General features: G+C 48.9%; 5 protein-coding genes and 1 long non-coding RNA gene across 10 annotated transcripts; 4 read left to right on the forward strand and 2 right to left on the reverse strand.

Annotated features, from left to right (window-relative positions):
- The first annotated feature begins 5,712 nt into the window (after positions 1-5,712).
- LOC122366124 (prisilkin-39-like) lies at positions 5,713-6,568 on the forward strand. 2 transcript variants are annotated; one of them, XM_043337978.1, is made up of 3 exons: positions 5,830-5,862; positions 6,147-6,406; positions 6,455-6,568. In XM_043337978.1, the coding sequence occupies exons 1-3, from the start codon at positions 5,845-5,847 to the stop codon at positions 6,486-6,488; spliced, it is 312 nt and encodes a 103-aa protein (XP_043193913.1). In that variant the 5' UTR covers positions 5,830-5,844; the 3' UTR covers positions 6,489-6,568. The 2 variants fall into 2 exon arrangements, with proteins under 2 accessions (XP_043193912.1, XP_043193913.1); XM_043337977.1 differs by having other exon boundaries at positions 5,713-5,862; positions 6,147-6,568.
- An 11,696-nt stretch (positions 6,569-18,264) lies between these two features.
- Positions 18,265-19,129, reverse strand: LOC122366121. Its single transcript, XR_006253847.1, has 2 exons — positions 18,748-19,129; positions 18,265-18,552 (listed from the first exon to the last, which is right to left on the reverse strand). It is a non-coding gene; the product is annotated as an uncharacterized LOC122366121 (long non-coding RNA).
- A 2,894-nt stretch (positions 19,130-22,023) lies between these two features.
- On the forward strand, positions 22,024-23,700 carry LOC122366120 (forkhead box protein O6-like). The gene is made up of 3 exons (XM_043337973.1): positions 22,024-22,099; positions 22,296-22,510; positions 22,793-23,700. The coding sequence occupies exons 1-3, from the start codon at positions 22,085-22,087 to the stop codon at positions 23,265-23,267; spliced, it is 705 nt and encodes a 234-aa protein (XP_043193908.1). The 5' UTR covers positions 22,024-22,084; the 3' UTR covers positions 23,268-23,700.
- Positions 23,701-24,263: 563 nt separating this feature from the next.
- On the forward strand, positions 24,264-44,017 carry LOC122366119 (dual specificity mitogen-activated protein kinase kinase dSOR1-like). Of its 4 annotated transcripts, none has more exons than XM_043337970.1 (9): positions 24,264-24,484; positions 27,070-27,170; positions 27,480-27,723; positions 28,180-28,292; positions 33,033-33,144; positions 34,412-34,588; positions 35,036-35,234; positions 42,319-42,488; positions 42,823-44,017. In XM_043337970.1, exons 2-9 carry the CDS (start codon positions 27,076-27,078, stop codon positions 42,928-42,930), a joined length of 1,218 nt encoding a protein of 405 aa, XP_043193905.1. In that variant the 5' UTR covers positions 24,264-24,484; positions 27,070-27,075; the 3' UTR covers positions 42,931-44,017. The 4 variants fall into 4 exon arrangements, with proteins under 4 accessions (XP_043193905.1, XP_043193906.1, XP_043193907.1 ...); XM_043337971.1 differs by lacking the exon at positions 24,264-24,484 and adding an exon at positions 24,487-24,637; XM_043337972.1 differs by lacking the exon at positions 24,264-24,484 and adding an exon at positions 24,525-24,637 and having other exon boundaries at positions 27,074-27,170.
- Positions 44,018-45,032: 1,015 nt separating this feature from the next.
- Positions 45,033-56,632, forward strand: LOC122366118 (NADH dehydrogenase [ubiquinone] flavoprotein 1, mitochondrial-like). Its single transcript, XM_043337968.1, has 8 exons — positions 45,033-45,325; positions 46,832-47,032; positions 47,363-47,655; positions 48,053-48,283; positions 48,779-48,912; positions 49,251-49,349; positions 49,568-49,771; positions 55,865-56,632. Exons 1-8 carry the CDS (start codon positions 45,277-45,279, stop codon positions 56,082-56,084), a joined length of 1,431 nt encoding a protein of 476 aa, XP_043193903.1. The 5' UTR covers positions 45,033-45,276; the 3' UTR covers positions 56,085-56,632.
- Positions 56,633-81,939: 25,307 nt separating this feature from the next.
- Positions 81,940-102,424, reverse strand: LOC122366123 (glutamate receptor ionotropic, delta-1-like; the record flags this gene model as incomplete). Its single annotated transcript, XM_043337976.1, has 11 exons — positions 81,940-82,869; positions 84,828-85,034; positions 85,373-85,548; positions 87,993-88,118; positions 89,229-89,438; positions 89,708-89,954; positions 91,210-91,386; positions 92,649-92,755; positions 93,764-93,919; positions 95,379-95,534; positions 102,231-102,424. Coding segments are annotated over 11 exons (1,919 nt in total), but the record flags the coding sequence as incomplete, so codon positions are not given.
- Positions 102,425-143,628: the final 41,204 nt, after the last annotated feature.

A 143,628-nucleotide genomic window follows, 5' to 3' on the forward strand; every position in this document is an offset into this window, starting at 1 on the left:
ATGGTTTAAGGTGGCGACTGATTCATGCAATCGATCTATGAATATGGCTATGAGTTATGATTTTCGACAGATACGAATGCTTGAGCTTACGGCGGAATTTCTCTGTTACTTAGGTGCAGAGTTGAGAGTAGTGGTTTGAGGTCGACGGTTTTACACTTTGCAACTTTAGATGGTCCTTGTACTTTGCGTCATTGAAGTGGCGAAATGTCGAGTAAGAGGTAGATGTAGAATTGTTTGTGGTTAGGACTAATATGCGACTAATATAGGTACCGATCGTTGTGCTTTTGTAGAATAAATACTAGAAAAGACTATCTTTGTTGGGAAAGATTAAATGGGACAGGAATTTAATTCTTAACCACTTACGTTGAACGGAGCTGATGAAATGTCGAACAGGAAAATATTGCAGCGATATTTTACCAGATTCACACTCACTGACATATCCGGTGAATCTACCCGGCCAGAAGAGACAACACGTACGAGCACTGCACCGCGAGTGATGGCGCGCCCATCGCGGTGTGGCCTTGACTGACTGTCGACGCGACGCCAGCCGGCGGCCGTGGTATTCGTCGTTCCCGACGCGGGCGTTGAGCCGCCAGAGGGCGCGAGGAGCAGCCACAACAGGGGCAGTGGGTTAGCCGTAATTGGGGCGCGTGCGGTAGATGAAGGTCACGTATGGGAGCATGGTTAGTTGTGGAAAGTTGCAACGGGATAAGAACGTAAACAGTTAATGCATAATTTTAAATATGACATGCTATTTGATATTTAGGACTGCACTTCGTTTGATGTGCATTGTTTACTGCTAATAGGATGATTTAAATTATATTTTCTATCAAAGGCTAGGGACCCCTATGACAATATTCTGGCACTCTATAAAGATAATTTGTATAGGTAACTAGTAGCCCATCAGAAGCTATCGAACGAGTTTCAAGGAGTCATTTCCGTTGAGCATTCAGTAATTCACTATGATACGGTGGATCACAACCAGACGACAGATCGGTGCGTACTAATTGGTTCTAGATCATCTGATTAAATCAAGAGCGGTTCAAGGTCTGCTAGGAGTGTATACGAGAACTAGTGATTAGGTTCATGCGTGCAGCAGCAATTATGGACTTGAGATTACGATTAGGTTGGATCAATAATGCGTTTCTGTTATTCGCGTTCTTACGAGTTAGCGCCAATAATTACTCCACCAATATTGGCACAGGGCATTGTGAGGCGCAGACGGCTTGTTTGCCCGTCTCCTATGGCGTAATGTTTACCAGCATGACTGTATGAGACACAGATGCACTTCTCTAAACCCACGTCCAGACCGGAATAATAAGAGGGACACACCGTCACGTACGCAGGGCATATGCACGTTTTCCGCCAGTGGTACCGGCCACTGTTAATTTTCCCGCTTAGGTAACACTGGGTGAGAAGGCAGTGAGAGGTTTCTACGGCAGGGGGAAGGGGAAGATTGGCACAGTGTGCAGTGGAGAGTAAGTTATGCCAAAGGCAAGAAGCCGAGGGTCAGGGGTGAGTCACCCAAAAGTGCGGATAAGGCGAGCCGTAGTGTCCCGAATAAGTCCTCATACTTATTTTGTAAAGGTACCTTAATCGGTACTGGACAGCCTCAGGGGAGGGAAGAATGTACTCCAGGACACGTAAGGCCTTGAAGAGTAAATCCCATGGTTTAAGGAGAGTTCCTGAGGAGAGTTCCAGGATATGAACGGTGGTCCCTGGGTCGTGAACGGAGGTGTTACACGCGGACCGGAAGAGGGCATAGGTAATCTCTCCCGGATAGAGAGATAAGTCGGATGTAAACCGCGTATATGTGTACCATAAGTCTATCGGACGTGTAGTGGATCCCATAAATTAGCAGGGTGGATATTTGTGCAATTATTCTGGACGGCCCTGCGATAAGTATCTTAGTCGCCGGTTAGCGGAGCATGCATATGGATTTCGGAATGAGACATTTATCTCGCCGGGGAGACCCTGGTTTGTAAGACGCCTAACACTATCGGAGGGAATTTCGGGGGCTATCAATTAAATTTGGGTGAATACATGAAATGCAAACGTAATGCGAGCAAGGGTGTGAGAATGACGACGCATGAATCTTAGAATAAGGCCGATAGGAATTTGATAGAATTCGGTTACGGCAGTCGAACAAATGATTCTCGAGGGCAGTTAAAACTAGCAACGCTAATACGAATTAAGTGGGCAATTTTCTTAATGGGAAGGCCAGTATAGGAATGGGTGACTGGACAAATGATCACATTCAATTTATCAATGTAATTACCACCCATATGTTTGGCAGTGGTCATCGGGACTTCGAATGCCCTGTCCTTCACCTGCCCAACTGTGCCGCAAACCCAGCTGATCGGATCCCTCTATCCCAAATCCGAGCAGTGAAGAAGCATCTCGTGCATCATGGTCTATACAATGAACAGAATCATCAAGCCTCTAAATTAAAAAGCATCTTCCATCAGATGTATTTGTACGCAAGGTGGATCTATATCTACATCTCTCCCAGGTGGACGTCATCCCAAGATCTTTCTCAGGATCTCATCTTCATCTCTATCTGTATCCAGATCCCTATAAGGATACCTACATCTATCTCAGGATCTCATCACTATCTGGATCTCTCTATAGATCTATCTCGGGATCTCTTCAACGACTCTCAGGTTCCCCTGTATCACCAGCTCCACTACCGACAGCATTACAGCAGCGAATTATTCTCTCTGCTACAACCAGCTGAATGACAGAGGACCGCAGTATTTGATGAACCGCAAAGAAGATGCAGCTTTTTTATTCCTTCTTTTTTTTCTTTCTTTTCTAAATCCCCTCGCTACAATAACTCGCGTAAAAAGTGGCCGATCGCAACAAACCTTACAGTACCCTCGCATTGATCAAGTTTACACCTACCCTGAAAATTTCATGACCCTGACCCAAATGACCTTTGACCTGTGACCTCTTTTCCGAGACCATGTTTGGCCGGAATCGCGATTCGGCGTATGTCGGCTCGCATTAGTCGCGCGTTTGCAAGCTTTTCGTGGTTTCAAACGTTCAAACATGTGATTTGATGGCTCCCATGCATTAGGGTGGGTGTCAAGGTCACCTGATGGTCAGGTCAGGTCATTGACCTTTGGTGACCTCGGTTCACTTTTCCGAGTTTACCAGTTGCTAGGATGGTTTTTGGAGCTGAATTCGAATTTAGCAACCATTTGAACATTTACGAAGTAGTTTTGGTGCCTTCGTAACATGTTACGAAGCTGTCAGAGGCGGATGACAGGTACTGCGAATACCCGTCACGACCCCTACCAGTTGACCAGACCTGACCTGACCGGACCTGGTCTAAACGCTTAACGACATCATCTGTGATCAAAACCATTTATAACACGATATTTGATCAGCACCCCGCAAAACGCCTAATCAGCCACACTTTACGACTTTCTAACAGGTCCCGATATTCCCGAATTGACCAGACCTGGAAGGTCAACCGATAACCTAGGTCCTTAAACTTGGGTATCATTGGCTTCCTCTCATGACGGGCAACACGTTCGTTTTTTCCGCGAAGCTCTAGCTCCATCAGGGGCCAAACGCGAGGGGGGTTGTACCTCCCCCCCTTGTGCCGTCGAAGGACTCAAAATGGCCAGTGCCGGCGAGGGCTAAAAATGATGCTGTTGTCAAAATATTTAGTTTGAATCATAGGTCGGGTATACCAAGTTTCAGCTCTCTATCGCCGGCATGTTCCGTGCTGTCGTGAAAAATCCTATGGGAGTGCGGCTCCTCGGGTGGCGAAGGTTAATGGACGTATTGTAGAAGCCATACCCGAATGGGCCGAAAATGACGTTACTCTGACGTCATTTCCGGCCAATCTAAAGTAGCTACAAAGTTTTGCTAACGCAAGGTGTCATATTGACACTGCCGAAGTTTCTGAAAACTTTGTGTCGATGCGCCCAGTGGTTTTGAAGATATTGCAGAAAAACGTTTGTAGAGCCTCAAGAAAAAGTTTGTAGAGCCTCACTTTCCACCCCCTCCCCCTCAAGGCATCCGCGGGGTAAAGTCAACGGTTTAGCCTCCAGAGGGCAAGAGCTGCCACAATTGACGTTTTCTCGGAAAATGTTTGTCTGCAACAAGTGTTGATTCTAAGCTTGCACCACAATTATTTTACCGGCATTATGTTCATCCTGTCGAGGCGCAGCGAACGAACAACAATTTGACCTTAAATCGTATTAAATTTTTGACCTAAAATTCAGGTCATCACTTGAACGGAAAATGGCGTGTCGCATATTAGCCAATCCGTACCGTTGAGCTGACCACATCCAAGCTTTCATTGCTCTAACATGTCCACATCAAATGTTGTTAAAATTCGTTAAAGACCTATTTAGGCCTGATATGATCTCAGGTACAGCCCTCTGCAAACTGCGTGGTAGGCATTCTTTTTTCGACAAAACCGAGAATAACGCGAATCCTATGCTATGGGTCACTCGGAAATCGTAACAGCAAGACGCGCGAGACTCCGCACCTTAGATTGGCATAATCATCGTATTTATTTTCCATCCAGTTTGGCAGCAAAACCCAAAAGTTTACCTTTGCCCACAAAAAAACTTTTGCATTTTGTTGCCTGACAAGACGTATACTTTGCTCAGTGATAGACCCAATCGAAGGAGTGGAGCATGGCGCATCTAACTATTTGCAGTCAGTTCCAACCGACTGATAACATAGCTTTTGAGTTATTATCAGTCTTGTCGAATAAAGAATACCAGCCCCCGTTCACGAGCTCCAGAATCCCTTCACCGTGACGTCACCACGGTGATAGAATCTCCCTTCACCCATTGGCATGCATGCAACTTTCATCACCTTTCGAGCGAGCTGGAGAAAAAAAAAACAAGGACTATGTATGTGTCATCAAAAGTTGTACCAATGTAACAATGATTTCACCTCATTACGATAAATGGGTCTGAAACTAAAAAAATAGGACTATATCGAGCCAAAATCAGCAATTCAAATGACCCCTTCATTTGAACGTGAAGGAATTCCTCTGATGACGTCACCACGGCGCTTTTTTTCCTCGTGAACCAACCTGAGTAGTAAAGGAATCTTGAAAGAATACCTACCACGCAGTCTGCTGAGGGCTGTACATACAAAGGGGTCACATTTACAATTTTCCGATCCATTAAATCATGTTTTATGTTACCAGCTGTTTCAGAGTGTTTAGCATGATCCCCTCCTCCCCCAAAAGCGCAGTTAATTTGTATCCCATTGACTTATAATGGAAAAGCCTCAAAATTGACCTGACCTTTGGTCATTACTATCCGAATTCCGAGGAAGCATTTTATGCCTAGCGTTGCTCTTATCAATCGCTCAAAGTTTCAAGCAGTCGTTCAGTCGGTGTCGATATAGACAAATTTAACTTTTTCTAATGTAAGTGGATTCCTGTAATGCAAGAGAGCACCCGTTGGTGAAGACAAGTGACCATCGCTCGCGGTATTCATTCGGGGAAGAACCGCTGCACATTTACGTGCCAGCCGCCATTGTCAGACGTCCCGCAGCGACATGCACCATGCCCTCCGCTCCCACACCTCACCATGAGTCCCCTGGACGTCCAGGTACCGACTCGCTGAAGGACAGGGTCCCAGCCGTCAATTGCTCGGCGGTGCAGCGGCCGAGTCATGGTTGTACGCCTCGGGGCGATCCGCAAACCACACCCAGGGCGTCAGTAGCGCAGAACGGACCGCCACGCCGCCAACTTCAAGGGCACCTCCACGGAACGGACGCCCTATAAAAGCACCGGAGACAGTGTGAGAATCACACACTCACTGGTCAACCCTCCCAGCGTCCGGAGAACTCCAAACTGCAGAGATGAACGCCAAGCTTGCGGTAAGTGACGCCGACGCTGCATCCAGCTTGAGAGACTTGGACTTTCTGGCTTTGTCAAGCTCTTTTCTTTTTCAGCCATCACTCTGACTCCATAGCGAGTAAATGGTTTTATGTTGCTCGCAGTTCGACTGAATCTGATGAGAAGAGAGGGAGGTTGATTATAAAACCAATATTCAAACAAATAAATGTTTTTTCATGATTCTAAAAAGTTTTTAACAGATGCACATATGCCTGAAGCATTGACGCGTGCTGTTTACATGAATGGATGGTCCCCTCTCCCGCAGCTGCTGTGTCTGGCTGCCCTGGTGGCTGTTGTCTCTGCTAGCGGACACGGATACGGATACGGATACTCCGGATACCGCTCCGCCCCTGCCCACTACGGCGGATACCGTCGTGCCGGATACGGCTACGGTAGCTATCGTGGCTACGGCAGCTACGCCCCTCGTAGCTACGGCTACCACGGCCGCCACCGCCGCTCTCTGGGCTACAACTCCTACGGATACGGATACGCTCCCCGTAGCTACGGATACGCCTCCCGCTCGTATGGATACGCTCCCCGCGCCTACGGATATGGATACGCTCCCCGTTCCTACGGATACGGATACCGCTCCGCCTACTACCACTAAGTATGTCTTTTCTTCCGTGCTCTTGACCTGTCTGACTTTGAACAAGTGAAAATACACTGATGATCATTTGATGCAATAAATGTTCTTTTTAGAGAGGTTAGCCGAATCTCGCATGGTTCATTACAATAACTGCTACGCGACTAAGAGATACTCTTCCTTGAATCGTGCTTCAGTCGCTGAAGCCTCAATCAGGCATCGCCTACAATCAGGTAACCCGCGCCCCACTGGGGTCCGCGTTTAACACGCCCTACTGGGGGGGGGGGGGGCTATTCATAGCCCCCTCCTAACTCCGAAACTACTAAGCCGATCGTCAAAATTCAAACGGCGTCTGATAGCCCCGGAAAAACTGTCGAACGAAACCTAATCTCATTGACCTCGAGGTCACCGATGACGTCACAGGTCAGGTCAAAGTAAAAGTTATTAGCATTTTGGCTTGTTCACGTTTTGGGCTCTGGCCGCCGTCTTACAAGTCAGATCAGGCTCATTTTTGGTTCACACACTCGTGAACAGATGCTCTAGATACCCTAAGGGTACCAAACTTGTACTTTGATTTTAAGGTCAAGGTCAGGTCATCACAGGTCACGAAAATATTATATCACGCGTCGGTCACGTGACACATGTTTTATGGTCCATTTAGGCCAAAAATTTGATGTCGTCTGTGTCATTCAGGTCATTTTGAGTCAAATTTAGCTTAGGTCAGGTCACTTTCAGGTCAAAAAAGGTCAAATTTTGAAGTTAAAATTTTTCAACAAAAAAATGTGTCTATTGGATGCAGTTTGAGCTCAGGAACACGATGGTGCTATTTATATTGGCGTACGATGTCAAATACGTGCTGAAAAATTGATTTGAAAAATTAATAATTGTGAATTTTTTGCAATAATGCGTATAACTTGGCCGTTTTTTAAGATATTTAGCTTAAACTTTCTAGAGATAGTCATAATAATGCGTTCTATCACATATATTCCGGTTTTTTTCGAAAATACAAAAGCTTTTTGGAAAAAATGTAAAAATATAAATTTTGAATTTTATTATATTAAATTTTCGAAATTTTCAAAATTTCGAAAATTTGAGATAGCAGTTTGATAGCGCAGTCTATTCTGAGGCCTCTAATGCAAAGAAATTGGATCTAGCTTAAAAACTGAGCTCTTGGGAGCGATTGCCGTGGTTCAATGTTTTGCGTTCAAATCGGCCGAACATGATGTCACTCTGACGTCATTTCCGGCCGACCTATGGTAGGTACGAAGCTCAAATTTTGACACAAGGTGTCGAATTGATGCAGCCGAAGGTACGGAAAGTTTGGCGTCGATACGTCAAGCGGTTTGGAAGTTATTGCAGAAAAACGGGAGGGGGGGCTATAAATAGCTTTCCCCCAGTGCAGTGGGGCGCGGGGTAACCCGCGACCTGGTTGGAGGGGGCTATTTTTTGCCCCCCCCCCTCCAGACTTTTCGATATATCTCCAGAACCGCTGCGCCGATCGTGACCAAACCTTCAGTACCCTCCCGGACATCAATTTTACACATGGTGACCAAACATTTTTCCAAAGGCTATGATAGGCTGGCCGGAAATGACGTCAGAGTGACGTCATGTTCTGCCGTTTTCGACCCAAAAAAGGGTTTCGCGGGAAGAGCTGTCAGGCCTATAGCTTTGCAAATACAGAAAAATGATAAAGACATAAAAGCTGTAGAATTGACAGGGCTACAAAACTGCTATCTCGGATTTTTGAAATTTTTGGATTTTGACCCCCAAAAATCAAAAAATAATTTTTTTGCATATACCCAGCCAGCAATTCGCTTGGGCTGAACTGTGGCAAACGTCGGGCAGCTTGGGCTTAGCTTGGGTTTGCCCACTTTGATCAAAACCAATGTATTTTTACTAGGGCTGAGCTGGGGCATGCCGCAGCTATGCCCACGTGCGGATAGCAGTAGCTCAGCCCGACATCTGCCCGCGCATCCAAAACAGGCTTAACTTGGGCGGAGCGCGGGCTGATCAAGCTGGCTGTGTCCTTCGGCTAACTGGAGTAAAGCCGGAGCTTAGCCATACTTGTTCGGCTGTTCGCGCATGCGCAGTTCTGCGCCAATCATGTGCAGCGTTTGTGACAGTCTGCGCGCTGTGCGACGAAACCACACACCGGTGTTGGGGCATTTGGTGGTTGATGTTTGGGCGCGTGTGACAGCGCGAAGGGATAGTGCTCACTGCTCTTATCAAGTGGGCTGGCATGGAGTTTTACGGTAGGTAAGTGTATTAAATGGTGCGCTTAATCGTATGTAAACGTCATGATTTTGAGTTTCACGCCATCAAACATGAAGCTGAAAAGCTCTTCAGCCTGGCGACTTATACCCTCGCTCAGAAAAGCTGCATTGCGTGCCTTTATATCTTTGTGAAATACCAGCACTTCTGAACCAGGAAAATGAAATACAAAGCACAAATATTTATCTACTTATCACCGAGCACGCTCATTCTCTGTCCGCGTTGAAAATCGAATGAACATTTTATACGGATCAATGAGAAGTGCTTTTACCCTATTAATGCAACAATAAATTATTTTTCAAGCAAACATGCAATGTTAATTAAATCAATTAATCTCTTTTTCAGGTATGTACCTTTAGAGCAAATGGTTTCAAAAAAATGGAATAGTTATGCAAACCAGGACCGGGTGGACGCCGCAGTCGCCCTCGCCAAGTGGTTTAGCGGAAACTGCCTGCTTATAATTAAGTAGGCATACCTACATATACGGAAACTGCGCCGAAAGCTGGCCGACCACCTACTGCAGATGTTTGTGTGTGGAGGAGCCAGACGCCTCCAAAGCTCCCATTCACCAGAGTGAAGTTCCTTGAACGATTGTTTGCTAATTGCTTTATACCTTATGAGCGATTTCTTGCTGTCCTTACTTTATGCTTTCGGTTGAGTGCTCAACCAAGTAGGTATTATGAACGGGGAGGGAGGCTAGCGGGCCTTGTGATTGTTTTATAGTTTTGATGGCGCTTTTTTATGACTCATGCCATATTTTTGCTGCAGTTTGCAGTCCACTGTTTCATGTATTTGTGTTTCATTTGACGTGTCTGTAGTCGTTTGAAATATACATTCAATCAAAGTCAACCACTACTTTCCTTTCGCAATGCTCGATGACCGGTTAACAGAGCATATGAGTGACCGTAACAATTTTAAATATGCATTGAAACCGCACAACCTGCTGAAAGTGCATTGGCTGCTCCTTGCTACTTGATCCAGTGTGAAGCAAAAGCAAGATGAAGTCAAGTCGAGACTTGAGAAAACAGGAGCCGTCACTCGAGCCGAACCCGAGCAAAGCCACAGCAGTTTGCAATGTATAAACCCCATTCACTTCTATGGCTTAAGTCGGGATAGACAGGGCACACAGAGTGGATTGGCCGGAGTTCAGCCCGCTCGGGCCCAGAGTAATCTCCATTATATAAATGGATTCACTGCTCGGGCTTAAATCGGGCTAACGCCAATCGTCGCCCAACTAGGGCTAAACTACGGCTGTCCGGATCTCGCAGAGCGGGCATACCTACGGCAGAGCATGGGCTTTAGTCGGCGTTTTTGTGTCATACGCCGACTTTAGCCCAAGCCCTAGCCGACTTTAGCCCGACTAAAAATCTCGGGCAATCCGCACCTGAGCCTGCTTGGGCCCGGAGCAAAATTGCTGGCTGGGTAATGGTCGAAAAATCCAAAAAGTTTTTTGAATTTCGCAAAAACCGGAATATATGTGATAGTCCTCACCGCCTTCCATCCACATACCAAATTTGAGATTGATACCTCTTTTTTGGCGAGGTTATAGCGAAAAAACTGTTCAAAATTGATGACGTCAAATTTTCAAACTTAATTTTTAGCAATGCTAGACCCCGTAGCGCAAAACAAAGACCACCATTAGACTCCCCGTGACGAGCTGCATCGAATCAATACCCATTTTATGTAAAACTATCAACTTTAAAATTTGACCTTTTTTGGCCTGACCTTGACCTGACCTTGACCTGAACTTCACCAGAAAGTGACCTAAGCCGTACCTGATAGTCTTTTAACCAGCACCATTGAGTTGGAAATGAAAAATTGGCCATAAAACATGCATCACACAACCTTAGTAAAGTTGGGCTCATGTGACCTGACCTGTGACCCTTGGTGACCTGACCTGTGACCTGACCTGGTGTTGTCAGTGACCTCTAATAGCAACATATCTACTAGGCAACTGACGCCCTATCGCTGATTCTCGACAAAATGCGTTTTCCTCGGTGTTATAGCGCATTCCCTAGAAGACCCGTGAACGGTGAAACATTTCATCTTTGACCTGACCTGTGACGTCATCGGTGACCCCGAGGTCAATGAAATTTGGTTTCCTTTGACAAATTTGACAGGCCTTTCGAACGCCGTTTGAATTTTGCGGATCCGTCCAGTAGTTTCGGAGATACGAGGGGGGGGGGGGCAAAAAATAGCCCCCCCCACACCAGGTCGCGTTATAAACAGACCCCACCAGGGCGCGGGGTAAGGTCGATGCATACAAAGCTCCTGACATGCTGGTGATCTTGTTGAAATCTTGTTTGTCTACAGATAAGATGGTTTGCTGTTGCCAGTGCATCTATTTTATGTTTTAATTTCAGCTTAACTTTTTTTATAATAAGAAACGAAATATGTCTAGTAACGTGAAAGCAAAACGTGACTAGGATTTAGATACATAGAGCTACTTTGAAACGTTAATTAAATTCAAGTCTTACCGGCCCTTTGCGGCCAGTAGAAAATAGCCGCTAACAACAGTACAACTTCACTTAGCAGATTTTATTCATTCCAGCTACATTTGCCAATAACTTTGATTACGAAACAAATGCTGACTCTCCGTACACCATAGCCCAAATAACCGTTATATCATGTTTGAAACAATATCGACATTCGACATCAAAGTGACTGCGGAAAGACAGCAAAAGGTCGAAGAAATGTGCGTTTTGTAAGTGTCCATGAATTTGTTCAGCACTGCAAGTATATTAAATAAAATCTAATGTAGGCATGTTAATAAGGAACAATGGACATACTAACTTTCTAAGATCGCTCTAGAAAGGGGAGGATTGGTAAAAGGACAAGAAGGGTTGCAGCTTATCGATCCACTATGACAAACAGCAGTCTTCGCGTGCAATTTTGCAATGTTGCGTGCTTTGTCGGCTGAGCTATGCATGGATGGGGCGTGGTTGAGTGCGAAAGGACGTCGCAATGTCACAGCTCAGGCTGGCTTAGTTGCTCTAGTCTTATCTATTGCGGGCTCTTATGGACCATAACCATAGATAAGCACGCTATACGGGAACAAGCCATCGGGAATATAGGCCATGTCCGCTCAGCGCTATAGCCAGTAAAACGCCTTCTGGGGCGAGCAACAGGGCGAGCGAGAGGGTGGGCCTTGCGCGTGCGAAATTGCGAGAGGGTACCTCCAACTAACTTGTGCACTGCACCATGCTATCCGGTCCCTGGTGATGTGCCAAATTTTGAGCGCAACCAGCCTAGCCGTTTTTGATAAATGATGAAATACCGACGTGCCAAATGATGAATGATGAATGATGAATTAATGATGATAGGTACCGATGTGCCAATTGATGAATGCAATCAGCCTAGCCGTTTTTTTTTTAACGGCACCCTGCACGTGCGAATGTGCAAAATGGGTCCCAACTTACTTCTGCAAGGCACCCTATACCAACCGGTGCCTAACAATGTACCAAAGTTCAGTGCAATAGGTTCAGCCGTCCTCGAAATCTAGAATAGACCCCTGCACGTGCGCACGTGCAGCAGCAACCCGACTGTCGCACATGGAAATGTATTGCCTAGGCTGTGTGACTACCTACATGCCAACTTTCAGCGCAATCGGCCCAGTAGTTACCGAGATATTGCAATTGTTACAAAACTGACACCTCTTCGTTTTGCATGTGGCACGTGCATAAGGGGTGACCTGCATGCATCGGGAATAGCCCAGTACTTGGTAGAATGAATGAGTAAAACGGTCAAGTGGTTGTGGAGGTATAAGCTTCGGAAAAGCGTGACAACGGCCGGATACTCAGAAATTTCCATTAATCTACGAAAGACTTCGCTCGCTCCGTAACCACTTATTATTTGATCACCATGACAACACAATTACGTTTCACTATTCCGTGAGCACCTCGATGGTGTGGGTAACCGACGTCTAGCGTAAATTTATGCGCACCCTCTACACCCTGATTTATATTTGATTCATGATAATTTATGGTAATCTGCAATTGGTATTTGCTGTCAATTGAATGTGTTCATTGAACAGCTAAAGTTAAGTCTTTCGAGTGTGAGCCAATAGCATTTTCAGTTTCCATTGTGCCGGGAAGTGGGTAGACCATCCATTATATACCCCGCAATTGACCACTATTAATTTCTTGAATGATGAATCTAGGTGATCGTCGTGACATGTGCTTCGTGTGAATTCAAGGGTGTCAAAGTTTTTCAGTTCTACTCGCAATGCATGTGGGGTTACCACCACTGCAGGTGCTACGTGCAAAATGTTCCCATTTTATTCAACAATGACTCATAACATAACATATGTACCTACTTGGCCGATTGCGCTGGAACTTGGCACCAGAGCTGCGGAGTTGAGAGTCGGAGTTGGAGTCGAATTTTGGAAGCCAGAGTCGGAGTCACGAAAATCTATCGATTCCGCTGTCCTTCTTAGCATATTGGGAGGCACCCACCGGGTAACGCATTCCTCTGTGTCACAGCTAAGGTGCGCACGGTAAAATGCTTTTTCCATATCTCTGTAGATAGGTTGGGTGGTGCTAAAAATTGGCACACGGTTAGCGACCAGTTACCATACCTAGTCTGTTTCCATGTCCAGCTTGCAGCCGAAATGCTCTGCTGAAAGCAGTGCTTGATTTCTGTACACATAGTTAGCTCTTACATTCAGATACGCTAGTTTTTAACGGAGCAGCGAGCTGCCTAAGGAACTCCGGCCGCAAACTTGACATGGAACAGACTACAGTACAAAGAGTGGCCCACACAAGTTCGTGAGAGGTACCATTTCGTAATTCACGAGTGCATTGCTTACTCTCGCGCTCGCATCGACGATGGAACAACACATATACATGTAGGTACAATCTTCAAACCATTTCATTGTACAAAAGCAAACATTCATACCAAACAGCGATTAAAAATTACAGCCGTGAATAAATTGCCACAACTAACTATCCTCCAAAGCAACTAGCTATCATCACCTCCATTTATCTTTGTAACTTCTCACAATACACCTTGCTCACCAAAAGCATCCAAAGCTAAAACAAACGTTTTTTTTTTTACTTCCGACAAGCGGTCCCTAATACATTTTGCGCTTCAAGTCGAGTAAACAATGTCATAAAATTAGGGATTGTTACCGATTGAAACGCTAGCCTCCTCACCACTCAATCCAACATCAGGGCTATGTTGTCTAAATCTGTCTCGTAGGGCTATGCCGTCCAAATCAGCGCTAAATCTGTCTCGCTTGTTTGTAGCTACCTTGTTATTAACAACATGCAAGCGCAACTTCTGCCACAGAATCACCACAAAGCGCCGTACCAGCTGCGCTTCAAAGACGAACACCACCAATGCCAGGCCGTACCCAAACAGCAGCAGCAGAAAGGGCCCTCGGACATGCTGCAGACCTATTTTCTTCACGTGGTCCTTGTCGCGACAGTGTGCCACGCTGGTGAGACACGCCTCGATGTTGGCTCTCACTGCCCGCAAGTGTATTCCGTGAAGGGCGTCCTCGAGCCACTTCTGGACGAGTCCGGCGGCCGAGAGCCGCAGGATGGCGTGGCTCAGGGCGTGTCGGTAGGGCGCGTTCCGCTGCACCGGGATGGCCAGCGAGGTGGGCATGAAGCGGTCCCGGCTCGGCACCAGGTCCTCCCTCCACAGCGAGCCGTTCGTCTTCAGCGCCATCCAGCTGAGGACGTACTCGAAGAAGGCGTCTTCGAACACGTGTGCGCGACTGAAGGTGGCCGGGGAGCTCAGAGAGGTGGCCAGGCGGGTCTCCATCACCACCTTGGAGCGCACACGGGAGAACACTGCGCTCTGCCGCGCGTTCAGCCACTCGAGGAAGACCTTGTTGTTGGGGTTCACAGCCAACTGGTAGTCGCTGTCTGCCAGCTCCTCCATGGTCTCCACCGGCCGTCCGGGCGCGCCGTTCACCAGGAACGACGTCAGGCTGCTGGTGTAGCTGCAGGCGATGATGAAGCCGATCAGCATCCACACGCCGATCAGCAGACGATCGGCGAGAGCCAGGTAGGTGTTGGACAGGCTTTGCCCCAGCAGAACCCGGAAAGTGTCCAGCAGCGCTGCGTCGAGGCGGGATCTTCTCAGCATCATCAGCGCTACAGAAACTGCCAGTAACGTTCCGATCACGGTGGCCCAGAGGGAGGGCGTGAAGGGCGCCAGCACGGTCAGGTAGGCGGGCAGCGGCGGCGGCCGGCGAGACACGAACATGGAGCGCACGATGGTGAACTCCTGCAGAAAGTGGACCGCGCCGGCACGCTCGGCCGTCACCGACATACCTCCGAGGGCCAGGTCGGCCTCGGCACGAACCACGCTCGCCAGGAGACCGTGCCACGTGCCGTTTTTGTAACTACCCCAGACACGTCTTGGGTGTTGACGCAGCTCCGTCGAGAAGTTGAAGTGGTCTGCAAGAGAGGATAGTATGTTCGTCTCTGGACGAGGCAGCGGCGCTGGACAGGTTCCATTGTCAGTGAAGTTCAGACAATACACATAAGGGTAGTAGTTCAAGAACTCCACGCTTAGTTTCACCCCGCCAAGATTTTTGGTTTGTGCCATTCCCTGGTTGATGAGCGTCAAGTTTCCAAAGGAAAACAGCGCAACTTTTCTTATATCCACATCCATTTTGGTGAAAGTGATGCGGCGCCATACTCTCCAAACGCCATTTTCAAGTTCAACACACAAAGGAAACGGACTCTTGTTGAAAAGGGACAGCGATAGCGCTTCACTGCAGGCCATCCCGTCGGGTGGAAGGAGGAGCACTGCTGCGCTGGCCCAGTGTCGAGGAACGCTCTCCTCAGGCGGCTGCAGACAGTCTTTGGAGCCGGCCCAGAGCAGCAGGGTGCCGCCGGACGGCCGGTACAGACCGGCGCCGAGCTGCTGGTGGCACGGCCGGCACAGCTCGGCCACGGTGCAGCCGCGCCGACACGGCAGCCGGCGCAGCAGGCCCGTCAGCGCCCGCTCCGAGATGGTGCCGCAGGGCAGCACGTGCAGCGGAGTGGCCGGCAGCTCCCCGGCGGCGGTCAGGTGGGAGATGAGCTCGGAGAGGGTGCCGGCCCGCTGCAGCTCGACAGAGGGCCTTGGTGAAGACGCCGCGGTCACTCGAACACAGAACACCAAAAGTAATACACTGAGCACAACCATCAATAGATTCTGCTCTGAGCAGTGCTGTCCAGTTTCGTGTGATCTTCTCTCGTGATGCATTTTCATTTCAGTTCTCAAATGACACACTGAACACCGCAAATAAAAAATAAGGGTAATAGCGCTGGTTTTGTAAAATATGTGCGTTTGTAAATCCCTGCCACATTTCACGCTACCTATATATTGTTATGTCCGGTAAGTCAACCATTAATATCTAATTCTATCGTTGAATTGGAAATTGTTCGTTACCTTCACCACCTGTTTTGGAGCCGTACTAGAAATAACCCTCGCATGTGTAGGGGGGTCAAATGGACCCCCCATGGTTTTTTTCGCGAATAACTCGCGCAAAATGCGGCGGATCGCGACGAAACTTTCAGTGCCCTCGAGTTGATCGATTTTACACCTACTCTCAAAAATTCATGACCCTGACCTAAGTAACCTTTGACCTGTGACCTATTTCTCGAGGCCATGTATGGCCGGAATCGCGATTCGGAGTATGTCGGCTCGCATTAGCCGCGCGTTTGCAAGCTTCTCGTGGTTTCAAAAGCTCAGACATGAGATTTGATGTTGCTCCCATGCATTTGGGTGGATGTCAAGGTCACCTGAATGTCAGGTCAGGTCATTGACCTTTGGTGACCTCGGTTCCCTTTTTCGAGCTGTACATGTTTCTAGGCTAGTTTTTGGAGCTGAATTCGAATTTAGCAGCCATTTGAACATTTACGAAGTAGTTTTGGTGTCTTCATAACATGCTACGAAGCTGTCAGAGGCGGTTGACACCTACTTCGAATATCCGTTACGACCCCTACTGGTTGACCTGACCTGACCCGACCCGACCTGGTCTAAATGCTTAAAGACATCATCTGTCATCAAAACTAGCACGATATTCATGATCAGCACCCTGAAAAACACCTTAGCAGCCACACTTTACGACTTTCTAACAGACCTTGCTTTCCCGACTTTGGGTCATTGACCTGACCTGGAAGGTCAACCAATGACCTAGGACCTTGAAATTGGGTATCATCGGCTTCCTCTCGTCACGGGCAACACGGTCGTTTTTTCCGCGAAGCTCTAGCTCGATCAGGAGCCAAACGGCAAGGGGGTCCAACCGACCCCCTCCCCTACACATTAGAAGCTGGCAAACGCCGCACACATGCGAGGATTAAGTTATCTGATATCGACTGGTCAGTTTTTATGATGTTAAAAATCACGCTTACTCTCAATGGAAACTCGGCCCCTCGATGCATTGATTTGATGAAGCCCATACCTACCATGCCTATTGCCTACCTATTTTGATTTACCCATTAATAAGCTAAGAAATAGTTTCCGTTGGAATGTAATAAAAAATGTACCTACAAGTTCAGCTCCTTTTACTGCTTTCTTAGCTTTTCAGGAATATAAAAACTAAGGAAATCAAAGCATGGAACAATTGTGAGGAAAATAATTAAAAACGCGTGATGTTCTGTTCGTTATTTGGTGACATCAGATTTGATGATGTTAAAGAAACATAGGTGTACCTACGAGTAAGAAATTCGGCCAGGAAAAAAAACGAAACGTAGGTACAGCATCAGTCCGACGCGTTTGGATTTTTCGTGATGTGTTCTCTGGCCCGTGGACCGTTGAATGCAATTTGAATGTTTTAAATGCTGAATGCATATGCCACTGCGTGCATCAAATATATGGGTCTGTATGTATGGACCGAACAGAATGGATGATACCTGCAAAGCTACAATGTCGCACGTCACATGCACAATAAAAAGTTTGTGTTCTCGCTTTGAAGTCTTCACCTACACACCGAAGGGGGTCCGGGCCAACTTCCCATCGACACAGAGGGTGCGGATGTTCGCCCCAAACCATGGGAATGAAGCAGCCTAGCGACAAACGGTAAACGGCTTTAGATACAGGTGGAATAGGACTGCCATTTCACAAAGGTCATTTTACACTGTAAACTCATTTCAACAAACGTTTGTTACTTTTACAAGGAAAATTATTTAGCGCAAATCCCCGCACCCTTTGCCATGTCATCGAACGAGCCTATTGTTTGTCATGGTAGTTTTTCTTACAACCCACTCACATGTAGTTCGTTAGACTAGCTACCAAAGTTTGCTTTGTCATTGTTGTGTGAACGACTGTTTTCCTAGTTATAATCATGCGGCTACCAGGTAAAGACCTGCGCATGTTTGCATTTAACAGGGCTGAGCCGTGTACTTGTTAAGTCAAATCAATGCAAATCTTAGTTAGCATAGTAATGTCTACGTGCAGCAGACCTGTACTTGTAAGCAATCTACTAGTCTCAGGTTTGTAACGTTTTACAAAGACCTCCCTTGTATTCGTCAGTTTTCTCCACAAATTCGCCGCTCTGCAGTCTCATTATTACAGCAAAACAGCATTACTGAAAGTAGGTCATGTATTTAAAATGGTACATACACATTACACACACAATGGTGATAACACTCATGACCCAAGGGGCAAGGGCAATAACGCATGCGAAAAAGCAATGAGCGTCAACACTTACCGAGTACACTGTACCCATTCAAATCTAAGGGGCATTCAAATTCATTAGCCCCTTGGAATTCAGGTGCTTTTTCATTTTTAGAATTATTGAGTTTCTGCAGTTTGCTGTCTTCAGTGTAGCGACCCTTGCTTGCAAGCTGGAGCTTTCGCTCCTGATGAAAGCCTGAAAGAAAGCATCGCTATATTATAGCATATGCAGAACAATATGGCCTGGAGCAGAACACATTGTGCTTGCTTCCATACATCACGCACTTATTTAGCAAATTTATCTGATTCAATCTGCATTACTATCAGTTGAAAGACATATACATTTCATTAAAAAAATGACAAAAACGACCGAACACTGTTAATCACCTACCATTTTCACGGAAGTGCGCAGGAGGCCACATCACTGCACGGCGGTTGGCGCGCAACTGAAACTTTCAAAATGAAACGGCCGGAAACGTTTTTGGCGCCACCTATATAACAAGTAACAGCTTTGTATATGTTACTACTAACACGTCTAACTAGCGTAACTAAGTCCGTGTTGCAAAGGTGTAGCTGATACCTTTGACAAGGACATAGATTACATAAGTATGTATCAGTATTGTTGCAATGGTGTAGCTGGTTCTTTCGACAAGGATATAAATTACAAATCATAAGCAAATCTATGTTCCATATTACGAATAAGACCCTGGTAGTTTTCACAATAGCCTCCATAATCCTCGTCAATTTTATGAATGGTCGACTGGGTGCTGGGGCTGATACTAATATTTGCCCTGTTGATTCAACCAACTGTGACAAGATATTTGTCGTTCGACATAACCTTTATTAGTATTTTTGACAAACGCTCGTCATTGTACGACAACCCCTTGTCAAAATGAGTTTACAGTGTAGGTCAGATCAGAGATCACGTCGCAGGAGTCATGTGTACATGATGCATTAGAGAAAATTAAAGCTTTTACGAATAACTTTAAAACAAATCAAGCTTAACCAAAAAATAGAACATCAATCGGGAAAACATTTTTGATTTCCCTCGAAAAGTCAAGGCTAAACCTTCGGTCAAGTGACGTCAAAGGTAAATGATGGCCAAAATAAGTGAAAATACGAAGCGTCTTGACAAGTTAAACACAATATGACAAGTGACAACGCCCAGAGCTGAACCACATTTATGTGGGAAGTAGGTAGGTTAGTAGCAAATTAACTAGAAGATGTATACCTACAGCTAAAATATGAATGATACGAGCTGAGCGCTGCAACTTTGCGACCTTAGGGCTCACCAGTATATCGTATGTTCAAACGTTCTAGCAAGCTAGGGATTTAGCAAACGCACTATTTTCCCTCAACACATTGCCCTTTTTATAGTAATCCTTCGGAGAACTAGGCGAGCAAGCACCTGAACCCAATCAATTTGGCAAATTCGCGATAGTTTACCGCCAACAGACTGCCGACTGCACCGAGTGATTCACACACCACGCCGCTGCTACGACCTCCACCGTTCACTCAGATAGGACTCGCGCTCGCCGCGATGCTGTGACCTCTCGGTTCCACGGTTCGTGCGCGCGCCCTGCGACCGATGGGAGTGGCCACCCAGACACCCAGTCTGTGGCCGACTGGCGTGCTGCTTATGGCGGCGGCGTAGCGTCTTATTAGCGCCCCTCGCGTGTGTCGTGGGAGGCCGGGCAGAGGGGCATCCAAGCACCGACAGACACGAGTCGTAAGACTAAATAAAAGGTCGATAGCACCCCTGGGTAAATTGGCTGGGTGCAATGGTCTGGAATCGAAGTTATAGCATTCATAGATTAAAGTCTGTCTTAAAACCCTTGCCCCGTAGGAGGGGCCGAAACGCCCCCCCCCCTGTCCTTTTCGGTCGATATCTCCTAAACGGCTAAAGATATCGCCACCAAACTTTCAGGATTCCTCCGGGCATCAATTTTACACATTGTGACCAAAAATTTGTCCAGACCCTATGATAGGTTGGCCACAAATGACGTCAGAATGACGTCATGTTCTGCCATTTTCGACCGAAAAAAGACCTTCGCGAGAAGAGCTGTCAGGCCCACAGCTTTGAAGATACAGAAAAATGATGAAGACATAAAAGGTGTAAAATTGACAGGGCTACAAAACTGCGATCTCGAATTTTTGAATTTTTTGAGTTTTGACCCCCAAAAATCAAAAATGCATTTTTTTATATGTTAGCCAAAAAAAAATTCCAAAAAGTTTTTTGAGTTTCGAAAAAACGGAATGTATGTGATAGTACCTACCGTCTTCTATTTCTATCTACATACCAAATTTCAGATCGATATCTCCTTTTTTGGTAAAGTTATAGCGAAAAAAACTCTTCAAAAATGATAACGTCAAATTTACAAACTCAATTTTAGGCAATTCTAGACCACGTAGGGCAAAACAAAGACCACCATTGGACTCCCCGTGACAAGCTGCATCGAATGGATACCCATTTTATGCAAAAATATCAACTTTGAAATTTGACCTAATTTTACCTGACCTTGACCTGACCTTGACCTGACCTTCACTGGAACATAATCTCAACTGACCCCAAAGGCTGCCTGACCCAAATAATCGCATTTGTCATGTAAAATGGACCATAAACATGTATCACACGACACTTTCATATTGTGACCCCCAGTGACCTGACCTCTGTGACCTGACCTGGTATCAGTGACCTCAGATAGCGAAGTATGTGTTTGACGAACAATGTACCATCGATGGTTTTCAATAACTTACTAATTTACTCGATTTCACAACACATTTCTTGAAATGCCTGTGAACGGTGAAAATCTGACATTTGACCTGACCTGTGACGTCATCAGTTTGACCTAGGTCAATGAAATTTGGTCACAAGGTAGTTCTTTGGTGGGGCTATCAAACACCGTTTGGATTTTGAAAATCGGCCGGTAAATTTCCGAGGGGGCCGAAACGCCCCCCCCCCCCCCCTACGGGTGGTAGGGTCCGCCGGTAGCCCTACGGGGCGCGGGTTAAAAGTACCGCGCAAAGTCACGATGGAATGTGGACCCATCAAGCCTGACCGAAGAAGGGCCTGCTATAATTTGAAAGTCACCGAATCCATTGACCTGGGGAATGGACGAGGATGTCAATTGCTTCGGTGACTCAAATTTAGCAGGCCCTTCCTCGGTCAGGCTTGATGGTTCCACCGTTAGGTACTTTGCGCAGTACTTAAAAGACAGACTGTACACAACGACAACAACACTAGGTGGGCATAAAAGCTGGCTATTGTTCTTTTTCGTGTTGCTTCAATATTTTAACTTTTTATTTGATCCATTTCCATCTCAGCATTTTATCAGGTTTTTTTTTTCGCCATGGAGGAGTTTCCAATTTCCATTATCAAAGCAGCTGTTGAATGATGAATCATACTGTATGCGGGCACATGTACGAGCGTATGCCTATCGTAGTGTTTGCAATCAGCGACTTAACATCAGCGATATGGAAATAGAAAGCACCCAAAGTCGCGGCAAGCATGACGGCGAAAGGCTATCGCCTTCAATCACTCTGCCTGATTCACGACCGCCAGCTTTCCATTCGCACAGGAGGGGTGGGGCCATCCGATCGACCCAGGCTGCCAGCGGAAGTGTGCCCGACTCCAATCGACACAGGAAGTCGAATAGGTGTGCCGAGTGTGACCGGGGCGGGTCAGGCGCGCACCTCCAGTCGGCCAGTCTTCCGTCGACGCAGCCACAATGTGGAAGCTTGTCGTGAGTTGGCAGCAGTGGGGAGCGAAATCAAAGGTTGTGGCTAACTTTGCTCTCTACTTATTTTTTATGCGTACTTTCATTCGGATAAGCTTTTGTCTCCATCTAAAGACAGCGGCGCTTCAAAGTTAGATTGACATGATCGTGTAATAGTTGTTGAGGCTGGAGGGGCCGTGTATGACGCTGCTTTCTGCTGCAGGTGCTCCTTGTAGCCGTCGGCTCTGTCCGGTGGCAGAGTGGACAGGCAGCCTCCTATCCGCCGCCGGGTGCACCCAAAGGCAGCGACCCCGGCGGCCCAGCCCCTTACAACAAACCTCTTGGAGAAATCTCCGACAGCCAGTCTCGTGACGGAGGGCAATATGACGGCAGTTCCTACAGCAGCAGCAGCAGCAGCAGCAGCAGCAGCAGTGCTGGGTGAGTGCACGTGCCTCATAATCCGATAATCCTACAGGTGCACGCATATTGTGTCATTATGTGCCATATGCGAGGATGAGTGAGTTGGTTTTACAATTCAGGTGCTGTAATATTTACCCATACACCAGCACCACTGAGACGACAGAGCGAAAATTCATGAAAATATGGATATTATTTTGTTTCCGGAGCATTGTTTTTGAAGAAGGTAATAAATTTACGACTAAACGTCTTATTTGCACTTCGCTTATCAACAAAACTGACAACAGAGTGATTTCTTTACAGATCGCAGCTTTCTTTTCTCTCGCCCGATAAAGTGTTCGCCATCCGGCGCCTGAGTGAGTCCATCCGACTTCACACCGATGCGGCGGCGGCTCCGTTCTATCCGGATTTCCAGCCTGGCGTTCCGGCGCCGCCCCACCCCGGCCCCGGCTGGATCTGGCCAGCCGGGCCGCAGTATTGGGGGGCTAGCGGCACGCGCTACAATGGAAACGCGGGCACCAGCTACCCTGGAAACGGTGGTACTTACTACAGTGGAAACGGAGACACCCGCTACTCAGGAGCCAGCGGCACGCGCCACACTGCAAACGGCGGCACCACCTATTCTGGCAACGTCGCCCCATACTACCCTGGACCGTACCAGCCTGCAGGTGCGGTGAGCGGCCCCAGAAACAGCCGGGCTCCGGGAGCGGCTGGTGCTGACTCCGCCGGAGACGAGGGTGCTGAAGAGCCGCGCGTTGGGACGGTGACCGCGGCCTGAGCGGTGATGAGAGCTGTCCGGTGGCCCGAGGCTGAGAGAAAACGATGACCGTCGACCGGGCTTTGAGAGGGGGACTGTCACTGTAGCCTGCCTGTGGCTAGGTGGACAAAGTTACTGAGATACGGAGATGGCGGGGGAATCGGGAGATGGCCTCTTGCACCAAGTTACCTAGCTAGGTGAAACCGAAAATTGGAAAAACTATTTCATAATTAGCCAGCCTACGGTGGAAAATTATTTTACGCCAGCTCATAACGTAAACCTATAGGGCTAGGCGCTTGGCAGAATTTATCGATAAATTGTCGCGGTAGAGTCTTTGAGTCCAAAGATCGGTGGAGGACTTTGGTGCAGGAGGCTGGTACGGTTGTTTAGCGATTATTGTTTACCCATCTATAACCTCAAAGAATAAAGTGTATTGCATGGCAAAGAAAGGTAACAGAATGGGCCTGTTCCAGCGCCTCCAGAAACCTCCAGAAAGCTCCAGAAAGCTCTAGAATCCTCCAGAGAGCGTTCCAGCGCCTCCAGAAAGCTCCAGAAAGCTCTCGCCAAAGCTCCAGAAACCTCCAGTAGCCTCCAGAGAGTTGAGAGGTCCAAATTTCTCTGGAGGCTCTGGTCTACAATTATGGTGCACATGTGACAATCACGAATGTAAACAAAGGACATTTGACTGATTATTTTACAACTTGAATGTAAAGAAAATTACATTGCTATAATTTTATTTATCTTTTTAACTAAAATTGAAAACCAATTTCGCCTTTCAAGAGAGAACAATCGTCATTCTTTTGGTATCTATGACGCCAATCTCCAGAAATCTCCAGATTGCGTTCCAGCGCCTCCAGTAAAACCTCTGGTAGAGCCTCCAGTCAAGAATTTCTTCTGGAGGCGCTGGAACAGGCCCAATGTGGCAGCTATTCTGGAAGCTGTTTCCTGAGACGTTTAACAACGCAGTGTACAAGTGGCGCAATTGATTCATAAACCACCCACCTCCTTATGAGAAAAAGCTCTCGTGTTTTTTGTGACGTAGCTGTCTGTTCTTACTTCCTAAATTACGATTGATTCGTGTTGCATATGTATATGTTTAGTATTAGATGAAATATTATTGCCTATACCCTTTCCATATTTATTCCTGTTGTTATGGGCTATTGAATAAAGCAACTAGAGCAAATTTTATATGTGCCCTCCCTTCAAGATTGTGACGTCATTGAAACTCTAAACAAATTGTAGGTACCAGTGAAGTGCATCCTTGGTGTATTTCAATGTTGTCCTCTCGACGCGCGCGCGTGTCGGCGCAAGTTGTCTATTGAAAGCGCTAATAGATATAATTTAAGTAAGATAATCCGTAGTTAGGAAGGAATTTTTGTTGAGAAATTAAGGTAAGTTGTGAAACTCTTCTCGTTTCGTTACCACAATTGCAAAAATATGTTAAGCTATGGACTCAAATTAAACTGTTAGGTGACACCTTGACCTACCTTGGCTTAAAATGAGGGTCACCCAATTGATCAAATAATACCATTGCGGTATCATCTGAGTCATCTGTGATCTGTACCCTTTGCCCACATCGTGCCATTGCTCACCGCCAACCTTGCCGTCGCCGGGCCGGGGCTGTCTGAACACCCCTCGACCAACTCAGCTCCCGTGCCACGTAGCAACGGAAGGTTGAGGTAGTGGCATTCAAAATGGCTTTGTAAATCATGATAGAAACGTTTCAGTCATTTCTTAGGTCAGGTTATAGGTCAAATCACCAGACTCCAGAGTCCAGAGGTTGGTACACTCCTAGCAGACGTTGCCCTTAGCACTGTTCGGCGGGCGGCTAGTACTCTTGCCGGCGCACATATACGTGCTGGTTGCCCCGGCAACGGGCTATTGACCAATGAGAAGCGCGCTCTGGGAGGGCTCTGGTATTAACTGGATTTTTTGCCAGCTGGCGCCGTATGGTGGCGCTAGCAGAGCTTCTTACATATCAATGCTAGATATAAAAGAATAAATATTTACCAATCAATTTTTCAATTAAAGCCATTTGAAATATTTATGTCCATCCTACTACCGCGCTTATATCTAAAATTAAATACCTTTCGTGCGTCGCCAGCTGGCCAGCCAGCTGACGCAATCCAGTTTTTACCAAAGCCCCTCTGGGAGGCACAGGTATATGAAAAACCGCAGTGACGTTGCACTTTCCTCGCCTCTTATTGATCAATAGCCTGTTGCCGGGGCAACCAGCACATGTGAGCACCAGCAAGAGTATTTGCTGGCCACCGAACAGGGCCCTTGCTGCCATATCTATAATCTACATTCTCATGTGTGCCGCATTATCTTTTCACAGCTAAATATATAACAAAACAACCTAACCTGACCTAACCCTACCTACAGCTGTTATATATATATATATATATATATATATATATATATATATATATAATATATATATATATATATATATATATATATATATATATATATATATATATATATATATATATATATATATATATATATATATATATATATGTATTAGGTCTGATTGCCAAAGTGATTATAAAAAAACATACCACACAATGTATTATGACCTGATTTCATATCTGATAGTTATTCATGGCACAACCAAGTTTTAAAGCATCTGTGCAATATTTACTTTCACCACTCGGCACTCACCACAGGCCACTACCGCACTCCACCAGCCGTTCGCGCCACATGGCGCCACCTTTTCACGCACACATGGCCACATGGAGTGAAAAGGTTCAATTTTTTTATGAAAGTGACATCATAATAATACTTGTGATGTTTTAGGGTGTTTTGAATCATGTTCATTCAATATTTGAATGATCCTTTATTTTTTCCCATTGACTTATAAAGGAGAGGACAAAAGTTTATGGTTTGCCTGACCTTAGGTCACCAATATCCAAAGTCTGAGATAATTTTTGTAGACACTGTGAAGATACTGTCACTCTTGTGAATCACTGAAAGTTTCAAGACGATCGTTAAGTCGGTGTAGCTGTGACAAGCATTCTTAATTTTCTGAGGTAAGGTCTCTTGAAGTGACCTGGTGACCTGACGTTTTGCGACCTGGGACTGAAGTTATCATGACGTGTGTGGAGAAGATGCAGGAACACGTGGCCATTTTTTGACGTATCTGCGAAAAAAACACGGAGAGTCTGAACAATCCTCAGGCCTGGCGTGGGTTAATCCTTGGATTTGAAGCTCATTATCAAATAAAGGTGACCGTTCAGCCAGGATCAAAAGACAATAAGTCTTGAGAAGGGTTTGCACCCCCTGAGGATCGAACAGAAAAAATGAGGGAAATGTCAGAAATAATGTCACTTTGTCCCAGAGAGGTGAAATTTTGAATCAAAGGTTTCCTTTGATGACATTTGAATTATGGTTGGCCACTAAGTGTGTGGGTCATGAGTATGACAGGATGGGTACCTGCCTAGGTCACTGGGATCCTTGTGTCGCTGGGCGGAGTGGAGCTGATTCGCGGACAATGATAGACTGGAGAAGATTTTGCAGAGGCGAAAAATGTTCACCAGAGTATACAAATGTTTGACAGACTACGATAATATGTGCTTACGAACAACTGTAAGGTGAATAAATGCGTGCAAAAATCACGATACAAAAATAAGAAGGATATTGAAGGAATAAAAAAAAAAATGTGAGAAAAAGATCAGCCTGGACAGATGGAGGGCCTAGTGGTGGTAGTTCGATCTGGTTCGATCTAGCCTCATCATGGCAATGTTACCATGATTCCACAAGGATGGCATCAGTAAGACCTTATGTGTGGTCATCTATGCTCATTTGTTTTGTTTTTCAGATAGGTATGTCCAAAAACAAGTTGAACCTCACCCTTCCATCAATAGCAGCAAATGTGAACGGACCCGATGCCACCAGCCCTCCCAACAAGACACCTTCCGAGTGAGTATCAGCATTTAAACCCTCGCCGTCGTACCTACCGGTTCTCTTCATATTGGTTTTTGTTCCAAGTTTACCATGCATAGCGGTGCATAGCGGTTATCATAACTATAAACCGCTTGTTTGTTACCACTGTGATACCCCACTTTTACCGCACCATAACCGTCAAAGCCCTTCACTGTTGCCACGGCTATCATGTGTCACCGTGCTTTTGCCTTCCTATTACCATCACACCTTATCTCCCTTGTACCGTACTGAGTTACCATTCCCACCATGCCCTCTCCGTGGTTCCCATGCCCCCGTCTCCGCCAGCCCCGCGGTACACGCCAGCGTCGTGAGCGGCGCCTACTCTGAGGATGTGATCGCCAAGATGCAGCAGATGCAGCTGGATGACACCACGCGTCGCCGGCTGGAGAGCTTCCTGGAGCAGAAGCAGCGCGTCGGGGGTCTGCTGCAAGCGGAGGACCTCGAGAAGCTGGGAGAGCTCGGCGCCGGGAACGGAGGTGTGGTCATCAAGGTGCGACACAAGCCCACCGGCATCATCATGGCCAGGAAGGTGAGTGGCGGTGGGGACGGGGGGGGGGAGCTGGGGAGTTGTACGGCCCGCGGGAAGGGGTTGATGCTGTATTTCAAAAATTTTAACACTGGGAGCCATAAGAAGGGGAGGTGTGCTGTCCGCTTAGGTTGTTGGATAAGGGAAAGGAACGGTAGCTGCCGCTGGTCAATCAGCGATGTCCTTTGTTCAGATGAAATATGACAACTTAGAATGCTGCGAAAAGAACAGAGCGTTTGGACTAGAAATTGCGGAGGCTATCCAGCATGCCTGCTGACGCTAGTCTGACACACAGCCGTGCTGAAATATGACACTTCTGTCCCGACCGACGCGTCGTTTTTGGGTTGCTACCGCTGCCGGTGCCGCTCCAACAATGTTGTGCGCTGACTCGCTATAATGACGTATGCCTCGTAATGACTCGCTGAGCTGTCCTGACACATCGCCGTCGATCGTTTACAGTTGATTCACCTGGAGGTAAAGCCGGCCATCAAGAACCAGATTATGCGCGAGTTGGAGGTACTCAATCAGTGCTTTTCACCGCAAATTGTCGGCTTCTTCGGCTCCTTCTACAGGTAGGTGGGAAACGAGCTCAGCGTGCAAATCTGAGCGCCCGCGTGGCAGCAAAATGCACTTACATCTATCAAGCACGCATTGGGCCGTTCTTGGTAGACTACGATCTAGCATTACACCTACAAAACCTGCCATTACACCGGTAATGATTTCCGTTGTAACAGTACACCGGTGATTTCGAGCCGCCGGTGATCGGCACCGGAGCATTAGCCGGTGCTGCTAAGTTTAGTTTCCTCCACGCATAGGAAAGTGCAGGCCAGTTTACCAACCCCTATCATTTCGTGCATCTCACTGTTACTTATATGCCGTCGGTGAATTTCGCCGCAGCCGTGTTAAGTGTAGGATATCATCTAGGGAAGGTTTCGGCATTAATGAAGGCATCGTAGGTAATGTGTGATCCCTCGTAAAATGGCGCCATAAGAACCTCTAATTAATTATTGACAGTGTATGTCAGTCCTGGCGAGGTTTGCTTTGCCGTGCAGTTCATAACTGCCCTATAGCTGGTAGACTATGCTGAATATATCCGCGATGTTTCGGGTCACATGCAGTGTATACACATGCGTTCACCAGAGGTGTTCTATGCTATTCATTTACTGATCGTGGCTGACGGAATGATGGTTGGAATGAAACCCGTGGGCAGCTCGGGAAGGGGATCTGGCCGATGAATGGGGGTGAGAGCGACGTGGGGAGGAGAGGGGAGACCGAGAGCGGAAGTTTTCGTTGGAAGCAGCAGAGGCTCGATCGCACGAGCCTCGATCAGGTTTGGAGTATTAATAGGTGTTCCGCCTCTTACCTCATGCTCTCCACGCCTTTGACTTGTCACATGCATGGGTCAATCGGGCACGACGACATAGACTGCTGTTTGTGTGAGGTGACCTTAGCCAACCTGACACTGAAACTGACGGGCCGAATGCTCCTCTCACAGCCCTTCATGGTTTAGAAAATTGTTTTGCATCACCCGCACCGAGGGAATATTATTATGACTATTTTACTGTAGAAACATCTCTTATTGCGCTCTCTAAAATGAGATCTTTATACATGCTGAACTGCATAGCGTCTCAGTAGGTTACACAGCGGTGCAAAACTTCATTGGCGGCACCGCAGCTGGTCATGTGACCTTGTCAGCGCCGAGTCATTGCTATGCCGTCTCCGGCACTGGCGGATCCAGGCTTGCGTTTTGGGGGGGGGGGGCCAACTCATGCAGGAGCCAAACCTAGGGTACCCCCAAATCCTGTTTTCTCATCGGATTTAGGCCACTTATTTTTCGTCACAGCCCTGACACTATGATTTTTTTTTTAACTAAAAAGAAAAATATATAAATGGTAGCCCACCCGACCCATGCCTTTATATTACTTTGTAAACACTTACCATTGTTTTTATCGACCAGTTAAAGGGACCCTCCCACCTTAACATTAGATTTGAGCTGAGATAGCCAAAATGGGGTCCCTGGCTCACAATTACCGGTTTCGGCACGCACTCACAACATCGAGAAATGCCTTAAATCGGAAATATTGAATTTCAAAATTGCAGCATTTTGATTCAGAGGGGCTAATGCTTTTGGATACTTCTCTGAATGTGTGACGTCAGCGGAGATCTAATATTTTTTTAATATTTTACTAAAACGTTTGGTAGCATGCGGTGGTATAGGCTGCTTTGCGCGCAACAAATGCCGCACTTTCAAATAAAGTCGCTAGGAACAGCAGCGGATATCCCAAAAATTAAACAAAAATAAAAGTCTAATCTCTTGAAAACCGGTGAATATTTTTCGATAAAATTTGGTAGATATTCGTTTTCGCCCTTTCTGAACCTAGCGACATCACTTTCATGCCAATTCATTAACTTTTTTGAAGGTGGGAGGGTCTCTTTAACCCGCTTCGAGTCAGTGCTTGGGTCCCTTTGCGGGCCGGGAGGTGGTAAAACAGCCCTGTCTAACTCGACTCCTGGGCCACGCCCTGATTGAACTATGTTTCATTATCGTTTGGGGGAGGGGGAAAACGGGCCACTTTAGGCCTCTGGGAAGGGGGCATGGCCCTAAATGCCCCCTCCCTGGATCCGCCAGTGTAAGAAGAGACCATTGGAGCTGCAGTGGGGTACCTCAGACATCAGGGTACGCCCTCAGATGTATGTATAGGACTCGCATGGAGACCTCTTATGCTATAGTGTACTGAAAGGACCCAAAGGAGTCTGTCTATATGGGCTCCCGGAGATAGACGTGGGCCCTCAGGAGCCCGCCAGAGCCCCAATGAGGGATAAGTGGGGGAATTACCAAGTGCCTGCAATTGCATATTGCATAAGCCATAACGCCTTTACAAATCAATATATTATGCATCAGTGGCAGATCCAAGGGGGGCCACATGGGTCATGACCCCTTGGTGCCCGGGGGCACCACAGGCCTGTCAGGGGCACCACCGGCCTAGTAGGGGCACCACCAGCCCGCCAGGGGCACCACAGGCCTAGCAAGGGCACCACGGGCCTGTGAGGGGCCCCACAGGCTTGTCAGGGGCACCCCAGGTCTGTCAGGGACACCAGAGACCTGCCAGGGGCGCCGCCGGCCTCGCAGGGGCACCATGGGCCTGTCAGGGACACCAGAGGCCTAGCAGGGGTACCACAGGCCTTACAGGGGCACCACCGGCCTTGCAGGGGCACCTTGGGCCTGTCAGGGGCACCACAGTCCTGTCAGGGCCCAGGGGCACCAGCGGCCTAGCAGGGGCACCACAGGCCTGCCAGGGGCACCACCGGTCTAGCAGGGGCACCATGGGCCTGTCAGGGGCCCCACCGGCCTCGCAGGGGGCACCACCGGCCTCGTAGGCATCACGGCATCACGCAGGGGCACCTTGGGCCTGTCGGGGGCATCACGGGCCTGTTGGGGGCACTTTAGGCTTGTCAGGGGCACCACAGTCCTGTCAGGTCCCAGGGGCATCAGCAGCCTAGCAGGGGCACCCTAGGCCCGCCAGAGGTACAGCCCACCGCTAAAGTAATGTAGGGTTTTACCAAACTCAACGGTTGGCTTTGACTGGCGATTGTTTAATGCGAAGTGATTGAAAAGAAGATGTCAATAGCTAAAGTTGCAGCTGCAAGGGTGACGATACATATAAGCTACATTCAAAGTTTCATTGTAGTCTGGCTAATCGTTCCTAAGCTTCAGAAGCAGAACATACCCATGACTGAAACCCCACATTACTTCTGCTGTGGACTGTACCACAGGCCTGCCAGGGTCCAGGGGCACCACAGGCCTAGCAAGGGCACCACGGGCCTGTCAGGGGCACCTCAGGCTCCCGTGCCCCCCCCCCCTCCCCCCCCAGATCCGCCAGTGATGCCACACCACGCGAAACACCGCCAACTACCAGCTGCCGCGCCATAAACACGTGCCAACAACAGTCTTTTTTTAAGGTCGACTCCGCTCGCGCAACTTTTGACTGACCCTCACTGCTACTATATTGCTTCCATATTATGCTGTGGAAAGCTTTACTTCACCAAGTGGCTAAAAACCTCCATCAAGGTATATTTTCTTAGCAATTTTTCTGGCGTTTTTTGGGGGGGGGCCAAACAGGCCACTTTAGGCCTTTGGGGGGGGGCCATGGCCCCCGTGGCCCCCCCCCCCTGGATCCGCCAGTGGTCTCCGGTGGTCAATTTATCTGCACCCCCCCCCCCCCTCCCCTCCCCATCCCCGCCCTCGCTCAAACTCAGACAAAACCCCAGCAGCACGTAACCGTGCTACTGGCATTGGTGGACCACCCTGATAGGCCGGCCCAATGCCAACCTGAGGCTACCTACTGCGACGTGTGACTCAATCAATATCTGCGACTGATTAGGTCCGAACTTTTGATAGGATGTTTTTTTTTTCTGGTTTACGTTGAGCTCGTATTCCGGCATGGATTGTAACGCGAGCTCTCTCTCTCTCTCTCTCTCTCTCTCTCTCTCTCTCTCTCTCTCTCTCTCTCTCTCTCTCTCTCTCTCTCTCTCTCTCTCTCTCTCTCTCTCTCTCTCTCTCTCTCTCTCTCTCTCTCTCTCTCTCTCTCTCTCTCTCTCTCTCTCTCTCTCTCTCTCTCTCTCTCTCTCTCTCTCTCTCTCTCTCTCTCTCTCTCTCTCTCTCTCTCTCTCTCTCTCTCTCTCTCTCTCTCTCTCTCTCTCTCTCTCTCTCTCTCTCTCTCTCTCTCTCTCTCTCTCTCTCTCTCTCTCTCTCTCTCTCTCTCTCTCTCTCTCTCTCTCTCTCCTCTCTCTCTCTCTCTCTCTCTCTCTCTCTCTCTCTCTCTCTCTCTCTCTCTCTCTCTCTCTCTCTCTCTCTCTCTCTCTCTCTCTCTCTCTCTCTCTCTCTCTCTCTCTCTCTCTCTCTCTCTCTATCTCTCTATCTCTCTATCTCTCTATCTCTCTATCTCTCTATCTCTCTATCTCTCTATCTCTCTATCTCTCTATCTCTCTATCTCTCTATCTCTCTATCTCTATCTCTCTATCTCTCTATCTCTCTATCTCTCTATCTCTCTATCTCTCTATCTCTCTATCTCTCTATCTCTCTATCTCTCTATCTCTCTATCTCTCTATCTCTCTATCTCTCTATCTCTCTATCTCTCTATCTCTCTATCTCTCTATCTCTCTATCTCTCTATCTCTCTATCTCTCTATCTCTCTATCTCTCTATCTCTCTATCTCTCTATCTCTCTATCTCTATCTCTCTATCTCTCTATCTCTATCTCTCTATCTCTCTATCTCTCTCTCTCTCCTCTTTGTCTCTCTCGACTGTTGCAGTGATGGTGAACTCAGTATAGCTATGGAATACATGGACGGTGGATCGTTGGACCTGGTGCTGAAACAGATCGACCGAATCCCGGAGAAAATTCTGGCCAAAATCACATCGGAGGTAAGTATGTTATCAGTTGCAGAAAGAATAAAAGCATGTTGCAATAGCCAGGTAGAGACTGCAGGTAAGACGCCTGTGATTCTCGTGGAGTGTTGTTGTATTGTCGTGATGTGGCAGTGTCAATGTTTTGTGCGTCGTTGATTTGATGTTATTCAATTTACGGGCAGATTCTGTAGTTTTTGTCGGTACCTACTTATATAATTATTGTCAGGGGAATAGCAGTAGATGGCGGCTTTATGCTAGGACGTAATGTGTTATTGCCAAACAAAGATTGTAAATATGCATTATGTATTACACACATCCTGTCTGTTGCTCTTATTATGTTGCATTATTATGCTTGCATTATGTGCACTGTAATTGACAACATCATATATGCATTTTACACTAGTTCGGAATGATGAAGCACTACAATAGTTTGTCCTTGTTTGCCGTCTGGAGCAGCCTGAGACACAAATAACGCGTATGGGCGTCAGCATTATGGCTGACAATTGGCACCGCCGCTGTAGCGAACGGTGCCTGAGAATTGTATCAATGGATCGGTTGGCACGCTAAATGATATTTTCTCACGCCATTGTGCCGGCGGTCCGCTCACATCCTAAGGTGGGTTTTTGTCGTCGCCTTGTGACCTTATTACGTTGTTTCGCTTCCGTGTGTGTTGTGTGACTGCTAAAACACAGTTAGTCGGCAATCGTTACTGATATTCGTATCGTACTTCCCGTCAAACGTCTGGAGCCGCAACTTTCACCTGGATTGGCGATATCTTGCCGTCTCGGAGCCTGTGTGTGGGGGTGGGGGGAGGGGTCCGTACCCCTTATCATGGTGCCCTTGTGGAACAGATGGGTTTAGGTTGAGGGGGGGGGGGCTGCCTTTTCCGGTGGCCAGCTTGCGGTGTGGGTGGTCGACTCGGAGCTGTTGGTGCTAGGAAAAGTTCTCCTGGGCCTCGTCGCACATTTATGCTGTGTAAGGTTGCCGTTCAAATACATTAGGAGGACTCAATAAGGCTATTTTCCCGTGTCTGACGTGTAATGGCAGCTGCTGTAATTGCTGTTAGGGCTTAATCCTGTTTTAAACAACAATGCTTAGGCTTACCGATCATAATGGCTATTTTTGGCTCCCTATTTCTTTTTTCGGGTTTCACTATACTATTACCCGTAGTATTGAATGCGTTAATCTGGCATAAGCTGAGTAATTGACTACCTTTACATGTTTAGTTAGTTAGCTTTTAGATCCCTTGAACGACCACCACCTGCTGCCGTTGCTGCCTCAGGTGCTGAAGGGCCTGTCGTACCTCCGCGAGCTGCACCAGATCATACACCGGGACGTCAAGCCGTCCAACATCCTCATCAACAGCCACGGCGAGATCAAGCTGTGCGACTTCGGCGTGTCTGGACAGCTGATTGACTCGATGGCCAACTCGTTCGTCGGCACGCGCAGCTACATGTCGGTGTGTACACACTTGTTTTATTAGTGTGACGTTATGGGCGCAAAATGACCTTAGTAGTCTGTGCGCCCTAAAGCCCCAATAAACAAGCAAACCAACAAGGGGGCAACCGTCCGTGGGCTCAACGTCTCACCTTCGGGAGACAACCTGAGAGGATTCAGACAGGAGGACACTACTCAAATTACAATCAGTCTTGCTAAACGCTGATGGTGGTGCTCTTCAGCTTTAAGTGCTTTTTACTCGTGTCTCGTACTATTTATTTAGTCTCACAGTTATGCAATAGCTTTTTTTTTTCGTTCGTTCATGCAAAGCTAGCGCTCTTCAGCTAAGGACAGCTCAACTTATCTCAAGCCACCTGTTTACAGTCTGCGTATTTAGCGAACGTTACTTGTTAACCGTCCTCCTCCTCACCCCCTCTGTCCGTCTATCTGTGCCGTTTTTTTTTTCCAGCCGGAGCGCCTGCAGGGCATCCATTACTCGGTGCAGAGCGACATCTGGTCGCTGGGCCTCTCGCTGGTGGAGATGGCGCTGGGCCTGTACCCCATCCCGCCGCCCGACTACGCCTCGCTGGCGCAGAAGTTTGGCGCTCAGTTCACCGAGATCGCACCCCACCGCGTCGCCTCGCCCATCACCAAGTCGCCCAAATCTGGTGAGAAGGGAGCTGAGGGAATAGAGAGGGAATGGCGAGAGAAATCATGTGAGGGATTGGAGGGAATGATGGAGAGGAAAGGAATAGGATGGACGGGAGGGAACAATGATGGAAAGGATGAGAGGGATGGGTCAAGGACAGTCTTTTGGGGAGGGCCGTACATCACGACAGAGCGACGCTTTGCGTGTTTGCTAATTTGTAGTCTACTTGTTTGGCTTCATGTCACAATTGCCTCCCAATCTCACCGAGCGTCACGGTGCACTCGGTGACCGCAACATGCCTGTAAGTTACAGGCGGGGGCAATGGTTACAGGTTATGATATAACTATTGCGGTTTGTTAGGCTAGTCACAACACATGTGTCAGACGTGTGTGAGCGTCAAACGACTCTCATCTCCCCTGACACGTCTCTGTTCTCTGTTCCCTACCGACCGTTAGCTCCCAATTCCGGTAAGTCGTTCGTATCGGCCGTGGTCCCAAGGCCGCCCGAGGACAGTGTGACTTAGCCTGAGGCTGTTCAGTTCAGCCCCGGTGATTAGGCGCTATTGCGCTGTAGGAGTTGGCTTCTATGAGCAGTCGAGCCACGATGTGGCGTTAGCCGTCTGTGTTTTGAGTTTTAGCTGAGCTTCGCTTATAATCACGTATGGACCAGTATAACGCCTTTTGGGGCGACTAACGGAGCGAGCGAGAGGGTGGGCCTTGCACGTGCGAAATTGCGAGGGGGTACCTCCAACTGACTTGTGCACGGCACCCTACTAACTGGTCTCTAGCGATGTGCCAAATTTGGGCACAATCGGCCCAGCCGTTCTCGAGATCTGGAAGCGGCACCCTGCACGTGCGCACGTGCAAAATGGGTCCCAACTGACTTGTGCACGGCACCCTACTAACCGGTCCCTAACCGTGTACCAAATTTGAGCGCAATCGGTCCAGCCGTTCCCGAGATCTGGAAACGACCCCTGCACGTGCGCACGTGCAGCAGCACCCCAACTCTGGCACATGTATATGCAGTGCCTAGTGGGTGCCTACCTACATGCCAACTTTCAGCGCAATCGGCCAAGTAGTTACCGAGATATTGCAACAATTACAAAACTGACACCTCTTCAATTTGCACGTGGCACGTGCATAAGGGGTCACCCACATGCATCGGGAATAGTCCAATACTTGGTAGAAGGAATGAAGCTACCCTACAAAAATTACCGCGTGTAAATCGGTCAAGTGGTTGCTGAGATATAAGTCTCGCAAAAGAGTGACCACGGCCGGCCGGCCGGCCGGCCGCTCATACTCAGAAATTTCCGTTAATCTAAGGAAAGACTACGCTCGCTTCGCTCGCTCCGTAATAAAAGTTAGAACATAGACCACTATATATCTGGACTGTGCACGGGTTTTGCCGACTGCTATTAGGGCCCTGCTGGGAAATTCGACGTAGCACGCGGAATTGTGTATTGACGCTCTAGTAAGCCCATTTAAATGAAAGTTACTTCTTAAATGTGATGTATATTTTAATAAATGTATAATTTATAGCATGATTTTTAACACGATAAATAAATAAAAGCACTTATAGACAGGTATATCACACTGTATTAAGTTCAAAGCATCAATAGACAGGAACAATCCGTGATCGGTCGTTTTTGACAAGAGACAGTCTGACGACATATTGGACACACTGCAGATTAATTTGCCTGTCTAAATCAGACACGCACCCGGCTCAATGCTTTGAAAGCCCACACGATCTGCGCCACGGAATTACGAAGATTCCTATGGGTAAATAACAAAGCTGCCGGTGTGCGTTTTTAGCGAGACCGTCCGAGGTGACCTGCTGGGCCACAACTGTTCCCTGCTTCCACTGAGGCCGATTTCATGCTCAGCATAGGGACAGACGGGTTCTGTCATCTGTCCCTCTCGAGAGAAGGGGACTTTTGAACTGAACACCGTGGTCAGTGACGGTGGCCGCATTTTGCAGCGGGTGATGGCGATCGAGATTCGAGATTTAGACGGAGTCACGAGATCTCGGTTCACTGGACACTGCAGCAGAGCTTCGCACTTAGGAATGCACTTTCTTATAGTTCTTGTGCTACATTTGCCTTTAGTTACTATTCGAATTGTAAATCCACATCTGAAATTCTCAGCCATGTAGGTATCTTACACACCGACGAATAGGATCGTAGTTATTGATTGCATAGACAAACTGATCCCAGGAATGTTGCATTGTGTTTACGTCCTGCGGCTCAACCTTTCTCATTTTCATGAAGCTTTCTTATTTCATGAAGCTCTGTTCGCGCATCGCTGGTGTTGAGTGACGGTATACTGTCCATATTGACTCCATGAATTGCAATGTTTGTTTTTCGCTCAACTATACACATCAATGTGTTGAAGGAATGCAGGTCGTAGCGTTGTAACTTGAGGTGCTTCTCGACAGTGTGACTCCCTCAGCGAGCAATGTGAAGAAAGTTATCGTTTTCCTTTACAATGGTAGTCGCGCTGTCTTGAAACACACGTTTGAAGCTATACGCGTGCCGAAGAGAGAGCGACTCGGCAGCTGTTACCAGAGCAGGACCCATTGCTTGCATGCAGGAGCGGAACACAGATTGCTGATGTGGGCACGCCAGCTCTCCGCAAGCCATAACATATGTGACCATCACTTGACCAAATTGCAAGACTTTAGCTAGTTTTGGGCTTCACTTGTGACTGATATTATAGGAGCCGCCAGTCTGGAAACGGATCCGCCACCTCTCCTTACAGTTGTCTTCTGCTCAATTTTTCGGTCTCGGCCAGCGTCACAGCATGTAATAAAACTCACAGGGAGCCCAGTGGTCAGAATTCCAAGACATTTTCAGCTTTAGGGCATATAGAAATTGACTTCATATTGATGCCTTAGCCAGGAACCGGAAAACTGACATTGTTGCATGCACTGTCTTGGCTCTTTGAATATGCTCACTCCCTGTTCTGTTCATAGGATATTCTGAAGTGATTATCACTAGCGGCACATTTTACTGTATTTCAGTGGCATGTATGCATTAAAAGGTTTCATTTTATTTAAAGACAAAAGAGAACTATCCCGCATGTCAATGATAAACAACAAACAACAATAATCTTGCAAAAATCTTCGCTACATGTCTGTGAAAATTTGCTAATTCTCGTGAAAATTAGCTGGGAACCATCATCCACACCATGTTAAATCATGGAAGAAATGGGCAGAAAATGCCCTTCTTTTTTCGATGATTGCGCTAATATTATATATTTTTTGCTCAATGTAAGATATAACTCAGATTACAAATTGACTAGTGGTGATGTTTCCCAAAGCACATCATCATATGGCGAATAAGTTGGCTGTGACAACCTTCGAAAGTTAGGGCCCTAATGGCAGGGCCCTAATTTCCGTGCACAGTCCAGATATATAGTGGTCTATGGTTAGAATCATTGCATCCATGCATTTTCCACGATTGAAAGTGAATAGGGTGTGCGGAGTCTGATGGCCGCTCCTTTTTGCTTGGTGATCTTATTTCCAGCTGTGCTGCACAGTGCACACTGCACATGTGTGCGTATGCTTTTGGCATGGCACACTTGTGGAGCTATTTCGGTATTTTTAAATATTTCCGAACAGCTTTGATTGAGTTTTGGCAGCTGTGTCTCTTACCCTTTAAAGTGTGTTCACCCTGGGTTAATTGTCTTCTGTTTATTACGAGCGAGCGAGCGCAGCGAGCGAGCGAGTTCATACTGAATTAAGGGAAAATCCTGAGTATGAGCGGCCGGCCGGACGCTCTTCAAAAGCTAATATCTTAGGAACGGGACATCCGATTGACAAGCGGTCTTCTTTACTGAATGTCACTTGGACGTAAAAGTTCTGTGGTGTAATGGCCACCATGCGTTCTTGCCAACCACCGCACGTGGCGCGTGGTAAAGTTGGACATTTTTTAAGAACCCCAAAATTGCAACCTCAATAACTGCACAACGGTTGGGCCGATTGAATTGAAACTCGGTACACACTTAGGTCTCCATCAGATAATTCATCTGCATGTGTTAAGGTTGGGGTGCTACTGCACGTGCGCACGTGCAGGGGGCGTTCTCAGATCTCCAGAACGGCTGGGCCGATTGCGCTCAAATTTGGTACAGGGTTGGGGACCGGTTAGTAGGGTGCCGTGCAAAAGTCAGTTTGGACCCCGTTTGCACGTGCGCACGTGCAGAATGCCGCTTCCAGATCTCAGGAACAGCTGGGCCGATTGCGTTCAAATTTGGCACACCGCTAGCGACCGGTTAGAAGGGTGCTTTGCACAAGCGCGTTGGAGGTACCCTCTCGCCCTTCCGCACGTCCAGGGCTCACCATCTCGCTCGCTCGTTCTTCGCCCAAAAGGCGTTTTACTGGTTGTGTAGTAAGGTTCCGTTGCTGCACGTTTTGCGTCTCACCCTAATTTGTTTACAATGCTGGTACACGTATATTTGGGTATGTTTTCGGATCGTCACTAACCGGGCGCAGGCAGGGGCAGTGGTGGATTCGCAACAGGCACGGCTTAGCGTGGCACTCAGGTCCACAGCCATCCTTTGCACGACTCGGATACAATACCCTAAAGATATGTGTACTTTACCGACCGTCTTACTGGTTTTATGTCTAATTTCAAGAATGTTTTTAACTCAAAATCGAAATCGCGAAATCAAGGTCACATGGATACCGGGTCATGCAGGCATCACGGGCAACGAGCGAGCGGACCGAGCCGCCAAGGAAAGTCTCCAGGACCCTCCAAACGACTCGCTCCCATGCCCGGCATCCGACCTCCTAAATTCACTATTCGCCGCCTTTAAACAATCAGTACAATTCGATTGGGACATCAATCCCCACTATCACCTCCACCCAATCAAACCCCTTCTTAAACCATGGCCCTCATCGAATCAGAACACCAGACTAAAAGAAGTGATTCTCGCGAGACTCCGGATCGGTCACACAGAACTCACACATACCTATATTATCGAGCAAACTCCGCCTCCTCTATGCCATCGATGTAATTACGGAGCGAGCGAAGCGAGCGTAGTCTTTCCTTAGATTAACGGAAATTTCTGAGTATGAGCGGCCGGCCGGCCGGCCGGCCGTGGTCACGCTTTTGCGAGGCTTATATCTCAGCAACCACTTGACCGATTTACACGCGGTAATTTTTGTAGGGTAGCTTCATTCCTTCTACCAAGTATTGGACTATTCCCGATGCATGTGGGTGACCCCTTATGCACGTGCCACGTGCAAAACGAAGAGGTGTCAGTTTTGTAATTGTTGCAATATCTCGGTAACTACTTGGCCGATTGCGCTGAAAGTTGGCATGTAGGTAGGCACCCACTAGGCACTGCATATACATGTGCCAGAGTTGGGGTGCTGCTGCACGTGCGCACGTGCAGGGGTCGTTTCCAGATCTCGGAAACGGCTGGACCGATTGCGCTCAAATTTGGTACACGGTTAGGGACCGGTTAGTAGGGTGCCGTGCACAAGTCAGTCGGGACCCATTTTGCACGTGCGCACGTGCAGAGTGCCGCTTCCAGATCTCGAGAACGGCTGGGCCGATTGTGCCCAAATTTGGCACATCGCTAGAGACCAGTTAGTAGGGTGCCGTGCACAAGTCAGTTGGAGGTACCCCCTCGCAATTTCGCACGTGCAAGGCCCACCCTCTCGCTCGCTCCGTTAGTCGCCCCAAAAGGCGTTATACTGGTATAAGATATACAATCCAACATTTTCTTCTACATTGCCCCCTATACGACGTTGAAAGACAACCGATGAAAAGATATACGACTACTAATCAACTTCCAATGACGCTCCCTACTCTTCTTGGTGATTCAAATCCAGACCTACTTGACCTTCTTTTCGTTTTTCTACACAATACTAAACTTGAACGATCCATATAGCACAGTCTCGCGCTCAGTTCCGTGGTCGGCAAGCCGTCGATAGCGGTTCTGGGCGCGGGACTCAATCTTCTTGATTTCCTGGATACTGGCCATGTCAATTAAGGAGCCCCGAGCTTACGGGCACCAGCCGCCGCCGCGGGGACCATTGGCACGCGGCGGCGGGCTCCTCTGCCCCCCATCTGCTTGGAGAAAGAGGTGTCGGCACTATGCCGTCCGCAACGACCCGTTTAATGGATTGTTACGTCACTGGAGTCCGCACTGAAACGTCAGTTCTCTAATCATACCAGTCAGCACTTGGTGGGAGTTTGCAGGAGCCCCGAGCTTACGGGCACCAGCCGCCGCCGCGGGGACCATTGGCACGCGGCGGTGGGCTCCTCTCCCCCAATTCATTGGAGACATGATTTTCTCTTGGTTTCTCTTGGTTTTCTCGTGTTTCATTGTGATTGTTTTGTTTCAATTGTTCTTGTTTTCCCTTACGTTTGCGAGCGCGCGTGTTTGCGTCCCTCCGGCGGCGGCGGCGGCGGCAATCGGGACCTGCCCATCCCTCTCGCGGTTCTCGACAGGGATCCCTCTTAAAGGTTGAGGCCCACTCGAGACACCGAAGCTATCTGGCCGGACACCCCGGGCGTGGCCTAGGTGGCTTGCATCCATGGCCCCCGGGAGTGGATGAAGGCGATAGCTCCACAAACACACTTACACATTAGCGATATAACGTAACGTAATATCAAAGCAAAGGGATTTTTCCTGTGCAATTTGGCAAAAGCGCACAGGTTTTGCCCTCTAAGATAGGCACCAGGTTTTTCTAGTTAGGACTTTCCTGGTGGAACTCACAACACAACAACAGCACACATTACAACACTACCACATTTCAGCATCAAGATTCAGCAGCAAGAAATGTAAGTACTCAAAATCCCTCTCGGCACTGCCACTCTGGCACCCTTTCTGGCTTTCCCTTGCACTTGCTCCCACCGGACGTCACATGAGCCGGTCTAACGTAAACTTTGCTCTTGATACTGCCTTGGGCCGGAATAACATAGCCGGCATTAAAGTAAAGTAAAACGGAAGATCTGGCTAATTGCCAGCTAGTAACTTCCCCCTACCCCGACCAGGGCCTCGGCCTGTCGGGAGCAAAATTCAAAAAAAAAAAAGCACGGTATCTGCATTAAACGTTGCCCCAAATTCACGTTCTGGTTGCCCTCCCTTCCCCAGCTGGCGTGGGTAACGGTCGTCAGCTGGCCATCTTTGACCTGCTGGAGCACATTGTCAACGAGCCGCCGCCGCGGCTCCCGCAGGGTCTGTTCAGCGACGAGTTCGTGGCCTTCGTGGACAGCTGCCTGAAAAAGAACCCCGACGAGCGGGCCGACCTCAAGTCGCTTATCGTAAGTGGGGTGGGGTACTCCGAGGGCTAGGTCTCAGGTAGTGCGGGGCAGGCCGGTGCAGCTTGCGAGGCTGTCTTATTTTATGTGGGATGGGGAATGGCGATTTTTTGTCTGATTTGCAGAATGTGTGTGTGTGGTTGACATACTGACATGCTCGGCAATGTGATGTTGATCAGGCTGATACTATTATCTACCTGGTTTGGAACGCGTCAAAAATTCTTCTGACAAACACAGTCATGTTGCTCCGTATAATCATGTATATTCGTGATTTGTTCATCATACTGAGGTCAGGCAGATGTAGCGATATCTGAACGTCCTGTGTTCGTTCTGGCAGGTTCATCCATGGATCGTTCAGGCGGAGCAGGATAACGTCGATATTGCCGGCTGGATCTGCAAGACCATGAACCTGACGCCCACCTCCGCCACGCTGAAACCCAAATAGCGACCGCCGCCACGCTAGGAACCTGGAACTGAAACTTACTATCCCGGATCATAGGTGGCGCTGGGACGCGACTTTCCGCGATCTGGACTTCCAGGATGACAAAGCCTCGCTCCCCGGCTGCCTACCGCGGTACTGATGGACCGGGTTTGCCTCTCGGAATCGGCAAAGCTCGGGATCAGTTGGTGCCCCGGGCAAAAACTCTTGACTTCGGCGGGATTCGAACCCGCGGATTCGAACTGAGCTAGTGGTCCGGTAACATGCGCGATGTTGCCTCGGGCGGTGGACGCTGCTTTCCCGTATTTGTGGTATGTGTAACCTGGATTATGTTGAGAGCAAATCGATCGCCTCTGGCAATAAGGCTTCGTCGTCGTGCAATCTTTGTCGGATTGTGACCTTTCTCGACGCGAGCGATGCGTGTCAGTTGGATGCGGCGTGGTGTCGGCTCCGGCTCTCCCAGATGTTCCCTTGCTGTCGCCTCGTCCTGTAGCTTCTCGTTTCAGTGGTTGTGTGTCGTGTGGATGCTCATTGAGTGATGTCATTCATTACGATATGACTGATCCTGGTGAAGGACCGTGGCTTCATTTTTCCGTTTGCTTGCAATGAATCCGGCGCACCATAGCGCTTAGTGACCATGCCGATGACCGATAGTGTTTTGTCATCAACGAAGAACATCTGTGGATCCTTTTGAGCTGCTCGAGTCAAGAATCAATATCTAGAATCATGCCTGAGTTTTGCGTTTTTCCGCATTGAGTGCCGCTTTAGGAGCGTTTTTGCGATATGGTCATAATAGCACCAGTGATCTTTTTGCGTCGCTTTCTGTGATGATATGTTGTCGGAAGTTGAGTGTGTATCTAGCGGTGGTAGTAAGCTTTGTCAGTGAACTGTATGCGGGGGCTTTAGAACTCTGAATCGAGTGAACCCAGAATGAGCAGGGTGAAATGCCAAGATCACTGGCACTCCAAACGGTGACTGTTGATGTTCTGATGTCGGTTTATGATCGCGGCGCCCGATCCGTGTGCCCGTTGTAATTGTGCTTCGCATTTACTCGTACTTACTGATTGTGGTAAAAATACGCACAAAAATGAAACACGAAGTGTTTTCTGCAGCGTCTGGGACGTGTACCGGTACTCGGGGACCGGGGCGGGGGATGGAAACGTGCGTCTTCTCCACCGCATTTCCATGGACCCTAAGAGGTCATTAGAAGACAGACAGACCTCCAGCTAGGCGCAAAGCACAACATATTTTATGTGCTCGTCGAGAGGGGCTGAAACGGCAAATTTGTACTACAAAAGGCTAACTGGTGATGTCATCAATGGTGTGCCAGTTACATAGGCGGCGGAACGGGGAGGGCACCGGGGCACCGTGCCCCCTTTGATTTTGGCATTTTAACATTAGCCCAATGGACGTTGCATGGAAAGAATGGGACCAAAAGTCGGCAGCGCCCCCTCCCCCTCCCCCCATTGATTGAAGGTGTTCCGCCGCTACTGGCCAGTTACGTAATTTCGTAGCCAATAGCTGTTATATAATGATTTAGGGGTTCAATAGAGAGACTATTATGTTCAATCCTAGCAAAGCTAGGTGAGCATTTCCGATTCTGTGGTGTTCATTTGTGCGACTTTGCGTATACTCGAAGTTGGTTGGTTGTTTTGTGAAGTTACGCTCACAAGTTAGTGTTTAGAACACATACTTTGAAAATCTTCTGCAAACCTGTTCTTTGTCGTCATATATGGCGCACTACTGACATTGGGTCTGTTCCCGTCGCTCCTCCCAAAAAATCTCGGATGAGGTTGGATGAGCTTGGAGGAGAGCCGTTTCAGAGGAGCCACGGGAACATTTTCGCGAGGAAATCAGCTGTTTGCGGGCCGTAACGGTCGGCGATTTATGGCGCGCAAACATAAATCAAGAGATAATAATCGTTTTCTAATAAAATAACCTTAGATTAATATCAAACATTACTATTTAAAGATATCTAATCGTCATCAATCACTAAAATCATTTCCACTTCCCTGAAATCTCATTTATAAACAATTCACATTTGTATTACATGCGCCAAATATGTCTACGCAAGAGCCTCCTCCAAAAAACCAACTTTCGTTTGGGATGAGGGAGGAGGCAAATAGTGGTGGTGAGATGTGAAATCAAGATGAGCTTGGAGGAGCTTGGAGGAGCGACGGGAACGATTTTTTTAAACGAGAGGAGGTTAGAGGAGCTTGGAGGAGGTTAGAGGAGCGACGGGAACAAACCCATTGAAAATTCCCAAATTTCAGTCAGTGGCAGTCCGTGATCTGTGTTTATGTTGTTGTGTCCTCTCAAATAAATATTTTTTATCAGTGTTCCTTTACAAAAATGAATTCACTTGCAAGGGTGGCGAATACATCCAGGGGGTGTGTGTCAGGTGAGTTTATCTTTCACTTGGGACGACTGAGTGAAATTGTCTATTTTGTGGACAAAATATGCTTGCATTTGCTTGATAATTCAATTAAAACGCATCGGTAATTTATGATGCTAATGGCTGATGACTGTCCCAGTCTGTCTAACTTGCTAGCTGTGGGAATCTGAAGAGGTGATCATATTCTATTCCTGGTTCAACAGGCGTGATTTTGTACTGGATACGTGGTTGTTGATGAATGATGTTCAGGGTAAAATGTAATTTAACATGCGATTTGGAGCTTCAATTTTTTACCATACCTATGTTAAAGTGAGCACTGAGCAGACTGCTAATTGACAGTCAGTAGGTTTATGTTGAAGCTATGTCGTAGTGCCTACTGTCAGCATTTTAAATTTGACAAGCATGTGGTTATATAATCTTGACCCATCAGAATCACTGCTTCGGTAGTCAGATCTGACTTGCCCTCTGTTTTATTCAATAACTCATGAACTGTTTAAGCTAGCAATGTGAAACATGATATGCCTTCTACATCCATTTGACATGTTGCATGCATTTCTTATGTAATTTCAATAAAATCATTGAGATATGCCCATTTTACTGACCCAGCTGGCAGCTACACAGGATTTTGTCAGAATTGGTAAATGCTTGAAAGGCTATGATGCATTCAGTTTACAAGCATTACACAAATTAAAATGTCAAAAGACACAAATGTGTCACATGAAACCAGTTATCTCAAAAATTTCCAACAATGTTTCTTCACTCATAAATTTAAAATAAAGAGCCTTGAAATGAAATTTGTATATTTTTCAAGACTTTGAATATTCATGTTGAAAAATTATAGGTGCATCATGTATCTCAAATTTTAGCCTTTTTCTCATGATTTTTACCCAAGATCACAATGATGAATAACCACCTCCATCAAATTAGTGCACAAATCCATCTCTCAAGTCACATTACAACTCTTTTTTGTTGTTGTCTCAAACCTGACCTTTTGTGACAGCTGACAGCTGACCTGACCTTGACCTTGTTTTCTGATTAGCACGACACTTTATGACACCATGATCCTACCATACCTACATAAACCTCATCATGCAGATACCCCAAAATTTGGCTTTTGATCTGATATATTGACTTGAAAGTTGACCTCAACCTTCTAATCTTAAGATTTTTTGCAAAGGTCTCATGATTTCCTGAAAATTGTGTATTTTCAAAACTAAAATGTACCTTAAAGGATAAAAACACCACTTGTAGGCTCATAGGCTGTTCTAGCATAACAAACCTTGAATGCTTAAATTATTCTTAACACACCCACACAAAAATAAGATAGACAAACCCATTAAGTCACACATTACAATTTACACACTCTGGCATCTTGCTTTCTTATGGTAATGCAGTAAACTAATGGCTTGGCCTGGTCGGCTGACTAAATGTGTGGCGGATGGGCTTTCCAGTCTAGCTGGCCCACTGTGTAACCCACTGAGTTGTGAGTAATCCTCTGCCCTGTCCCGGCAGCCCTGTCGCAGCAGCTGAGCGCACTGCAGGTTCGCCACCAGGGCACCGAGACGCCGCGCGCGCACGGCAACCTCAGCGACGATGACCGAATTTTCACCAACCTGTACGGCCGACACGACTGGCGGCTGAAGGGCGCCCTCAGCCGCGGCGACTGGTACAAGACCAAGGAGATCCTGCTCAAGGGAGCCGACTGGATCCTCGGTGAGCGGAGTGACGGCAGTGGACACAGTGGCGGGGCCTCGGGGAGGGGGAGGGGAAGGAGGGTGGCGGATGCTCGGTGTTAAACCTGCAGGGCCTTGAGGGCAGTACCAAGTTCGGATTGAGTTCTTGGTATCGGCCGAGCCTCCTGATATCTCGGCACACCGAGTGTGACGAGTGTACCTTACATCTGGTGTTACACATACCTCTTGTTGGTTGCTTTCAGTCACCTTTTTTTCATCATCATGTTTTCACTGTTTAGAATGCTTGTATACCTTCCCGAAAAAGTGTGCCTCAATCAACCATTTCCCCTCTCTCTCCCCGCGACGACAGGCGAGATCAAGGCGTCGGGTCTGCGTGGCCGCGGCGGCGCCGGATTTCCCACCGGCATGAAGTGGAGCTTCATGAGCAAGCCGCCAGATGGCAGGCCCAAGTACCTGGTGGTCAACGCCGACGAGGGCGAGCCGGGCACCTGCAAGGACCGCGAGATCATGCGCCACGACCCTCACAAGCTGGTGGAGGGGTGTCTGGTGGCCGGCCGGGCCATGGGCGCACGCGCCGCCTACATCTACATCCGCGGAGAGTTCTACAACGAGGCCAGCAACATGCAGCTGGCCATCAACGAGGTGGGTGGAAGGGATGGCATGGACGGTCGGAGGAATGGCTGTCCTCAATAACTGCCTACGTTCTTCAGCGATTTATGCTTTCTTGAAATGACCGTTTATGGAAGATGTGTGTATTTACCAGGCTACACTGTCCATTGCCTCGCATCTGTGGCTAGGGGATGCACATATGGATAGGGATGGTTGAATCAGGTTGAATCATTCTGTTGCATTTATATGAGGCGTTTTGTTTGTGCCAGAAGATGCGTATTATGCTTCGTAATATTGTATTCCTGCGGCAGTTTTGTAAGAGTGACGGCAGCGCTCGACTATTTCCCGCTTGGATGAGTAAGCACTAAAGATGAAACTAGCTTATGAAATATTCATTATATATCACCCCTCACCGTGTCTCCTCCGCCAGGCCTACAAGGAGGGCCTGCTGGGCAAGAACGCCTGCGGCTCGGGGTACGACTTTGACGTGTACATGCACCGCGGCGCGGGCGCCTATATCTGCGGAGAGGAGACGGCGCTTATCGAGTCGCTGGAGGGCAAGCAGGGCAAGCCGCGCCTCAAGCCGCCCTTCCCGGCCGACGTGGGAGTGTTCGGCTGCCCGACCACGGTGGCTAATGTGGAGACCGTGGCCGTGGCGCCGGTGAGTGAAGGGGCGGGATGTGTTCCCAGCGGCGGGGAGGAAGCTACCGGCTTGGTTGGTGACCGGATTATCACACGGCCATAACGCTAATTAACGCCAACCTGTCCCGAATGTTGACGTGCCCGTACACTCCTAGCATGGCTAACTGATGGCTTGGGTTATTGGATTGGTGACTGACTTGGTTTAGTTATGAAACGGCTGAGTCAGATCCTCAGTCTGTTTTTCAAGCGGCGGCAGTGACCGAGGTGTCACAGGACCAAAGTTGCGCCTTCTTCATACACCATAATTATAGGTATCTAAAAATGTTCTGATCTGCGTGATCTCTGTCGAATTCCTATTTGTCACATTGTTACAGCCATACGAATACCGCACGTAGACGATCTGATACATAGTTACATAACTGCCTTCAACTCTTTGTTACATAACCCTCTGATTTTATAACTTCCCCATCATCCCGTCACTCTCTTGACGTCACAAATATTTCCCGTTCGTCAGACCATCTGCCGCCGAGGAGGCACCTGGTTCGCGGGCTTCGGCCGGCCGCGTAACACGGGCACCAAGCTGTTCAACATCTCGGGTCACGTCAACAACCCGTGCACCGTCGAGGAGGAGATGTCCGTGCCGCTCAAGTAGGTGACGCGACCTGATGTTAGTGATTGTGTCATGTCATTGCCATTATGTGTCATTTTGATGGTGTCATGGAAGCCGCTGAAGTGTTTTGTGGTGTGGCTGCTGTTCCCTCATTTGAAGTATAACGGTCAGCGTTATCATCATGAAATAATGTGTTTTGTTTTTCGTCATGGTTGTCATATGTACAGTGGATGCTTGTGATATGATTGAAAGTTTTATAAAGTTCAGTCTAATGACGTCAATTACCGTCCTGCAGACAGCGGGTTTGATCGGTACGCGGGTGGTGTGATTGGCGGCAGCTTGGATTGTTCTAATGACGTCATGTACCGTCCTGCAGGCAGCTAATTGAGCAGCACGCAGGCGGCGTGATCGGCGGCTGGGACAACCTGCTGGCGGTCATTCCCGGTGGCTCGTCCACCCCCATCATCCCACTCGAGTGAGTATGCCGGTGGAGCCCTTTGTATACCGCGAGGCATGGGAATATGTTGCGCCTCACGCCGAAATTATAGTGTGTGGAATGTGTTAATCCTAATATTGACGTTAGACCGGCGGCTATTGTAGACAACCACCAGACCGTTCGGTCAATGTCTCCGTCCCTTCCGCCGGATCGTCGGTCAATGCCACCCCCCCCCCCCCTCCCCTATCCGTCGGCAGTGTCTGCTCGGACGTGCCGATGGACTTTGACGGCCTGCTGAGCGCCGGCACCGGCCTCGGCACCGCCGCCGTCATCGTCATGAACAAGCAGACCGATCTGATAAAGGCCATCGCGCGCCTCATCACCTTCTACAAGCACGAGTCGTGCGGCCAGTGCACGCCCTGCCGAGAGGGCACAGGCTGGATGGACAAGGTCATGTGGAGGTCAGTCCAGGGGGCGGCGAGGGTGGACGGGGTCATGGGGAGCTCAGTCCAGGGGCAGCGAAGGTAGACAGATGGGCTTTGGGCACGGCCATGTGGAGGTCATGCTGAATTATTGGTTAGGCAGAGACAATGACTGCCGGTTCCGGCGGGATCGGCAGCTATGTAGTGTTCGATAAATGAGTTACTAATAAAATTGGTCAGCACCTTGCCTCGAATGTGGCTTGATTTTGAAATATTTGCAAGTTCTTGCCAAGTTTGAGTAAGCACATTGAAATTTTGGCATTGCTTGCGAGACGCGCGGCGATGATAACCATTCCAATTTCCAGCATCAGTCGGACACCTATTGTGAAACAATCGAATTCAGTTTAGAGGTTGTTTCGAAAGTCTGTTATGTAACGAAAGTTACGAAGGTCTGCTGGTCTGCTGTCGGTGTTCAGGGAGGCTCTGTGGCCCTCTGCCAACCGCTGTCAGGCTGCTCCGACGGCAGTCTGGCGAGGTGCCCGTGCGCCTGACGTTGCTGATGCCCGGCATATTTGTCGCCGTTTTTCGCTGCCCGAACTAGCTATGTTTAGCAGCTATGCATTGATCCACTTTGATTTGTGTTTGGTGTAGCCGACTGAAAGCACTGTGTATCGTTTGTTTTTGAAATGGTACCGTAGCTGTAAATCCTGACGGTATGCATCGTGGGCTTGAACATACCGTATGAGATGTTGTTTTTCGTACTCCAGCGTAGATGGGTAGCCATACGGCTTCCACGGTTGACAGTGATGACATCAGTCATCTTTTGCAAGCTCGTTAAAGATTTGGGCTGTACGGGGACTCGAACCCCGGGCCTTTGGATTAGCGCTCCAATGCTCTACCTCTGAGCTATACAGACCAATTACTTTAACGAGCTTTCTGCCAAGTTTTATGCGGATCATTCTTGGGTGTTGTTTTTATCCGCTGGGACTGAGAGCGTGAGATGTTGTTTTTCGTACTCCAGCGTAGATGGGTAGCCATACGGCTTCCACGGTTGACAGTGATGACATCAGTCATCTTTTGCAAGCTCGTTAAAGATTTGGGCTGTACGGGGACTCGAACCCCGGGCCTTTGGATTAGCGCTCCAATGCTCTACCTCTGAGCTATACAGACCAATTACTTTAACGAGCTTTCTGCCAAGTTTTATGCGGATCATTCTTGGGTGTTGTTTTTATCCGCTGGGACTGAGAGCGTGAGATGTTGTTTTTCGTACTCCAGCGTAGATGGGTAGCCATACGGCTTCCACGGTTGACAGTGATGACATCAGTCATCTTTTGCAAGCTCGTTAAAGATTTGGGCTGTACGGGGACTCGAACCCCGGGCCTTTGGATTAGCGCTCCAATGCTCTACCTCTGAGCTATACAGACCAATTACTTTAACGAGCTTTCTGCCAAGTTTTATGCGGATCATTCTTGGGTGTTGTTTTTATCCGCTGGGACTGAGAGCGTGAGATGTTGTTTTTCGTACTCCAGCGTAGATGGGTAGCCATACGGCTTCCACGGTTGACAGTGATGACATCAGTCATCTTTTGCAAGCTCGTTAAAGATTTGGGCTGTACGGGGACTCGAACCCCGGGCCTTTGGATTAGCGCTCCAATGCTCTACCTCTGAGCTATACAGACCAATTACTTTAACGAGCTTTCTGCCAAGTTTTATGCGGATCATTCTTGGGTGTTGTTTTTATCCGCTGGGACTGAGAGCGTGAGATGTTGTTTTTCGTACTCCAGCGTAGATGGGTAGCCATACGGCTTCCACGGTTGACAGTGATGACATCAGTCATCTTTTGCAAGCTCGTTAAAGATTTGGGCTGTACGGGGACTCGAACCCCGGGCCTTTGGATTAGCGCTCCAATGCTCTACCTCTGAGCTATACAGACCAATTACTTTAACGAGCTTTCTGCCAAGTTTTATGCGGATCATTCTTGGGTGTTGTTTTTATCCGCTGGGACTGAGAGCGTGAGATGTTGTTTTTCGTACTCCAGCGTAGATGGGTAGCCATACGGCTTCCACGGTTGACAGTGATGACATCAGTCATCTTTTGCAAGCTCGTTAAAGATTTGGGCTGTACGGGGACTCGAACCCCGGGCCTTTGGATTAGCGCTCCAATGCTCTACCTCTGAGCTATACAGACCAATTACTTTAACGAGCTTTCTGCCAAGTTTTATGCGGATCATTCTTGGGTGTTGTTTTTATCCGCTGGGACTGAGAGCGTGAGATGTTGTTTTTCGTACTCCAGCGTAGATGGGTAGCCATACGGCTTCCACGGTTGACAGTGATGACATCAGTCATCTTTTGCAAGCTCGTTAAAGATTTGGGCTGTACGGGGACTCGAACCCCGGGCCTTTGGATTAGCGCTCCAATGCTCTACCTCTGAGCTATACAGACCAATTACTTTAACGAGCTTTCTGCCAAGTTTTATGCGGATCATTCTTGGGTGTTGTTTTTATCCGCTGGGACTGAGAGCGTGAGATGTTGTTTTTCGTACTCCAGCGTAGATGGGTAGCCATACGGCTTCCACGGTTGACAGTGATGACATCAGTCATCTTTTGCAAGCTCGTTAAAGATTTGGGCTGTACGGGGACTCGAACCCCGGGCCTTTGGATTAGCGCTCCAATGCTCTACCTCTGAGCTATACAGACCAATTACTTTAACGAGCTTTCTGCCAAGTTTTATGCGGATCATTCTTGGGTGTTGTTTTTATCCGCTGGGACTGAGAGCGTGAGATGTTGTTTTTCGTACTCCAGCGTAGATGGGTAGCCATACGGCTTCCACGGTTGACAGTGATGACATCAGTCATCTTTTGCAAGCTCGTTAAAGATTTGGGCTGTACGGGGACTCGAACCCCGGGCCTTTGGATTAGCGCTCCAATGCTCTACCTCTGAGCTATACAGACCAATTACTTTAACGAGCTTTCTGCCAAGTTTTATGCGGATCATTCTTGGGTGTTGTTTTTATCCGCTGGGACTGAGAGCGTGAGATGTTGTTTTTCGTACTCCAGCGTAGATGGGTAGCCATACGGCTTCCACGGTTGACAGTGATGACATCAGTCATCTTTTGCAAGCTCGTTAAAGATTTGGGCTGTACGGGGACTCGAACCCCGGGCCTTTGGATTAGCGCTCCAATGCTCTACCTCTGAGCTATACAGACCAATTACTTTAATAGCTTTAATACTTTAATAATCTGAGCTATACAATTACTTGTATAGCTCAGAGGTAGAGCATTGGAGCGCTAATCCAAAGACCCGGGGTTCGAGTCCCCGTACAGCCCAAATCTTTAACGAGCTTGCAAAAGATGACTGATGTCATCACTGTCAACCGTGGAAGCCGTATGGCTACCCATCTACGCTGGAGTACGGAAAACAACATCTCACGCTCTCAGTCCCAGCGGATAAAAACAACACCCAAGAATGATCCGCATAAAACTTGGCAGAAAGCTCGTTAAAGTAATTGGTCTGTATAGCTCAGAGGTAGAGCATTGGAGCGCTAATCCAAAGGCCCGGGGTTCGAGTCCCCGTACAGCCCAAATCTTTAACGAGCTTGCAAAAGATGACTGATGTCATCACTGTCAACCGTGGAAGCCGTATGGCTACCCATCTACGCTGGAGTACGAAAAACAACATCTCACGCTCTCAGTCCCAGCGGATAAAAACAACACCCAAGAATGATCCGCATAAAACTTGGCAGAAAGCTCGTTAAAGTAATTGGTCTGTATAGCTCAGAGGTAGAGCATTGGAGCGCTAATCCAAAGGCCCGGGGTTCGAGTCCCCGTACAGCCCAAATCTTTAACGAGCTTGCAAAAGATGACTGATGTCATCACTGTCAACCGTGGAAGCCGTATGGCTACCCATCTACGCTGGAGTACGAAAAACAACATCTCACGCTCTCAGTCCCAGCGGATAAAAACAACACCCAAGAATGATCCGCATAAAACTTGGCAGAAAGCTCGTTAAAGTAATTGGTCTGTATAGCTCAGAGGTAGAGCATTGGAGCGCTAATCCAAAGGCCCGGGGTTCGAGTCCCCGTACAGCCCAAATCTTTAACGAGCTTGCAAAAGATGACTGATGTCATCACTGTCAACCGTGGAAGCCGTATGGCTACCCATCTACGCTGGAGTACGAAAAACAACATCTCACGCTCTCAGTCCCAGCGGATAAAAACAACACCCAAGAATGATCCGCATAAAACTTGGCAGAAAGCTCGTTAAAGTAATTGGTCTGTATAGCTCAGAGGTAGAGCATTGGAGCGCTAATCCAAAGGCCCGGGGTTCGAGTCCCCGTACAGCCCAAATCTTTAACGAGCTTGCAAAAGATGACTGATGTCATCACTGTCAACCGTGGAAGCCGTATGGCTACCCATCTACGCTGGAGTACGAAAAACAACATCTCACGCTCTCAGTCCCAGCGGATAAAAACAACACCCAAGAATGATCCGCATAAAACTTGGCAGAAAGCTCGTTAAAGTAATTGGTCTGTATAGCTCAGAGGTAGAGCATTGGAGCGCTAATCCAAAGGCCCGGGGTTCGAGTCCCCGTACAGCCCAAATCTTTAACGAGCTTGCAAAAGATGACTGATGTCATCACTGTCAACCGTGGAAGCCGTATGTCTACCCATCTACGCTGGAGTACGAAAAACAACATCTCACGCTCTCAGTCCCAGCGGATAAAAACAACACCCAAGAATGATCCGCATAAAACTTGGCAGAAAGCTCGTTAAAGTAATTGGTCTGTATAGCTCAGAGGTAGAGCATTGGAGCGCTAATCCAAAGGCCCGGGGTTCGAGTCCCCGTACAGCCCAAATCTTTAACGAGCTCGCAAAAGATGACTGATGTCATCACTGTCAACCGTGGAAGCCGTATGGCTACCCATCTACGCTGGAGTACGAAAAACAACATCTCACGCTCTCAGTCCCAGCGGATAAAAACAACACCCAAGAATGATCCGCATAAAACTTGGCAGAAAGCTCGTTAAAGTAATTGGTCTGTATAGCTCAGAGGTAGAGCATTGGAGCGCTAATCCAAAGGCCCGGGGTTCGAGTCCCCGTACAGCCCAAATCTTTAACGAGCTTGCAAAAGATGACTGATGTCATCACTGTCAACCGTGGAAGCCGTATGGCTACCCATCTACGCTGGAGTACGAAAAACAACATCTCACGCTCTCAGTCCCAGCGGATAAAAACAACACCCAAGAATGATCCGCATAAAACTTGGCAGAAAGCTCGTTAAAGTAATTGGTCTGTATAGCTCAGAGGTAGAGCATTGGAGCGCTAATCCAAAGGCCCGGGGTTCGAGTCCCCGTACAGCCCAAATCTTTAACGAGCTTGCAAAAGATGACTGATGTCATCACTGTCAACCGTGGAAGCCGTATGGCTACCCATCTACGCTGGAGTACGAAAAACAACATCTCACGCTCTCAGTCCCAGCGGATAAAAACAACACCCAAGAATGATCCGCATAAAACTTGGCAGAAAGCTCGTTAAAGTAATTGGTCTGTATAGCTCAGAGGTAGAGCATTGGAGCGCTAATCCAAAGGCCCGGGGTTCGAGTCCCCGTACAGCCCAAATCTTTAACGAGCTTGCAAAAGATGACTGATGTCATCACTGTCAACCGTGGAAGCCGTATGGCTACCCATCTACGCTGGAGTACGAAAAACAACATCTCACGCTCTCAGTCCCAGCGGATAAAAACAACACCCAAGAATGAACATACCGTATACTTGTTTATATCGTGTTTTCAATCGTTCAAATTGTTTTTTGCGTTAATTTATCGAATAAGGTAAGGAATTGCACGCTCAGTCAACTTTGAACCGTTCACAGTTTGGGACCTGATACTATGCTGTATTTACATTAAACTGTTGTTTTTTCCTCGCAACAGCGTTTTGTTTTGTTTTTGTTTTTTAAAGCCCGCCAGGTAGGGCTCACACCTCCCGCACCGCCGCATCGCTCCATCCCTATCCCCTTGTCCCCTGATCCATCGAGAGCGACTCCTGCCTCGACCCTCGTTCTTGCTGCTCACCTGCCCCGACGCTGGTCGGACGGCCAGTCGTCCCGCGTCTCTCACCCCCCCCCCCCTTCCTGTCCCCAGGTTCGTCGAGGGTAACGGCCGTCCGGAGGAGATCGACATGCTCTGGGAGCTCACCAAGCAGATCGAGGGGCACACCATCTGCGCGCTGGGAGACGGCGCCGCCTGGCCCGTCCAGGGCCTGATCCGACACTTCCGACCGATGATTGAGGAGCGTATGCAGCAGCACGCGGCGGCGCAGGCCGAGCGGCTGGCGGCCTCCCAGGCGGCCGCGTCTCAGTAGAGCCGTCCCTCGGGTGGGCAGGCAGGAGCGGCGAGGGCAGGGGTAACATCTGGTGAGAGCTCGCTGATGGGAGACCGGCTGGCGGACCGTCTGCAGTGCTGCGGCTCTTGTAGATTTTATCTTAGTCATAAAGGTAGCCCGACAAACGCCTGAAAGAATATGTTCGGTGTTGTGCAGATTCATGTGACTTGAATCTTGCAGCTGGCGTTAGATGGCAAGGTGTGACCGTTTTCGGTCGATCCTTGAGGCCAGCTTGGCCCCCCTCTATTCACCGCGTAGCTGCTCGTCTGCTCTTGCCGACCTTGCCGCTCTATCCGGAACCTAGCCTCTGCGCGGGTGTTGGCCGCAGGTGTGCGGACTGTGTGTATATATTAGCCTCGGTGGTACCCTGCGCACCTGCCCAGGACGCGGCCCACCCAGTCTGCCGGGTCAGGTCGGCGGGGTGGGGCTGAGCCGGCCCAGAGAGGTCAGCAAGGCGTGGGTCCTGTGGTACGTGTGACGGGTATCGCCCGAGGCTATTTAGAATATATCAAACCGGAAAAGAGAAATGTGTGTTTAAAGGTGTGCTGAAAGATAGCTTTGAAGCTGCCGGGCTAGAGGCACGCAGCTAGACGCGCGTAGCCTTTTTCTGTCACTTTCCGTCGCTCTGGATGCTGATCACTGGAGACTGTTTCTGCCTGTGAAGCTCTTGGAGAGCGGCAAACCCTCTGAGAAGCAGGGAGAGGATGGACGTACCCAGGAACAGTCCGATGTGACCGCCGACGTTGGCCACCAGGTCGCGGATGCTGTAGGACAGGGTGGTGATCCGGGTCTCGGCCTCGTACTCGAACTTGATGGTGACGTAGGTGTATCCCTTCCTATTCACTATCGGCGACCTGCCGACGATGACATCAATGCGATCCTCGAGACAGGCCGGGAGACAGCCGCAGTCCTCGGGGTAGCCGCTGGTCGGGGGGATGGCAAAGTCCCTGGAGTAGAAGGTGCAGCCCTTGCCGTCCAGGTCCATCCAGGGCATGGTGCATCCGATCTTCTCCTTCTGTTTCTGGTAGAAACACTGGCTGAGGCAGCCGCTCAAGCTGTAGCCGGGAGTTTTGTTACACGGCTTCCTTCGCAGGCTGGGACTCTTGTATTTGTTCAGTCTGACTGTGATTAAGAGGTTTTCGGCTTCGCGGATCACCACCCGCGGTATGTCTTTGTGGAAGAATTCAATAGCCTTGAAAGGCACCTCCGAGCCGTGGAATCTCATCATGTACGAGCTTTTGGTTGACCTTTGGGTAAACTCTGGATGCTCCAGAAGACGAATTGTTGGTCCGAGGAAAGGTGAGGCCTTGTTGTCTTGCTGCCCGTGCGGCTGATACATGTAACATACGCCTGACTTGAGAAACGTTCTCAGCCAGAAACCCTTCGGAGTGCGGTAGACAACGTCCCCCGTGCTATCGCGACTTGTGTTCTCATTCTCAATCCTTCTCCCCAGCATGTCGCCAATCGACAAGCCGTAATCAATGTACATTTTTCTGAAAGATGTGTTGTGATAGGCCGTTTCGTTGACGATGAACCACATGTGATGTAACGCCGTGGACCTGGGCTTATTCGTCATGCTGCCATTACTCTGATAGCCGGGGCAGACGGTGAACCTCGGCAGCTCGGCCGGCTCCAGCTCGACCATGGTCAGTGTTGGCTCGCTGCGGTACTGCACCCATTCGAAGGTCGCCAGGCCGAGGAACGTTACCCAGAGGAGGATCTCGCAGACGCGCGAGGGACGTAGGGCCCACAGCCAGCATGACGCTGAAGGCATGGGGCCCAGACGCTGGCGTCACGTTGTCGCGAAGGTCTCGTAGATGACACGCTGGGGACAAGTCATTAGCGAGGTTAGGTACATTGGGGACTGTTGATTTGTGTGTCGTCGTCGTGACATTAGAAGACCTATGTTGGAAACACGGAAGGGAAGGGCTTCTTCCCGGCCAACGGATTCCAGGGTTAGCGCAACTCTGTAACGTTTTGTCGTGATTGCTCGGAACGTGTTGGAGATAGAAATTGGCATCCTGGCGTACTCGGCCATTGATTCAAGCGTTTTGTTTTGGTAACGACTGTTCTCAGGTCAGGTCACGAACCTATATATCACTTCACTTCTTCAGAAAACCACTAAACGTTCCGAAAACGCCTCAACTTCACGACACTCCCAGTGTCACCGAATATTTTGCGATGAAATATTTACTTACAAAAGGAAACATCAAACAGGCTCCTGACTCCTTGAATGAACCTTATTCGTGGCAATGGCAGGGGGCTGGGGCTTTTCGGCCCCCTCAAGTTTTTTGGCCATTGCTTAGATATTCAGCTGAAATTTGATATTTTTTCCTAAATATTCATTGCATAGGTACCTACCTACATTCTGGCAAAAAAAAACACCGGGTGCCAGGTCAGGTTAGGTCACGAGAGCGGGACCAGCTACGGCCAGGACCAAACAATTGCTGGCTGGGAATAGGCCGGGTTAAGACCCCCAGAGTCCGACATGTAGCCCTCCGAAGCCGGTAAGGGGCCCTCAGAGGCCGCCAAGGGGCCCTCAGAGACTGGCTTGGGGCCCTATGGAGATCTTAGTGTTGGTACTTGTGGGCCCATGAGGGGTTTTTACGAGCTCCGTGGATCCCTTCTTTCATTGTCCAGATATGGCAAACATTTACCCTAGTAGCGGCCAATTGGCGCCTCAGGGTCCCTCAGGCCCGAATAACCCGAGGGGACCCTAGGTCCGAACCTAATGGAGGGGGGGCACGTGCCTCACGGCCCACCTGGCTACGCCACTGAGGAAAATCTTAACCCTATTCCGGGCGGGGAGCCCCCCCCCCCACCCCCCCCCCCCCCCCTTCAGGTTTTTCTTGTGCCATTGCCAAACGCCGCAAGACTGAAAGCTCATACTCGGTGACTTTTTCTTAACATTCATTGCGCACATTTTGACAAAAAAAAAAGTTGCCGGGTCAGGTCAGGCCAGGTCACCAGAGGCAGTTTGGTGACCCACTTCAAAAGTTTGCAATCACGCTAGAGCTAGAGTTTTTGACGAATCAATTTCTTCTCTTCAGGTTTTAGTTATGGTACAAGTATGTGCAATTTGTAGGTATATCTCAGAATTTTTATATCTGTGACCTGAGATCAGGCCAGACTCGTGACCTTTACATTGCAAGCCTATGGTAAAATATTGAAACGCCTCCTGCTTCGTGTAAACGAGTCAAAACCACCCAATTCTTTCAGTATTATGGAAGATTATCTCATCGGTGATGATCCTGGTGCCGCTAATTGACAGGGGCACCGGGAAAGGTCATCTGAGGTCATGTGACGTCATAAATCGTTTTTCTGTCAATAAATCACGACATGATGGTGCTAAAGACTTGTAAGTGGTACCAAACTGCTCGCCTGGTCAAGGCGCGTCGTTTGGTGTGCAGCATGACCATACCCCACAACCTCATTGATGAATGATCTGACCTTGAACTTGGGTCAAATTTCAAATTGATCTGTGAAGGTCATCGCATACTTATTTCGCATCGCCTCGACGAGAGCAACAAAAAATGCAGGGTTACTTTTACAGGAAAAGTTGAGAGGGGGAATAAAGTTCGGGGCAAAGGCAGATCCAGGGGCATCTGAAAGGGGGGTGGGCGGCAATACCATTAGGTTTTTCGTTAGGATGGAGCCCGCAGAACCTTACCTACCCCCAAATCCTATTATTTCCTCGGATTTCAGCCACTTTATTTTGTAAGGTTGCCAAAAAATATTTTTGCTAAAAAATATACGCACCTACCTTGGCTGTAAGGGGCGGGGGAGGTCCCAACTTGACTGCGCCCTTGCAAATGCCAATCAGTAGTATCAACCTATCAGTGGTATCAATAACTAGTATACCCCGGCCAAACATTAAGTAACGCCTTTCTAAAGAGAGAGGTTAATCCGCGCCCTGATTGGAGGTCATTTTGGCCCCCATGTGGGTTTTCTTGAAAAGCGAAAAACGGCGCCGCCAAATTTTTAGTACCTTACCGGGCATCAATTTGAAACCTTCACACAAAATTTCAAGTCTTAGGTCACCTTAGGTCAGGAGTAATTGATGTCAAACTGTTCGAGCAAAAATGAGCAAAAAACATGAAATTCTTAAACGCTCACAAAAGCTACAGTTAACGAGCAATTCCAAAGTTCTTTGAGTGGTCGTGTTAGTGTATGTAGAGAAACGACGGCGCTACAAAACTGCAACCTCTACAACTACAAGGTGGGCAGTGATATCCGAACAAAAACTAATGAAGCACAAAACTTTAATTATTACTATTAGTATTAGTGAGCAGTGAAAGTTCCATTGGGAAAGCCGGCCGTGATGAGGTACATTTTTTTGCGCCCTGCTCTGCATGCAAAGCAGATGAACGTGAATGCTGCATAAAGAGAAAAGTCATTTATTACTCAAAGCTTTGATGCCTATGGGACAAAAATAACGTTGTTTTTCCTTCAATGATTCCGGTTTGGAGGATGGTTAAACATGGCCATTGTCATATTGGGACAAAATTTTTAGATGTCTGGCCTTGGCGTCGATGAAAAAGTGAAAATAATCGTGACTTAAATGGGTCGTTTCTGAGAAAGAACACAGAATATAAAAGGGGGTCCAAAAGGGGTCACCTTCTTTTTGCGTCAAAGGAGGGGCCATGGCCCATTGCCCCCCTCCCCCTGTATCCACCCTTGGTTCGGAGAGGTAATCCCGTCCCCCGCCGGTTTCTACGCCGACGCCTGTACCGATAGTCAGTGATTGCGAAAAGACGGAAGAGACAAGACAAGAGACGGTCCCACCGACCATCCGATCGGTATCGGGTTAAATCTGGAGTTCCTGCTGCACTGAACGTAAAATGGTTGGATGGAACCGAAAATTGAAAATTAATAATTATCTAAACGCCAGCAACGTTGATTGATGACGAGAATCTGACTATATATGACTATATATGACTATACAGGGTGTCTCACAAAAAGTGTACATATTTGTTTTGTGAATAGCTCCGTAAGTTAAAAACATACGTAAAAACACAAATATCGCTGGAAAGCACAAAGCTTGCAAATTTATTCGCATATCATTTGCACGTCTTTATATTCACATACCGAATCAGTTTCCCATACTCTAGCTATACTCTCATTTTTTTAGATGCTCAAAATGACAGCCTTTGCGCTCAGCGCACGTGGTGGCGCGCCTCATGGTCTCCTGAGCTACACGGGCGCATGTCTCCATGGTTATCCCGCGTATGGCTCCTCTGATGGCCTTTTTTAGCTCGTCTAGCGTGTGCGGCGCCTTCACGTACACGACATCCTTCAGATACCCTCATAGATAGAAATCCATGGGGGTGAGGTCGGGTGAGTGGGGTGGCCAGCTGTGGGGGGCCCGCCTGGAGATCAGCCGGCTTCCCAGGCGCTCGGTCAGCCAGGCCAGCGTGGCTCTTGACGTGTGCGCTGGAGCGCCGTCCTGCTGGAACCTGTGGTATCGCGAATTGTCCCCCTCCGCCCGGGAGCTGGCGACGCCACTGGCGGCGCCGGCACGCAGACGCGGCGGCTCGAGAGAGTCGGTCTGGCGCGCGTGTCGGGTGCGGTCGTGCGCCGTGTGTGCCGTGTGCGGTGGTCGTCGCGTCGCGGTCAGCACAGACTAGTGTTCGTGTATGAGCCCAGATTGCCTCAGCAATAAACTTGTCTCCACGAGCCAGCCTGTGTGAGGCAGTGCGGAGTGGAGACGTAATACCTGGCGACAAGGAATTCGAACTCGTTGCGGAGGCCGTGGTTGGGCCGTGGGCGACTCCGAACGCTGTGCTGTGCAGTTGTGGACCGCGTGTAGACTGCGACGGAGCCGCGGCGACTGGTAAGCGGCAGTAAACTGCGTGTCCTGCGACTGACGGGGGCGTGGGCTTGTGTTGAGTCCCCCCTGTGTTCAGCGCTGTCCGAGTTTTTGGGTCTCGGCGGCCATTTTCGGACGGGTGCGCTGGTCGAGTGCGCAGGCGCGTGGTCACGTGTCTCGGTGACGTCGCGGTCACGTGACTCCCCCGGAGTGGAAAGCGCGGGAAACGCAGCGGCGGTGCCAGGGACGGGCGGCAGGGAGCCCGAGTCAGCTGTGTGCTGACTGCTGAGTGACCTTGGCCGGCGCCAGCTGACGTTTCAGGCGCGCGGCGGCGGCCGCGGCGTGAGGAGGCTTGAGGGGACCACGAGTGGACGTCAACGGCGGACGGGATGGCGGCGGCTGGACTGAGTCTGCCGGCGGTGGGGCCGTACCAGCCGGGGACGGATTTTCCTCGATGGCTCAACAGCGTGGAGCTGTACATGGCTGCCCTGGACGTCACTGGGGACGAGAGGAAGACGGCGATTCTTTTGCACCTGCTCGGACCCGAAGTGCAGGAGGTGTACGGCACGCTCCCGGAGCCAGTGTTCTAAAATTGGATTTTGGTTGGGTGTGACGATGATGACCAAAAAATCTAGGATGAAAAAAACAAGTGAAAACCTATATCACTTTCGCAATAAAGGCGTAACGCTACGCTGGCTGATAATAAACGGGAGTGAACGGAACGCATTAGCGGCTCGCCGAATCGCGATTCCGGCCAAACATGGCCTCAAGAAATAGGTCACAGGTCAAAGGTCATTTGGGTCAGGAATATGAGGTTTTCAGAGTAGGTGTCAAATTAATTGACTCGAGGGTCCTGAAACTCTCGTCGCGATCGGCCGCTTTTTACGCGAGTTATTCTCGAAAAAACGAGGGGGTGGTTCGTTCGACCCCCCCCCCCCTATACGGGCGAGGGATAATTTATTAAAAAGCTAGGGCCTTCTTAATCCCATCTACCAGCTTCAGAACATGTATTGGGCAGATCTGGGAATACCGTATCTTAAATTTATCCCTAGAGGTATGCCAAGGTATCCTTTCATTCATCTTGGCTTTCCCTCGGCCGAACGCTTCGTGTTTAAAATCTTGGCTTTCCCTCGGCCGAACGCTTCGTGTTTAAGAACCTTTAGAAACTAATTGAAATGAATAATTGGCGGTAAGATTATTGCAAAGGCATGAGAAATTAACGTAAAATACATCATTACCGGTCTTATAACCTCATTTCGCGTATGAAACCTGCCAGAGTCCACAGAGTTTCATATTCATCCCTAGGGTGTGCCAGGGTGGCGTGTCAGTCATCTTGAACCCCTGCCCGACCCGACGCCTCGAGTTTTAAAGACATCTAAAAACTAATAACGTAAATAATTTGTGGTGAAATTGATATAATATGATCAGAAAAGAACGCAGAATAAATTAGTATCGGTCTCAAAACATTATTTTGCCTATGAAACCAGCCAGAGCCCGCGGAGTTTTAAATTCATCCCTAGGGTGTGCCCAGGGTGGCTTTTCTCATCTTGGACCTCTACCAGGCGCGACGCCTCGAGCTTTAAAGTCCTCTAGAAGCCATTGACGGACATAATATGTGGCGAAATTAATGCGATAGGATCAGAAATAAACGCAGAATATATTGGCATCGGTCTCAAAACATTATTTTACCTACGAAACCAGCCAGAGCCCGCGGAGTTTTAAATTCATCCCTAGGGTGTGCGCAGGGTGGCTTTTCTCATCTTGGACCTCTGCCAGGCCCGACGCATCGAGCTTTAAAGTCCTCTAGAAGCCATTGACGGACATAATTTGTGGTGAAATTGATACAATAGGATCAGAAATGAATGTAGAATAAGTTGGTACCTGTCTCATACCCCTATTTTGTATATGAAAGAAGTTAGAGCAAATCAAGTTTTAAATTCATCCCTAGGGTGTGCCAGGGTGTGCCCAGCTGACTGCGGGTCCAAAGATGAAAATTTTGTAGGCGTATCCTGCGCAACTTAGTCAAAAGCGAAATGCAGAGGTAGTGTTTAATTTGCGCAAGCAGCGGCTCATCCGTTTTGCGTTGGCAGCAAACCACTAATCATAGTTGTTATGAATATCCAAAAGCATTTATTCAGAACACAAGCCTGGTTTTTACAAGCAGTTGAGGTGATCAAGGTCATTCAACGCATATTTGTTATTAACAGCTGGAAGTGTGCAAGGTTATTTTCTTTCGTTGTCAGTCAGGGTGAGTTGTTGGGTTTGTGCCTTGATTTCGATTTTTTTTTCATGGAAATTATGTATTATGTAGCAAACCTATAAGTTCTATTCTAACTGTCTATATGGCGCTGCTAGGTATATCTGGTAATCTGGCTGTTAATTGTTGAGCATGAGTTGAGCATTTTTCAAAGATGAAAGAATTCCAATTTACCTGGTTTTGGGGATGAAAATATTTTACCCATTAGGTGTGATTTTCCACCCAAAATTCCCAAAAATGGAACACTGCCCGGAGCCGACAACTGGAGTGACCGGCTGCTATGCGACGTGTGTAGCTAAACTCCGAAGCTACCTGGCGCCGCAGCGCAACGTCATCGCTGATCGACTCGCGTTTCAGCGGTTGCGCATGGTGGAAGGCGAGCTGTTTGACGCGTTCCTGTCCCGTCTGCGCCTCGCGGCAGCTCGGTGCCAGTTTCCGCCCGAGCAGGCCAGCGCGGCCCTGCGGGACCAGGCCATCGCGGGCTGCACGCCTCGCCTGCAAGAGCGAGTGCTGCAGCGGGCCGTGGAGGCGCAGGAGCCGCTCAGCCTCCAAGACGTCGTCAACATAGTTCACAATGTGGAGCGGACCGACCGCCTGCTCCGTGAGGTGCGGCAGGACGGCCAGCTGGCCGTACCTCAGGAGGAGCAGCAGGTGCAGGCGCTCGGACAACCCAGCCGAGGGGAGCAGCGCTGTTTCCAGTGTGGCGAGCTGGGCCACTGGAGGGACCACTGTCCCAGCGCGCGGTCGCAGCAGGCCGGCGCGCGGCCCCGGCAGGCCGGTGCGCGGCCCCGGCAGGCCGGTGCGCGGCCACGGCGGGCCGGCGCGCCGCGCTGCTACCGGTGTGGAGAGCGCGGACACCTGCAACGGGACTGCAGCAAACGACGGGCTGTCAAGTTGATCCAGGACAGCGACCAGGCCGACTGGCAGGTCTGCGCCGTGCATCTGGCGGCAGGAGCGGCGCAGAAGAGCGGATTCTTCCGACAGCCCGGCTCAGCAAACGGCGGTCGGCTGGACGGCCGACGCGGCGGACCGCGCCGGAGGGGCGGAACGCGCCGGTGCTTCAGGTGCGGCGACTCAGGGCACTTGAAGCGTGACTGCCCCGGATGCGGTCAGGTGACGTCTGTGGACGCCGTGACGTCCGTGGCGCAGCGGAGGACACAGCGTCAGGACCGGCTGCCACTGGTCACGGTGACAGTCAACGGCCGGCCAACAGAGATGATGGCAGACACCGGGTCGCCAGTCTCGATCGTGGCGGACGGCAGCATCCCGGGGCTGAAGCTGCGACCATCAACGGTGCAGCTGCGCTCGTTTACGGGCCAGACGGTGCCGGTCCGCGGCGAGGCGACCGTAGAGGCGGAGTTCGGCGGCCAGCGGAGGCGGCTGAATGTCGTAGTCAGCGACCGACTCGGACACCAACCGCTGATAGGACGGGACTGGTTGCGCGACATGCGCCTCGACTGGCGGTCGCTGCTTCAGGGCAGCGAGGACCGTGAAGTGAGCGGCGCCGACGGAGTCAGAGGGCGCCGTGACACTAAAGGAGCCGGTGGGCGCCGGGATGCTGATGCTGCAGGAGCCGGCGGGCGCCGGGACGCCGATGGAGCCGGCGGGCGCCGGGACGCCGATGGAGCCGGCGGGCGCCGGGATGCCGATGGAGCCGGCGGGCGCCGGGGCGCCGGCGGAGGGAGCGGACACCGGTACGCCGGCGGGACCAGCGGGCGCCGGGACGTCGGCGGAGGCGGCGGTGCCGGGCGGCCCGTCGGAGACGCTCGTGCCAGAAGCTCCGGTGGCGGAGACGGGATCGGCAGTGTCAGTGCGGCGACCGTCGGCGACGTCCGACGAGCAGGGTTCAGCGACGAGTACACCGGCGGCGGCGCCAAACGGCCCGGCGACGATGATCGCGCCGATGGCCACGGTGACGGCGGCCGCGCCGGCAGTGCCAGCGACCTCATCGGAGGGTGTATCAGTGGCGTTGACCTCAGTGGAGGTCGTGTCGGTGCCGGTGACAGCGGAGGTGACCTCAGTGGTGCACTGGGTGACGGCGGCAACGGCGGCGTCAGCCACGCCGATAACCTCGGCGACGGTCGTGCCGGTTACCCCAGCGGGGGCGACGGTCAGGTGGGTGACCTCAGTGATGCCGTGGGTGACCGCGGTGGCGGCGGCGCTAGCGACGCCGGTGACCCCGGCGGCGGTGGCGGCGGCTGCGCCGGTGAGGTCAGTGTGGTCAGTGTGGTGGGACCTCTTGAGCGTGAGCGCGGCGCGCACACTGAGGGCGACCCGCAGCGCCGTTTCGCCCGGCGGCGGAGGCGCCCGAGGCGGCTTATCGGCGTCTGATCGCCGATATTTGAAATGTGATTGGATCTGTGATTGTGATTGTGATTGTGATTGAAAGGTGATTGTTTCACGTAAAGGGGTGAGGTAACCCTGAAGGCGCGCGCCTAAACAAATGATGCTTTGTGCTCATGCCATTGTTTCGTGCGCCTGGGAATATGTTCGTTTAAAGGGCGGCAGGGTGTGGTATCGCGAATTGTCCCCCTCCGCCCGGGAGCTGGCGACGCCACTGGCGGCGCCGGCACGCAGACGCGGCGGCTCGAGAGAGTCGGTCTGGCGCGCGTGTCGGGTGCGGTCGTGCGCCGTGTGTGCCGTGTGCGGTGGTCGTCGCGTCGCGGTCAGCACAGACTAGTGTTCGTGTATGAGCCCAGATTGCCTCAGCAATAAACTTGTCTCCACGAGCCAGCCTGTGTGAGGCAGTGCGGAGTGGAGACGTAATAGAACCATTGCAGGCAAATGGTGTCCGCGCACTTGCTGTTGAGAGACCGCCAAAAGCGCTTCAACACTGCCAGATAACGGTCTGAAGTCACCGTCACTGGTTCTCCGTCACCGTCTTCAAAGAAGATCGGTCCGATTATGCCCTGGGCGCTAAGCGCGCACCAGACCGTCACTTTTGGAGAATGTAATGGGACTTCCAAAGTCTTCTCTGGCGGGTGTTTGCCCCAGTGTCTGTGGTTTTGACGATTAGGTAAGCCGTGAAGGTAAAAGTGTGCCTCGTCGGACCACCAAATGTTGCCGATGAAACTGGGGCAAGACGAGCACTTCCCTAAAAACCAACGGCAAAACTCCAACCGTTGTAGGCAATCAGACTTGGAAAGCTCTTGAGATGTTGATAACCTGTATGCCTTAAGCTTCAGGTCCTTCCTAAGAATCCGATGCGTGGAACAGCGGCTGAGTCCAACTTGTTGCGCAAGGTGCCGCACGGACACTCCAGGCTTTTCCTCAACTCGCCGAATGACTTGTCCGATTTTCAAAGGTGTTCGGGCAGTTATCTTGCGGCCGCTGTTTCCAGTGTTTTGATTTCCGACTGTTCCGTGAACCAAGAAATGTTCAGTAAGCCGTTTTATTGTGTTGGCCGGCGGTTTCTCTCTTATTGTAGGGAAATGAGCCCTAAATTTCCTCTGAGTCAATACCAGGGAACCGGTTTGAAGGTAAAATTTCACGATTATTTTCCTTTCCTCTTCACTTAACTGTCTCATGACTCCCACTAACAAATTGTATGTCAAATGAATTTGCACGAGCTAAGCTTCAATTTAAGCCTGAATTTGACGTGAGCGCGTGCTTATATGCTGAAATATCTTCATTTTAAATGTGTACACTTTTTGTGAGACACCCTGTATATATAAATCTGACTATGACTATAGAATCTGAATAGCGAATTGATTGAAAATGGGCTCCAAAATAAATTTGAAAGGGGGAAATTCCCCCTTCCCTCCCTAGCCGTTCAGACACGATTTGAAAGGGGGAGCGGAATTTTCGAAGGGGGGAAATTCCCCTCTTCCCCCCCTTTAAAAGTAACCCTGAAAAAATGTATTAATTTTATGTCTCTACTCTATGTTTCTTAGTTTAAAAGTTATATAGGTAACTAATTCCAAAACATTTTATCGTTGATGACCTCTGGTGACCTCAATATTGACCTGACCTGAAAATATTTTTGTAAAAGCTGTAGATCTTTAACCCGCGCCCGGCTGGGGGTCCTGGATTTCCACGCCCTGCTGGGGGGGGGGGGTGTTTGAACACCCCCCCCCCTTCTAACTCGGCTCCTGGGCCACGTAGCGATACGCGGAAGGCGGCGTTCGAAAGAGCGTCAAAAATAATGAGGAAATCACTTCGGTCAATTTTTTGGTCAGGTCAAAGGTCAGGTCACCAGAGGTCATTTAAGGCAAAATTTCGCCGATTTCCAGGTCGAATGTCGACAATTTCCAAGACGCCAACGCATAACTCGGGAACCAATAGAGCTACAGCGCCGCGGAAAAGCGCATTCGATAGCCCTATTAACGCCCTTTCTGAGTAATTTTCTCAGATTTGACCTAACGTCAACGGTTTTGCCTTGCAGGGGGCAAAAACTGCAGAAATAGCCGATTTTTTCGGAAACAGTTTTTCTGCAATAACTTTTGACCCAAGCCTTTTACGAGCTTACTTTTACCGGCATCGTGTTCCTCTCGTCAAGACGCATCGAATGAACTATAACTTGACCTTGAAAGGTCAACTTGAAAATTTGACCTCAGGTCAAGGTCATGACCTGACCGGAAAGGGTCATGTTGCATATCAGTCGATCCGTATCGTCGAGCTGAACACAGCTAAGGCGTTTTCATCGCTCTAGCATGCTTCTATCAAAAGTTATTTGCGAAAAACTGTTTTTTTTTTTTTTTTTTTTTTAAGTGCATTTATTGTCAAATAAACAGCATTACTGCCACAGTCCAGTCATCCATCACACTTCCACTCTTCCGCGATCCGCCCACAAAAGATGCAGTAAAGAGCACATGAAACTGCATAAATAGCATATCAACTAGATCATTATCACCATTCTGAACCACAAGCCCTTCCGGCATGCCAGCGGTCGTCACCCACCACCAACCGAATACAGAGGCCGCGGAGACATTTACGTACATATGGCCCGTCGTCGGCAGCGCCCAAAGCGCGGCCCGCCCGCCGGCGGCCTCCACAGCCCGGCTCTCACGGGGCGCGGGCACGGAGCACGGAGTTGACGCACGACGCATTGCAACATCGCATTAAGAGCGGAGTTCAGCTCATCTCGTCGACAGCCCCCTCCCCCACGGTGGGGGCCCCACCCACCCACCGCGAGACGGACGCGCGGCGCGTCAGCTGACAGGTATGACACCACTCGGGTATCGGTGCCGGCGTCCGTCCCGGTTACAAATGTCAGAACGCACATCAGCGCACAGCAGTCGGATCAGCTCCACCAGGGAACGGCCACCAACACGGCCACCGCGGCGACGCAGGAAGCCGAAACGCGGCCGACGGCAGCGCAGGCCGAGCAGCCAGGCAGCGGCAGCCATTCTCCGGAGGCGGCGAGGGCGGGCAGCCCAGGTCCCCCCGACAGCAGCGACCGGGATGGCGACGACGGCGGCGGTGACGGCGGCGGCCATCACATTTCAATCGGTGCCTATGTTTTGTAGAATATTTATAACATTCCCCCATTTGTTTTCGAATTTTTCAAATTGCCTAGAGTTTTTAGCCGCCTTTTTTTCTTTCATGGCTTCTGCCCGGAGCAGGGACGTAAACAAAGGGATACTAGGGGGACGGTTCTTATTTTTGGAGCGCATTATTGTGTGTTTTGCTACCAATTTGATGAGTATTTCAATGTTTGTTTCCTTGTCACGACAAGGAAATATCCAGCTTTCAGGTGTTGTTATTAAGTTGATATTATAATGACTTTGAACATGTGATTTTAAATTATGTATAAAGTTTTGAATTATGTTGCATGTATACAGAGCGTGAAACAATGTATCGTCGTTACCACAAAGGTCGCACGCAGCAGTTTCTGTTTTTCCGATTCGGCAGAGAAAAGTTTTAGTCGCAACAATGCGGTTAATAATTCGATAATGAAGTGCTTGAAGATATGTGTTGTTTGTAGACGATCGCACATCGCAAAAAGTTCCATTATGCATAGAACCAACATCTCGAATCCACTTACAACTTATTTTAGATATGTGTGAATCGCGATTTACTTTAATTCCTGTTACTAAGGTTTTATATACCACTTTGGAAAGATGCAGGTTTTGTGAGAGAAGCTTGATTTTAAAAGGTTGAATAGGATACCATATGTGTTTAGCTATGCATGCTACATTGGGGGAAGTATCAAATGCCAGGCTTCTTATTATGGAGGTATAGCACAAAAATGTCATTTTGATTTTATATGTGGCTGCAAGCTGCTCTCTGCTCAGTAGCGAGCCATCAAAAGGATTGAACAGGTCTGATATAAATCGAAGGCCTTTTTCGTTCCATTCTTTAACGATAGACTTTTTGTATTTTGTGCTGTCGGAAAACCATATGAAGTCCGCGAGTATTTCATCGTTGTCAGGTTTATATGCAGTGCAGAAACTCGACCATCCGCGAATTACTTCTTCCCAAAACCTGTTCTTTACCTTTTTGGCCTCCATTCTTAATTTCACTGACCCGAAGCAGACCAGGTTTTCTAGTGGTGGAATTGTATCCTGTGCAATAATTGCCCACCCAACGTCTTTAGGTGCCCAGTATAATCTTTTAAGCCAGGATACTTTTAAACTTGTCATGAAGGAGCGAATATCTATCATTTTAAGGCCACCCCCGCTAAATTCTTTTGTTATTAGCGCACGTTTTACTTTATCCGGGCCATTGTTCCACAGAAAGCGGTATAGTATGTTCTCTACCTCTTTAATGGTCTCTTCCTCAAGGTTTGGTAGTGATGTCAATAAATGAACTAGTTTTGAGACTAAAAGAGATTTAATAACGGTTATTTTTCCAATTAACGTTAGGTGCCTTCTACGCCATTGCGCTATCTCTTGTTTTATCCTCGGTATGATCGTTCTGATATTGTTAGACGTTATATTGTCATTATTTTTGTTATACACTATCCCAAGAATCTTCATCTCACTAACGACGCTCAGACCTAGTTCCACAAGGGTGTCAGTCTGCACCTGGCCTATAGGGAGACATTTTGTTTTTTGCAAATTGACTTTTAATCCACTTATCTTTGAGTAATTATTAAGCTCATGTAGTATGCCTTTAATGGAACAGATGTTATCGCTTGAGAATACAATGAGGTCGTCGGCATACTGTGATAATCGGACTTCCGTTCTATCGGATATATCGATGCCTCTTATACAAGGAGAGGTATTCAATTGATACGCGAGAGGTTCCATGATAAGATTAAACAGATAGCCGGATATAGGGTCACCTTGTCTAATGCCTCTTTGCATGAATATTTTTGCACCAAGATTGCCATCTAGAAGGATACGTGAGTTTAGATCTCGGTTAAGAAAAAGCACATTGACGAGCTTTCGAAAATAATGACCAAAATTATAAATCTCAAGCGTGTTTGACAGGAATTCCCAGGAAACTGTATCAAAGGCTGCCTCAAAGTCCACCCCCATCACAATCCCCGACCCATCCTGACTGTTCAAGCGCTCAATAACATCGTACAGCAGCCTACTGTTTTCCCCAATGAAACGTCCCGGAATGTATGCTGTTTGAGAGGGTGAAACGAGTTTGTGTATCACAGCTTTTAATCTTTTAGCTATTGCCGCCGATATAATTTTGAAATCTACATTTAGTAGCGAGATAGGTCTCCAGCCTTTAGGCGAATCCTTTGGTACGCCTGGTTTAGGAATCAGCTTAACAATACTTTCGTTATGTGAATTCAGATTTTTGTGATCTTCGAATCTCTCAATCCATGCTCGATATAGAAAGATACCTAATGATTCCCAAAAATGTTTAAAAAACTCGGATGTAAAACCGTTCGAGCCCGGCGTTTTGCCCTTTTTCATGTTCATCAATGCCTGTTTCAGTTCTTTCAAAGAAATAGGTTCGTCTAAGACTCTTTTTTCATGTTCATTCAACTTCTTCCTTATATTATTACTCAGATAACCGCTTGGTATCACGGAACGAGTTTTGAGATACTTTTTCCGAAGTCCTTCAGAAAAATATTCAAGTATTTCTTTTTTATCAGTGATAACTCGGTCATCCAAACTGAGGATTTGTATTGAACCCTTCACTGCGTTCCTTTTTTCAAGAGAGAGGAAATACTTCGTGCATCTTTCACCCTCCTCGTGCCAGCTTACCCTGGACCTCGTTATAAGACCTTGAATTTTTACCTTTCTTTTATCTTCTAATTTTTGTTGAGCGTGATCTAAGCGCTGAAGTGTATCAGGGCTGGGATAATTGTTTAACTGATCACTAATCCGCGATATTTCTTTGCAAATTTTATCCTCCTCTTCCCTGAATTTTCGTGCTTTCCTCTTTGCGAATCTAACAGTCTCACCACGAATCATCATTAACAATGTCTCGTAGAAGATATGGCTGCTTATGGTGAAGTCGATTTTGCAGAAATTGTTTTGGTCTCTTACAAATTCTGTTGTGTAAACTGGAACAGCATATTGTTCTACCGTATTAGTTATAAGCTCTTTGATGGCCTGATCATATGACTCGTCTACAAGGAGTGAGTTATTAAATTTCCAAATTCCTGGCCCCCGTTTCTTGCTGGGTGTCCTCATCTGCACTGTAACAATGCTATGATCCGAGCGATATCCAGGGATAATAGCGCTTGAAGAAACGCTATCTACCAAATGGTCGCTTACAAAAATCATGTCCAATCGCCCATACTTATATGGATTTAATTTTGTCCACGTGAAAGCTCGTTTTCCGGGATTCATCTTTTGCCAAATATCCGTCAAAGCTTCTTCTTCTAATATTTGGACAAATGCGTTCCGAGCTGCGGGATTATTCTGCCTATTGTAATTCGAATCGCGCCGGTAGTCGATAACAAAATTAAAGTCGCCACCAATGATAAGGTTCTCACATGTAATTTGGCTCAATGTACCACTGACCTGATGGAAAAATTCTGGCCTGTCTTCATTTGGTCCGTAAATATTTAGTATTGTATATGTGGCGCCTTTCAACTCTAGCACACACAGGGTGTAGTTCCCTTCTGGACACCTTTTGAGTAGAAGAAGGTCGTGCTGAATTCGGGGACTTATGAGGATAGAAGTGCCTCGACTATTGAAAGTCCCAAATGAGTGGTAGCAACTACCTCCCCATACACTGTTGAAGAACGGCTCTTTGTTTTCTATCAGGTGTGTGTCTTGTAATAGATATATGTCATAACACAAAGTTTTAAGATAATTAAGTACGTCTCGTCTCTTTTCACTTCCTCCCAGCCCCCTACAGTTTAATGATAACAATTTAAGCTCGTCTATTTCTTTTCTTTTTACGGATTTGTCGCTTACGGTGATTGAATTTGAAAGGATAGAGGTGCATATGACCCATGCACTGTCCAGGGATGGCCGTCGCCGACCCCGCCACCGACCCCAGCCACGCAGCCACCGCCGCCGAGACGGACCCGGCCGCCGACAGCACCGAGACTGACTCCGCCACCGGAGAAGCCGCACCACCAGACGCCACAGCCAACGCCGCCACCAGCCGCGCCGCAGCAGTCCCGGCCACCAGCAGCGCCGGACGGCCACCGTCCCCCAGCGAACACCGGCCGGCCACCGACTGCACCGCCACGCGGCTCCTGCGAGGCAACGCGAGAACAACCGAGAGAGAACAGACAACAAAACTGAACAAAAACAGTACCAAACGTAAAAACAAGCACATGATGTATTCTCGCACGAGTTGACGACGCCACGTCAGGGTATGCCGAGGCAATACACAAAAGAGATGTACTGTATAAGTTAACTTCATATGTTCGCTTGAGATGACCTTCATAGAAAGAAAAAAAAAACAAAAAACAAAAAACAAAACAAAAAAAAAACACTTTGATTTGCCTCATGGTTGGACACACACGACAGTGCACTAGAAGTATTCTCTGATGTCTCGGGAGCCGAAGCTCCTGGACCTTCTCTTCCTACCCCCCTCCGACCAGTTTGAGTCCCTGTCAACGTATGCCCCCTCCTGAGGAGCAGCTGCACCCGCCACACTGGTCAGTCCCATGTCCCCTCCCGCCTGCGACGGCGACCCGTCACTCGCCCGGTCGCGCTGCGTCACTGCGCTAACAGTGCCACCTTCCGGCGACCGCAGCCCCTCTACACTCGCAGGTCGCTCCCTAGGTGGCAGCACTGCAGTCGGGCTACTCACCTCGCTCGCCGCCCGTCCACCGGATCTCAGCACGGGCACAGCAGCCAGCTGCCCGGAGCCGGACGCTGACGTCACCGCCATAGGCGGGCCCAGGCCGCCCCCCGACTCGGGCGGGGACGTCTCCGCCCGCCGTCTGAGGGGACCCGCCGAATCAGCCGACGCGTTGTCCAGCGTCGGGGAGCCGCCCCCAGCGCCGCCAACCGACGGCCCGGCAGCACCACCCGCAGCCACCACTCCCAAAAGGGGCGGGGACAGGTGGACCAGCCGAACCGGCGACTCCCGGGCGCAGTCCAGTAGTGAAGAGACGCACCTCTGATGATCGCTCCGGTCAGCCAGCTCCGACGTGTCCACAGCACGCTGCCGCTGCTGCTCCCGAGGCTCGGGAGGTGGATCGCGGCGCACAGCGTCAGCGGTATCCGTCGGACAGGCCGCCTCCGTCTCTTTGTTCTCGCCGCGGTCGGCACGAGGGACCCCTCCCACCGCGCCGCGCTCCGGCGCGTCCCGAGCAGACCGCGAGCCGAGCAGCGCCCCTCGACCGGCCTCCTGGGCGCGCCCCTGTGCGGGCCGGCGCGGCGCGCCAGACACGGCCAGCCGCCGCACCGCCTCGGGGTCCGCAACCCGGACAGGCGCCGAGTCACGTGACTTGCACGCCAGAATGTCTCCTGACCGGGTGAATACCGAAAAAATTCGGCCCTCCTTTTTCAGACTTAGCAAGTCCATGAACATTGCTTGCCTACGGGGTGTCAGCGACTCGGAGACGAACAGACCAGACCCTCTCAGCCTCGCCCTGGAGCGGTAGACGATATCTCTGTCAGAGCCGGGCCCTGATGATGTAAACTCCATCATCACCTTTCCGTTCCGGAATCTGATCAGTGTCTTTACCTGGGTGCGGTCCAAGGCGTGTCGGATGTACTGACGAATCAGCGACTCAATGAGGTTCGCCGCGCGCTCCCGGCGAGACTCAGCCTGCAGCACCGGACCGGAGAATATCAGAGAGCTGAGTCTCTTCTGCTGCTCCTGACGGTCCTCTTTGAGCTCGAGCTGCTGCAGTCTCATCTTCAGGTCTGCCGTCTCCCTTTTCAGCTCCATGAGCTCGGAGTCCGCTGATTTCTGTCGGTTGGACAGTGCCGTAACCGAGTCGAGGGCGAACGATAATGAGTCCTCCACCGCCTGCATGCGCCTATCATTTGCTTCCTTCACTTCTCGCACGCACTTCGTGTTCTCACTCGCGATGAAAGTTTTAAGTTCGTCACACATATCACTCAAGTCCAGGTTCCCTTGCCCACTCTGTGCCGGCGAACCGGCCTTTCTCTTTTTGGTCATCCTGACCCGCCTCGGGCGCGCGCACACTAAGCACAGTGGGCCGGTTACCGCCACCAGTCGTAGCCCGCGCGCACGGAGCGATCCGACCCGCGTCCGACTGGGCCGGGGTCAGCCGGTCAACTGTGCGAAAAACTGTTAGGTACCATTCGTGACCTAAGATGACCTCAGGGCATAAACAGGGGTCACGGACACCATTTTCATGTTCAGTGTGTCTAAACCACTTGTAATTCAGTGTTTGGGAGTGTTTATAATGTCTTTCGTCCAAAAGAGGCGCATTTCAATTTTCTCCCATTGACTTATAATGGGGAGGTCGCAAAATTGACCTGACCTTAGGTCATCGATATCAAAATTCTGAGATATACATTTTGTACATGCTATTGCTCTTAGCAATCGCTGAAAGTTTCAAAGCGATCGGTCACTCGGTGTAGCTATGACAGACATTGAAACTTTTTATGAGGTGAGGTCACTTCAAGTGACCTGGTGACCTGACCTTGAATGACCTTGGTCTGAAATTTTCACAACATGTGTAGAATTGATGTATGATAAGGTGTACCAAAAACGGCGGCGCTCTGCGCCGCCGTTTTTGAGATATTCGCGAAAAACCACAAGGGGGTGTTCAAACACCCCCCCTAGCAGGGCGCGGGTTAAACGACCTATCAAACGCCGTTTGCCGTTTGTCGCTGCGATGTGTAGTTTTTGAGATCTGAAGAAGGCCGAAAAGGCCCCCTCCGCCCAGAATCGAACCTTTCAGAGCCCGCCCGGAATAGGGTTAAACCCATAAATATCCAAATGCGATCACCTGTCATTTTTCAGCGATCATTATTGGGATCGTCTGATAACCGCCAGAGCCTCGTAGCTACCGTTGCCTCCGCGCAATGTCCGCCGGCTGCTGCACCGGTGCTAAGCGCCGTCATTGGTTTCTGTCGACTGTCACCTTATTACAGAGGTGTCGGGGCTGCTGCCATGCTGCCGGCAAATATACGACTTTTTTCGGAAAGATGTTTAACCCGCGCCTCAGTGGCGGTCTCAGCCAACTTCGCCCTAGTGAGAGGGCTAGAAAGACGCGGTAAAAAGCAGTCGATAGCTCTCAATGCGTAAGTTTGAAAGGATTTCTGGCATTTTTCATCTTAGAGCAATATTGAGGTCACTGGAGGTCATCAAAGGTCAAATTTTGCCAAATGTCATTATATTTTTCAGAAAACATGCATTCACGGGTGGAGAATGTTGGAAAAAGTTACCCCGGCCGGCGACCGAAAGTCAGAAAGACGATGATGCTAAAATATTTGTCAACGGTTATCAACAAACCCCTATTCTGTGGCATAGAATAATGGATGTCTGCCGTTTGTACGTTTTTAGGGAAAACTGCTGTACGCAGGTGCGGAAGATTTCGTAATTGTAACAATTTTGCAACACGCCTTAAAATTCCGGACGCATGTCACTAGTGCTAGGTCAGGTCATCAGGTCAAATTTGCTGGATGATCGTGCTAAAAATGCCATCATGCCCTTTGCAAAGCTTATTCCGTGGAAGTTGCAACCTTCCCACACAAAACAAAATGTCAAAATTGACCGTTTTGCATGACCCTTTATTGATTTGAGCTCGCACCTGAAATATTATTCGCGACCGAGCCTTAAACGAGTAATCGAATGCTTTGTTTGCAGTGTTTAAGCTCCGTTATGTTCATGAACTGTGAGAAAAGTTGTCGGAGAACGCTAAAATCAGAGAAATTCGGCTTTTGATGATCTATGATGATTTTATTATTGAGCTTGCCTAAAACATGACCTGATTTCTCTGATCACGTTTGTCGCTCTTTCAAACGTCGTTCCGCTTCTCGCCTCGTAGCCCAGTAACCGAGTTACGAGTAGAAGGAGCGTGAAAAGCCCACCTCTCGACTCAACGTGTTACGATAAGGCCACCACCCTGGCGCAGGAAGTTGGGGGAGCCTTGAGCCCCAGCAGCTCGTCCTTCTATCTCACTGATATTACCCTCGTCCTGTCTTGTGATGTTATTACAGTGCCATCTTACGATAATGGCCCTTAAATATGATTTACTTCTGTGTGATGAAACATGTCGGGCTCCGCGAGGAAAAGACTTTAAAACATAGAAGCTCCAAAATGAAAATAAAGTAATTTTCAAGAACTTTTCAAGGTAGATAAGAATAATGAGAGAAGCTTTTATAGATGGCAGTTTTTTTTCGTATGGAGACAGCTTTTAGGATTTACAAAAGTGGAAAAAGTTACCCCGGCCGCGCCGGGGTCGGCTGAAGGTTACCCCGGCCACGGCCGGGGTGGCCGGGGCAGGTTCTCCACCCATGCATGCATTTATCTCAGGAACTATGATAGCTAGAAAAAGGCATGGAAAAGCAATCGATAGCTATTGAACTCATCTTTTGATAAGGTCATTATCAAAATTGACCTCAGATCAACGGTTTAGCCTCCAGAGGGCAAAAACTGCAAAAATAGCTGTTTTTACGAAAAGTGTTTTTCGACAATTACTTTTGACTAAAAAAGCCACGACATATCTATTGCCAGAATCGTGTTCCTCTCGCTGAGACGCGTCGAATGAACTATAATTTGACTTTGAAAGGTCAACTTGAAAATTTGACCTCAGGTCAAGGTCATGACCTGACCGGAAAAGGTCATGTTGCATATCAGTCGATGCGTCTTGGCTAGACAAACACAATGAGACCATCCATAGCGTTCTATCTCTTTCCAATCGAGAGTTATTGGCAAAAATCTGTTTGTAGCCTCAAATGACCTCGGTCCTCGGATGACCTTTCTAGAAGCTATCAGCAAGAAAGACAACTTGGTCGTCACGGATGGTACAAATCATTGTGATTCTGAAATATTTGGACTGTTTCTTTGTGTGCAAACGGATCTAGAGGCATTTTCATTTTTCTCCTTTGACTTATACCTAATGGCAAGGTCACGCCACTGGCCTGACCTTAGGTCACGGATATAATAAAAAAAAATCCGAGATATACCTACAAATTATGGGCGCCCATAATATCATGCAATCCACCAAGTTTAAAACCTTTCTGACAAATACTGCAGGCTGGACATGATAGCAAACTGTTTTAGGCTTTGTCAGTTAACTTGACCTGGTGACCTGACCTGACATGACCTGGGGTCAAAAATTTCACACCTTGTCCAAAATTGATGTACAAAAAGCTACTCCAAGCGGCGCGGCGTAGGCGCCGCGGATTTTATTCACACGCAAAAACGCGACAGGCTGGTAACATATGCCCCCCTTCCCCCCACTGGGGCGAAGGTCAAGGTCCTAGGTCATCGGGTGATCTTCCAGGTCAGGTCACTGACCCGAAAATCGGGAAAATCGGGACCTGTTAGAAAGTCGTAAAGTGTGGCTGCTGTGGGTTTTCCGGGGTGCTGATCACGAATATCGTGTTAGTTTTGATCAGAGATGATGTCTTTAAGCATTTAGACCAGGTCGGGTCAGGTCAGGTCAGGTCAACCGGTAGGGGTTGTGACGGGTATTCGTAACACGTATGAACCGCCTCTGACAGCTTCGTAACATGTTACGAAGGCACCAAAACTACTTCGTAAATGTTCAAATGATTGCTAAATTCGAAATCAGCTCCAAACACTAGCCTAGAAACATGTAAAACTCGAAAAAGTGAACCGAGGTCACCAAAGGTCAATGACCTGACCTGACCTTCAGGTGACCTTGACATCCACCCTAATGCATGGGAGCAACATCAAATCACATGTTTGAACGTTTGAAACCACGAAAAGCTTGCAAACGCGCGGCTAATGCGAGTCGACATACGCCGAATCGCGATTCCGGCCAAACATGGTCTCGGAAAGTAGGTCACAGGTCAAAGGTCATTTGAGTCAGGGTCATGAAATTTTCAGGGTAGGTGTAAAATTGATCAATGCGAAGGTACTGAATGTTTCGTCGCGATCTGCCGCTTTTTACGCGAGTTATTCGCGAAAAGCTTAGGGGGGTTGCATCAACCCCCCGCCCCTGTGCCGGCGAGGGTTATGGGTTTAACCAGCCCTGCCTTGTACGGTTGTGCCCCATGGCAAATCTGCAATCTTTCACCCGGTGCAGGGGTTGAGCACCCCCAACCATTTTGAAAAATCGACACCTCGGACTAGCATTATATAGATTTGACAATTTCATAAACGTGCTTACGCTTAAGTTTACGTAAGTAGTAAACCCTTCGATGAAATAAATTAACGTCATATTTATTAGAAAACAGAAAAGTAACGTGCCACTCTTTCGAAAGGTAGAAAACCTACTATAAAGAACTATTAAAATTCCTGAGGTATCAACGGACCAAACAGGTATCTATTAGGTACCCGCTATTCCGTCGTGAAAACGGCTAACATGACCCTTTTCGGTCAGGTCATGACCTTGACCTGAGGTCAATTTTTCACAATGACCTTTAAAGATCAACGAAAAGTTCATTCGACGCGTCTTGACGAGAGGAACACGATGCTGGTCGTGACTTGACGGAATCAAAAGTTATTAGGTACCGAAAAACCATTTTCGTGAAAACGGCTTTTTTTAGAGTTTTGCCCTCTGGAGGGTAAACCTGGGGTCAAATCAGACAGGTCTGTAAAAGGGCTATCGAATGAGCTTTTCCGCGGTGCTGTAGCTCTAGTGGTTCCCGAGTTAGCCGTTGGCAGTTTCCAAAATTGTTTAAATGGACTACATTTGACTTTTGATAACCTCTGGCGACCTGACCTTTGACCTGACCCAAAAAACGACTGAACTGTTATTTTTTACGGTCTTTCGAATGCCGCTTACCGCGTGTCGCTCCGTGGCCCAGGAGCCGAGGTAGACGGGGGTGTTGACACCCCCGGCCCGGCGCGGAAGTCGCAGAGCACCGGCCCGGGGTTAATCAATTTGACACCGACCCTGAAAATTTCGTGAACCTGACCCAAAGGAACTTTGACCTGTGACGTATTTCTCGAGGCCATGTTTGGCCGGAATCGCGATTCGACGTATGTCGGCTCGCATTAGCCGCGCGTTTGCAGTCTTTTCGTAGTTTCAAGCGTTCAACATGTGATATGATGTTGCTCCCGTGCAATAGGGTGGGTGTCAAGGTCACCTGAAGGTCAGGTCAGGTCACTGACCTTAAGTGACCTCGGTTCACTTTTTCGAGCTTTTCATGTTTCTAGGCTTGTTTTTGGAGCTGAATTCGAATTTAGCAACCATTTGAACATTTACGAAGTAGTTTTAGTGCCTTCGTAGCATGTTACGAAGCTGTCAGTGGCGGATGACAGGTACTACGAATACCCGTCACGACCCCTACCGGTTGACCTGACCTGACCTGACCCAACCTGGTCTAAACGCTTAACGACATCATATGTGCTCAAAACTAACACGATATTCGTGATCAGCACCCCGAAAAAAACCCTTAGCAGCCATACTATAACAGGTCCCGATATTCCCGATTTCTGGGTCATTGACCTGACCTGGAAGGTCAACTGATGACCTAGGACCTTAAAATTGGTTATCATTGGCTTCCTCTCGTGACGGGCAATACGCCCGTTTTTTCCGCGAAGTTCTAGCTCCAACAGGGGCCAAACGCGAGGGGGGAGTCGTACCAACCCTTGTGCCGTCGAAGGAATCAAAATGGCCTGTGCTGGCGAGGGTTAAGATAAGATTATATTTCTGCTACTAAATAGGTCAAGAAATCCGTTATTCCCTTAACAATGCAATACTGGGACGCGTATTTATTCTCATACCTATGCTGCGCTTTTTTGTGAATTCTTACCTGCTTATCCCTCTAGGTGCTGAAAGAAAGTCACGGCAGCTTCTGACGAGCTGGAGCTTTAGAGCTGCACTGCTCGTTGTCGTTCGACCACCATGTTGAACTACCTACCTCGTCCCGGAGTCTCATTGTTCGTGAATGGTCGTTTGGTGTTCTCTCTCAGTTAGTCTACAACATTCCCTGGCAGCCCTATTCACTACATTTAGTCCGTCCCGACTGCACTTCATTCACGGACGATTAGACGGCTTTTCGCTCGGGTAATCCCTGTTTGATCTGCGGCGAATACTGACGCTAACGCGAAAGACCATGTTGTATCTGTCGCTTCCGGAGGTCATAGAGCGCCGACCGATATTTGATGGGGTTGTCGCAGGAGTCACCACGGGGCTCCGTTTGTCTTTGTGGTCCACGGACAAGGTAGGACATTCCGAGGGTTAAAAAGCTAAAGTGATGGGCCATTGAGGTTACCGATGGCAACGGAAGCTTCAAGTTGGAATGCGTTGCAATAGATCAATAATAAATGTAAGTTTATAATAAATGTAAGGTCCACTGCCCATATATCATCGTAGATGTCCGTATTGAGAAAATATTGTATTCCATGATAATCTATTCGTCGAATGTCGTAAATGACGGAAAACGTTTAATACCGGGAAATGTACTCGCCAAATCAAAATAATAACCACCAACGGCTAATCTGTGATCTAAAAAGGTACGGGCAACGTGAATGGGCCAGATGGATTAGGGCATGTTGGACTTCAGTCCGAAGCAATGAGCACATCGCTAAAAATAGGAACACGCATAACATAACACTAGGCAAACAAAAACAAAATGAGAGCAATTCCGAGATGCGAAATTTTAATGAAAAGACGTCCTTTCAATTCTCATTATAAGGAGACCCATTAGACCATATTAGGAGTGTATTTTTACTAAAGTGAAACAGGAAATACCAAGTTACCTGCACCATCTGACAACGTAGGTATCACTAATTTGACACACAAAAACACGTCCATTTGACTGTATACAAGTACCATATAATAGCTAAACTTATGTGTAATTGCGGGCGACATTAGTACGCAATTGTTATCACATGATAGACTAATAAGAAATAGATAGCGCTTGGTTCACTGTCATCAGGGCACTGTCCCAGTCCATCAAATCCCCTGCACGACCGGTGCGGATGAAATCTGAAAACAGGACGCCGGAGGGCATACTGATCACGTGATTACTGAGAAGTCCTCTTCCTTCCGGTGCCTCTAGGCTCTAACAGGTCAATTGTCACGTGATAATTTCAAAAGCCTTGATCAAATCGCCCCAGGCGCCCTGTTTTCGGATTCCACCCCGGCGCGCAGTCAGCGTTCGGTATGCGCCACAGTTTGCCGCAGCGGCGGCAGGGCGCTGGGGTGGTGCGGCGCGGGGTGCGCCACTCTCGTCTCGTGCCACGTGGCTCTGTCGGACAGCTGGCGGGAGAGTGTCCTCAGCTGGTCACCGGCGAGGTGGCTGGCGCGGCTCAGCCTGAAAACAAGCCGCGGAGATAACGTCAAACAGCTGAGTTGATGTAATTGAGGATTGTAGAGAAGACCCTTTGAGTCCAGGATTTGTCATACTTAGCTCTTTATAGCTCATTCCAGCCACTTTTTAGGCCGCCCCACACTGGACCTCGCATGCGGGTTGCGAGTTTTTGGGTTTTCAGGTTTCTTCAAAATCAAATGATACAATCTAAGCTGAGTGACCCACACTAACATCTAACAAGCGAGTCTGCATGGTTTTAGCTTGCGAGCGACCTTGCATCGCATTCCAAAAGTTGATTTTGAGTCAACTTTCGATTTTCCTCGCTGCGAGTTCTGCTAGTTCTGCGAGGTTTGCGGATTTTTCGTTGGAGTCGAATTTTGGTTCCTTGCGCTGGTATTGCGAATTGCGACTATGCGTAACTTTCTAAAGGTGTACCGGCTTCATTGCATTCATGAATTTACCATAAGGGAACGGTCTAATCACTATATGAATTAGAATTATGCCCGCAAACTCAAAACCCGCGCAAACTCGCAGCCCACATGCGAGGTCCAGTGTAGGTGTTAAGCATCAGTTATCAAATTATGCATTTAACCTTCGCCCTGGTGGGGGGGGGGGCCATTTTGGCCCCCCCCTGTGGTTTTTCAGCGATAACTCAGAAACCACTTGAGTTAGCGCCCTGAAACTTTGTATAGCTGTTTATTCAACATTTTTACATCATGTCCTTTTTTGGGGGGTTCGGGTCAGGTCAGGTCAGGTCACAAGGTCACCAAAACTGACACCACCTCTAAAAAAGTTCAAAGCTCTCTCAAAGGCACAGCTTTTATCCGATCGATGTAAAATTTACAGTACTTGAAGATGTCACCCAGCTCTACAAAATGGCTATCTCGGATTTTTTATAAATGTGACCTAAGGTCAGGTCAGGTCATCGCTGCTCCCCATTATAAGTCAATGGGAGAATCGAAAAGTAGTTGTTTTTCAGCTAAATCGGGCGTGATTGTTCCTATATTTCGTTATTGAAGTGTCTTGGGTCAGCAAATCACAGCCCATGTGAAACCATTTGCTTGTGACCTCGCTGAGGTCACGCTAGGTCATCTCCCTGGTCACCAGAGGTCACCAGCGGTTTTTCTGCACTTACTTGTTATTGAATAGAGATAGAGACTCCGTTCGACGTTTATCGTGTTTGTCTCGTCAATGCGGATCGAATGATATGCAGCATGACCTATTTCGGTAAGGTCATGACCTTGACCTGAGGTCAAATTTTCAAAATGACCTTTCGAGGTCAAACTATATATCATTCGACGCGTCTCGACGAGCCAAGCACGATGGTGCATGAATCGTTTCTCTATTTTCTCGTGAATGCATGCTATAGTTAAAAACATTTTCAACGAAATTTGCCAAGTTGACCTTGCATGACCTCTGTAGGCCAAACCGTTGAGCTGAGGTCAAATCTGACGAACCTTGGCGAAAGAGCTTGAAAAGAGCTATCGATTGCTTTTTTCCGCGGCTCTCTAGCTCTTCTAGTTTCCGAGCTACAGCGGAATATGTCCGGCAACACCGAAAACACTGAAATTTGACCTATGATGACCTCTAGCGACCTCAATATTGACCTTAGCGAAAAAATGACCGAAATACTTTCGAACGTACTTGTTATGGGCTTTCGTTTGCTTTTTTCTGCGTCTTCCTAGCCCTCTTCGTTTTCGAGTTAGACGGGGGGGGTCATTTTGGCCCCCCCCCCCACCAGGGCGAAGGTGGCTCAGACCCACACCAGGGCGCGGGTTAACATCACTAGATTAGACCTGACCCTGACCTGACCCTGACCTGACCCTGACCTGACCCTGACCTGATCCTGACCTGACCTGACCCTGACCTGACCCTGACCTGACCCTGACCTGACCCTGACCTGACTCTGACCCTGACCCTGACATGACCCTGATAAGACCCTGACCTGACCTGACTCTGACCTGACCCTGACGGCACAGCGGAAGGCAGCCCACTCGACTGTGAGCACTAGGAGGCTAGCTGTGACGCCCAGTAGAAGCACGGCGAAGGCGCCCATTGTGTGCAGAAGCGACGCTTCCACGACGGTTTCCGTGTTGCAGATGAGGCTGGATTCTAGCGCGTTGCGGTAGAGCTTCTCCAGGACTCCACCTTCTCCCAGCATCTGGATCCTGCAGATGGAAAAGAAGGGATGACGTGAACGAAGCTGGGTTGAGTAAGATTGGAGACGTGAGCACATAAATGACATATAATGATTGCAAGGTGCACTTACCCTTGCAAATAATGCTCTAGCCTCTATCTTTGTAAATGGCTTATAATTAGGCATGCTGATGGGATCAGCGGCTGATGCCAAAGCCAGGCCCTGGCCCACAACGATGTGAGGTTAAATGAGTGCGTGAGTCCACCCTCACCTCGGCAATGCCGCCCAGGCTCGTGATGGAGGAGCCTCCTCCAACACCCACCCTTCACCTTACAAATGCTCTCTTCACCCCATCCCGGCCACACGGACCCGTGGTTGAAGAGCTCCCGGTACGGCGAGTGCTTCTGCAGGCCCAGTGCGATGCCGCCCGGAGAGTAGCTCACGTCCAGCTTGTGCACGTGGCACGCAATGTGAGGGTCGATTTTCGACAGGTAGTAGTCGGCAGCCTCGTTAGAGGCTAGAAAAGCGTAGTTGCCTTCTGCTACCTGGCGGCGAAAGTGCGAACTGTTAGTGATGTCGAACATCTGCCGATGGTCGACGATAAGTGGCAGCACAGCACAGGTTTACGCTGCGATATTGATATGTTATCGTATCGAATGATAAACCAAAAATATACATCTTCTCATAGACACGAGGATTTAAAAGGGATTTTCCCTGCAGTCCGATTCAAAACTTGATGAGGCGATTTAACCCTCGCCGGACCTATTGGTTTTCTACATACGCGCCGGCCGAGGGGGGGGGGAGCGGGTACGACCCCCTCGCCGTTTCGCCCCTGGTGGAGCTAGCGCGTTGCGAAAAAAACGAGCGTGTGCGCCGTTACGAGACACAGAGATTGGTACCCGATTTTAAGGTCCTAGGTCAACCGGTGACCTCTGAGGTCAGGTCAAGTGCCCCAAGGTACGGTTCAGGTTTTGGTGAATAACTTCGCAAAAAAAAAAACGGGCGCAGAGCCGCGATTTTGGCAGCATCGTATTCGCCTCGCTCAGGCGCGTCGAATAATATATTTTTTTGTTGGGTCAGGTCAACTTAGGGTGCTGACCTCAGGTCACGGTCAGGTCAGCGCCCCCAGGTCACGAAGTTGGTCGAAAGAGGTCATGTCGCATATCATTCGATGCGGTAGGTCTTTCGGAGTCCATTGGTGGCTTTCCCGACTCGCTAGCTCAATTTGATCGGGAGTTATTAACGAAAAACTAATATGATCTTGATGACGTCACACAAGGTCAACATTGCAAAAGTGACGCATCTAACCTTGCAAGGAGTGCATCAAATCACGATTCTGTGTGCTTGAGATAGTTGGAGATCGTTCCCAGCGCCAGAGTAGCAGTTTTCATTTTTCCCCATCGACTTATAATGGTGAGGTCACGAAAATGACCTGACCTCATATGACCTTTAGGAAAAATCCGAGATATACAAGTTGTGACACTCGTAATGGATACTAGATCCTGCAGGTTTCATTTCCCTGTGAAAGCTCCACTGGCAGTGAGGGCGTTGCGAAGTTGCGACATCTGAAGACCGTGCAGAGGTTCACTTATGGCGTCATAGGTCAGTGACCTGACCTGACCCGAAAATGCGGTTGGTGTCAAAAGCTCCGGCTTGAATCAAATGTCAGGTATGCCAAGTTTCAGCTCTCTATCGCCAGCGTGTTCGGAGCTATCGCGAAAAAAATCCTATAGAGGGCGGCAGCCGCCCCCGCCCCTCGGCCGGCTAGGTTTAATGCTGTGTTTTTATTAGAAAAAGTGGCCATGTATGATGCAAGTTCTTGCGGAGCGGCGTCACGCTGGCCGGTCGTCATCGACGGATTCACGGCACAGCACCAAACTACTATCGTAATGACGCCTTTGTAGTGGCGAAATTGTGTTTGCAGTCGAACAGTGCCGGACCGGCTCCAGCCCGCAGGTCGGATCCGGTCGGGAACGCATGGTTGGATCCGGCCCGCGGCCGCCACCCGTCCCACATCCGGTCCGCGACTCGTATCGGCAAAACAGGTGCATTGTAGTCTCGTATGCGCGTGGAAGTGCCCTCATAAAAAAAATGCAGCAAAGTGTTTGCAATATGTATTGTTGGCTTCTAGCATTGCGTTACTTTTTTAATGTTTCTATGTACTGTAAGCCTCAAAGGTCCCAGCAGCCGGTAGTAATAGATGTGTTCATTCATTAAACGTATAAGTTTAGTTGAATATCATCACCCTTGTCCTTGCTCTAGAGGGAGCACACCGGTCCGAGTCTGACAGCTCGAGAGGTTCGGGGCGCATCCAAACGGTCATTGAAGCTCTCATTGAAACCTGCATCCATATTGAGACCGTTTGCTGCGTTCGATAAGTTGCCTTTTGAATGTTTTGCAGTCGATATAGGAAGGTGATATTTTGGCTTTTGATATTTTGTCTTTCGATGCTGTCATTCGGTATTCTATGTTTCGATGTTTTGTGTTTTCAATGTTTTGCGTTCGCTATAGGCACTGCCGATATCGGTATTGTCATTCTCCAATAGACCTACTACGTTCGATATTTTGTCTTCTTCTTATCTTGCGTTCGGTGTCTCCTCCTTTCGATATTCTCCGTTGGGTAATTCGTCTATCCTAGATATTGCTTTGGTTGATTCAGAGGGTCAATAAACCATGTTGACATGTAAAGTAAAAACGATTGATAGGTGTCAGGTCACAAGGTCATTCCGAGACATCCTTAAATGACACTGACATTAGCATGACATGATAGGCATCTACTTGTAAGCCTCAGTTATCATCATCCAGAGTGCCGCGCTCTGCTTTGCCGTCATGATATGGACTACTTGTTGATCTGCTGCCCCATGCATCGAGGGGCCGCCACTGACCTTCTTTATGTCCTCTGGAAGTGCCACTGCTGGGTGCACTGCCCCCCCCCCCCCCACCCCACCCGACCACTTAGACACCGGGCGGCTGGCACTGAACTACTGACCTTCCTGAAGCCCTCCTCGTAGCTGTCGACCAGGTTGCGCTCTCGCTCCGGCAGCACGTGCTTCTCGTACACCTGCTGCAGCGTGTCACAGTCCTGCAGCGGACTCTGCACCAGCCGGCACCAGTCCTGCAATGGCGGGCCATGAGTCCCGACTGTTACCAGTCACCTCAGTATGGCAAATGACATGAGGCGAATACGTCAAGGTAGCTTGTGACTCTGGGAAGACTGTCATTATTTTTCTCTCAGCACACCATGTTTCCCGCTTACATGTAGCTCCATTCACCTGCGTTTCGTCAGGTACTGGGGAATAGGACGTTTGTGCGTCGGAGACAGGTTTTCAGGTCAGTGGAAGGCCTGTAATATCACTGTTACATAAGCAAAGAAAAATAGGTATGACGCAATCGCATACTTACATTATTGGAATAGTTTATAAATTATGCATGTTGTTACCCATGCTGTTCCGAAAAAGTAATTCCCAATGTCCTCAACAACGAATACTCGTATATCGAGCGGTTTTCCAATGTTTCGCGCATGCGAGCGTGCGACTTCAGACATTAAGAAAACAAGCCATCGTAAAGAATCGACGGGCTTGTACAGTAATCGCCCATAAACTAGAAAAGTTTACGTACGAGTTTAATGTCCTATCTGTTTCTGGACACGCACGCCAGTTATTCGGCAGACAATTGTTTCATGTATTATGCACGGCTCTGTGAAAGCCTTTCAGTCGATTGCTAAAGGCTGGGGGCTTGGTATTCTAAGGCTTCTGACTCACCAGTAACTGCAATGGTATTTTGTTCTGCTAAACGTCTAAAACACAAAGACGTTGACACTAACATAAACATCGACACGCAATAAAATGGTATTGTCTTCCGCCTGATTACTCCAGTACCGAACTCATATTCCGATCCTGATGGCTCTGGTATACTGATCACCTACTTGTTTAGCTGTCAACGTTGGCCTGTGTAACTTATGGTCGATTGCTCATTGCCCGTTCCCGCTGCACACCACTGAAGCTATCTATGTAAGGTTTATGAACCCAACTTGTTGCATCATTTCATATACCAATGTTATACCGATATTGACGGGCATTTCGTTCGGTGTCGGTTTTCTTAAATTATGTAATCAACATTACCTAAAGTAAAGAGTGCACCCCTGAAGCATGTAAACTCAGTCGCTATTCACCAGAAAAATTCCACAGCTCTTTCCGCATGCGTCTGCGCCTCCAGCCATCCTTACAAGGAAGTTTTCCAGTAGGTCGCCGTCCTTCCATCCGGCCTTCCAGTGGGGCAGGTGCAGCAGGCCGGTGAGGTCAGTGAAGGCCGGCCTGGGTCGGTCGGCGGCGGCCAGAAATGACACCAAGGTGGCCGAGTAGGCGGTGTACATCAGTAGCCCGAGCATCAGGCCGCTGAGGAAGGCGATCCGAGACGACAGCGCGCTGGGAGTCACCTGAGAGAGTGGGGAGGGGTGGAGATGTCTGCTGTGTAACGGGGCGGGTGCAGGCCCATGCTGAGGAGCAGGCTCGTTCGAATCTGGGAGCAATGTTTTTTTTTCGCAGCAAGGTGATGGGACACGAAAACCTTCAAAATCTTGTATCTCTCCCCGCACAACGGTAGCACGTAGCCATCTTCTGCTACCCCCTGATCCTAGCCACTGCTGTAACCTGTGACCCGCTGCTGTGACCTGCCTGTGACCCTTTCCTGTGACCTGAGACCCACCGGCGCGCCCTGCTGCAGCAGCTGCCCCAGCACTGTCCACAGGGCGTCGGAGAAGGTGCGCAGGTCACCGGCGGCCGGCGGACAGGCGGGTCGCCGACCCGGTGACACTGCCTCGCAGAGTCGGAGTACCGCGGCCGCCGCCAGCGCCACAGCCGACAACAGCAGCGCCATGGGCACGCTGATACCGCGCGAGTAGCGGCCAACCCAGGAGTCGAGCTCCGAGTCGGCACGCAGGTACACCTTCCGGCTGGGGACGCGCAGAGTGAGAGGGACTCAGGGCTGGGGACGGACCAATATTGGGGACAACTGAGCAACAACCATAGATGGTGGCGGCTGGGGACAAACAACGCTAGTCGCGACGGCTCAAAAGATGCCTGCTAGCCGGAACATACGGGTAGCCATGAGATGGCGTGACCTTTAACCCGCGCACCGACGGGGGTCTGCGCCAACTTCGTACCGACGGGAGGGGCGGATGACCGCCTCCCCCCCTGAGATCTCGAGAACGAAGCAAGATAGCGACAAGCGATAAACGGCATCGGATACGCACGGACAAGGTCTACAATTTTTACTGAGGTCATTTTCAGGTCAGGTCAAAGATGACGTCACAGGGGTCAAAAAAGTCAAAATGGCGGCGCTATATATGGAGAGAGTTTTTCTCGAATAACTTTCGAACTAGTCAAGATAGGAACAAACTAAGGGCACCATCGTGATCCTCTCGTCAATCTGCATCGAATGATATATATGTTGACCTCGAAATGTCAAGGTCAAAGGTTGACCTCAGGTCACGTGACCTCGAGGTCATCATGTATATCATTCGATGCGTCTTGACGAGCTGAACACAATGAGACCATCCGCGCGGCTGTATCTTGTTCCTGTACGGAGTTATTGGCAAAAAACCGCTGGTGACCTTTGATGACGTCACATGACCTTACAGCTGCCCAACAGCAAAACGGACCTCAAGGTAGTGAAGGTTGATCGTATATGAAGTCACATATGGTATATGGTGCCATTCCGACCCGTTTTAGTGGTAAAAACAGGGAGCTGATTTTTCCCCCCATTGACTTATAATGGGGAGGTCGAGAAATTGACCTGATCTTAGGTCACCGATATCAAAATTCCGAGATATACAAATTGTAGCTACTAATGACCTCATAACATCCTGCGACTTTCAAAGGCCTCCGACATCTACTGTAGCTCTGGCACGGTGACAAAGTTGCAAAAAAGTGACTTGAGGTTGGGTCATTCAAAGTAAGCTGGTGACCTGACCTTAAAAGTTAGGAGGTTCAAACTTGCACACCATGTGTAAAATTGATGAGAGAATAGTCGTACCAAATTTCGCGGCGCGTAGCGCCGCGGTTTTCCCGCTATTCGCGAAAAACCTCAGGGGGGGCGGATATCCGCCCCCCCCCGTAGTGCGCGGGTTAATGTTTTGGGTCAAGTTTTGGTTGACACATCCCCACCACCACCACCACCACTGGACCTCTTTGAGTGATGTGCCATACCTGATGACGGAGAGGATGGTGGAGAAGTCGATGACCTGTTGCCGGTCGGTGGTGACCGACACCTCACTAATGGTCAGGTCGGCCGCGCCCGTCTGCAGCGCGCCCACCATGCCACCGTAGCTGCCGTTCCCCAGGTACTTGCCATACGCGTAGCCGTCCAACAGTGTGATGTTTAACCTGCCGACCGATAGGTGGCGGGAATGACGCGTATAGATGGCGTGCGATATAGATGGCGCTCGATTTATATGGCGCGCAATACGAATGACAACCGATTTGAAGGTAACACGCGATCCAGTATGACAGTAGAAATGGCTGAGCTAGCTGGGATGGCCACTTCTCATCACTTTGGTGATCGAAATTTAGTTGCGCATGTGGTGTTTCCGTTCACTATTTATCTGGTTTATCGCTATTAGGTAGCGTGGTTACATACATGAACATGATAAATGGAATAGGTATAAGCTAGCCAAAGCTTCAGAGCTGAAATGAGCTACTTCCAAACTCTGTTCATTGGCTGACGGCTGTCATTGCAATGCACATGTCAGGTAATCAATGGTGTTGTGTAACACAAAACACGTGAATAAAGTAAGCAGACTGAGTCTTGTAGCAATCGCCATTGTCTCCGTCATCGCATTTTCTTCAACGAAACAATTAGCACGTCTGGCACCGATGCCGTCTGAGTTATGTTTTGCACTGTGTGTGCGTTTCCCACACTGTTCCGACGAACAGCATCGGTGCACCGCGGTCGATATGCCAACCGGGCATTTGGCGCGCTCAGAGTGCCCCCCGGTGTGAGAAAGTGTCCCGCCTCCACAGCTGGGGCGTGACCTCAGTCTGACCCGGCACAGTGCAAACAGAGGCGGCCTTCAAACCAGCCTGGACCCCAAACAGAGCATACCACAAATGGGATGGCACTGCACTCAGCGTCATACTCTAAATGGAATATATACACACTGAAACCCTGATCTAGTAGCGCTGCAGATTATAGACCGCACTGCACGCAAAACGAGGTTTTTGTTAAACAGAACTGTGACACACGTTGAGGATATAGGAATGTGCACTGCACTTCTTATGTGCTCACTGGACATGGGCGAAGGCTTTTGCAATCACTCAGAATACGCAATCTTTTATCACATTTTACACGTTAACTTTTACACCGTTTAAACATTTTCTTGGGGTGTTATGCTGGCGAATCATTCCCTCATTTGGCTGAATTTGGCTGAATTTGGCTGAACTTGCCTCAACTTACTCTTGTTTTAAGTTATTTGGCCTATCTAACAGTGACCCTTACCCTTCTGACTCAGTGGAGCTTCTCTTTTATAGTTCTGGGGTACTGCTACAGTACCACTTTTACAGTACTTTTACAGTTTTCTTTTGCAGTACAGCACTATTCTGCAAGTATTTTGTAGTTAGTACTACCCACAGTACGACGTTGCACTCACGTGAAGTTGAACTGTCTGGCCAGCGAGGCGGCCACCTGATAGAAGACGCCGCCCACCGGCTGATCAGAGCCGTTCACTTCTGCCACCTTTGTGTAGATTGGAAACACCTGTAGAGTAAACCAATTGAGTGAGTGGTTGCTACTGAGAACATGACGTGTTGATCTAATTTGGTGAGGCTGAGCATAATTTGGTCTGTATTGAAGTCTCACAGTCAGTAAGAAAATGGCTTTGAGCATGATGGTATTTAGTAGGTAAGCATTTGTGTTCACACCTGTTTGCACGAATAAGCTTGGTAAAAACATTTTTGTGTTTTACTTATGCTTATGGATGCAGGTCGCAGAGAGTTGTGCGAAATAAACTTTTTTTCATTAACGCTTATCAATGACAGCACCTTATCAAGCATCATTCACATCCTTTGGAATGAACACATCATTACTCTGAGCTTGCAGAGCTGGATATCCCATAATCAATACGTTATAGTCGATCCCCATGTTGTGTGGTAGGGTGAACAATAATCTAAAGCAGCCAACGAACCACCGGTAGGCAAAGCTACCCCATTGAATAGAAGTCTTTGGAGCTCGCCGACCATTCAAGTGCACCACCAAGGCCGTTTAATCAGTCTCAGCCATGGTGTCAGTCTTGGAGTCCATGCAAACCGGCCGCGACCTGAGCAGGTGCGGTGTCACGTACGTGTCTGTTTAGGTTTGTGCCGCTCGGAGCGGGTCGCTGCGCCGCCGTCTATTAGACACCATTGATGGCCCGTGGGACGGAGCCGTCTCCCATTCTGAGACCACCCGCTGTGTTCAGCCTGGTGCGGTGGGCGTATTGAAAGGTCCGTAACGACTACGCTGTGGCTCTCTTCTCAGTCCTCGCCATATGAGCTACTATCGTACGGCACAATCACGAGGGATTTTCGATATAGAAAGTAGTTCAAAATAATTAACATTTTGAACTTCCATCAAACATTTCGTCGAAATCCCCCCGTCCCCCAAAAAGACTGGCTCGCCATCGTGAGACAGAGTCTAAGTCAATATTCCTCTCCGTTAATCAATGGAGAAAAAGAATCAAGAAAAGAGTCGCGGGCTGCTCATATCCCTTTGGCACCCTCGTCCTACCTTGACCCCCACAGCGTTGAGGGTGATGCCGCCGAGGTCTCCGCGCCGGTGCACCTTCATCCTGCCGTCCAGCACCGTCTCCCGGCCGTCGTTCCACATGCTCATCGTGTGGTAGGTCACCGGACAGCGGCGGCACTTTCGGTATACCTCCTGCACCTGCCGGACATTAGTGTGGTGGTGGGGTGAAGGAAAAACGTCGTACTGCATCGGGGAGGGGGGCGGGGCGGTCCATGAGCGTGAGCGGATTTTCATGTAATGGCTAGACAAGCTGAGCCTGACCATATTGTCAGCTTTACATCCGCCATTGTTGATCGAAGGGATGCTCAGTCTAATACAAAGCCATGCATAAGTTCCTCGTTCACAACAAGAGTATCGTATATTGCTGTTCACTGCTCAGTCATCCCTCTCTTTCTATTGCGGCATGTTTCGCATAATTTTCTATGGCGCTACATTTTTGAAGGAGAACAAAATGCTTTGAACCATCAAATTATTTAGCCCAATATCTACCAGCTAGCTTCTCCTTTGGGGTCTGGTAGTAGCAATGGGTTTCTTTTATCACCAACTAACGAATAATAAGCAGCAAACAATGAAATGAGGATTATATAGCTCGACATTGTTATAGCTAGGCTCCCAGAATAATGGTAAAGCGTAGGTGTCCGACTCCACACATATCCATCATTTATAAACGTGGTGTCAAAACTAACAGATTGTCAATCATTCAATTGGCCTAGTCAGCTGATTGATTGATTTTCAAAGAACGTCCTAGTCGTACGTTAGAAGCGAGCTATTAAACCCGCGGGCATCGACTCGTCCCTCACTTTGATGGTTTTCGTATAATGGCCTTCCAGTCGGTAGTCTAGCGGAAATGAACTCTGTAGCACCCTATATGTATAGTACGTGGTCTATTGACAGGAATTATGATAACCATTGTTGCATTTTACTTATTACCTATCGATATTTTTCCTACATTCAGTTGACAGATGCTTTCAATTTTCCATTCAACAAAGTGCCATAACATTTCTCATTTCCTCCTTGCGGGCCCTTTTTTATTTGTGTTATTCCTCATGAATAAATATTGATTTGGCTCAACCTGATAAGCACGTAGATGGTACATACTTGCGTCCAAGGTCATGCGATGGGGATACCGGGAAAATACGAACATAACAACGGACCCCCTGGGTTTTCCGCCACGGACCAAAGATCTGGAAGAATCCTACGGACCCATCCCCCTCACCATACGTTTAACACTGCAAAAAGACCAATACGGGCAAGGAATGAAAGGAATTGAAGATAAAAGGATGGGTATGTTCAGTCTTCGTACCTAATACGTTTCCTGCAATCACATCAAACTGAATGCTGCTTGAATCGTTCTAACTGCCGCCCAACCAAGTGTTGTATTTACTTGGGAGCAGAGAAACGTACAGAGAGCGAGCTATCATTTACATAATCCTCATTTTTCTCTATTCCGATAGATATTATACCTGAACTATGTTCAACTAGATGCGTAATTACAGAAGTGATATTATCATAAGAAACGCTGAATTAGGCATATTTCATAGACAGACAGCAACGGGGAGCAAGTCCGGCTTGCAGCAGATGAAGCATGTTCACCCACCGTGACGTTGCTGGAGCCGACGATGGCCAGCCGGGCGTCGGTGGCCAGGTTGACGTCCATCCGGTCGGCCAGCGCGCTGAACCGGTCCAGCAGGGACTCCTGCACCGTGAATACCACGTGTACCCGCTGGGAGTCACCGACTGCCTCGCTGAACAGCTGAAACGGTGACAGCTGGTCATCGTGAGCTCTGGTGTCATCGCAGGCGGGGACCTGTGCTTCATTCAAGAGTCAATGACCGTAGAACAGTAGTGTGCGCACATAAGATTCCATAGGCGTAGGAACAGGGGGGGCCAGGTGGGCAAGTGCCCACCCACTTTTCGAGGTGGGGGGGCCAACCATGTGTTTTGGCCCACCCACTTTTTACTCGAGGCCCCTCGTCTCGATTTGAGGGGACGTCGTCACCTTCCAGAATAAACAAACTCGGTAAAAATAAGTTCCACGAATCCCCACGCACGGGCTCCAAGGGGCCGTGATGGATCCAAGGAGGCCCTCTGTTCATACTTGTCAGTCGAAGCCCCTGAGACTGATGGCCTGAGAGGCCCTAGTGGATCTGAGGAGGCCCCAATATCCACACTGGTCTGGGGAGGCCCCTGACACTGGCGGTCTGGGAGGCCCCTCTATCCACACTAGTCAGAGGTCTGAGACTGGTGGTCTGGGAGGCCCCTCCATCCACACTAGTCAGAATAGGCCCCTGACACTGGCGGTCTAGCCGAGGCCCCCTACCCTCACTAGTCACAGGAGGCCCCTCTATCCTCAATAGTCAGAAGAGGCCCCTGAGACTGATGGTCTGGGAGGCCCTTATAATCACACCAGGCAGAAGAGGCCCATGAGACTGATGGACTGAGAGGCCCTTCTATTCATACTGGCCACAGGAGACCCCCAAAACTTTCGGTCTGGGAGGTCCCTCAATCTGGCACCAGTCAGAAGAGTCCCCTGAGACTGTTGGCCTGGGAAGCCCTTAGATTCATACTAGGCAGAGGAGGCCCCTAAGACTGATGGTATGAGAGGCCCTCATATTCATACCAGTCAGAAGAGGCCCCCGAGGCTGATGACTGTGAGGCCCTTCTGTTCATATAACTGGCCACTGGAGGCCCCTGAAACCGGTGGTCTGGGAGGGCCCTCTATCCACACTAGTCAGAAGAGGCCCCTGAGACCGATGGTCTGAGAGGCTCTTATATTCATACTGGCCACAAGAGGCCCCTGAGACTGATAGTCAGAGAGGTCCACTCCTAATGAATCTGAGGGGGCCCTCTATCCACATTTACACTTTTCTAGGGAGGCCCCCGAGACTGATGGTCTGAGAGGCCCTTTTATTTATACTGTCCACAGGAGCCCCCTGAGATTAATGGTCTGAGACTTGAGAGGCTCTTCTATTTATACTAACCAGAGGAGGCCCCTAGGATTGATGGTCTAATAGGCCCTTCTATTTATACTAGCCAGAGGAGGCCCATGAGACTGATGGTCTGAGAGGCCCTTCTATTCAAATTAGGCAGATGAGGCCCCTGAGAATGATAGTCCGAAGAGCCATGCGGCGGCAACTGGCCGTGGCCATATTTCGGCTCGGTAGGGCCCCACAGAGCTCATGAGAGCACCTCAAGGGCTCCTAAGTAGACACGCTTGTCCCCATAAGAGTGCCACGCCGGCTTCTGAAGGCTCCTTGTAGGCATCTAAGGGGCTAAGGGCCCTTCCGGCCTCTAACGGCTCCACCCGCCTGTGATGGCTCCACACCAGTGTTTATGAGCGCCACACAGCGGCGCCTTTGAGGGTCATACTAGTGTCTCTTAGCGCCCTATATCGGTGGCTCTGGGGGCCCCACACCGGCGCCTCTGTGGGCCACCACACCTGTGCATCTCAAGGCTCTATAGGTACATCTGAAGGACCCACACCGACACCTCTGAGGGCCCCACACCAGTATGTCGGAGCTCTGAAGGCCCCACACCGGTGACTCTGAGGACTCACCCGCTCCTGAGAGCGTCATGTTGATGTCTAACGGCTCCACAAGGCCACTGAAGGCACCACACAAGCTCTCACTGAGCTCTAATGTCCATGTACCGGCCTCTGAGGGATTTAAGCCAGCGCATTTATAGCTTCACACCAGCAATTGTAAGGGTTTCACACTGAAGTATCTGAGGGTTCCACACCGGTGTCTCTAAGGGCCACATACCGGCATCTCCGAGGGCCCCATACCGGCGTCTCCGAGGGTCCACATCTGGCGGGCTCCCATCAGCGACTGAAGGTCCCCCACTGTCGACTCCGAGAGCCCCATCTGCGTCTGGGAGCACCATGCCGTCTCAAAGAACCACAGCGGCTCCTCCGTACGAAAGATGAGCGTCTGCATGCCAAAGGGGAGCGGTTTTGAGACAGTAGGGCACCTACGTGCAATAGAGGGGCGCCTATGAAGCCCATAGGGGCGCCTCAATGCGAAATAGGGGCGCCTCTGAGGCCTACATATATAGGCGTCCACAGCCTCACACCTGAAATATTATTCGCGACCGAGCCTTAAACGAGTAATCGAATGTTTTGTTTGCAGTGTTTAAGCTCCGTTATATTCATGAACTGTGAGAAACGTTGTCGGAGAACGCTAAAATAAGAGAAATTTGGCTTCTGATGATCTATGGTGATTTTATTATTGAGCTTGCCTAAAACATGACCAGATTTCTCTGATCACGTTTGTCGCTCTTTCAAACGTCGTTCCGCTTCTCGCCTCGTAGCCCAGTAGCCGAGTTAGAAGGAGCGTGACAAGCCCACCTCTCGACTCAACGTGTTACGATAAGGCCACCACCCTGGCGCGGGTTAAGTTGGGGGAGCCTTGAGCCCCAGCAGCTCGTCCTTCTATCTCACTGATATTACCCTGTTGTTGTTGTGTTGTGACTCCCTCCGCCCCTCATCGGGGCGTAGCCAGGCGGCTCTGGAAGTTGCGGGCGGCGGCCGCCAGGGCCGCCACCACTCTGGTCTCCCGGACCTCCTCCAAGTCCGGATGGATACTGCCGGTGAGTTGTAGGCGGGTCCTCATCAGAGCGGGACAGCGAAGGAGGATGTGGGCCGGCCGGTCCGCCTCCTCGCCGCAGATGGGGCAGCGCGCTCCATCGCACCGGTCGTCGTTGCATCCCTCACAGTCTCTGGTAGGGGAGCGACCGATCCGGTGTAGGTAGGCTCTTGAGCCTGCCCAGTGGCCCGCGCGGATCTGATGGACTTCTACCGCGCTCTCCCGTTCCAGGCCGGCCGTGGACGGGGGCCGGCGGTCGCCCATCAGAGACTTGAACCAGCCGGGGGGCCAGGACTGGATTGTCTTGTCCCTAGCCATTCTCGCCACGGTACTGGTGATCGTCCTCGTGTCGATGGGCGTCCTTTCTTGAGGGAGCTGGGCTGCTTCCCGGGCCACTCTGTCCGCCTCTTCATTGCCGTGTATGCCACAGTGAGAAGGGACCCACTGGGCCCTGATTTCTCGACCATCTTTGGCTAGCTGCAGTAGAGCTCTCCAGGCCGCCGTCCCCAGCGGTGACGTCTGGGCGGCGGGGCCATTCCGCAGGGTCGCCAATGCCGACATGCTGTCGGAGCAGATGATCAGTGGTAGGTCGCTATCTTTGGTGCGTGATGTTAGGGTCTCCAGGCCCGTAACTAAGGCGAGCATTTCTGCACGGTAACTGGAGCAGAAGTCACCCGCCGGAGCTCTTAGCTCCAGTACCTCCTCATCCGGCCACATGATGACTGCTCCAGCCCCTCCGTTCCTTGTGCCGCCCTCCGCGGACCCGTCCGACCACATCCACACCGCGCACTGTGGTAGGGATGCTAGGTGCTGGGCGGCAGTCCTCTCCTTCTCCTCCGCCGTCGCACCTGTCCTCAGCGGGCCGACGTCCAGTGTGAAGGAGATGCGCGCTCCTGATATTACCCTCGTCCTGTCTTGTGATGTTATTACAGTGCCATCTTACGATAACGGCCCTTAAATATGATTTACTTCTGTTTGATGAAACATGTCGGGCTCCGCGATGAAAGACTTAAAAACATAGAAGCTCCAAAATGAAAATAAAGTAAATTTTCAAGAACTTTTCAAGGTAAATAAGAATAATGAGAGACGCTTTTATAGATGGCAGTTTTTTCGTATGGAGACAGCTTTTAGGATTTACAAAAGTGGAAAAAAGCGGCTGAAAGTTGCCCCGGCCACGGCCGGGGTGGCCGGGGCAGGTTCTCCACCCATGTCTGCAATTGATCAATGCCATGGGGGTGCATTCATAAGAAACAGGGGCGCCGGCATGGCAAAGAGAGGCGCCTTCAAGTGTCCATAAAAGAGAGACGCCTATGATAAGCGCACATTGTATGCGATAACTGTGGGACATCAGGGATGTCTCTGATGACTATACTATACATATGGCGCTTATATGCCAAAGAGGGTGCATATGAAGCCAATGGGGGAACCTGGGAAACGAGGAAGACATTTGTGTAAGGGTTTTCAGGGGTAAAAAAAAATCGGAGGGGGAATAAGTTTTAAAATGGTGATGACTTTCCGCACTGTTCGCTTAAGCGGTTACGCCCCTGGGTACATCTGCCTGATCTAAGAAGCTAGATTTGGAGGTCATACTTGAAAGCAGCCAGCAGGACGAGGCAAAAGTTGGAGGCCCCTGAAAATAGGAGGCCCCCTGGAAGAGGAGGCCCCTTGACAGGGTGGCCCACCCACTTTTCATGACGTTCCTACGCCCGTGTAAGATTCAAGAAAGGATCTGTAGCAATTCAAACTTAAATAAGCGACACGATCGAAAATAGGTAAAGGTATTAGGTAATACCGCGTGATTGAAGGCCTGTAAACAGGATACTAACATTCATTTAAAGGCGGATACCACTTGGTTACTTTGAAAGGATTCCACATTAGAATTCCCTATGTGCAGATGAGTACCAAGCTTTAACACGCGCACTCGCAGTGGAAGGGTTGCGAGTACTACGCCCAGTGGAAGGGGGGGTGGATGTCAGCCCCCCCCCCCCCCAAGATGTCATCTCCCACTGGAGCTAGAAAGACAAAATTTGGAGGGTAGGTGGGGGTCCTGGGGAACTCTGTTGTGTGTGAATGTTATGACCCTAGGTCAATATCTTCAAGGTCAAATGAGGTCAACTGTGGTCAAATCTGCCATGTCAGCAACTTTTTTGCGTTTACACGCCGATAACTCAAAAGGTTACCGGCCGATTTTTTTTCTCTCACTATACGAAAGAACGTACATTTGTGAGTATGTATGGTGAATTTCTAGTTAATCCAACAATAAATATGGCAGTTAGAAGCCTGCTAAGGGTAAGATGTTGCCGGCTGAAGCGGGATCGGCCGACGCGGGAAACGCGGCATTCACAATTTTGTGTTTACACACTCATAACTCAAATTTTCACCGACCGATTTTCAAAATTCTTTGACCATATGATTGCCGGTACATTTCTCAGTCTTCTCACTAAATTTGACGCGAATCGAATATAATCAGCGGTAAGGAGCGTGATGTAAAGACGGAACCGTCCCGCCCGGGCAGTCTACAATTCAGGCGGCGCGTAACGGCAATAGCGCCGGCTGTCGCGCCGCCGCGCCGCGGCGGCGGCAGGATGTTTGACTTTACACCGCTATTACTAGAAAAGTTGTGAACCGATTTCCTTATTTCTTGCACGAGAAGATCCGCAATTCAATTTTGGACGGGTAGCCAAAATTTCACATTAACCCTCGCCGGCCGAGGGGGGGGGCGGGTGCCGCCCCCCCCCATAGGGTTTTTTCGCGATAGCTCCGAACACGCTGGCGATAGAGAGCTGAAACTTGGCATTAGGTACCTGACCTTTGATCCAAGCCGCATCTTTTGACACCAACCGCATTTTTGGGTCAGGTCAGGTCACTGACCTATGACGTCATAAGTGAACCTCTGCACGGTCTTCAGATGTCGCAACTTCGCAGCGCCCTCACTGCCAGAGGAGATGTCACAGGGAAATGAAACTTGCAGGATCTAGTATCCATTATGAGTCTCACAACTTGTATATCTCGGATTTTCCCTAAAGGTCATATGAGGTCAGGTCATTTTCGTGACCTCACCATTATAAGTCAATGGGGAAAATGAAAACTGCTATTCTGGCGCCGGGAACGATCTCCAACTATCTCAAGCACACAGAATCGTGATTTGATGCACTCCTTGCAAGGTTAGATGCGTCACTTTTGCAATGTTGACCTTGCGTGACGACATTTATGACGTCATCCAGGTCATATTAGTTTTTCGTCAATAACTCCCGATCAAATTGAGCTAGCCAGTCGAGAAAGCCACCAATGGACTCAGGAAGACCTGCCGAATCGAATGATATGCGAGATGACTTCTTTCGACCAACTTCGTGACCTTGGGGTGCTGATCTGACCTTGACCTGAGGTCAACACCCTAAGTTGACCTAACCCGAACGAAAAGTACATCATTCGACGCGCCTGAGCGAGGCGAACACGATGCTGCAAAAATCGCGGCTCTGCGGCCGTTTTTTGCGGAGTTATTCACCAAAAACTGAACCGTACCCTGGGGCACTTGACCTGACCTCAGAGGTCACCGGTTGACCTAGGACCTTAAAATTGGGTACCAATCTCTGCGTCTCGTAACGGCGCACACGCTCGTTTTTTCCGCGACGCGCTAGCTCCACCAGGGGCGAAACGGCAATGGGGGGTCGTACCCGCCCCCTCCCCCCTCGGCCGGCGCGTATGTAGAAAACCAATAGGTCCGGCGAGGGTTAATATTATGTTTGCGGCGCAGGTCATTGGCGAAAAACAGGAGGGGTGAGCGAAATCCGCCCCCCCCCCCTTCCACTGCGCGTGTTAAATAACGAGTCGAGATGCAGAACACAAGACCACTTCCGATTTCTCACCATTCTGCTGATAGTTTCGGTGATCTCTCCACCGTAATAATGGATGACCACGACGAAGGCGTTCTGCAGTCCCTTCCGGCATGCCGACGGCTCGGCCAGACACGCGGAAGGACGCATCAACGTGACCTTTCCCGCGGAGCCGACCAGGGCCGTCAGGTCAGCGGTGTCGTACTCACAGCCGCCGGCAGTGCCGTCTGAAATCGAGGGCTAGGTCACGGGGCTGGGCCGTCACGCGACATATAATCTGAACTGCAGGCGGCTTAAAAGTGAACATCACGAAAACCGAGTTAATTCTCTTTGGAACTGCATCATCGCCAACAGCTGGAACAGTACCGGCTGGTCAGGAGAAGACCACTTCAGTCGCGCCAGCTACTCGCCAGCCGGTACGAATGACATATTTCTATAGGACCAGCCCGTTCCTCCGGCCGGAAACCAGAGTAGCGTCACTCCCGGCCGGAACTGCTGGCCTAGAAAACCTCGGGAACGCCTGCTACATGAATGCCGTTCTCCAGGCATAAACTCGCACAAACGCAAACGCTTCTATCCAAATTAATCATCATTCAACTGCTTATCATGGCGATAACTTTGTACCTAAAGAGATCAATTTTATGTATTCTTTATAGATCGTATCATTTCGCATCTCTCCCTTTCACCATTGTTGCACAAAAAGCTTATTGCCTTGTTTTTAATCCATTATGAATGGAGAAACTTATTTATTGTAATGTATAGACAAATTTGGTCGCGATTGAATGAAATTACGCATAAACCTGTACGAAATCCAACCGGCAGCATTATGTTTGTCCTGTCCTCGTGAGGCGATCAACATGGCAGCAGCACAATATTCCAATGTCTGGTATACTAGCTTGGCTACCATCCAAAAATTCAAGGTAAGAAGTGATCAGAAGAGTCTTTGCTACTCGTAGAATGATAAGCGACGGAACCGACTCAAAAATACCGGAGCAGGGGTCACGCAAACGTTGCGTTTTCTGTCGCCACTGACACACGAATACGATAGGAGGAAAGCTGATCACACAATCAAGAAAATGGGCCGCTAAATGCACTGGCTGACTGTTTATCAAAGTAATGATGATAAGCACTGTGGAGCTTATTCAGCAAAATAATATGCTGCATGTAAGCAGTCGGTAATAATCGTTATTATGGCTATACGTGGAATTGTAGCAAACAAACGCAAACTTAGTCGCGTGTTCATATAAACTGAGAAAGTACAACACAAAAACGATGAGATGGAGTAGATGTCCAATATTTTTACAATCAAAGCCATTCGAGAAAAAAAATCATTTTAAGAAAATCATGACCTCGAGATGATGTCACGCCAAACGAACTAAAAAGAAAACGAAATACATATTCTCGCATTCGGTGAACTGAGAACATCTGCAAGTTTGCATCAAATGGATGTGAAACTCTAAGGTTTCATAAAAAGTATAATTTCATCGTTAATTTGACGATGCAACGGTTTTCACGACCCAGTGACCTGAGCTGAATTCACGGGGATTCAAAAATCCTAAGACGTAAGTCATATGGAATATGCTTCAAAGACGGTGGTCTGAGGCTTATTGGCGCTATCAGTGCTACCGTGCTTACGCTATCTGCAAAGGACTTTGCTATTCCGATGTCGCTAAATTATTTCAATTAGTTGCCTGACAATCTATCGGCTTTTGTGGACCGGTCACCTGACCTGAAACAACTGGGACTTGAATTTTTTAGGACAGGACTCCAACAGTAACCGCAGGTTGTTTGAAAAGACAAACACTATTCGTTAGAATTGTGTTTTTCTATTGAATATAACCGCAGGTTGTTTGAAAAGACAAACACTATTCGTTAGAATTGTGTTTTTAACCGCAGGTTGTTTGAAAAGACAAACACTATTCGTTAGAATTGTGTTTTTCTATTGAAAAACAACCGGAGCGGTCCGTCTCCGGGCTATGTTTTGCAAGTCTGGCCGCGAATTGGGGCAACTTGACCGGGGCCTAAACGTGCATTGCGATTTCCGTAAAAAGTTCAGAATATGGGCTCCTGGGGGCGATCTACCTGATGGCACCGGTCGCTACTCGCTTAAAACCTCGTGGCACGTGGCACGTGCGATTCCATTTTCCCCATGTTAAGTCAACGGGGTTTTGGACACTTTTTGCGCGATCGCCAATGGCGGGAAAACGAGCCAAGGAAGAGGTGGTTTTCTTCCCAGCATTTTATGGCAAACACGTTTGGGTACACGCTAGTGTGCGCCGTATACCCCTCAGAACTTCGTAACGTGTCTTTGCACGAGGTCAAAGTTGAACTTTTTTCGCTCCCCATGTTAAGTCAATGGGCGTTTTTGCAGAGACTTTTTCATTCGCTCATTGTACAAAATTATATGATACGATTTTGTTTAAACTTTCAGGACTTGTTGAGAAAAGACCATAGAACATATTGTTATGCTTCTTTAAGCTGTGCAAATTCGTTTGTTCTTTTTAGGCTCGTTTAAAAATGAAAAATTTTAACATGGAAAGTGAATGGGAGCGTCTTTGCTGCTTAATAACTTTTTACAGTTGAGATATATTTAAGTGAAAAGTTGATAGGTTATACAACTTTTGATGCTCTTTCCAATGATATATACAACTTTATTGCACGTGGTGCCGTTTTTGAGAAATATAGTAAAAAAGCACGACATTACCGAGATTTGAGCTCAGACCTATATCGTTACGGTGTCAGGCGGACACGAGGACAGGTGGCGCCGCCGCCGCCCGCATAGCGGCGGGAATGTGAACTAACCTGTTTACCAGAGGGGTGTTCACGGGCACCGCACACTGCTGCGTGCGCTGTGTGCGGTGCGTCCAGCAGGCGTGGGGGTAGGGGATGGGTAGGCGGTTCTGACGTCACGGCTGCGTGCGGTGGACGGTCCGCTGTGGCCAGTCCCGACGGCCACAGCGATCGCTGTGTGCGGTGACGGAAGGCTGACGTAGGGACGCAGTGGGCGGAGCTTGGAGGCTGTGTGCGGTCCGACCGCACACAGGGCCCGTGAACAGCCCTCTGATCTATGGTATGGTACACTCGGGGGCAGATTGATGTTCCACGACTCCCTACCCATCGAGCTCCCATGGCTCAGCACTGGCTGCTGCCAGTGGCAGCACTGGCAGCACTGGCACTGGCATGCAGTGCTGAGCAGTGCCGAGGGCAGGCAACACTGACAGCAGCCAGTGCTGAGCCATGGGATCGCCCGATGGGTAGGGAGTGGTGGAACATCATTCTGCCCCCGAGTGTACCATCGGGGGACCGGCCGCCGTCGGCACCATTTCGGGACTTTGCATCGCAATAAAAGGCTTATTTACAATTGAAAATGGACTAGCGAGAGTCGTTATGGAATCAGAATTTGATGCTCTACAAAACTAGGCTATTTTCATTGTGATGGCATCACAGACTACACCGCTAAACCCAATAAAGCAGATATATGTCGCGTCATCGATGATTACATATAATGTTTCTTTGATATATATGTAGTCGGGTCTTTCAGCTGCGTCCCTCCCCTCCCTCGCCGCGCCGGCGGGTCGGCCATCCGCGGCTTGCCGCCCGCCGGCTCACAGTGTGGCCGAAGACCAGTTTAGCGCGAATTTAATCCCAACGCCGCTCGGATCCACTGAAAATGGTTCTCTGGTTCCAAAACTGACATTTACCCCTCGCCGGACCTATTGGTTTTCAAAATACGCGCCGGCCGAAGGGGGGGGGGTACGACCCCCGTCGCTGTTTCGCCCCTGATGAAACTAGAGCCTCGCGGAAAAAAACGAGCGTGTGTGCCGTTACGAGACGCAGCAACTGGTATCCGATTTTAAGGTCTCTGGTTAAAATGTGACCTCTGAGGTCAGGTCAAGTGGCCCAAGGCATGGATTCGTTTTTTATTAATAACTTCGCAAAAAAATGCCGCAGAGCCGCAATTTTGGTATCATCGTGTTCGCCTCGCTCAGGTGCGTCGAATGGTATACTTTTTGTTCGGCTTAAGTCAACTTAAGGTGTTGACCTCGGGTCAAGGCCAGGTTAGATATCATATCCCCAGATCACGAAGTTGGTCGAAGCAGGTCATGGTGCATATCATTCGATTCGGCAGGTCTTCCTGAGTCCATTGGTGGCTTTCCCGACTCGCTAGCTCAATTTGATCGGGAGTTATTGACGAAAAACTCTTATTACCCTAGTGACGTCATAAATGACGTCACGTAAGGCCAATAATGCAAAAGTGAAGCATCGGACCTTGCAAGGAGTGCATGAAATCACGATTCCGTGTGCTTGAGATAGTTAATTAGACTGGAGCCTGTTCGGCCGCGCCGCCCCCGACCTTGGTCAGGTCACGCCGGGCGACCGACTAGACATGTTCAAAGCTGAATTGACGGCAAATAGGCAAAAAGTGGCAGCTGAAACTTGCTCGCTTATGTTCAGAAATGTGCGGAGAGTTCAGCCATGCCCTATTCGTCATATCCATTTTTATCCATTTTGACATTTTCCAACTTCTTTATGAAATACTATCGTGAGAACGATACACATGCAAGGCTCCTGTTCTAACTCATTAAACTCAGAAACCATTCTTTGAAAAGCTACCTTGATAGCAGAAACATCTTCATCATGAATTGTGCCATCCGGTGATATGCTATTTTCTCATATATCTTCTCGAAGCTTCCGTAAAATTTACATTAAAAACTGGACATATTTCTCAGTACCATAGCCCGATTTCAGTAACCGGAGCGTGGGTCTACTTTCGGCAGGGATATAAGTCCTCAAATGATAAAGTGGCTTAAAAATAAGGTTCAATCCGATAACTTTGGACAATTTCCTACCCATTGATAGGTATAAGTAACGGTTTATCGAAAGTCGGGTTTTTGATTAAATTCGCGCTAATCTGGTATTCGGCAAGACCGTGCGGCTGCTGGCCGGTCAGCTGGCCGGTCAGCTGGTCGCCCGCGGCTGTCGGTGCAGTGCGGGATGCCTACTTGCGGGGGGGCCGTCGTGGCGGCGGCCCGGGTGGACTGGGCGAGCAGTGAGTTGGGGAGCGCTGCGCTGTCGGTGCTCTAGTTTGTATTGCGTTCGCATGATACGGCTTGAGCCAATACAGAGTGAACTGATTGAGCTGAGCAAGTCTTTATATACATTGAAAAGTAAAGCACTTTTTACTGCATCTACGGTGAGATGCTAGATAAAATTTATGGCGTACCTAATGGTACCGATTACTTAACAATTAAGTGAATCATTTCGTCGCTAAACTCTCGTAAATTCGTATGTCCGCCTCACTATGGAGTTTGGACCGTAACGTATGGCCTTTGCTCAGACAGTATACGAAGTAGTGGCAGGTGACGGGGATACCTCCCATAGAAGGATGCGACACGATTTTACTGCTAAATAGCGGCCGGCCGCCGTGGCGACGTTTTTGTACGACTTATATCTCGGCAACCACTGGGCTGATACACGTGCGGTTTTTTGTGTTGGGTAGCTTTTTCCCTTCTTTCACATAGTGTGCTACTCTCGATGCATATGGGTGACCCCTAACGCACGTTCCACGTGCAAAGCCAAGAGGTGCCTGTTTTGTAATAAGCGCAATAGCTCGCGGTAATTACTGGGCCGATTGCGCTAAAACTTGGCATGGAGGTAGACACTTTCCAGGCGATGCATTTCCATGTGTCTTGGTAGGGGTGCAACTGCACGTGCGCACGTGCAGGGTGACGCTTCCAGATCTCGAGAACGGCTGGACCGATTGTGTTCAAATTTGGCATAACGCTTGATACCGATCAGTAGGTTGCAGTCATTTAGTATGTATTTCCATGTGCCACGATTGGGGTGCAACTGCACGTGCGCACGTGCAGGGTGACGCTTCCAGATCTCGAGAACGGCCGGGCCGATTGAGTTCAAATTTGGTACACCGCTAGAGACCGATTAGTAGGGTGCCGACTGCCGTGCGCAAGTCAGTTTGGACCCATCTTGCACGTGCGCACGTGCAGGGTGACGCTTCCAGATCTCAAGAACGGCTGGACCGATTGCACTCAAAATCGGCAAACATCTAGAGATCGATCAGTAGGGTGCCGTGCACAAGTCAGTTAGTATGTATTTCCATGTGTCACGGTTGAGATGCAGCTGCACGTGCGCACGTGGAGGGGTCGTTTCAAGATCTTGAAAACGGCTGGGCCGATTGAGCTCGAATTTGGTACACCGCTAGAGACCGGCGAATAGGGTCCCATGCACAATGCAATTGGACACAGCTTGCACGTGCGCACGTGCAGGGTGACGCTTCCAGATCTCGAAAATGGCCGAGCCGATTACACTCAAATTTGGCACACCGCTATAGATCAGCGAGTAGGGTGCCGTGCACGTCAGTTTGTAGCACACCGACTCCGGTCTGCACGTGCAAGGCTCATCCTCTCGTTTGGCGGCGGGCGTTTTTGCTGCGTTTACAAAGGTGCTTGCTCAAACAACCTGCGGTCCCGCGATGCGGAGCCCAGCATCGCAGATGCTGGTAACCGCAGGTTGTTTGAAAAGACAAACACTATTCGTTAGAATTGTGTTTTTCTATTGAAAAACAACCGGAGCGGTCCGTCTCCGGGCTATGTTTTGCAAGTCTGGCCGCGAATTGGGGCAACTTGACCGGGGCCTAAACGTGCATTGCGATTTCCGTAAAAAGTTCAGAATATGGGCTCCTGGGGGCGATCTACCTGATGGCACCGGTCGCTACTCGCTTAAAACCTCGTGGCACGTGGCACGTGCGATTCCATTTTCCCCATGTTAAGTCAACGGGGTTTTGGACACTTTTTGCGCGATCGCCAATGGCGGGAAAACGAGCCAAGGAAGAGGTGGTTTTCTTCCCAGCATTTTATGGCAAACACGTTTGGGTACACGCTAGTGTGCGCCGTATACCCCTCAGAACTTCGTAACGTGTCTTTGCACGAGGTCAAAGTTGAACTTTTTTCGCTCCCCATGTTAAGTCAATGGGCGTTTTTGCAGAGACTTTTTCATTCGCTCATTGTACAAAATTATATGATACGATTTTGTTTAAACTTTCAGGACTTGTTGAGAAAAGACCATAGAACATATTGTTATGCTTCTTTAAGCTGTGCAAATTCGTTTGTTCTTTTTAGGCTCGTTTAAAAATGAAAAATTTTAACATGGAAAGTGAATGGGAGCGTCTTTGCTGCTTAATAACTTTTTACAGTTGAGATATATTTAAGTGAAAAGTTGATAGGTTATACAACTTTTGATGCTCTTTCCAATGATATATACAACTTTATTGCACGTGGTGCCGTTTTTGAGAAATATAGTAAAAAAGCACGACATTACCGAGATTTGAGCTCAGACCTATATCGTTACGGTGTCAGGCGGACACGAGGACAGGTGGCGCCGCCGCCGCCCGCATAGCGGCGGGAATGTGAACTAACCTGTTTACCAGAGGGGTGTTCACGGGCACCGCACACTGCTGCGTGCGCTGTGTGCGGTGCGTCCAGCAGGCGTGGGGGTAGGGGATGGGTAGGCGGTTCTGACGTCACGGCTGCGTGCGGTGGACGGTCCGCTGTGGCCAGTCCCGACGGCCACAGCGATCGCTGTGTGCGGTGACGGAAGGCTGACGTAGGGACGCAGTGGGCGGAGCTTGGAGGCTGTGTGCGGTCCGACCGCACACAGGGCCCGTGAACAGCCCTCTGATCTATGGTATGGTACACTCGGGGGCAGATTGATGTTCCACGACTCCCTACCCATCGAGCTCCCATGGCTCAGCACTGGCTGCTGCCAGTGGCAGCACTGGCAGCACTGGCACTGGCATGCAGTGCTGAGCAGTGCCGAGGGCAGGCAACACTGACAGCAGCCAGTGCTGAGCCATGGGATCGCCCGATGGGTAGGGAGTGGTGGAACATCATTCTGCCCCCGAGTGTACCATCGGGGGACCGGCCGCCGTCGGCACCATTTCGGGACTTTGCATCGCAATAAAAGGCTTATTTACAATTGAAAATGGACTAGCGAGAGTCGTTATGGAATCAGAATTTGATGCTCTACAAAACTAGGCTATTTTCATTGTGATGGCATCACAGACTACACCGCTAAACCCAATAAAGCAGATATATGTCGCGTCATCGATGATTACATATAATGTTTCTTTGATATATATGTAGTCGGGTCTTTCAGCTGCGTCCCTCCCCTCCCTCGCCGCGCCGGCGGGTCGGCCATCCGCGGCTTGCCGCCCGCCGGCTCACAGTGTGGCCGAAGACCAGTTTAGCGCGAATTTAATCCCAACGCCGCTCGGATCCACTGAAAATGGTTCTCTGGTTCCAAAACTGACATTTACCCCTCGCCGGACCTATTGGTTTTCAAAATACGCGCCGGCCGAAGGGGGGGGGGTACGACCCCCGTCGCTGTTTCGCCCCTGATGAAACTAGAGCCTCGCGGAAAAAAAACGAGCGTGTGTGCCGTTACGAGACGCAGCAACTGGTATCCGATTTTAAGGTCTCTGGTTAAAATGTGACCTCTGAGGTCAGGTCAAGTGGCCCAAGGCATGGATTCGTTTTTTATTAATAACTTCGCAAAAAAATGCCGCAGAGCCGCAATTTTGGTATCATCGTGTTCGCCTCGCTCAGGTGCGTCGAATGGTATACTTTTTGTTCGGCTTAAGTCAACTTAAGGTGTTGACCTCGGGTCAAGGCCAGGTTAGATATCATATCCCCAGATCACGAAGTTGGTCGAAGCAGGTCATGGTGCATATCATTCGATTCGGCAGGTCTTCCTGAGTCCATTGGTGGCTTTCCCGACTCGCTAGCTCAATTTGATCGGGAGTTATTGACGAAAAACTCTTATTACCCTAGTGACGTCATAAATGACGTCACGTAAGGCCAATAATGCAAAAGTGAAGCATCGGACCTTGCAAGGAGTGCATGAAATCACGATTCCGTGTGCTTGAGATAGTTAATTAGACTGGAGCCTGTTCGGCCGCGCCGCCCCCGACCTTGGTCAGGTCACGCCGGGCGACCGACTAGACATGTTCAAAGCTGAATTGACGGCAAATAGGCAAAAAGTGGCAGCTGAAACTTGCTCGCTTATGTTCAGAAATGTGCGGAGAGTTCAGCCATGCCCTATTCGTCATATCCATTTTTATCCATTTTGACATTTTCCAACTTCTTTATGAAATACTATCGTGAGAACGATACACATGCAAGGCTCCTGTTCTAACTCATTAAACTCAGAAACCATTCTTTGAAAAGCTACCTTGATAGCAGAAACATCTTCATCATGAATTGTGCCATCCGGTGATATGCTATTTTCTCATATATCTTCTCGAAGCTTCCGTAAAATTTACATTAAAAACTGGACATATTTCTCAGTACCATAGCCCGATTTCAGTAACCGGAGCGTGGGTCTACTTTCGGCAGGGATATAAGTCCTCAAATGATAAAGTGGCTTAAAAATAAGGTTCAATCCGATAACTTTGGACAATTTCCTACCCATTGATAGGTATAAGTAACGGTTTATCGAAAGTCGGGTTTTTGATTAAATTCGCGCTAATCTGGTATTCGGCAAGACCGTGCGGCTGCTGGCCGGTCAGCTGGCCGGTCAGCTGGTCGCCCGCGGCTGTCGGTGCAGTGCGGGATGCCTACTTGCGGGGGGGCCGTCGTGGCGGCGGCCCGGGTGGACTGGGCGAGCAGTGAGTTGGGGAGCGCTGCGCTGTCGGTGCTCTAGTTTGTATTGCGTTCGCATGATACGGCTTGAGCCAATACAGAGTGAACTGATTGAGCTGAGCAAGTCTTTATATACATTGAAAAGTAAAGCACTTTTTACTGCATCTACGGTGAGATGCTAGATAAAATTTATGGCGTACCTAATGGTACCGATTACTTAACAATTAAGTGAATCATTTCGTCGCTAAACTCTCGTAAATTCGTATGTCCGCCTCACTATGGAGTTTGGACCGTAACGTATGGCCTTTGCTCAGACAGTATACGAAGTAGTGGCAGGTGACGGGGATACCTCCCATAGAAGGATGCGACACGATTTTACTGCTAAATAGCGGCCGGCCGCCGTGGCGACGTTTTTGTACGACTTATATCTCGGCAACCACTGGGCTGATACACGTGCGGTTTTTTGTGTTGGGTAGCTTTTTCCCTTCTTTCACATAGTGTGCTACTCTCGATGCATATGGGTGACCCCTAACGCACGTTCCACGTGCAAAGCCAAGAGGTGCCTGTTTTGTAATAAGCGCAATAGCTCGCGGTAATTACTGGGCCGATTGCGCTAAAACTTGGCATGGAGGTAGACACTTTCCAGGCGATGCATTTCCATGTGTCTTGGTAGGGGTGCAACTGCACGTGCGCACGTGCAGGGTGACGCTTCCAGATCTCGAGAACGGCTGGACCGATTGTGTTCAAATTTGGCATAACGCTTGATACCGATCAGTAGGTTGCAGTCATTTAGTATGTATTTCCATGTGCCACGATTGGGGTGCAACTGCACGTGCGCACGTGCAGGGTGACGCTTCCAGATCTCGAGAACGGCCGGGCCGATTGAGTTCAAATTTGGTACACCGCTAGAGACCGATTAGTAGGGTGCCGACTGCCGTGCGCAAGTCAGTTTGGACCCATCTTGCACGTGCGCACGTGCAGGGTGACGCTTCCAGATCTCAAGAACGGCTGGACCGATTGCACTCAAAATCGGCAAACATCTAGAGATCGATCAGTAGGGTGCCGTGCACAAGTCAGTTAGTATGTATTTCCATGTGTCACGGTTGAGATGCAGCTGCACGTGCGCACGTGGAGGGGTCGTTTCAAGATCTTGAAAACGGCTGGGCCGATTGAGCTCGAATTTGGTACACCGCTAGAGACCGGCGAATAGGGTCCCATGCACAATGCAATTGGACACAGCTTGCACGTGCGCACGTGCAGGGTGACGCTTCCAGATCTCGAAAATGGCCGAGCCGATTACACTCAAATTTGGCACACCGCTATAGATCAGCGAGTAGGGTGCCGTGCACGTCAGTTTGTAGCACACCGACTCCGGTCTGCACGTGCAAGGCTCATCCTCTCGTTTGGCGGCGGGCGTTTTTGCTGCGTTTACAAAGGTGCTTGCTCAAACAACCTGCGGTCCCGCGATGCGGAGCCCAGCATCGCAGATGCTGTAACCGCAGGTTGTTTGAAAAGACAAACACTATTCGTTAGAATTGTGTTTTTCTATTGAAAAACAACCGGAGCGGTCGTTCTCCGGGCTATGTTTTGCAAGTCTGGCAGCGAATCGAGACATCTTGATTGGGGCCTAGACGAAATGTACAATCTTCGTAAAAAGTTCAGTGTATGGGCTCCCGGAGGCGATCTACCTTATGGCACCGGTCGCTACTCGCTTAAAACCTCGTGGCACGTGGCACGTGCGATACCATTTTCCCCATGTTAAGTCAACGGGGTTTTGGACACTTTTTGCGAGATCGCGAATGGCGGGAAAACGAGCCAAGGAAGAGGTGGTTTTCTTCCGAGCATTTTATGGCAAACACGTTCCGGTACACGCCAGTGTGCGCTGTATACCCCTCAGAATCTCGGAACGTGTCTTTGCACGAGGTCAAAGTTGGAATTTTGCTGTGTCCCATGTTAAGTCAATGGACGGCGATGTCGAGACTTTGCAGAGACATTTTCATTCGATCTTTGTACAAAATTTTAGAGATAGATTTCGCCCAAACTCTTATATCTTGTAGAGAAAGGAACATAGTACATGCTGGTGTGCTTCGTTAAGCTGGCAGAAATCGTTTTTTCTAATAAAGTTCGTTTGAAAATGAAAATTTTTAACATGGAAAGTCAATGGGTGCGTCTTTATTCCTCTATAACTTTTATTGTTAGTAATATACATAGGTGAAAAGTTCATATAATATACAACATTTGATGCTCTTTCCACTGATGTATAGAACGTCACTGCACGATGTGCCGTTTTCAAGAAAAGTTGTAAAAAAGCAGGGCTCGACTGTGACTTGAACCCAACCACAATAGAATATACGAACAGGTGAAGGGGACACCTCCCATGTGCGGACGCGACACTGATTATTGCTAAATATTAGCAGTCGGCCGCCGTGGGGGCGCCTTTACAAACCTTATATCTCTGCAACCACTGGACCGATTCACTCGCAGTCTTTTGTGTGGGATAGCTTCTTCCTTTCTTACACGTAGTGTGCTACTCTCGATACGTATGGGTCACCCCTTATGCACGTGCCACGTGCAAAACGAAGAGGCGTCAGTTTGGTAAGAAGTCTAATTACTCTGTAGTTAGTTTGCCGATTGCGCTGATACTTGGCTGGGATGTAGGCAACCGCCGCGCAATGCATTTCCATGTGTCACGGTTGGGGTGCAGCTGCACGTGCGCACGGGCAGGGTGACGATTCCAGATCTCGAGAACGGCTGGGCCGATTGTGATCAAAGTTGGCACACCGCTAGGGATCGGCGAGTAGGGTGCCGTGCACAAGTCAGATGGGGCCCAGTTTGCACGTGCGCACGTGCAGGCTGACGCTTCCATATCTCAAGAACGGCTGGACCGACTGTGCTCAAATTTGGCATACCACTAGAGACTGGTTAGTAGGGTGCCGTGCACAAGTCAGTAAGTATGTATTTTCATGTGCCACGGTTGGGGTACAACTGCACGTGCGCACGTGTAGGGGTCGTTTCCAGATCTTGGAAACGGCTGGGCCGAATGCGATTAAATTTGGTACATCGCTAGAAACCAGCGAATAGAGTGCCGTGCACAAGTCAATTGGGACCCAGCTTGCACGTGCGCACGTGCAGGGTGCCGCTTCAAGATCTCGAAAACGGCCGGGCCGATTGCACCCAAATTTTGCACACCGCTCTAGACGGGCGAATAGGGTGCCGTGCACGTCAGTTTTTAGCACACCCACTCCGGTCTGCACGTGCAAGGCTCATCCTCTCGTTTGGCGGTTGGCGTTTTTGCTGCGTTACAGAGGTGCTTGCTCAAACAACCTGCGGTCCCGCGATGCGGAGCCCAGCATCGCAGATGCTGGTCTATTGAATAACCGCAGGTTGTTTGAAAAGACAAACACTATTCGTTAGAATTGTGTTTTTCTATTGAAAAACAACCGGAGCGGTCGTTCTCCGGGCTATGTTTTGCAAGTCTGGCAGCGAATTGGGGCAACTTGGTAGGGGCCTAGACGAAATGTACAATCTTCGTAAAAAGTTCAGTGTATGGGCTCCCGGAGGCGATCTACCTTATGGCACCGGTCGCTACTCGCTTAAAACCTCGTGGCACGTGGCACGTGCGATTCCATTTTCCCCATGTTAAGTCAACGGGGTTTTGGACATTTTTTGCGCGATCGCGAATGGCGGGAAAACGAGCCAAGGAAGAGGTGGTTTTCTTCCCAGCATTTTATGGCAAACACGTTCCGGTACACGCCAGTGTGCGCCGTATACCCGCCAGAATCTCGGAACACCTCTATGCACAAGGTCAAAGTTGGAACTTTGCTGTGTCCCATGTTAAGTCAATGGACGGCGATGCCGAGACTTTGCAGAGACATTTTCATTCGATCTTTGTACAAAATTTTAGAGATAGATTTCGCCCAAACTCTTATATCTTGTAGAGGAAAGAGCATAGTACATGCCGTTATGCTTCGTTAAGCTGGCAAAACTCATTTTTTCTTATAAAGTTCATTTGAAAATTAAAATTTTTAACATGGAAAGTCAATGGGAGCGTCTTTATTCCTCTATAACTTTTATCTTTAGTAAGATATATAGGTGAAAAGTTAATATAATATACAACTTTTGATGCTCTTTCCACTGATGCCTAGGACGTCACTGCACGATGTGCCGTTTTTAAGAAAAGCTGTAAAAAATCAGGGCTCGACTGTGACTTGAACCCAACCACATTAGAGTATACGAACAGGTGACGGGGATACCTCCCGTGTGCGGATGCGACACTGATTATTGCTAAATATTAGCATTCGGCCGCCTGTGGGGTGCCTTTAGAAACCTTATATCTCTGCAACCACTGGACCGATTCACTCGCGGTCTTTTGTGTGGGACAGCTCCTCCCTTTCTGACACGTATTGTGCTATTCTCGATGCGTATGGGTGACCCCTAATGCACGTGCCACGTGCAAAACGAAGAGGTGTCAGTTCGGTTACAAGTCTAATAACTCTGTAGTTAGTTTGCCGATTGCACTGATACTTGGCATGGTTGTAGGCACCTGCCGCGCAATGCATTTCCATGTGTCACGGTTGGGGTGCCGCTGCACGTGCACACGGGCAGGGTGACGCTTCCAGATCTCGAGAACGGCTGGGCCGATTGTGATCAAAGTTGGCACACCGCTAGAGGCTGGTAAGTAGGGTGCCGTGCACAAGTCAGATGGGACCCAGTTTGCACGTGCGCACGTGCAGGCTGACGCTTCCATATCTCAAGAACGGCCGGGCCGACTGTGCTCAAATTTGGCATACCACTAGAGACTGGTTAGTAGGGTGCCGTGCACAAGGTAAGTATGTATTTTCATGTGCCGCGGTTGGGGTGCAGCTGCACGTGCGCACGTGTAGGGGTCGTTTCCCGATCTTGGAAACGGCTGGGCCGATTCAGATTAAATTTGGTACATCGCTAGAAACCGGCGAATAGAGTGCCGTGCACAAGTCAATTGGGGCCTAGGCTGCACGTGCGCACGTGCAGGGTGTCGCTTCCAGATCTCGAAAACGGCCGGGTCGATTGCACTCAAATTTGGCACACCGCTATAGACCGGCGAATAGGGTGCCGTGCACGTCAGTCCGTAGCACACCGACTCCGGTCTGCACGTGCAAGGCTCATCCTCTCGTTTGGTGGCGGGCGTTTTTGCTGCGTTTACAAAGGTGCTTGCTCAAACAACCTGCGGTCCCGCGATGCGGAGCCCGGCATCGCAGATGCCGGTAACCGCAGGTTGTTTGAAAAGACAAACACTATTCGTTAGAATTGTGTTTTTCTATTGAAAAACAACCGGAGCGGTCGTTCTCCGGGCTATGTTTTGCAAGTCTGGCCGCGAATTGGGGCAACTTGGGTGGGGCCTAGACGAAATGTACAATCTTCGTAAAAAGTTCAGTGTATGGGCTCCCGGAGGCGATCTACCTTATGGCACCGGTCGCTACTCGCTTAAAACCTCGTGGCACGTGGCACGTGCGATTCCATTTTCCCCATGTTAAGTCAACGGGGTTTTGGACACTTTTTGCGCCATCGGGAATGGCGGAAAAACGAGCCAAAAAAGGGGTGGTTTTCATCCCAGCATTTTATGGCAAACACGTTTGGGTACACGCTAGTGTGCGCTGTATACCCCTCAGAATCTCGGAACGTGTCTTTGCACGAGGTCAAAGTTGGAATTTTGCTGTGTCCCATGTTAAGTCAATGGACGGCGAAATCGAGACTTTGCAGAGACATTTTCATTCGATCTTTGTACAAAATTTTAGAGATAGATTTCGCCCAAACTCTTATATCTTGTAGAGGAAAGAGCATAGTACTTGCTGGTATGCTTCGTTAAGGTGGCAAAACTCATTTTTTCTTTTAAAGTTAATTTGAAATTTAAAATTTTTAACATGGAAAGTCAATGGGAGCGTCTTTATTCCTCTATAACTTTTATCTTTAGTAAGATATATAGGTGAAATGTTAATATAATATACAACTTTTGATGCTCTTTCCACTGATGCATAGGACGTCACTGCACGATGTGCCGTTTTTAAGAAAAGCTGTAAAAAATCAGGGCTCGACTGTGACTTGAACCCAACCACATTAGAGTATACGAACAGGTGACGGGGATACCTCCCGTGTGCGGATGCGACACTGATTATTGCTGAATATTAGTAGTCGGCCGCCGTGGGGGCGCCTTTGCAAAGCTTATATCTCCACAACTGCTTGACCGATTCACTCGCTGTCTTTTGTGTGGGATAGCTTCTTCCTTTCTCACACGTAGTGTGCTACTCTCGATGCGTATGGGTGACCCCTAATGCACGTGCCACGTGCAAAACGAAGAGGTGTCAGTTCGGTAACAAGTCTAATAACTCTGTAGTTAGTTTGACGACTGCGCTGATACTTGGCATGGATGTAGTCAACCGCCGGGCAATGCATTTCCATGTGTCACGGTTGGGGTGCAGCTGCACGTGCGCACGGGCAGGGTGACGATTCCAGATCTCGAGAACGGCTGGGCCGATTGTGATCAAAGTTGGCACACCGTTAGGGATCGGCGAGTAGGGTGCCGTGCACAAGTCAGATGGGACCCATTTGGCACGTGCGCACGTGCAGGCTGACGCTTCCAGATCTCAAGAACGGCTGGGCCGACTGTGCTCAAATTTGGCATACCGCTTGATACCGATCAGTAGGGCGCCGTGCACCAGTCATTTAGTATGTATTTCCATGCGCCACGATTGGGGTGCAACTGCACGTGCGCACGTGCAGGGTGACGCTTCCAGATCTCGAGAACGGGCGGGCCTATTGTGCTCAGATTTGGCACACCGCTAGAGACCGGCGAATAGAATGCCGTGCACAAGTCAATTGGGACCCAGGTTGCACGTGCGCACGTGCAGGATGTCGCTTCCAAATCTCGAAAACGGCCGAGTCGATTGCACTCAAGTTTGGCACACCGCTAGAGACCGGTTATCAGAGTGCAGTGCACGTCAGTTTGTAGCACACCCACTCCGGTTTGCACGTGCAAGGGACATCCTCTCGTTTGGCGGCGGGCGTTTTTGCGGCGTTACAGAGGTGCTTGCTCAAACAACCTGCGGTCCCGCGATGCGGAGCCCAGCATCGCAGATGCTGGGTAACCGCAGGTTGTTTGAAAAGACAAACACTATTCGTTAGAATTGTGTTTTTCTATTGAAAAACAACCGGAGCGGTCCGTCTCCGGGCTATGTTTTGCAAGTCTGGCCGCGAATCGAGACATCTTGACCGGGGCCTAGACGAATCGGTCAATCTTCGTAAAAAGTTCAGGGTATGGGCTCCCGCAGGCGATCTACCTGATGGCACCGGTCGCTACTCGCTTAAAACCTCGTGGCACGTGGCACGTGCGATTCCATTTTCCCCGTGTTAAGTCAACGGGTTTTTGGACACTTTTTGCGCGATCGCCAATGGCGGGAAAACGAGCCAAGGAAGAGGTGGTTTTCTTCCCAGCATTTTATGGCAAACACGTTTGGGTACACGCTAGTGTGCGCCGTATACCCCTCAGAACTTCGTAACGTGTCTTTGCACGAGGTCAAAGTTGAACTTTTTTCGCTCCCCATGTTAAGTCAATGGGCGTTTTTGCAGAGACTTTTTCATTCGCTCATTGTACAAAATTATATGATACGATTTTGTTTAAACTTTCAGGACTTGTTGAGAAAAGACCATAGAACATGTTGTTATGCTTCTTTAAGCTGTGCAAATTCGTTTGTTGTCTTTAGGCTTCTTTAAAAATGAAAAATTTTAACATGGAAAGTGAATGGGAGCGTCTTTGCTGCTTAATAACTTTTTACAGTTGAGATATATTTAAGTGAAAAGTTGATAGGTTATACAACTTTTGATGCTCTTTCCAATGATATACAGAGCGTTATTGCACGTTGTGCCGTTTTTGAGAAATTTAGTAAAAAAGCACGACATTACCGAGATTTGAGCTCACACCTATATATGGTCCTGCTCAGACAGTATACGAACAGGTGACGGGGATACCTCCCATTGAAGGATGCGATTTAATGCTAAATATTAGCGGCCGGCCTCCGTGGGGACGTTTTTGTACGACTTATATCTCCGCAACCAGGGGACCGATACACTTGCGGTTTTTTGTGTGGGGTAGCGTATACCCTTCTTAGAAGTATTTACTATGGATGATGCATGCGGGTGACCACTACTGCACGTGACACGTGTAAAACGGAGAGGTGTCAGTTTTGTAATGTGCAATAACTCGGTAATTACTGGGCCGATTGCGCTGAAACTGGGCATGGAGGTAGTCATCTACTAGGCGATCCATTTTCATGTGCCATGGTAGGGGTGCCGCTGCACGTGCGCACGTGCAGGGTGACGCTTCCAGATCTCGTGACCGGCCGGGCCGATTTAGTTCAAATTTGGTACACCGCTAGAGACCGAAAACAGCACAAGCCAGGAATACTGAAATGGTGCAATCAGTGAGGAGACAAGTCCTGCTTACACCACCGGCGATCACGTGGCACACGTGCAAATTTGGGCACCTCCGTTGCGGATATATTTTATAGTGAAATATTCAAATGTACATAACTTTGTCAGTTTAAGTCCGATTGGACTAGAATTTGGTGGGTTGATGAATTGTTAAGCGACATGAACGAATGCGGCACGTTTGTTGCAGTGCGCCACGTTTGTCTCAAAGCGCCATTTTTGCCACAAAGTGCAGAATGTGCGTTATTTTGTCGAAAATTGGACGATTAGGATGCGCTGTAATTAAGCGATGGCTGCTTAAACGGTAGATAACCGCAGGTTGTTTGAAAAGACAAACACTATTCGTTAGAATTGTGTTTTTCTATTGAAAAACAACCGGAGCGGTCCTTCTCCGGGCTATGTTTTGCAAGTCTGGCCGCGAATTGGGGCAACTTGGTCGCAGCCTACAGTTTTGCGTCTAGGATCGTAAAAACTTCAGGGTATAGACTTTTGCAGGTGATCTACCTGATGGTACCGGTCGCTACTCGCAACAAAAATCATTGCGCGTGCCACGTGCAATTGCATTTTCCCCATGTTAAGTCAATGGGCTTTTGGACATTTTTTGCGCGATCGCCAATAGCGGGAAAACGAGCCAAGAAGGAGGTGATTTTCTTCCACGCATTTTATGGCAAACACGTTCTGGTACACGCCAGTGTGCGCCGTATTCCCGTCAGAATTCGTTAACTTGAGTTGCACGAGTTTGAAGTTGAACTTTTTTCGCTCCCCATGTTAAGTCAATGGGCGTTTTTGCAGAGACATTTTCATTCGCTCATTGTACAAAATTATATGATACGATTTTGCTTTAACTTTCAGGACTTGTTGAGAAAAGACCATAGAACATGTTGTTATGCTTCGTTAAGCTGTCAGAATTCGTTTGCTCTTTTGAAGCTCGTTTAAAAATGAAAAATTTTAACATGGGTAGTCAATGGGAGCGTCTTTGCTGCTTAATAACTTTTTACGTTTAAGATATGTTAAAGTCAAAAGTTGATATTTTATACAACTTTTGATGCTCTTTCCAATGATATATACAACGTTATTGCACGTGCTGCCGTTTTTGAGAAATTTCGTAAAAAAGCACGGCATTACCGAGATTTGAGCTCAGACCTATATCGTTACGGTGCCAGGCGGACACGAGGACAGGTGGCGCCGCCGCCGCCAGCATAGCGGCGGGAATGTGAACTAACCTGTTTACCATCTATGGTATGGGGGACTATCGGGGGACCGGCCGCCGTCGGCACCATTTCGGGCTTAGTTTTGACTTTGCATCGCAATAAAAGGCTTATTTACAATTCAGAAAATGGACTAGCGAGAGTCGTTATGGAATCAGAATTTAAGGCGATCTAGCTGATGTCACCGGTCGCTACTCGCTCAGAATTCTTTTGCGCGTGGCGCGTGCGTTTGAATTTTCGCCCATGTTAAGTCAATGGGGGTTTGTGGCACTTTTTGCGCGATCCCGAATGGCGGAAAAACGAGCCAAGGAAGGGGTGGTTTTCTTCCCAGCATTTTATGGCAAACACGTTCCGGTACACGCCAGTGTGCGCCGTATACCCGTCAGAATCTCAGGTCACCTCTTTGCGCGAGGTCAAAGTTGGAATTTTGCTGTGTCCCATGTTAAGTAAATGGACAATTTTGCAGATATATTTTCATTCGCGCATTGTAAAAAATTATGTGTCACGATTTCGTCCAAACTTTCAAACGTTGTTGACAAGAGAACATAGTATACGCTGTTATGCTTCGTTAAGCTGTGCAAAATCGTTTTTTTCTTTTAAAGCTTGGTTAATTTCATAATAACTTTTTACGTTGCAATTATATAAAAGTGAAAAGTTAATATAATATACAACTTTTGATGTTCTTCCCAACGACGTATAGAACGTCACTGCACAATGTGTCGTTTTCAAGAAAAGTTGTAAAAAAGCAGGGCTCGACTGTGACTTGAACCCAACCACATTAGAGTATACGAACAGGTGACGGGGATACCTCCCGTGTGCGGATGCGACACTGATTATAATTGTTGAATATTAGCAGTCGGCCGCCGTGCGGGCGCCTTTGCAAATGTTATAGCTCCACAACTGCTTGACCGATTCACTCGCGGTCTTTTGCGTGGGATAGCTTCTTCCTTTCTCACACGTAGTGTGCTACTCTTGATACGTATGGGTGACCCCTTATGCACGTGCCACGTGCAAAACGAAGAGGCCTCAGTTTGGTAACAAGTCTAATTACTCTGTAGTTAGTTTGCCGATTGTGCTGATACTTGGCATGGATGTAGGCAACCGCCGGGCAATGCATTTCCATGTGTCACGGTTGGGGTACCGCTGCACGTGCGCAAGGGCAGGGTGACGCTTCCAGATCTCGAGAACGGCTCGGCCGATTGTAATCAAAGCTGGCACACCGTTAGGGATCGGCGAGTAGGGTGCCGTGCAACAGTCAGATGGGACCCATTTTGCACGTGCGCACGTGCAGGGTGTCGCTTCGAGATCTCCAAAACGGCCGGACCGATTGCACTCAAATTTGGCATACCGCTAGAGACTGGTTAGTAGGGTGCCGTGCACAAGTCAGTTAGCATGTATTGCCATGTGTCACGGTTGGGATGCAACTGCACGTGCGCACGTGCAGGGTGACGCTTTCAGATCTCAAAAACGGGTGGGCCTATTGTGCTCAGATTTGGCACACCGCTAGAGACCGGCGAATAGAGTGCCGTGCACAAGTCAATTGGGGCCCAGGCTGCACGTGCGCACGTGCAGGGTATCGCTTCCAGATCTCGAAAACGGCCGGGTCGATTGCACTCAAATTTGGCACACCTCTATAGACCGGCGAATAGGGTGCCGTGCACGTCAGTCCGTAGCACACCGACTCCTGTCTGCACGTGCAAGGCGCATCCTCTCGTTTGGCGGCGGGCGTTTTTGCTGCGTTTACAAAGGTGCTTGCTCAAACAACCTGCGGTCCCGCGATGCGGAGCCCAGCATCGCAGATGCTGTATGAATGCACCACATTTACCGCAGGGTAACCGCAGGTTGTTTGAAAAGACAAACACTATTCGTTAGAATTGTGTTTTTCTATTGAAAAACAACCGGAGCAGTCGTTCACCGGGCTATGTTTTCCATACTTGGCAGCGAATTGGGGCACATTGATTCCAGCCTAGACTAACCCATCGATGTTCGTAAAAATCCCAGGGTATGGACTTTCGAAGGCGATCTAGCTGATGGCACCGGTCGCTACTCGCTCAGAATTCTTTTGCGCGTGGCGCGTGCGTTTGAATTTTCGCCCATGTTAAGTCAATGGGGGTTTGGGGCACTTTTTGCGCGATCGCGAATGGCGGAAAAACGAGCCAAGGAAGGGGTGGTTTTCTTCCCAGCATTTTATGGCAAACACGTTCCGGTACACGCCAGTGTGCGCCGTATACCCGTCAGAATCTCGGAACGTTTCTTTGCACGAGGTCAAAGTTGGAATTTTGCTGTGTCCCATGTTAAGTGAATGGACAAGTTTGCAGAGATATTTTCATTCGCGCATTGTAAAAAATTATGTGTCACGATTTCGTCCAAACATTCGAGAATTGTTGAGAAAGGAGTATGGTATATGCTGTTGTGCTTCGTTAAGCTGTGCAAAATCGTTTTTTTCTTTAAAAGCTTGTTTAAAAATGGCAATTTTTAACATGGAAAGTCAATGGGAACGTTTTTGTTGCTTCATAAGCTTTTACGTTGCACATATATAAAAGTGAAAAGTTAATAAAATATACAACTTTCGATGCTCTTTCCAACAATGTATAGAACGTCACTGCACGATGTGCCGTTTTCAAGAAAAGTTGTAAAAAAGCAGGGCTCGACTGTGACTTGAACCCAACCACATTAGAGTATACGAACAGGTGACGGGGATACCTCTCGTGTGCGGATGCGACACTGATTATTGCTAAATATTAGCAGTAGGCCGCCTGTGGGAGCGCCTTTACAAACCTTATATCTCTGCAACCACTGGACCGATTCACTCGCGGTCTTTTGTGTGGGATAGCTTCTTCCTTTCTTACACGTAGTGTGCTGTTCTCGATGCGTATGGGTGACCCCTAATGCACGTGCCACGTGCAAAACGAAGAGGCGTCAGTTTGGTAACAAGTCTAATTACTCTATAGTTATTTTGCCGATTGCGCTGATCCTTGGCATGGATGTAGGCAACCGCCGGGCAATGCATTTCCATGTGTCACGGTTGGGGTGCAGCTGCACGTGCGCACAGGCAGGGTGTCGATTCTAGATCTCGAGAACGGCTGGGCCGATTGTGATCAAAGTTGGCACACCGTTAAGGATCGGCGAGTAGGGTGCCGTGCACAACTCAGATGGGACCCATTTGGCACGTGCGCACGTGCAGGCTGACGCTTCCAGATCTCAAGAACGGCTGGGCCGACTGTGCTCAAATTTGGCATACCGCTAGAGACTGGTTAGTAGGGTGCCGTGCACAAGTCAGTTAGTATGTATTTACATGTGCTACGGTTGGGGTGCAGCTGCACGTGCGCACGTGTAGGGGTCGCTTCCATGGATCTTGGAAACGGCTGGGCCGATTCAGATTAAATTCGGTACACCGCTAGAGACCGGCAAATAGAGTGCCGTGCACAAATCAATTGGGACCCAGGTTGCACGTGCGCACGTGCAGGGTGTCGCTTCTAGATATCGAAAACGGCCGGGTCGATTGCACTCAAATTTGGCACAACGCTAGTGACCGGTTAGTAGAGTGCAGTGCACACCCACTCCCACTCCGGTCTGCACGTGCAAGGCTCATCCTCTCGTTTGGCGGCGGGCGTTTTTGCGGCGTTACAGAGGTGCTTGCTCAAACAACCTGCGGTCCCGCGATGCGGAGCCCAGCATCGCAGATGCTGGGCTCTATCTGATGGTACCAGTCGCTACTCGCAACAAAAATCATTGCGCGTGCCACGTGCAATTGCATTTTCCCCATGTTAAGTCAACGGGGTTTTGGACACTTTTTGCGCGATCGCCAATGGCGGGAAAACGAGCCAAGAAGGAGGTGGTTTTCTTCCCAGCATTTTATGGCAAACACGTTCTGGTACACGCCAGTGTGCGCCGTATACCCGTCAGAATTCGTTAACTTGAGTTGCACGAGTTTGAAGTTGAACTTTTTTCGCTCCCCATGTTAAGTCAATGGGCGTTTTTGCAGAGATATTTTCATTCGCTCATTGTACAAAATTATATGATACGATTTTGCTTTAACTTTCAGGACTTGTTGAGAAAAGACCATAGAACATGTTGTTATGCTTCGTTAAGCTGTCAGAATTCGTTTGCTCTTTTGAAGCTCGTTTACAAATGAAAAATTTTAACATGGAAAGTCAATGGGAGCGTCTTTGCTGCTTAATAACTTTTTACGTTTAAGATATGTTTAAGTCAAAAGTTGATATTTTATACAACTTTTGATGCTCTTTCCAAATATATATACAACGTTATTGCACGTGCTGCCGTTTTTGAGAAATTTCGTAAAAAAGCACGACATTACCGAGATTTGAGCTCAGACCTATATCGTTACGGTGTCAGGCGGACACGAGGACAGGTGGCGCCGCCGCCGCCAGCATAGCGGCGGGAATGTGAACTAACCTGTTTACCATCTATGGTATGGGGACCATCGGGGGACCGGCCGTCGTCGGCACCATTTCGGGCTTAGTTTTGACTTTGCATCGCAATAAAAGGCTTATTTACAATTGAAAATGGACTAGCGAGAGTCGTTATGGAATCAGAATTTGATGCTCTACAAAACTAGGCTATTTTCATTGTGATGGCATCACAGACTACACCGCTAACCCCAATAAAGCAGATTTATGTCGCGTCATCGATGATTACATGTAATGTTTCTTTGGTATATATGTTTGTAGTCGGGTCTTTCAGCTGCCTCCCTCTCCTCCCTCCGCCATCCGCGGTCGATCAGGGTCGGCCATCCGCGGCTTGCCGCCCGCCGGCTGCTGGCGGGTCAGCTGGCCGGTCAGCTGGTCGCCCGCGGCTGTCGGTGCAGTGCGGGATGCCTACTTGCGGGGGGCCGTCGTGGCGGCGGCCCGGGTGGACTGGGCGAGCAGTGAGTTGGGGAGCGCTGCGCTGTCTGGTGCTCTAGTTTGTATTGCGCTCGCATGATACGGCTTGAGCCAATACAGAGTGAACTGATTGAGCTGAGCAAGTCTTTATATACATTGAAAAGTAAAGCACTTTTTACTGCATCTACGGTGAGATGCTAGAGAAAATTTATGGCCTACGTAATGGTACCCATTACTTAACAATTAAGTGAATCATTTCGTCGCTAAACTCTCGTAAATTCGTATGTCCGCCTCACTATGGAGTTTGGACCGTAACGTATGGCATTTGCTCAGACAGTATACGAACAGGTGACGGGGGTACCTCCCATAGAAGGATGCGACACGATTTTACTGCTAAATAGCGGCCGGCCGCCGTGGGGAGTCTGGGGACGTTTTTTGTACGACTTATATCTCGGCAACCACTGGGCTGATACGCTTACGGTTTTTTGTGTGGGGTAGCTTTTTCCCTTCTTTCATATAGTGTGCTACTCTCGATGCATATGGGTGACCCCTAACGCACGTTCCACGTGCAAAGCCAAGAGGTGCCTGTTTTGTAATAAGCGCAATAGCTCGCGGTAATTACTGGGCCGATTGCGCTAAAACTTGGCATGGAGGTAGACACTTTCCAGGCGATGCATTTCCATGTGTCTTGGTAGGGGTGCAACTGCACGTGCGCACGTGCAGGGTGACGCTTCCAGATCTCGAGAACGGCTGGACCGATTGTGTTAAAATTTGGCATAACGCTTGATACCGATCAGTAGGTTGCAGTCATTTAGTATGTATTTCCATGTGCCACGATTGGGGTGCAACTGCACGTGCGCACGTGCAGGGTGACGCTTCCAGATCTCGAGAACGGCCGGGCCAATTGTGCTCAGATTTGGCACACCGCTATAGATCGCGTAGTAGGGTGTCTTGCACAGGTCTGCTGGGCCCCAGGTTGCACGTGCGCACGTGCAGGGTGACGCTTCCAGATCTCAGGAACGGCCGGGCCGATTGCATTCAAATTTGGCACACCTTTAGAGACCGATCAGTAGGGTGCCGTGCGCAAGTCAGTTAGTATGTATTTTCATGGGTCACGGTTGGGATGCAGCTGCACGTGCGCACGTGCAGGGTGACACTTTCAGATCTCGAGAACGGCCGGGCCGATTGAGCTCAAATTTGGTACACCGCTAGAGACCGGCGAATAGGGTGCCGTGCAAAAGTCAGATGGTACCATTTTGAACGTGCGCACGTGCAGGGTGTCGCTTCCAGATCTCGAAAACGGCCGGGTCGATTGCACTCAAATTTGGCACACCGCTAGAGACCGGTTAGCAGAGTGCAGTGCACGTCATTTCGTAGCACACCCATTCCGGTCTGCACGTGCAAGGCTCATCCTCTCGTTTGGCGGCGGACGCTTTTGCGACGTTACAGAGGTGCTTGCTCAAACAACCTGCGGTCCCGCGATGCGGAGCCCAGCATCGCAGATGCTGGTAACCGCAGGTTGTTTGAAAAGACAAACACTATTCGTTAGAATTGTGTTTTTCTATTGAAAAACAACCGGAGCGGTCCTTCTCCGGGCTATGTTTTGCATGTCTGGCCGCGAATTGGGGCAACTTGGGTCAGGCCTAAACTTGTGGCTCGATTTTCTTAAAAATTTCAGTGTATGGGCTCCCGCAGGCGATCTACCTGTTGGCACCGGTCGCTACTCGCTTAAAACCTCGTGGCACGTGGCACGTGCGATTCCATTTTCCCCATGTTAAGTCAACGGGGTTTTGGACACTTTTTGCGCGATCGGGAATAGCGGAAAAACGAGCCAAGGAAGAGGTGGTTTTCTTCCCAGCATTTTATGGCAAACACGTTTGGGTACACGCTGGTGTGCGCCGTATACCCCTCAGAACTTCGTAACGTGTCTTTGCACGAGGTCAAAGTTGAATTTTTTTCGCTCCCCATGTTAAGTCAATGGGCGTTTTTGCAGAGACTTTTTCATTCGCTCATTGTACAAAATTATATGATACGATTTTGTTTAAACTTTCAGGACTTGTTGAGAAAAGACCATAGAACATGGTGTTATGCTTCGTTAAGCTGTCAGAATTCGTTTGCTCTTTTGAAGCTCGTTTAAAAATGAAAAATTTTAACTTTGAAAGTCAATGGGAGCGTCTTTGATGCTTAATAACTTTTTACGTTTAAGATATGTTTAAGTCAAAAGTTGATATTTTATACAACTTTTGATGCTCTTTCCAATGATATATAGAACGTTATTGCACGTTGTTCCGTTTTCCTGGTGTTGTCCATCTGAACTTGTCAGTCACGTGACCCATTTGACCTTCGGATCCAATTCTGGTAGTCAATTCTGGCGCTTTTGTTACCATAGCGAAATATGTAACGCCGTGTTCACAGTTTACTGACGACGAAGGTCCTGCTTAATCTGGCAAATAGCGTTCGAGAACTGCGGCCAAGCCCCGCTGATCTTGAACGTGATTGGTCGGTGGGCGTAAAGAATCTCCGTCGTCAGGGAGACTGCGAACACGGGGTAAACCAAGGAGTAAACAATCTGTGCGTGGAATGGGGAGTGGTGAATGTGGAACGGCGATGATAGGTGCTGATGTCGTCGATTTTTATTTATACTGTTATCCTTATTATACATTCTGATCATTTTTTATGTTCAGGAGTTTTCTCTGTTGATTTAACATCAAAAACGGTGTGTTTAACTGTTATTGCCAAGTGCCATATTGATATTGAAATTGGGGTACAATTCAACATTCTGATTCACTGGTTTTCTATGGCCTGTTGTGTATCATATTATTGGTAATGTGAATATAGGTACTCCAAACGGCAAACACTGCTATTTTCTGGTATATATTAATGTTTGACCTGATTTTATATTATTGGTAATGTGAATATAGGTACTCCAAACACTGCTATTTTCGGGTATATATTAATGTTTGACCTGATTTTACTTCACTTCACCTTATATTTTTTGCAGGAACAGTTATCACAGCATTATTGTGCAAAAATAAGGGTGGTGTATCACAGCATATCACAGCACTCTGCCAGCCGCTTTTGGCTTCCATAGAGACATCAACAAGCCTATACCTCCAACACTACCGGAGGTTGACGCTAGCTCACGCGGAATGCGCTGGCAGCGGCTGGCAGCGCGCCCATGAAACACAGCCAGGGGTTTCTTCTGTAAAGTCATTGTTGTCTAGGTACATGGGCCTTTACCAATTGTTAACAGCTATAAAAATTGGAATTAAAAATGTTCAGGTATTATGAGCATCAGCTAAACAGGGAAGAGGATTCGGCTTCAGCCCATCTTGCAACGCCTCAATGAAATTTAACGAGAAACTTAAATTGAGGGAGCAGCTACTCAACTGTGGTAAAGCCCATAAATCCTTGTGGATTTACCTACATACCTGAGGTAAATCCACAAGGCACCTTGAGTTCAAAATATGAAGTGACAACAAGCGAAATATAGCAGAAATTGGGACTTAAAGGAGCTTAGAAATAATCTGCTTAGTTCATTTGAAATGTATTGTTACCCACTTTCTAACCATGCATATTTTTGTGTCTTGTGAGGTCTCATATAGCAATAAAAATAGAAAAGTTATACAAGAGCAGTGACATGCATAGTTTGCTTGTGTTGTCACAACTTTGTACAATATTTCCAGCTTTATAATATGCAGTTATCAGTCACATTGGGCATCACACATGTATTTTTTTTTCTGCAGGAGGGAAGACACAGGAGGGAACTAGTGACTCATGTTTTTGCTTCTATCGCTTCACCCCTGGGGAATCAGTTCCTGCACCCCTTGAATAACCGCAGGTTGTTTGAAAAGACAAACACTATTCGTTAGAATTGTGTTTTTCTATTGAAAAACAACCGGAGCGGTCCTTCTCCGGGCTATGTTTTGCATGTCTGGCCGCGAATTGGGGCAACTTGGGTCAGGCCTAAACTTGTGGCTCGATTTTCTTAAAAATTTCAGTGTATGGGCTCCCGCAGGCGATCTACCTGTTGGCACCGGTCGCTACTCGCTTAAAACCTCGTGGCACGTGGCACGTGCGATTCCATTTTCCCCATGTTAAGTCAACGGGGTTTTGGACACTTTTTGCGCGATCGGGAATAGCGGAAAAACGAGCCAAGGAAGAGGTGGTTTTCTTCCCAGCATTTTATGGCAAACACGTTTGGGTACACGCTGGTGTGCGCCGTATACCCCTCAGAACTTCGTAACGTGTCTTTGCACGAGGTCAAAGTTGAATTTTTTTCGCTCCCCATGTTAAGTCAATGGGCGTTTTTGCAGAGACTTTTTCATTCGCTCATTGTACAAAATTATATGATACGATTTTGTTTAAACTTTCAGGACTTGTTGAGAAAAGACCATAGAACATGGTGTTATGCTTCGTTAAGCTGTCAGAATTCGTTTGCTCTTTTGAAGCTCGTTTAAAAATGAAAAATTTTAACTTTGAAAGTCAATGGGAGCGTCTTTGATGCTTAATAACTTTTTACGTTTAAGATATGTTTAAGTCAAAAGTTGATATTTTATACAACTTTTGATGCTCTTTCCAATGATATATAGAACGTTATTGCACGTTGTTCCGTTTTCCTGGTGTTGTCCATCTGAACTTGTCAGTCACGTGACCCATTTGACCTTCGGATCCAATTCTGGTAGTCAATTCTGGCGCTTTTGTTACCATAGCGAAATATGTAACGCCGTGTTCACAGTTTACTGACGACGAAGGTCCTGCTTAATCTGGCAAATAGCGTTCGAGAACTGCGGCCAAGCCCCGCTGATCTTGAACGTGATTGGTCGGTGGGCGTAAAGAATCTCCGTCGTCAGGGAGACTGCGAACACGGGGTAAACCAAGGAGTAAACAATCTGTGCGTGGAATGGGGAGTGGTGAATGTGGAACGGCGATGATAGGTGCTGATGTCGTCGATTTTTATTTATACTGTTATCCTTATTATACATTCTGATCATTTTTTATGTTCAGGAGTTTTCTCTGTTGATTTAACATCAAAAACGGTGTGTTTAACTGTTATTGCCAAGTGCCATATTGATATTGAAATTGGGGTACAATTCAACATTCTGATTCACTGGTTTTCTATGGCCTGTTGTGTATCATATTATTGGTAATGTGAATATAGGTACTCCAAACGGCAAACACTGCTATTTTCTGGTATATATTAATGTTTGACCTGATTTTATATTATTGGTAATGTGAATATAGGTACTCCAAACACTGCTATTTTCGGGTATATATTAATGTTTGACCTGATTTTACTTCACTTCACCTTATATTTTTTGCAGGAACAGTTATCACAGCATTATTGTGCAAAAATAAGGGTGGTGTATCACAGCATATCACAGCACTCTGCCAGCCGCTTTTGGCTTCCATAGAGACATCAACAAGCCTATACCTCCAACACTACCGGAGGTTGACGCTAGCTCACGCGGAATGCGCTGGCAGCGGCTGGCAGCGCGCCCATGAAACACAGCCAGGGGTTTCTTCTGTAAAGTCATTGTTGTCTAGGTACATGGGCCTTTACCAATTGTTAACAGCTATAAAAATTGGAATTAAAAATGTTCAGGTATTATGAGCATCAGCTAAACAGGGAAGAGGATTCGGCTTCAGCCCATCTTGCAACGCCTCAATGAAATTTAACGAGAAACTTAAATTGAGGGAGCAGCTACTCAACTGTGGTAAAGCCCATAAATCCTTGTGGATTTACCTACATACCTGAGGTAAATCCACAAGGCACCTTGAGTTCAAAATATGAAGTGACAACAAGCGAAATATAGCAGAAATTGGGACTTAAAGGAGCTTAGAAATAATCTGCTTAGTTCATTTGAAATGTATTGTTACCCACTTTCTAACCATGCATATTTTTGTGTCTTGTGAGGTCTCATATAGCAATAAAAATAGAAAAGTTATACAAGAGCAGTGACATGCATAGTTTGCTTGTGTTGTCACAACTTTGTACAATATTTCCAGCTTTATAATATGCAGTTATCAGTCACATTGGGCATCACACATGTATTTTTTTTTCTGCAGGAGGGAAGACACAGGAGGGAACTAGTGACTCATGTTTTTGCTTCTATCGCTTCACCCCTGGGGAATCAGTTCCTGCACCCCTTGAATAACCGCAGGTTGTTTGAAAAGACAAACACTATTCGTTAGAATTGTGTTTTTCTATTGAAAAACAACCGGAGCGGTCCGTCTCCGGGCTATGTTTTGCAAGTCTGGCCGCGAATTGGGGCAACTTGACCGGGGCCTAAACGTGCATTGCGATTTCCGTAAAAAGTTCAGAATATGGGCTCCTGGGGGCGATCTACCTGATGGCACCGGTCGCTACTCGCTTAAAACCTCGTGGCACGTGGCACGTGCGATTCCATTTTCCCCATGTTAAGTCAACGGGGTTTTGGACACTTTTTGCGCGATCGCCAATGGCGGGAAAACGAGCCAAGGAAGAGGTGGTTTTCTTCCCAGCATTTTATGGCAAACACGTTTGGGTACACGCTAGTGTGCGCCGTATACCCCTCAGAACTTCGTAACGTGTCTTTGCACGAGGTCAAAGTTGAACTTTTTTCGCTCCCCATGTTAAGTCAATGGGCGTTTTTGCAGAGACTTTTTCATTCGCTCATTGTACAAAATTATATGATACGATTTTGTTTAAACTTTCAGGACTTGTTGAGAAAAGACCATAGAACATATTGTTATGCTTCTTTAAGCTGTGCAAATTCGTTTGTTCTTTTTAGGCTCGTTTAAAAATGAAAAATTTTAACATGGAAAGTGAATGGGAGCGTCTTTGCTGCTTAATAACTTTTTACAGTTGAGATATATTTAAGTGAAAAGTTGATAGGTTATACAACTTTTGATGCTCTTTCCAATGATATATACAACTTTATTGCACGTGGTGCCGTTTTTGAGAAATATAGTAAAAAAGCACGACATTACCGAGATTTGAGCTCAGACCTATATCGTTACGGTGTCAGGCGGACACGAGGACAGGTGGCGCCGCCGCCGCCCGCATAGCGGCGGGAATGTGAACTAACCTGTTTACCAGAGGGGTGTTCACGGGCACCGCACACTGCTGCGTGCGCTGTGTGCGGTGCGTCCAGCAGGCGTGGGGGTAGGGGATGGGTAGGCGGTTCTGACGTCACGGCTGCGTGCGGTGGACGGTCCGCTGTGGCCAGTCCCGACGGCCACAGCGATCGCTGTGTGCGGTGACGGAAGGCTGACGTAGGGACGCAGTGGGCGGAGCTTGGAGGCTGTGTGCGGTCCGACCGCACACAGGGCCCGTGAACAGCCCTCTGATCTATGGTATGGTACACTCGGGGGCAGATTGATGTTCCACGACTCCCTACCCATCGAGCTCCCATGGCTCAGCACTGGCTGCTGCCAGTGGCAGCACTGGCAGCACTGGCACTGGCATGCAGTGCTGAGCAGTGCCGAGGGCAGGCAACACTGACAGCAGCCAGTGCTGAGCCATGGGATCGCCCGATGGGTAGGGAGTGGTGGAACATCATTCTGCCCCCGAGTGTACCATCGGGGGACCGGCCGCCGTCGGCACCATTTCGGGACTTTGCATCGCAATAAAAGGCTTATTTACAATTGAAAATGGACTAGCGAGAGTCGTTATGGAATCAGAATTTGATGCTCTACAAAACTAGGCTATTTTCATTGTGATGGCATCACAGACTACACCGCTAAACCCAATAAAGCAGATATATGTCGCGTCATCGATGATTACATATAATGTTTCTTTGATATATATGTAGTCGGGTCTTTCAGCTGCGTCCCTCCCCTCCCTCGCCGCGCCGGCGGGTCGGCCATCCGCGGCTTGCCGCCCGCCGGCTCACAGTGTGGCCGAAGACCAGTTTAGCGCGAATTTAATCCCAACGCCGCTCGGATCCACTGAAAATGGTTCTCTGGTTCCAAAACTGACATTTACCCCTCGCCGGACCTATTGGTTTTCAAAATACGCGCCGGCCGAAGGGGGGGGGGTACGACCCCCGTCGCTGTTTCGCCCCTGATGAAACTAGAGCCTCGCGGAAAAAAACGAGCGTGTGTGCCGTTACGAGACGCAGCAACTGGTATCCGATTTTAAGGTCTCTGGTTAAAATGTGACCTCTGAGGTCAGGTCAAGTGGCCCAAGGCATGGATTCGTTTTTTATTAATAACTTCGCAAAAAAATGCCGCAGAGCCGCAATTTTGGTATCATCGTGTTCGCCTCGCTCAGGTGCGTCGAATGGTATACTTTTTGTTCGGCTTAAGTCAACTTAAGGTGTTGACCTCGGGTCAAGGCCAGGTTAGATATCATATCCCCAGATCACGAAGTTGGTCGAAGCAGGTCATGGTGCATATCATTCGATTCGGCAGGTCTTCCTGAGTCCATTGGTGGCTTTCCCGACTCGCTAGCTCAATTTGATCGGGAGTTATTGACGAAAAACTCTTATTACCCTAGTGACGTCATAAATGACGTCACGTAAGGCCAATAATGCAAAAGTGAAGCATCGGACCTTGCAAGGAGTGCATGAAATCACGATTCCGTGTGCTTGAGATAGTTAATTAGACTGGAGCCTGTTCGGCCGCGCCGCCCCCGACCTTGGTCAGGTCACGCCGGGCGACCGACTAGACATGTTCAAAGCTGAATTGACGGCAAATAGGCAAAAAGTGGCAGCTGAAACTTGCTCGCTTATGTTCAGAAATGTGCGGAGAGTTCAGCCATGCCCTATTCGTCATATCCATTTTTATCCATTTTGACATTTTCCAACTTCTTTATGAAATACTATCGTGAGAACGATACACATGCAAGGCTCCTGTTCTAACTCATTAAACTCAGAAACCATTCTTTGAAAAGCTACCTTGATAGCAGAAACATCTTCATCATGAATTGTGCCATCCGGTGATATGCTATTTTCTCATATATCTTCTCGAAGCTTCCGTAAAATTTACATTAAAAACTGGACATATTTCTCAGTACCATAGCCCGATTTCAGTAACCGGAGCGTGGGTCTACTTTCGGCAGGGATATAAGTCCTCAAATGATAAAGTGGCTTAAAAATAAGGTTCAATCCGATAACTTTGGACAATTTCCTACCCATTGATAGGTATAAGTAACGGTTTATCGAAAGTCGGGTTTTTGATTAAATTCGCGCTAATCTGGTATTCGGCAAGACCGTGCGGCTGCTGGCCGGTCAGCTGGCCGGTCAGCTGGTCGCCCGCGGCTGTCGGTGCAGTGCGGGATGCCTACTTGCGGGGGGGGCCGTCGTGGCGGCGGCCCGGGTGGACTGGGCGAGCAGTGAGTTGGGGAGCGCTGCGCTGTCGGTGCTCTAGTTTGTATTGCGTTCGCATGATACGGCTTGAGCCAATACAGAGTGAACTGATTGAGCTGAGCAAGTCTTTATATACATTGAAAAGTAAAGCACTTTTTACTGCATCTACGGTGAGATGCTAGATAAAATTTATGGCGTACCTAATGGTACCGATTACTTAACAATTAAGTGAATCATTTCGTCGCTAAACTCTCGTAAATTCGTATGTCCGCCTCACTATGGAGTTTGGACCGTAACGTATGGCCTTTGCTCAGACAGTATACGAAGTAGTGGCAGGTGACGGGGATACCTCCCATAGAAGGATGCGACACGATTTTACTGCTAAATAGCGGCCGGCCGCCGTGGCGACGTTTTTGTACGACTTATATCTCGGCAACCACTGGGCTGATACACGTGCGGTTTTTTGTGTTGGGTAGCTTTTTCCCTTCTTTCACATAGTGTGCTACTCTCGATGCATATGGGTGACCCCTAACGCACGTTCCACGTGCAAAGCCAAGAGGTGCCTGTTTTGTAATAAGCGCAATAGCTCGCGGTAATTACTGGGCCGATTGCGCTAAAACTTGGCATGGAGGTAGACACTTTCCAGGCGATGCATTTCCATGTGTCTTGGTAGGGGTGCAACTGCACGTGCGCACGTGCAGGGTGACGCTTCCAGATCTCGAGAACGGCTGGACCGATTGTGTTCAAATTTGGCATAACGCTTGATACCGATCAGTAGGTTGCAGTCATTTAGTATGTATTTCCATGTGCCACGATTGGGGTGCAACTGCACGTGCGCACGTGCAGGGTGACGCTTCCAGATCTCGAGAACGGCCGGGCCGATTGAGTTCAAATTTGGTACACCGCTAGAGACCGATTAGTAGGGTGCCGACTGCCGTGCGCAAGTCAGTTTGGACCCATCTTGCACGTGCGCACGTGCAGGGTGACGCTTCCAGATCTCAAGAACGGCTGGACCGATTGCACTCAAAATCGGCAAACATCTAGAGATCGATCAGTAGGGTGCCGTGCACAAGTCAGTTAGTATGTATTTCCATGTGTCACGGTTGAGATGCAGCTGCACGTGCGCACGTGGAGGGGTCGTTTCAAGATCTTGAAAACGGCTGGGCCGATTGAGCTCGAATTTGGTACACCGCTAGAGACCGGCGAATAGGGTCCCATGCACAATGCAATTGGACACAGCTTGCACGTGCGCACGTGCAGGGTGACGCTTCCAGATCTCGAAAATGGCCGAGCCGATTACACTCAAATTTGGCACACCGCTATAGATCAGCGAGTAGGGTGCCGTGCACGTCAGTTTGTAGCACACCGACTCCGGTCTGCACGTGCAAGGCTCATCCTCTCGTTTGGCGGCGGGCGTTTTTGCTGCGTTTACAAAGGTGCTTGCTCAAACAACCTGCGGTCCCGCGATGCGGAGCCCAGCATCGCAGATGCTGTAACCGCAGGTTGTTTGAAAAGACAAACACTATTCGTTAGAATTGTGTTTTTCTATTGAAAAACAACCGGAGCGGTCGTTCTCCGGGCTATGTTTTGCAAGTCTGGCAGCGAATCGAGACATCTTGATTGGGGCCTAGACGAAATGTACAATCTTCGTAAAAAGTTCAGTGTATGGGCTCCCGGAGGCGATCTACCTTATGGCACCGGTCGCTACTCGCTTAAAACCTCGTGGCACGTGGCACGTGCGATACCATTTTCCCCATGTTAAGTCAACGGGGTTTTGGACACTTTTTGCGAGATCGCGAATGGCGGGAAAACGAGCCAAGGAAGAGGTGGTTTTCTTCCGAGCATTTTATGGCAAACACGTTCCGGTACACGCCAGTGTGCGCTGTATACCCCTCAGAATCTCGGAACGTGTCTTTGCACGAGGTCAAAGTTGGAATTTTGCTGTGTCCCATGTTAAGTCAATGGACGGCGATGTCGAGACTTTGCAGAGACATTTTCATTCGATCTTTGTACAAAATTTTAGAGATAGATTTCGCCCAAACTCTTATATCTTGTAGAGAAAGGAACATAGTACATGCTGGTGTGCTTCGTTAAGCTGGCAGAAATCGTTTTTTTCTAATAAAGTTCGTTTGAAAATGAAAATTTTTAACATGGAAAGTCAATGGGTGCGTCTTTATTCCTCTATAACTTTTATTGTTAGTAATATACATAGGTGAAAAGTTCATATAATATACAACATTTGATGCTCTTTCCACTGATGTATAGAACGTCACTGCACGATGTGCCGTTTTCAAGAAAAGTTGTAAAAAAGCAGGGCTCGACTGTGACTTGAACCCAACCACAATAGAATATACGAACAGGTGAAGGGGACACCTCCCATGTGCGGACGCGACACTGATTATTGCTAAATATTAGCAGTCGGCCGCCGTGGGGGCGCCTTTACAAACCTTATATCTCTGCAACCACTGGACCGATTCACTCGCAGTCTTTTGTGTGGGATAGCTTCTTCCTTTCTTACACGTAGTGTGCTACTCTCGATACGTATGGGTCACCCCTTATGCACGTGCCACGTGCAAAACGAAGAGGCGTCAGTTTGGTAAGAAGTCTAATTACTCTGTAGTTAGTTTGCCGATTGCGCTGATACTTGGCTGGGATGTAGGCAACCGCCGCGCAATGCATTTCCATGTGTCACGGTTGGGGTGCAGCTGCACGTGCGCACGGGCAGGGTGACGATTCCAGATCTCGAGAACGGCTGGGCCGATTGTGATCAAAGTTGGCACACCGCTAGGGATCGGCGAGTAGGGTGCCGTGCACAAGTCAGATGGGGCCCAGTTTGCACGTGCGCACGTGCAGGCTGACGCTTCCATATCTCAAGAACGGCTGGACCGACTGTGCTCAAATTTGGCATACCACTAGAGACTGGTTAGTAGGGTGCCGTGCACAAGTCAGTAAGTATGTATTTTCATGTGCCACGGTTGGGGTACAACTGCACGTGCGCACGTGTAGGGGTCGTTTCCAGATCTTGGAAACGGCTGGGCCGAATGCGATTAAATTTGGTACATCGCTAGAAACCAGCGAATAGAGTGCCGTGCACAAGTCAATTGGGACCCAGCTTGCACGTGCGCACGTGCAGGGTGCCGCTTCAAGATCTCGAAAACGGCCGGGCCGATTGCACCCAAATTTTGCACACCGCTCTAGACGGGCGAATAGGGTGCCGTGCACGTCAGTTTTTAGCACACCCACTCCGGTCTGCACGTGCAAGGCTCATCCTCTCGTTTGGCGGTTGGCGTTTTTGCTGCGTTACAGAGGTGCTTGCTCAAACAACCTGCGGTCCCGCGATGCGGAGCCCAGCATCGCAGATGCTGGTCTATTGAATAACCGCAGGTTGTTTGAAAAGACAAACACTATTCGTTAGAATTGTGTTTTTCTATTGAAAAACAACCGGAGCGGTCGTTCTCCGGGCTATGTTTTGCAAGTCTGGCAGCGAATTGGGGCAACTTGGTAGGGGCCTAGACGAAATGTACAATCTTCGTAAAAAGTTCAGTGTATGGGCTCCCGGAGGCGATCTACCTTATGGCACCGGTCGCTACTCGCTTAAAACCTCGTGGCACGTGGCACGTGCGATTCCATTTTCCCCATGTTAAGTCAACGGGGTTTTGGACATTTTTTGCGCGATCGCGAATGGCGGGAAAACGAGCCAAGGAAGAGGTGGTTTTCTTCCCAGCATTTTATGGCAAACACGTTCCGGTACACGCCAGTGTGCGCCGTATACCCGCCAGAATCTCGGAACACCTCTATGCACAAGGTCAAAGTTGGAACTTTGCTGTGTCCCATGTTAAGTCAATGGACGGCGATGCCGAGACTTTGCAGAGACATTTTCATTCGATCTTTGTACAAAATTTTAGAGATAGATTTCGCCCAAACTCTTATATCTTGTAGAGGAAAGAGCATAGTACATGCCGTTATGCTTCGTTAAGCTGGCAAAACTCATTTTTTCTTATAAAGTTCATTTGAAAATTAAAATTTTTAACATGGAAAGTCAATGGGAGCGTCTTTATTCCTCTATAACTTTTATCTTTAGTAAGATATATAGGTGAAAAGTTAATATAATATACAACTTTTGATGCTCTTTCCACTGATGCCTAGGACGTCACTGCACGATGTGCCGTTTTTAAGAAAAGCTGTAAAAAATCAGGGCTCGACTGTGACTTGAACCCAACCACATTAGAGTATACGAACAGGTGACGGGGATACCTCCCGTGTGCGGATGCGACACTGATTATTGCTAAATATTAGCATTCGGCCGCCTGTGGGGTGCCTTTAGAAACCTTATATCTCTGCAACCACTGGACCGATTCACTCGCGGTCTTTTGTGTGGGACAGCTCCTCCCTTTCTGACACGTATTGTGCTATTCTCGATGCGTATGGGTGACCCCTAATGCACGTGCCACGTGCAAAACGAAGAGGTGTCAGTTCGGTTACAAGTCTAATAACTCTGTAGTTAGTTTGCCGATTGCACTGATACTTGGCATGGTTGTAGGCACCTGCCGCGCAATGCATTTCCATGTGTCACGGTTGGGGTGCCGCTGCACGTGCACACGGGCAGGGTGACGCTTCCAGATCTCGAGAACGGCTGGGCCGATTGTGATCAAAGTTGGCACACCGCTAGAGGCTGGTAAGTAGGGTGCCGTGCACAAGTCAGATGGGACCCAGTTTGCACGTGCGCACGTGCAGGCTGACGCTTCCATATCTCAAGAACGGCCGGGCCGACTGTGCTCAAATTTGGCATACCACTAGAGACTGGTTAGTAGGGTGCCGTGCACAAGGTAAGTATGTATTTTCATGTGCCGCGGTTGGGGTGCAGCTGCACGTGCGCACGTGTAGGGGTCGTTTCCCGATCTTGGAAACGGCTGGGCCGATTCAGATTAAATTTGGTACATCGCTAGAAACCGGCGAATAGAGTGCCGTGCACAAGTCAATTGGGGCCTAGGCTGCACGTGCGCACGTGCAGGGTGTCGCTTCCAGATCTCGAAAACGGCCGGGTCGATTGCACTCAAATTTGGCACACCGCTATAGACCGGCGAATAGGGTGCCGTGCACGTCAGTCCGTAGCACACCGACTCCGGTCTGCACGTGCAAGGCTCATCCTCTCGTTTGGTGGCGGGCGTTTTTGCTGCGTTTACAAAGGTGCTTGCTCAAACAACCTGCGGTCCCGCGATGCGGAGCCCGGCATCGCAGATGCCGGTAACCGCAGGTTGTTTGAAAAGACAAACACTATTCGTTAGAATTGTGTTTTTCTATTGAAAAACAACCGGAGCGGTCGTTCTCCGGGCTATGTTTTGCAAGTCTGGCCGCGAATTGGGGCAACTTGGGTGGGGCCTAGACGAAATGTACAATCTTCGTAAAAAGTTCAGTGTATGGGCTCCCGGAGGCGATCTACCTTATGGCACCGGTCGCTACTCGCTTAAAACCTCGTGGCACGTGGCACGTGCGATTCCATTTTCCCCATGTTAAGTCAACGGGGTTTTGGACACTTTTTGCGCCATCGGGAATGGCGGAAAAACGAGCCAAAAAAGGGGTGGTTTTCATCCCAGCATTTTATGGCAAACACGTTTGGGTACACGCTAGTGTGCGCTGTATACCCCTCAGAATCTCGGAACGTGTCTTTGCACGAGGTCAAAGTTGGAATTTTGCTGTGTCCCATGTTAAGTCAATGGACGGCGAAATCGAGACTTTGCAGAGACATTTTCATTCGATCTTTGTACAAAATTTTAGAGATAGATTTCGCCCAAACTCTTATATCTTGTAGAGGAAAGAGCATAGTACTTGCTGGTATGCTTCGTTAAGGTGGCAAAACTCATTTTTTCTTTTAAAGTTAATTTGAAATTTAAAATTTTTAACATGGAAAGTCAATGGGAGCGTCTTTATTCCTCTATAACTTTTATCTTTAGTAAGATATATAGGTGAAATGTTAATATAATATACAACTTTTGATGCTCTTTCCACTGATGCATAGGACGTCACTGCACGATGTGCCGTTTTTAAGAAAAGCTGTAAAAAATCAGGGCTCGACTGTGACTTGAACCCAACCACATTAGAGTATACGAACAGGTGACGGGGATACCTCCCGTGTGCGGATGCGACACTGATTATTGCTGAATATTAGTAGTCGGCCGCCGTGGGGGCGCCTTTGCAAAGCTTATATCTCCACAACTGCTTGACCGATTCACTCGCTGTCTTTTGTGTGGGATAGCTTCTTCCTTTCTCACACGTAGTGTGCTACTCTCGATGCGTATGGGTGACCCCTAATGCACGTGCCACGTGCAAAACGAAGAGGTGTCAGTTCGGTAACAAGTCTAATAACTCTGTAGTTAGTTTGACGACTGCGCTGATACTTGGCATGGATGTAGTCAACCGCCGGGCAATGCATTTCCATGTGTCACGGTTGGGGTGCAGCTGCACGTGCGCACGGGCAGGGTGACGATTCCAGATCTCGAGAACGGCTGGGCCGATTGTGATCAAAGTTGGCACACCGTTAGGGATCGGCGAGTAGGGTGCCGTGCACAAGTCAGATGGGACCCATTTGGCACGTGCGCACGTGCAGGCTGACGCTTCCAGATCTCAAGAACGGCTGGGCCGACTGTGCTCAAATTTGGCATACCGCTTGATACCGATCAGTAGGGCGCCGTGCACCAGTCATTTAGTATGTATTTCCATGCGCCACGATTGGGGTGCAACTGCACGTGCGCACGTGCAGGGTGACGCTTCCAGATCTCGAGAACGGGCGGGCCTATTGTGCTCAGATTTGGCACACCGCTAGAGACCGGCGAATAGAATGCCGTGCACAAGTCAATTGGGACCCAGGTTGCACGTGCGCACGTGCAGGATGTCGCTTCCAAATCTCGAAAACGGCCGAGTCGATTGCACTCAAGTTTGGCACACCGCTAGAGACCGGTTATCAGAGTGCAGTGCACGTCAGTTTGTAGCACACCCACTCCGGTTTGCACGTGCAAGGGACATCCTCTCGTTTGGCGGCGGGCGTTTTTGCGGCGTTACAGAGGTGCTTGCTCAAACAACCTGCGGTCCCGCGATGCGGAGCCCAGCATCGCAGATGCTGGGTAACCGCAGGTTGTTTGAAAAGACAAACACTATTCGTTAGAATTGTGTTTTTCTATTGAAAAACAACCGGAGCGGTCCGTCTCCGGGCTATGTTTTGCAAGTCTGGCCGCGAATCGAGACATCTTGACCGGGGCCTAGACGAATCGGTCAATCTTCGTAAAAAGTTCAGGGTATGGGCTCCCGCAGGCGATCTACCTGATGGCACCGGTCGCTACTCGCTTAAAACCTCGTGGCACGTGGCACGTGCGATTCCATTTTCCCCGTGTTAAGTCAACGGGTTTTTGGACACTTTTTGCGCGATCGCCAATGGCGGGAAAACGAGCCAAGGAAGAGGTGGTTTTCTTCCCAGCATTTTATGGCAAACACGTTTGGGTACACGCTAGTGTGCGCCGTATACCCCTCAGAACTTCGTAACGTGTCTTTGCACGAGGTCAAAGTTGAACTTTTTTCGCTCCCCATGTTAAGTCAATGGGCGTTTTTGCAGAGACTTTTTCATTCGCTCATTGTACAAAATTATATGATACGATTTTGTTTAAACTTTCAGGACTTGTTGAGAAAAGACCATAGAACATGTTGTTATGCTTCTTTAAGCTGTGCAAATTCGTTTGTTGTCTTTAGGCTTCTTTAAAAATGAAAAATTTTAACATGGAAAGTGAATGGGAGCGTCTTTGCTGCTTAATAACTTTTTACAGTTGAGATATATTTAAGTGAAAAGTTGATAGGTTATACAACTTTTGATGCTCTTTCCAATGATATACAGAGCGTTATTGCACGTTGTGCCGTTTTTGAGAAATTTAGTAAAAAAGCACGACATTACCGAGATTTGAGCTCACACCTATATATGGTCCTGC

The sequence above is a fragment of the Amphibalanus amphitrite genome, unplaced genomic scaffold (genome assembly GCF_019059575.1).
Source record: "Amphibalanus amphitrite isolate SeventyFive unplaced genomic scaffold, NRLGWU_Aamphi_draft 000786F_arrow, whole genome shotgun sequence".
Lineage (NCBI taxonomy): Eukaryota > Metazoa > Arthropoda > Thecostraca > Balanomorpha > Balanidae > Amphibalanus > Amphibalanus amphitrite.

What these genes read in the sequence shown, in the direction of transcription:
- LOC122366118 (XM_043337968.1), top strand. Translation starts at nt 45,277, where the DNA reads ATGAATTCACTTGCAAGGGTGGCGAATACATCCAGGGGGTGTGTGTCA. An exon ending in ATCCAGGGGGTGTGTGTCAG is followed by an intron (nt 45,326 to 46,831) that starts GTGAGTTTATCT and finishes CTGTCCCGGCAG; the next exon opens with CCCTGTCGCAGCAGCTGAGC. An exon ending in ACCCCCATCATCCCACTCGA is followed by an intron (nt 49,350 to 49,567) that starts GTGAGTATGCCG and finishes ATCCGTCGGCAG; the next exon opens with TGTCTGCTCGGACGTGCCGA.
- LOC122366119 (XM_043337969.1), top strand. Translation starts at nt 27,076, where the DNA reads ATGTCCAAAAACAAGTTGAACCTCACCCTTCCATCAATAGCAGCAAAT. An exon ending in CCCAACAAGACACCTTCCGA is followed by an intron (nt 27,171 to 27,455) that starts GTGAGTATCAGC and finishes CCCTCTCCGTGG; the next exon opens with TTCCCATGCCCCCGTCTCCG. An exon ending in GCATCATCATGGCCAGGAAG is followed by an intron (nt 27,724 to 28,179) that starts GTGAGTGGCGGT and finishes GATCGTTTACAG; the next exon opens with TTGATTCACCTGGAGGTAAA.
- LOC122366120 (XM_043337973.1), top strand. An exon ending in AGCAGCAGCAGCAGTGCTGG is followed by an intron (nt 22,511 to 22,792) that starts GTGAGTGCACGT and finishes ATTTCTTTACAG; the next exon opens with ATCGCAGCTTTCTTTTCTCT.